At 33.9% G+C, this 134,134-nt stretch overlaps 23 protein-coding genes and 2 pseudogenes across 31 annotated transcripts in view; 9 read left to right on the top strand and 16 right to left on the bottom strand.

Moving 5' to 3' along the window:
- Positions 1–1,467, top strand: part of LOC138130738 (brachyurin-like) — a 1,676-nt gene extending 209 nt beyond the window's left edge. Inside the window, exons 1-7 of the mRNA XM_069047360.1 lie at positions 1–230; positions 281–305; positions 363–513; positions 565–731; positions 781–870; positions 927–1,066; positions 1,119–1,467. The exon at positions 1–230 is cut by the window's left edge and continues 209 nt beyond it. Coding sequence (XP_068903461.1) covers positions 171–230; positions 281–305; positions 363–513; positions 565–731; positions 781–870; positions 927–1,066; positions 1,119–1,283 — 798 coding nt within the window. The 5' untranslated portion in view covers positions 1–170 and the 3' untranslated portion in view covers positions 1,284–1,467. The remainder of the gene's footprint in view (positions 231–280; positions 306–362; positions 514–564; positions 732–780; positions 871–926; positions 1,067–1,118) is intronic.
- A 149-nt stretch (positions 1,468–1,616) lies between these two features.
- On the top strand, positions 1,617–3,465 carry LOC138130737 (brachyurin-like). The gene is made up of 7 exons (XM_069047359.1): positions 1,617–2,375; positions 2,427–2,451; positions 2,512–2,662; positions 2,713–2,876; positions 2,930–3,019; positions 3,072–3,211; positions 3,264–3,465. The coding sequence occupies exons 1-7, from the start codon at positions 2,316–2,318 to the stop codon at positions 3,432–3,434; spliced, it is 801 nt and encodes a 266-aa protein (XP_068903460.1). The 5' UTR covers positions 1,617–2,315; the 3' UTR covers positions 3,435–3,465.
- A 763-nt stretch (positions 3,466–4,228) lies between these two features.
- Positions 4,229–5,436, bottom strand: LOC138130741 (brachyurin-like). Its single transcript, XM_069047364.1, has 6 exons — positions 5,289–5,436; positions 5,063–5,229; positions 4,849–5,015; positions 4,711–4,800; positions 4,510–4,649; positions 4,229–4,462 (listed from the first exon to the last, which is right to left on the bottom strand). The coding sequence occupies exons 1-6, from the start codon at positions 5,337–5,339 to the stop codon at positions 4,295–4,297; spliced, it is 783 nt and encodes a 260-aa protein (XP_068903465.1). The 5' UTR covers positions 5,340–5,436; the 3' UTR covers positions 4,229–4,294.
- An 11,740-nt stretch (positions 5,437–17,176) lies between these two features.
- On the top strand, positions 17,177–63,657 carry LOC138130168 (brachyurin-like). Of its 7 annotated transcripts, none has more exons than XM_069046564.1 (7): positions 17,177–17,343; positions 62,550–62,574; positions 62,632–62,782; positions 62,834–63,000; positions 63,051–63,140; positions 63,199–63,338; positions 63,399–63,657. In XM_069046564.1, exons 1-7 carry the CDS (start codon positions 17,284–17,286, stop codon positions 63,558–63,560), a joined length of 795 nt encoding a protein of 264 aa, XP_068902665.1. In that variant the 5' UTR covers positions 17,177–17,283; the 3' UTR covers positions 63,561–63,657. The 7 variants fall into 7 exon arrangements, with proteins under 7 accessions (XP_068902665.1, XP_068902666.1, XP_068902667.1 ...); XM_069046565.1 differs by lacking the exons at positions 62,550–62,574; positions 62,632–62,782; positions 62,834–63,000; ... (1 more) ...; positions 63,199–63,338; positions 63,399–63,657 and adding exons at positions 17,396–17,420; positions 17,478–17,628; positions 17,678–17,844; ... (1 more) ...; positions 20,123–20,262; positions 20,315–20,548 and having other exon boundaries at positions 17,180–17,343; XM_069046566.1 differs by lacking the exons at positions 62,550–62,574; positions 62,632–62,782; positions 62,834–63,000; ... (1 more) ...; positions 63,199–63,338; positions 63,399–63,657 and adding exons at positions 17,396–17,420; positions 17,478–17,628; positions 17,678–17,844; ... (1 more) ...; positions 20,123–20,262; positions 20,315–20,548 and having other exon boundaries at positions 17,186–17,343.
- Positions 21,660–22,852, top strand: LOC138131773 (brachyurin-like). 2 transcript variants are annotated; one of them, XM_069048979.1, is made up of 7 exons: positions 21,661–21,767; positions 21,815–21,836; positions 21,889–22,039; positions 22,091–22,257; positions 22,309–22,395; positions 22,446–22,585; positions 22,636–22,852. In XM_069048979.1, exons 1-7 carry the CDS (start codon positions 21,705–21,707, stop codon positions 22,798–22,800), a joined length of 795 nt encoding a protein of 264 aa, XP_068905080.1. In that variant the 5' UTR covers positions 21,661–21,704; the 3' UTR covers positions 22,801–22,852. The 2 variants fall into 2 exon arrangements, with proteins under 2 accessions (XP_068905079.1, XP_068905080.1); XM_069048978.1 differs by having other exon boundaries at positions 21,660–21,767; positions 22,091–22,395.
- On the top strand, positions 23,614–24,889 carry LOC138131772 (brachyurin-like). The gene is made up of 7 exons (XM_069048977.1): positions 23,614–23,801; positions 23,855–23,876; positions 23,929–24,079; positions 24,132–24,298; positions 24,346–24,432; positions 24,484–24,623; positions 24,678–24,889. The coding sequence occupies exons 1-7, from the start codon at positions 23,673–23,675 to the stop codon at positions 24,840–24,842; spliced, it is 861 nt and encodes a 286-aa protein (XP_068905078.1). The 5' UTR covers positions 23,614–23,672; the 3' UTR covers positions 24,843–24,889.
- LOC138130819 (brachyurin-like) lies at positions 29,618–31,210 on the bottom strand. Its single transcript, XM_069047494.1, has 6 exons — positions 30,765–31,210; positions 30,564–30,714; positions 30,344–30,510; positions 30,200–30,286; positions 30,010–30,149; positions 29,618–29,961 (listed from the first exon to the last, which is right to left on the bottom strand). The coding sequence occupies exons 1-6, from the start codon at positions 30,868–30,870 to the stop codon at positions 29,788–29,790; spliced, it is 825 nt and encodes a 274-aa protein (XP_068903595.1). The 5' UTR covers positions 30,871–31,210; the 3' UTR covers positions 29,618–29,787.
- On the bottom strand, positions 33,163–34,566 carry LOC138130820 (brachyurin-like). Its single transcript, XM_069047495.1, has 5 exons — positions 34,228–34,566; positions 33,861–34,178; positions 33,627–33,713; positions 33,437–33,576; positions 33,163–33,384 (listed from the first exon to the last, which is right to left on the bottom strand). Exons 1-5 carry the CDS (start codon positions 34,313–34,315, stop codon positions 33,217–33,219), a joined length of 801 nt encoding a protein of 266 aa, XP_068903596.1. The 5' UTR covers positions 34,316–34,566; the 3' UTR covers positions 33,163–33,216.
- LOC138130822 (brachyurin-like) lies at positions 38,225–39,426 on the bottom strand. Its single transcript, XM_069047496.1, has 6 exons — positions 39,268–39,426; positions 39,071–39,219; positions 38,852–39,018; positions 38,711–38,797; positions 38,519–38,658; positions 38,225–38,460 (listed from the first exon to the last, which is right to left on the bottom strand). The coding sequence occupies exons 1-6, from the start codon at positions 39,328–39,330 to the stop codon at positions 38,299–38,301; spliced, it is 768 nt and encodes a 255-aa protein (XP_068903597.1). The 5' UTR covers positions 39,331–39,426; the 3' UTR covers positions 38,225–38,298.
- Positions 41,108–44,063, bottom strand: LOC138131552 (brachyurin-like). The gene is made up of 8 exons (XM_069048616.1): positions 43,925–44,063; positions 43,839–43,872; positions 43,633–43,783; positions 43,411–43,577; positions 43,271–43,357; positions 43,079–43,218; positions 42,770–43,019; positions 41,108–41,224 (listed from the first exon to the last, which is right to left on the bottom strand). Exons 1-7 carry the CDS (start codon positions 43,976–43,978, stop codon positions 42,846–42,848), a joined length of 807 nt encoding a protein of 268 aa, XP_068904717.1. The 5' UTR covers positions 43,979–44,063; the 3' UTR covers positions 41,108–41,224; positions 42,770–42,845.
- Positions 45,658–46,883, bottom strand: LOC138131810 (chymotrypsin BI-like). Its single transcript, XM_069049025.1, has 7 exons — positions 46,739–46,883; positions 46,668–46,680; positions 46,467–46,617; positions 46,249–46,415; positions 46,108–46,194; positions 45,912–46,051; positions 45,658–45,859 (listed from the first exon to the last, which is right to left on the bottom strand). Exons 1-7 carry the CDS (start codon positions 46,784–46,786, stop codon positions 45,692–45,694), a joined length of 774 nt encoding a protein of 257 aa, XP_068905126.1. The 5' UTR covers positions 46,787–46,883; the 3' UTR covers positions 45,658–45,691.
- Positions 49,355–50,744, bottom strand: LOC138130170 (brachyurin-like). Its single transcript, XM_069046569.1, has 7 exons — positions 50,550–50,744; positions 50,468–50,498; positions 50,262–50,409; positions 50,012–50,178; positions 49,876–49,959; positions 49,670–49,809; positions 49,355–49,614 (listed from the first exon to the last, which is right to left on the bottom strand). The coding sequence occupies exons 1-7, from the start codon at positions 50,604–50,606 to the stop codon at positions 49,447–49,449; spliced, it is 795 nt and encodes a 264-aa protein (XP_068902670.1). The 5' UTR covers positions 50,607–50,744; the 3' UTR covers positions 49,355–49,446.
- On the bottom strand, positions 52,668–56,172 carry LOC138130196 (transmembrane protease serine 9-like). Its single transcript, XM_069046603.1, has 13 exons — positions 55,792–56,172; positions 55,711–55,738; positions 55,516–55,663; positions 55,291–55,457; positions 55,156–55,242; positions 54,963–55,102; positions 54,745–54,912; positions 53,783–53,813; positions 53,582–53,729; positions 53,335–53,501; positions 53,193–53,279; positions 52,992–53,131; positions 52,668–52,940 (listed from the first exon to the last, which is right to left on the bottom strand). Exons 1-13 carry the CDS (start codon positions 55,849–55,851, stop codon positions 52,773–52,775), a joined length of 1,539 nt encoding a protein of 512 aa, XP_068902704.1. The 5' UTR covers positions 55,852–56,172; the 3' UTR covers positions 52,668–52,772.
- LOC138130169 (brachyurin-like) lies at positions 56,769–58,343 on the bottom strand. Its single transcript, XM_069046568.1, has 7 exons — positions 58,160–58,343; positions 58,079–58,109; positions 57,877–58,024; positions 57,652–57,818; positions 57,201–57,287; positions 57,013–57,152; positions 56,769–56,959 (listed from the first exon to the last, which is right to left on the bottom strand). The coding sequence occupies exons 1-7, from the start codon at positions 58,217–58,219 to the stop codon at positions 56,795–56,797; spliced, it is 798 nt and encodes a 265-aa protein (XP_068902669.1). The 5' UTR covers positions 58,220–58,343; the 3' UTR covers positions 56,769–56,794.
- A 1,243-nt stretch (positions 63,658–64,900) lies between the features above and the next one.
- LOC138130172 (brachyurin-like) lies at positions 64,901–66,571 on the bottom strand. Its single transcript, XM_069046571.1, has 7 exons — positions 66,287–66,571; positions 66,207–66,237; positions 65,997–66,144; positions 65,773–65,939; positions 65,404–65,490; positions 65,204–65,343; positions 64,901–65,151 (listed from the first exon to the last, which is right to left on the bottom strand). The coding sequence occupies exons 1-7, from the start codon at positions 66,344–66,346 to the stop codon at positions 64,993–64,995; spliced, it is 792 nt and encodes a 263-aa protein (XP_068902672.1). The 5' UTR covers positions 66,347–66,571; the 3' UTR covers positions 64,901–64,992.
- A 1,216-nt stretch (positions 66,572–67,787) lies between these two features.
- LOC138131829 (brachyurin-like) lies at positions 67,788–69,643 on the bottom strand. Its single transcript, XM_069049055.1, has 6 exons — positions 69,315–69,643; positions 69,093–69,265; positions 68,395–68,561; positions 68,252–68,338; positions 68,057–68,196; positions 67,788–68,008 (listed from the first exon to the last, which is right to left on the bottom strand). The coding sequence occupies exons 1-6, from the start codon at positions 69,375–69,377 to the stop codon at positions 67,847–67,849; spliced, it is 792 nt and encodes a 263-aa protein (XP_068905156.1). The 5' UTR covers positions 69,378–69,643; the 3' UTR covers positions 67,788–67,846.
- A 2,286-nt stretch (positions 69,644–71,929) lies between these two features.
- On the bottom strand, positions 71,930–73,378 carry LOC138131913 (brachyurin-like; annotated as a pseudogene).
- A 524-nt stretch (positions 73,379–73,902) lies between these two features.
- LOC138131590 (uncharacterized) lies at positions 73,903–76,442 on the top strand. 2 transcript variants are annotated; one of them, XM_069048675.1, is made up of 5 exons: positions 73,903–74,802; positions 74,873–75,158; positions 75,211–75,418; positions 75,473–75,831; positions 75,892–76,442. In XM_069048675.1, exons 2-5 carry the CDS (start codon positions 74,940–74,942, stop codon positions 76,378–76,380), a joined length of 1,275 nt encoding a protein of 424 aa, XP_068904776.1. In that variant the 5' UTR covers positions 73,903–74,802; positions 74,873–74,939; the 3' UTR covers positions 76,381–76,442. The 2 variants fall into 2 exon arrangements, with proteins under 2 accessions (XP_068904776.1, XP_068904775.1); XM_069048674.1 differs by having other exon boundaries at positions 73,904–75,158.
- Positions 76,443–77,614: 1,172 nt separating this feature from the next.
- LOC138130386 (brachyurin-like) lies at positions 77,615–80,639 on the bottom strand (annotated as a pseudogene).
- A 3,905-nt stretch (positions 80,640–84,544) lies between these two features.
- LOC138130173 (brachyurin-like) lies at positions 84,545–87,834 on the bottom strand. The gene is made up of 6 exons (XM_069046573.1): positions 87,132–87,834; positions 86,905–87,080; positions 86,692–86,858; positions 85,347–85,433; positions 85,150–85,289; positions 84,545–85,101 (listed from the first exon to the last, which is right to left on the bottom strand). The coding sequence occupies exons 1-6, from the start codon at positions 87,189–87,191 to the stop codon at positions 84,943–84,945; spliced, it is 789 nt and encodes a 262-aa protein (XP_068902674.1). The 5' UTR covers positions 87,192–87,834; the 3' UTR covers positions 84,545–84,942.
- A 316-nt stretch (positions 87,835–88,150) lies between these two features.
- Positions 88,151–89,342, bottom strand: LOC138130171 (brachyurin-like). Its single transcript, XM_069046570.1, has 6 exons — positions 89,184–89,342; positions 88,960–89,135; positions 88,742–88,908; positions 88,610–88,696; positions 88,406–88,545; positions 88,151–88,356 (listed from the first exon to the last, which is right to left on the bottom strand). The coding sequence occupies exons 1-6, from the start codon at positions 89,241–89,243 to the stop codon at positions 88,195–88,197; spliced, it is 792 nt and encodes a 263-aa protein (XP_068902671.1). The 5' UTR covers positions 89,244–89,342; the 3' UTR covers positions 88,151–88,194.
- A 290-nt stretch (positions 89,343–89,632) lies between these two features.
- LOC138130167 (probable cytochrome P450 6a23) lies at positions 89,633–92,876 on the top strand. The gene is made up of 3 exons (XM_069046559.1): positions 89,633–90,803; positions 90,868–91,113; positions 91,166–92,876. The coding sequence occupies exons 1-3, from the start codon at positions 89,714–89,716 to the stop codon at positions 91,333–91,335; spliced, it is 1,506 nt and encodes a 501-aa protein (XP_068902660.1). The 5' UTR covers positions 89,633–89,713; the 3' UTR covers positions 91,336–92,876.
- LOC138130174 (brachyurin-like) lies at positions 91,382–93,112 on the bottom strand. Its single transcript, XM_069046574.1, has 6 exons — positions 92,776–93,112; positions 92,560–92,710; positions 92,338–92,504; positions 91,868–91,954; positions 91,673–91,812; positions 91,382–91,621 (listed from the first exon to the last, which is right to left on the bottom strand). Exons 1-6 carry the CDS (start codon positions 92,843–92,845, stop codon positions 91,460–91,462), a joined length of 777 nt encoding a protein of 258 aa, XP_068902675.1. The 5' UTR covers positions 92,846–93,112; the 3' UTR covers positions 91,382–91,459.
- Positions 93,113–95,901: 2,789 nt separating this feature from the next.
- LOC138130382 (uncharacterized) lies at positions 95,902–97,666 on the top strand. Its single transcript, XM_069046825.1, has 5 exons — positions 95,902–96,507; positions 96,540–97,036; positions 97,244–97,346; positions 97,399–97,557; positions 97,616–97,666. The coding sequence occupies exons 1-5, from the start codon at positions 96,262–96,264 to the stop codon at positions 97,664–97,666; spliced, it is 1,056 nt and encodes a 351-aa protein (XP_068902926.1). The 5' UTR covers positions 95,902–96,261.
- A 6,078-nt stretch (positions 97,667–103,744) lies between these two features.
- On the top strand, positions 103,745–105,157 carry LOC138130381 (odorant receptor 43a-like). The gene is made up of 5 exons (XM_069046824.1): positions 103,745–103,969; positions 104,038–104,534; positions 104,746–104,848; positions 104,898–105,056; positions 105,107–105,157. The coding sequence occupies exons 1-5, from the start codon at positions 103,760–103,762 to the stop codon at positions 105,155–105,157; spliced, it is 1,020 nt and encodes a 339-aa protein (XP_068902925.1). The 5' UTR covers positions 103,745–103,759.
- Positions 105,158–134,134: the final 28,977 nt, after the last annotated feature.

Here is a 134,134-nt window from a genome sequence, read left to right as displayed (position 1 = left end):
TATTTTTTAATTGCATATTGTAAAATTAAACTTTTTTATAAGTAAAAGCTTTTGATCTTCAATAAAATTTAGTTTATAGTAGATTAGAACTACATACGTAATGACTCAAGCAAATTGTACTATATCTAGCGGTAGATAGGTCAGCATGGTTTTAAAACAAGTAAACAAAGATGAGACAATTTTTAATAATTTTGTTGTGTTTTTATTTTGCCTGTATTAGTTGTTTTCAGGTAGCACTAAATATAGACTTATTTTCCCATAATTATTTTTAAACTTTTAGGTCAAACCAAATGAAAGAAAAATCGGTAACTGGCGGTAACTGATTCATTTTCAGATTTGAATTAACAATTGGTTTGGTTTAGGTAGTCGCATTATTGGTGGACAACCTGCAAGAGTAGCTCAGTTCCCATATGCAGCAGCCATCACTGTACAAACCACTAACGGAAGATTTTTTTGCGGAGGAACTTTGGTCAATACGCAGTGGATTTTGACAGCTGGACAATGTGTCGATGGGTACTATAATTTTAATTTCTATGTTTCTTTTGGTAGCAGTATACATTGCAGGGCAATTCTTTTTACAATCCAGCTTGGATCTAACAGCTTGGTGGCTGATGATCCTAATAAACTCCAAGTAGCAACCTCTGATTACGTAATACATCCAGACTATAATCCTCTAACTCTGGAAAATGATATAGGACTTATCGAACTACGCATGCCGGTGGAATATTCCAGTAAGAATCGTCTTAGGGAGGTATAAGAACGTTCACTTTTTTTTTGTAGCATATTTAAGAAGGGTTAATTTCGTTGGAACTCATTTTATTGAGCCGGCTACTGAAGTTATGGCAATTGGATGGGGACAAACAACAGACGGTAATTGTTGAATCATGGGTTAAGATAATTTAGAGATAGGAACGTTTCTAATTTAGAGGATTCTGGATTAAGTGACGATCTCATGTGGACCAATGTAGTGACGCTTTCTAACGAGGAGTGTCGACTTTACTATGGCAATCAAATTGGCAACAGTACGATTTGTATCGAAGGAAATTACAACGAGGGAACTTGTTATGTAAGTCGATTTAAAAGATGTCAACTGCATTTGATGTAATTGGATTGAAAAGGGAGACACTGGAAGTGGACTTTTCAAAGACATGACCAAAATGTATATCGAGATTGTTGGAATTGCCAGTTTTATAAGTGGAAATGGGTGTGAAAGCACTGATCCTTCAGGATACATCAGGACTCAGCCGTATAGAGAGTGGATATCGAACATCACAGTTCTTTAATAAACTCTGTATAAGAATCATAAAGAGATAGAAAAATATCATAGAATGTATCCATATGCTATCAAGTAAACAAGTAAAAACAAATTAAGAATTAGAGAGCAAAAATGTTACTCCAATAACTGTTAAAAAATATGAGTGAAATCCAAATATTTTCTAAACTTTTTAATAATATTTCTAAACTCCAGATTTTATTTTTTCTGAACTAGTGAATGGGTATTAAATTGTACATCATTCTCGATCCATAATAGAGATTTTGAATATTGGCACAACCCTATCCTTGCGACATTTAGACTCGATTGATTACAATTATTGTGACGAGAGAAGAATAATCGGGACACCTCTACAACACTCCCGAATATGCGCCTGTGTCGCGAACGAAGGTGATGTTATCAGAATGTATCTCATCGGCCAGAGAAACTCTGGAAGGTGTTTCGGGACTAGAGCATAATCAGATAAAAGAAGTTAATATTTATTTATAGAAAAAGAAAGAATTTATGTTAGTGATAGTCATTGACAAACGAAGACGGCGAAGAAGCGGTCGAAGGTTCAAAAGTGCAAAATTAAATTAATTTTTGGATTGTCGGGTTAATGTTGATTTTGTGTTACTCACCAGCTAACGATAAAATTAGTTGTCTTTGTTTTAACCTAGTTTCTAGAACCCACAGTCAGAAGATACTATTTACTCCCAAAATTGAATAAACACCGTGATACTCACCATCTACACAATATTTCAATATTGTACAACAAGTACCTACATTGGTGTCTTAAGTTAACAAATGAGCCAGGTCAGGTCTGATGAATGATGGCATAAATGTATAACGCAGTTGAAGAAAATAAAAATAAACAGGACGATAGTAAATTAAATATATGTTTTTAATTGTCACCTGTAAAAATTTACTTTGTTATAAATTATAAGCCCTTGTGATCTTCAATAAAAATTACTAAGAAGATTAAAACCACAGTAGGTATTCAATGACGCAGGCAAATTAGATTATATTTAACGGTCAGCACTGTTCCGAAACTCAAACAAAAATGAAACAATTTGTAACAATTTTGTTATGTTCTTATCTTGTCAGTATTTGGTGTCTTCAGGTAAAGTTAAATATAAACTGAATTTTGTTTTAATTTTTACGAAACTTTTAGGAGAAACCAGACGCAAGAAAAATCGGTAATTGACAACGCAACGACTGACTTAATTTCACATTTGAATTAACACATTTCGGTCTAGGTAGCCGCATTATAGGTGGTGAACCCGCAAGAGCTGCCCAATTTCCTTTTGCAGCAGCCATCACTGTACAAACCAACAGCAGTAAATTTTTTTGCGGAGGAACCTTGATAAATCGAGAATGGATTCTGACAGCTGGACAATGTGTCGACGGGTAACACATTTTTAAATCTATTTTTCTTTTGCTAGTGGTAAATCTCGCAGGGCAATCCTTTTTACAATCCAGATGGGATCAAACAATTTGGAAGGTGATGATCGTACCGTTACATTATCGACTTCTGAATATGTCATTCACCCTTACTATAATTCTCTAACTGTGGAACATGACATAGCGCTTATTAAACTCCGGATTCCCGTTCAATATTCAAGTAGGAATCATCCTAACAAGATACAACAAAACTCTTTAAAAAATCTTTTGTAGTGTATTTAATCAGTGTTGATTATGTGGGAACGCACTTCGTTGGGCCTAATATTAATCTTAAGGCAATTGGATGGGGACAAACAGCAGACCGTAATTATGAAATCTAAGATAACCTTAAAGGGTAGTAATTATTTTAATTTAGAAGATTCTGAACTAAGCAATGAGCTCATGTGGACCAATGTAGTTGCCCTGTCTAACGAGGAGTGTCGCCTTTACTATGGCAATCAAATTGGAACTAGTACAATTTGTGTTGAGGGAAATTACAATGAGGGATCTTGTTATGTAAGTTTATTTATAAAAAGTTACATGTGTTTGATGTAGTTGGATTGAAAAGGGAGATACTGGAAGTGCAATTTTGCAAGACATGGGCAAGATGTATGTAGAGGTTGTTGGAATTGCAAGTTTCTTAAGCGGAAATGGGTGTGAAAGCACTGATCCTTCAGGATACATCAGGACTTACCCGTACAGAGATTGGATAAAGAGCGTCGCAGGTCTTTATGTATAGGAAGGAACAAGAAATACAGAATTTATTACTACGATTAATTTTATATAATAGTCTGTTTTTTAAACTTAACTTTAAGCTTTTTTGACAAGCTTTCCAACGGTATAGGGTTTGTATAGTCGAATGTGAAAATCTAGGGTGCTATCTTAAAATCACTAAAAATCACTAAAATGATTAAATGTTTAATTGCTAAACACTGTTTTGTTGGTTAATTCATCTTTATGGAGTGACCATATTGTGTGATTATCTTTTGTTAGGCCTACTAGATTTTTGTATTGGCTTTTTAACGGAAAAATTGCACCAAATATAGCGATTTCAGGATAGCATCCTAGATTTTCAGGTTCGACTATACAAACCTTATATTGTTCAAAAGCTTGTCAAAAAAGCTTTCGACTGACCAATAATAAATGCGGGGTGCCATTTGAAAAAAATGAGTTTTTGACATTTTTATTTTGTTATATTTAAAATATCGCAGTAGGCATATGCGACTAAGCACGTTATTGAATAAACACTCAGCAGATGCGGCAAACATTAAGAAATCAAAGAGCGTCAATCATTTTAATTTATGTGGAACGATTTGAAAGGTACGAATTTTCGAAGGGAGCCCTGCAATTCGGAATTCTGTTAAAAAAAGCGCCACTGATCAAAAACGATGGCAGATAAGTAAAAACGACCTGTGTAGGTTTGATTTACAATTTAGCATAGAATCAAAAAATGAAATCAAACTGGGTAGTGCAGTAGAAGCGTAGCTATCATCTAGAAAAAAGTAAAAGTTGATATCTTTAATAACAAACAAGTTATGGGGCTTTTTCGCAACTCTGGGACATTGTATATTTGCGGAAAAATAATTCAAAAGCGTACAATTAATTATCTCTGGTAATATTATTAATCCAGCTAACGTATGGGTAAGTTCTTGTAAATCCAGATGGGTCAGTGCTTCCACATCCATTAGAACTAAGAAAACTGACTATACCAACATGGACTTCCACATATTTGCTGTAAGCATCCAGCAATGGACTTCCAACATCACCCTAAAAGAAGATCAATAAAAATTCGATAAACAGTTTATAAGACTTACAAAACAAGGTCCTTCGTTATATTGTCCGACAGTACAGACCATTTTACTTTTGATCTGGTTTCCATAAGTGATTCTACATTCATCATTATTTATGGAAACGACTTCCGCCACTTGGAGTTCATTAGAATATGAAGGATTCTCTATAAGATATTGCAAAATTAAAATTTTGATTATTTGGAAAGTGGTTGATAATTCATTTACCAATAGAACTTTCTCCCCATCCAATCACTCGAAGATTGGGTTTCGCTGGCAGTTCGTGCATTGCTAGTGGAGCAATTGGTCTTATGTAATCTACAAATACAACATGAATACTAACATTAACACAAGAATAAACTTTACCTGTAAATGTTATAGGCATACGCAACTTGATTAAACCAAGGTCATTTTCCCGAGTGTCTGGATTGTAATCTGGATGCAAAAAATACTCGGAAGTGGACAAAGTGAGGCGATTTGGATCGTCGCCTTTTAAAGTGACTGAGCCCAATGTAATAACGAACAAAACTCCACTGGTATTGTAAGAATTAGAGAAGGAATCAAATTTTTGGGAACTTACTCGTCGACACATTGTCCAGCGGTGATTATCCACTGGTCTTTGAAGAGGGCTCCTCCACAAAACGTTTTCATATTTGATTTTTGAACGTTGATGGCTGCCGCAAATTTATATTTTGAGATAAGGCCAGGTTCTCCACCTATAATTCGCGAGTGGGACACAAGTTGAACCTAGAAATCAGATTATTTGGACATTTAGTTATTTTACTCAGTAAATTTCAATTTTTTACCGTGGAAACAAATGTCAAGATAATACAAATTAGAATCGGATAGTTCTTCATTTTGAAATATCTGTTTATTCCTTCTGATTTCTTTAGATATACTAAGCTAGAGTTGACACACGGGAATATATACTAAACAACCTTCATTAATAAAGGGATTATTTCAGCGATCTTATCGATGACAAGTTGATCTGTAAATTTGCAGCATATGTTTGTTGGTTTACAAAAATATATTTTCAATGAAAAGCGAAACCGAAAAATAGTTAACAAAAAAATAAAATTTTCAAATTAAGACTCCAGATTTTGAAAATTCAATGCGATAAGATAGGATACGATAATTTATTGCCATGAACTAATAACACAAATGCAAAATTATCATATTTGACAAGCTTGTCTCTAGAGGACAAGTTGATTTTAGGATAGCACCCTAGATTTTCACATGCGACTATACAAACCCTATACCGTTGGAAAGCTTATCAAAAAAACTTTCGACGGGGTGCCATCTGAAAAAAATGAGTTTTTGACATTTTTAGTTTGTTATGTTTAAAAAATCGCAGTAGGCATATGCGACTGAGCAGCTTCTTGAGTAAACACTCTACAGATGCGGCAAACATTCAGGAATCAAACAGCGTCAATTATTTTACTTTATGTGGAACTATTTGGAAGCTACGAATTTTCGAACGGAATGTAATAATTCCGAAATCATTTTTAATAATAGAAAGTAAACATTCCATAACAAGTAACTGAATGAATATTCCGTTTGCCATGGATTTCAAAACTGTCAGTGTCAGATAACGGTGTCCTAATTGTTTTGTGACTTTCTGGTCGTGGAGAATTATTATTACATGGTCGTGGACAAAATACAGTCTGTTACTCGATTAGATCGAATTTTCATTCTAACCTCGTTACAGAATATATTATTATTTAACGAGTTCGTGTGTAAATTGGGCACTTTATGGCAGTCCCATAAAGAGCCCAATTTACACACGAACGAGTTGAATACAACGTTTTTTGTTCGACGAGCCCTTTAAAGGCTCCAAATCGCTTAAAATCTTTAAAATTAGCTTGACGTTTCGTTTTGGCAAGTTGTGACATTTATCAAAATCCGTTCACACAGGAGAAAATTCTCAAATTCAGTGACGACCAAAAAAAAAATTTTTTTTCGTGCGTGAAAATGTTTTTTGTGTACCGACTTCACGCACTTAATATAAAATGGTATATTAAGTATAAAGAACGGTAATGACAATGTACCGATTGAAGACAATAATTGTTTGGAGGAGGAACGCAGCGACAAAACATTCCTAACTAAAATGCAATGCGATACGACGCCCTTCACATCATGTTGCCATAATGTCGATTTTTGTATCGCGTTTCTAAGGCAATCTGCAAACAGTTACTGCCATTGCAGTTTTTGTGTGCAAATATCGCCAGTCGTGTTGAAAAAAATGTAGTAAAATCTTAGTGATTCCGAAAATAAAGTAGTTGTAGAAGAAACTTGGAATGTGGGGTGCGTCCAGCCCTGATTTCTGAGAAATTCAAAGAACGCTAGGACTAGGAGTCAGTCGTTTCCTCGAAGTTCAGCTACATTGAAGATTGTGTCGAAAACAAGATTCAGTGTACAAGAAAAATTCCTCGGCGTCACAACTAAAGAATTTTTGAAACGGACAACCTCAATGTGTAATCAAGAAGACAAGGAAAACACGGGGTATGAAAATTTTGACAATACAAATGTCGCGGCAAGTCCGCTAACTATTATTTCAGGCAAAGAAAGCCGACTACAAGAGCTTTATGAGTTTCCAGAAAGTGCCCCCACATCTTGTCTTCAACTTCTGTCTACATAAAAATTATTATAATACTTAATCGATTAGTTTTGAATAAACTTTACTTACAGCAAAAATTACTTACCGTCGAGTTTATCGTTAGCAACGAGTAAACACAGCTTACCGTCTTGGTAAACAAGCAAATAAAGTACAATCGCGCAAAAATAACTATTTTCTACTCCCATGTTTAAAATGCCATCTATCACATATGTTTCCATGACGCAAAGTGATTTTTTAAATGCACCTTGACAAGCTGTGACTTTGCACGCTTCAGTCACGAGGTGAAGTTAGCAACGGGCTTTTTAGTCACGCGCTAAAGTTAGCTCCAACTATTTTAATTCCAAAAATCATGTGATACTAAAAATCAAGTCAGTTGTGACTTGTTAATTGACGTTTATCAGTTTCGAATTTTATGTTTAAATTAACGTTTAATAAAGAAGCTACTTGTTTTGTTTATTTGGTGGTAGAAAAAGTATAGTATGTACTCGTAACTCGTTTATAAATCTCTAGACACTCGTTTATTAAAAACTCGCTCCGCTCGTGCCTAATAAAACTCGTCACTACTTGTTGCATAATATACTATTATTTGTTTTTGAAGTATTCTTCTTGGACTTCCACTTCTTTCATGGTGTAGGTTATTTTGAAAAATTTGCTTTTAAATAAGGAAACCTTCCAAATTTAATTTATCACGTTTTACGCACATGTCAATTACATTTTTAGACGATTAATTCCCGCGTACATCAAACGTGCGTGTTCAGTCAATCAGAGCGCTTGCTTTCATTCAATCAAAAATGTTTATCGCGGATAAATCGTCTTGCTACTCTGTCATCTGTCAAAAGCGATTAAAATTGCATGCTACTCCTGTCAGATTCTCAAATTGTTTTTAATAATTGTGTTTTTAATAACTGTAGGTATTATAAATAGATAATTAACCTTAAAGTTTGTATTCTGGAATTAATCTTGCCAAAAATAACACGACCTAATTTTTTATATCTGACAAACTTCCCAATTTTCACTTAAACATTTTTGCTTTAAATAATTTTACTCGTTGAATTTGGGCATTTTTATTCAAAGATTAACCCTCGAGCTAAAGCTCTCTAGTCTAACCAGAATAAAAATGCCCTAATTCAACTCGTAAAATTGTCAAAGCAAAAAGTTTTCGTAAAATTGAAACATTTATCCGATTAAAAAAATTAGGTTTTATAATTTTACCTTCGATAAAATATCCAAGAATTCTGAAGGATTTTGATGATACTATGTGGAAGTGGAGCTGAATATTTTTTTTTCCTTAATGTGAGAAACGTTTATTTAGGTTCTTAAAAATCTATGGACATCCTGATGCTAAAATTAAAAGTATAATGTTTGATTTATTGTTTATTTGCAGAAAAAAATTTAAAACAGAGTTTTTCGTCATGGATTAACATTTTAATGCAGCATTATTTATTTAATTTATTGAAATGATCTCACATCCGTTAGAACTAAAAAACTGACTATACCAACATGGACTGCCACATAGGTATTTGCTGTAAGCATCCAGTAATGGACTTCCGACACCACCCTAACAAAAATTAAAAAAAAACAAAATGGAATGGAATGGAACAATACTGCTCCCAACTGTATTGTAAATACATAATAATAATATTTTCTAATGGGGACAGTATCTTGCTGAATCATATAAAAAAGTATTAATTTTTTTATTTCATACTGTCCACATTACCTACGTTTACGTTAATGATTAGAGTCCGGTAAGTGAGAGTTTACGGTACTGATTCCGGTAAACAGTTTTACCGGATTCAGACAAAATAAGCCAACAGAATAATTATTATTCCTGTTTGTTTCCTGAGATACATAACGTGAAAAGGCAACAAAACAAACCGTTACCATTGATATTCGTTTTTTTATAGATGCCCATATTTTGATCCGGGAATTTATTTTATAATTTTTTTAAATTAAAACAATGATTACGTGCCTACACTATGAAATAAAACGCATTACGTTATACGTCCGGTAAACTTTTATAGTAACTCGTCTCAAAATTCCTTCGTAGTCTCGTCCTGAAACATCTCGACTCATTACCGTAAACATCGGTTTACCGGACTTATGACGTAAATAACCATTATTAGATAATTTTTAAAGAATCATCACCTGTTAATTCTGGGTCTGTTGCTACAAGAATTTTCCAAATTAGGAAATAACATCAATGGTATTAATTCTGAATATTTATTGCCCTTTTTGTAATCACTTAAACAGGATCAAAAGATAGCAAGGCAAAAACTTAACTTCGTTGGAAACTATTGGAAATGATTTTAGACAGGCTTAATTGACTTAGCGCCAGTTTACAGAAGCGAAATTAAGTTAATCGTAATTAATTGCGAGATTAACTGAACACGTGATTAAATTGAACCAATCAGAGTTTCGGATTCATGGGTTAATCGCGCATTAAAATTTAATTCGAATTAAATATTTAATTCTCTTTCTATAAACTGGCCCTTAATCTTTTTATTGAATCAGTTACAGTTTTAGCTTTCCTTAAGCCCAAAAATTTTTGCTTAGTCCTATTTATTTATGTGCTAAAAATATTTTGTGATAATATTATTAATCCAGCTACCGTGTGGATAAGTTCTTGTAAATCCAGCTGGGTCAGTGCTTCCATACTAGGTGGAACTCAGAAAACTAACTATGCCGACGTGAATTGCTACATGTTTCTTAGTGATCCTAGATTCGTCAATAGTTAAGGAAACGACTTCCACAGCTTGGAATTCATTAGAATATGAAGGATCCTCTATACGATATTGCAAAATGAAAATTATTATATGAATGTGGTTGATAATTCATTTACCAATAGAACTTTCTCCCCATCCGATAACTCGAAGATTGGGTTTTGCTATCAATTCGGGCGTTGCTTAATGTTTTAGGCATACGCAACTTGATTAAACCAACCAACGTTGTTGTGTTTGTACAATATTTTATTCATCACGTACAACATTTACTTCTTCATATACTAACTGTTTTCGTTAACATCCACTTCTTCATATACTAACTGTTTTCGATCTGCGTCTAATTCCTATGAAACGTTATGTTGGAACATCGAGTGAACGTCGACGTCGATTTTTGATGCCAAACAGTTTCTGACTCTTCTTCCAAGAGTATAGTCTTTGATTTTATATTACTAGATTGGCCACCTAAATGGAAAACCGTATGCAAGAAATTTTACTTTTGGATGCCACTGATAGAGAGCGTAGCAATCAACGAAACCAATTTTTACAGTCGACCGAATGAATTTGTGAGCACTAATTAGAATTGATGAATATTCAGGCGAGCGGTTCTTTCTTTGCAACTTTTCACAGAATCACAAACACAGCGTACGCTATTAAGGGCCGAGCCAAGCCAAGTAGTGGAGCAAAATCGGACTGAAATTATGACTTCTAGTGATTCCAAAGTATAACTAAATGAGACCGATACTATCTTGTAGAGGACATTTTGGGACATAAGGAATGGTCATCTACAACTTTTTTTAATTAGACCGAACTTTGAAAACGGCTTTTATACGTAGTTGAGGTGTAATCCGAAACACTACGTTTCTCGTAACATTTAACGCTGTGTTAATTCAACTATTGAAGCTATAATTTTGATTTTTTGTATATTTATACTAAAAAGTACAGCGCTTCCAATAGTGAATTGGAAATTTCGCAAATATTGAGAGTTTTGAAAAAAATAATAATAAATTTAGATGAATCAAAAATGCGCATTGTAGTGACCCAGTTTAAAATTTAAATTTAAATTTCCGGTACCGCCACAATAGCGCGCCAAATGTGAAGGTACTAGCGGCTAGACTAGGAACTGCGAGCGGAAATATAGCGGGGGGTTGAAGCTCTCTCGCGCGGGTGGTTGAAGGGGGGTAGGTCACTTTTGTTTAGTTTTTCGAAACGAACACACCTTGCGAAGAGCGATCCAAGTTTCTCAAAGTTGTAAGTTAAATCCGAACCAATTACACTACTGTCCCGAGTAGATATTTTGTGTCCCCGTGAAGAATCCGGCAGTTTCCTTTTATCCACACGGGTAATTATTTATCTCACGTTCGTTGTCCGTTGTTTTTTTTTCTTGGGACCAGGACCACGTGGTAAGGGTATGTTGTAGATTTCCTTTTGTTGCATGCTGGTTCTTTAAGAGGCGCCCATTTGTTAATTTTAAGCGTTATCTTTCTCCCGGGAGGTTCATTTTTTTTAGCAATCTGGTAATTTCGAAAATTCGGAGCCGTCGTCCGAACCGCGTGCGTCCATGTTGTTTTTTTTTTCACTAACATTTTCTAACAGCACTCGACCCGCCATTTCCTTTTTTTTTGTTTAATATTGCCAGCGAGTATGGTATTCCTTTTTAAAGCGTTTTATTTTATCGTTATTTAACCTAGCGTTTTGTTCGCTTTTATTTCCTCATTGTTTAATATGCGTTTGTTTTGCTTATGTTATCATTGTTTAATGTTGCGTTTTGTTTTGCTTATTTTATCATTGTTTAATGTTGCGCTCTGTTTTGCTGGATTTTTCTCATCATTGAATGTTACTCTTTGTTTGATTGAATTAAACTCGGTTTTTGTTTTTCTTTGTGTTGTTGCTAAATTTCGGAAAAGTTAAAGTTAAAATGTTGTAAGTACGATCACATGGGGCCTAGGTGACATTCAGGAGGTCGGAGGGGTTGTTTAGTCAAATTTCCGTGGGGGCGACGGTTATGCAGGACCGTATAACGGAGGTGGAACAAGTTCTGCTGTATGCGACTCTGAGAAGCTGACGTGAAGCCCCCGTCGCAGTTATAGGGATCTCGGGAGTTTGTCGGTAAACGGTTGGTTGGGGAAGGTGGAACAAGTTCTGCTCTACGCGACTCTGAGAAGCTCATCGTACAACCCCGAACGCTTATATCACTCGGAATTGGTCGGTACACAGTAGTCCGACACGCGATACCCCGAGTACCTATAAATGTCGCTGCTTTCAAGATGATTCAGATTATTCCTCTGAGTCCCCTCGCGGCCGAAAGTTTGTTACCTCCAGCTCTAAGCTCCCGTTGGCGTACCTTGACCGCGTAGTTCCAAATTAAACATTGTTTGTCATTAATCGAATTGTAAAATATGAGTAATACCTGGGATACGGTTTTTGAAGAGGGTTTTTCATCCGTCCCTGTCTGTAATAACTGCACCATAATTTGTTTACTTGTTTTGCAAGCTTTAACTGTCATTTTGTCTGTTATATACCCGTTTTCTGTTATTCTAAATATTGTTGCATTCATCTTGTCGTTTATCTTTGTGATGTACTCAACTAGTTAATTTCTTGTCCTTCGTTAAACTTAATTTCTGTCCTTCGTATTCGTTTCAATTTCTTTTCATCAAAGTTATTACTGGCATTTTTAATAAAAGGTATTTTGCGTCCCTCACAGGTGTGTTTTATTTGCGGCACTCTTCCAACTGGAACCCTCACCGTTTGCATTCCGAACCTTTTTCCGCCAAAAGAAAATCACAACGTAGGGCTCCTCCGATTCGATGACGATCACGACCACATTTGTTACCGTTTTGCGCAGGTTCAAATATTTGGCGGAAAAAGTAATGTATTCAAATCATTACAGCATAGTAAACTTCACTCTGCTGGGACCTATGTGACATGTTGAAAATTTCGATACACATGCAGCGAGTCAAATGTAACTAAGATATCGGAAAAGTTAAAAAAAAAAGAATTAATTCGGTGGCCTGCATACTTTTTGAGAAAATAATAATTTTTTATTCGACGAGTGAACGCGCGGCAGCTTCTGGCAGGCAGAAATAACACGGCACGCGTATTTAGTCGTCTATATCGATATAGATAGAGATTGTAGCCGTGTAAAAACAATAATTGTAAAGTTTTGAGTAGGTAGATAATATTCTTGTATTTTTGCTAAAATTTACCTACTTTAAATGCTTTCTTCTTCGTTACCCTCATCCTCATATAAACAAGAAACATTGTTCTGACATTTTTTGCAAGAACAATCACTGCAGCATTTTAAGCCTTCCTTGATGCACATATGTACAATTATTATTTTTTTTTTTAAGAATGATAGATAAGCTATGGTAGATACTTTCACACCATTACCAAAAAAGGTTGTCGTATTCGCTCCACCTTAGGAAATAATTTCCACGCAAAATTAACGTCTTGGGAGTAATCATAATCTTCAGAAGAACAAAGTACGGGGTCATTATAAATGATTGTCTCATCGCAGTAGGCGTTGGTGACGTAGTTGAACGTGCCGCAAGCTTTATAACATGAGTGAGACTAGCATCCCCGATAGGTAGTGCTGCTGGCGGTAGTGTAAATTTGTCTACACTAGTACTAGTACTAGTACTAGTACACTATTGTCTAACGTTGCGAAGCCAGAGGCACATCCCAAATTTGTGTGGGTTTTCAACGCCAACTGTGATGGGACAATCATTTATAATGATCCTGTATATAAGGTGCTGCTTTTTTTCGGTTCCGGTCTTTTATTAGCTTTGCCATATTTTTCAATATTGTGAAATGACACTCCAATGTATCAGCCTTTAAAAGGAATATTCAATTACTTTAGGGATTTCATTATTTGGTGTTAAACTATCACATTTTTCTTGAACAAAGACCAAAGCGGTGGGTGGTATTTTTTTCGTCAATATAGTTTACTGAGGTCACTTAGTATAAGAGTTTCATGCTTTACAAGGAAATGTTCTTCAACGTAATTCACAACTTGCAACCATGCTTCCTAGAACAACGTAGTTTTTAGTACACATTAACCACGTATAAAGTCGGTTTTCAAAGTTCGGTCCTATTAAAAAAAGTTGTAGATGACCATTCCTTATGCCCCAAAATATTCTCTATATTATACAAGATATTATAGATCTCATTTAGTTATACCTCGGTATCACCTACCCTCAGAATAAAAACCTTCCTTCATTTCACTGTTATCTATCTTTAACAGTTGCCTTTATTTGCGGCCACTTTTCCATAAGCAATGGTATTCCATCGTGTAGAGAAAAAAGTTAGCTTTATTTTGATATAATTTATGAGGATAGGTTATGATATGAACGTATAAATTAAACAGAGACGTAGGTACCTGTTTACACCCGGTTGCCAAAAGGTTGGGGCCAAGTGAGAAATGGCAACCCAAACTTTTTAAGTTCTTTACACATCTCTCTTTGAAATGAATTATAATTTATCAAAAACGAGTGAACGAAATTGTTTGCAAAAAATAAATTAATTTAATTTTAATTAAAAATACTTGCGGCTAAATTTTCATAGGCAACACGGCAGAAACATACAGTGTGGAAATTACTTAAGGAATAAATTCAGTAATTTCAAAACTAATGACATTTGCCGAAAACGCTGAAACAGGTCAATTTTTGTTTTTAATAATGCTTATTTGAAGTTACTTCACTTGTTCATGACGTCATCCATTTTTGAGCTATGACGTCATCACCAATTTTTTTAAATGACAACCCCCACTTTTTTCTTCTCTTTCTGATAGTCCTTCTTACTACCTAAACAATGAATGAAAAAAATTGGTATCTTACATAACAATTTTTTTTAAGAAAAGAACAAATTTTATTTCAAAAATTTAATTTAATTTTTAATGTACTTATTTTTTTTTCTATGTGGTTATTTAAAATCGAGGGTTTACTTTAATAGACCAAACAATTTAGAAGATTTATGACAGAGAATTCGCGCTGAAATGGAACAAATCAGCCCTGACATTATTGAGCACCGGTGTACAGTGCGAAAAGTTGGCGGGGGGTAATTTCAACATTTGCGTTACATTTTATTGTTAACCTTAGATGTTTGTTTCTTTCTGTTTAAGGTCAATTAAAATTTTTACATTAAAAATTAATTTAAATTTTTGAAGTAAAATTTGTCATTTTCTCAAAAAAATTGTTATCTAAGGTACCAATTTTTTTCCTTAATCGTTTAGTTAGTAGTAAGGTCTATCAGAAAAAGAAGAAAAAAGTCAGTATTGTCATTTAAAAAAAATGGTGATGACGTCATAGCTCAAAAATGGATGACGTCATAAACAAGTAAAGCAACTTAAAATAAGCACCATGAGAAACAAAAATCGACCTGTTTCAGCGTTTCGACAAATGTCATTATTTTTGAAATTACTGAATTTATTCCATAAGTGGTTTCCACACTGTATATTCCCTTATTATGAATAATTAGTTTCTCATTTTAATAAAGTATTACGTTACATTGATTTGCTCAAAATAAAGTAATATGTACATAGTAGTCATAGTTGCGATTGTAGAAAAAATGTTGTGTGTGTTGCGAGCGCAAGTGTACTATTGGGAGCACGGAAATTCGGGCAGACTTGAAATTTGACTGATATAAGATGTGAAATAGGCTTTAAATGCTAGACGACTTAATAAACCTCATTTTAATATCTACTATTGTTGCATGTCATTTTGACAAATTGCATTCATCAATCCTGAAAAGTTGCAAGTGCTTAGATGTGATTTTCTGGAAACTAAACAGTCTTTTATTAAACTTTGGAAATTACAGTCGCGGACAAAAAAATAGGACAATATTTTTTCGCTAATGTAAGGCTCTATACTATTTCTATGGTTACTATTAAAATATTTATTTATTTATAAGCCAGGTTTACTTAACTCAATTTTAGTTAAATTTCGTAATAAGACTTGTCCCACTTTTTTTTGTCCGTGACTGTAATAACTAAAATGTAAAATAATTGTGCATAACTGTGTTTATTTCGTCAAAATTAATTGTTATGACATTTATGACAATAAAGCTTAGACTACATTGGGTTTTTTTAAATGACATATAAATAGCTGCCCGAAATTCCATGCTCCCAATAGTACATTGTCAATCTTTCAATCAACAATGTATCACTTTGCGTTCTTAATACACAGAGAACTACGGGGTGATCAAGAAGGACTGTTTAAGTTGGTAACACTGGATCGTATTTTAAATCGTATAACAGGAGTAACTTCCGGTTGTTGCGTTGTTGGTGGCTTATCGTTGTTAATGATATACCTATATCAGATATTTGTCAAATAAACCACCAACAAAACATATCCATTTCGAATTTCGACTCGACAGTGCGATACTCCCGTGCGATACTCCGAACTTCGCGCTTTATTTAAGTTACGACAAGCTTACTCTGGCGACAGAAACGTAACGTATGTCTAACCGAATTCACACAGCGGCAAAGGCGCTCCCTCTGGTATCCGTATCCAAAAGTTTGCAGAAAACTGGTTCCATTGGTGGCCAATCTAGTAATATAAAATCAAAGGTATAGTCCTACAGAAACTCTAGTGGAATTCGACTTTGATTGTAAATTTATGTTTGTCACTTGAAAAATGTAATTTTATGCTGCAGCAATAATCCTTCGTCAGTTTGGGGTTGGCAACGTTTGCTTCAGGCAGGGATGTTACAGGTAGTGGTAGTTGTATTTATAACAAAAGTTATTACTTGATGATAAAATCTTATTCTTCGGTTGTTGTTATTAAATTCACAACCAAAGTCGAATTCCACTAGAGTTTCTGTAGGACTATACATCTGTTTCATTTTCTTCAATTGTTTCATTTAATTCTTTGAATTTCACATCGCGACTTATCTCAACTATTTTTTCTTCCTGTATCCAAATGCGATATGTTTTCAATTCGCACATCCGGCGAGCTTTTCTTATTAGATACTATCACCGCTAATACGAGTGCGGGCTGTCGTGGGACTGTCGGCGTCCTAGATAAACTCTGCTGTTTCTCTGGGGACTATTGACCTAACATAAAACATGAAGAACAAAAAATGTAGAGAATTGTATGCTCTATATTTGTTATAGCTGAGATAGACGAATCTCGCACAGATAATGAAATAATCGTAGAAAAGTGATTTTCTACCCATATTCTCCAATATGGCGGAGCAAACTTAGCATTATTAATAATAATATGCCTAATAGAAGATACCTGCCAAGTATAAAATTGTCTGTACCTTTTGCAAGGTAAAACCTACCTATTGATTAGACTATAGTACAAACGAATTATCTACTGTAAAATTTAATTTTATCATCACTGATAACACTTTGATCTTCAACAAAATTAAGTTCACAGGATATAAACAAGGTATGCAATGATTCCATAAACAGAACCGTTCTATGCAGTAAATATCTTAGAGCTGATTTGAAATTGAATATTAAAAATGAAAGAATATTTGATAATATTGTTGTGTTCGTATCTTGCTTCTAGTTGGTGTCTTCAGGTAATTAGAAACTATGAAATTAATGTTTATTAATTGTGAGAAAATATTTTAGGAACAACTAAACCATAGAAAAATTGGTAACCGATAGTCACTGTCTTAAATTCAAAGTTGAATTAACAAAAAATTTCTTTTAGGTAGTCGCATTATAGGTGGTCAAGCCGCAAACGCTGGTCAGTTCGCTTATGCTGCAGCCATCACTGTACAAACCGGTAACGGTAGATTTTTCTGCGGAGGAACCTTGTTAAATCAAGAATGGATTTTGACAGCTGGACAATGTGTCGACGAGTAATCGATTCGAAATTATTTTTTCTTTCAATATTAGTTTGTCTTGCAGGGCCGTACTTTTTACCATCCAACTTGGATCTAACACTTTGGAAGGTGACGATCCTTACAGGGTTAAAGTGGCGTCTTCTGAATACGTAGTCCATCCTGATTACAACCCACTAACTCTGGAAAATGACATAGGTCTTATCAAACTTCGTATGCCCGTTGAATACTCCCGTGAGATTCTTGCTAACAAATCACGATAAAATTATTTACAAGTTCTTGTAGAATATTTGAGCCAAATTGGGTTGTTGGGAGCCACTTATAATGTGACAGTTAGAAGTCTCGTGGCCATAGGATGGGGACAAACAAGCGATGGTAATCATGCAATGTAATATTCTAAAGTGGTGATTAATTACTCTGTTTGATAATTTAGAGGATTCAGGTCTGAGCAACGATCTTATGTGGGTCAATGTTGTCCCTCTGTCTAATGAAGAATGCAAAATTTTCTATGGCAATCAAATTAGTGACAATAATATTTGTGTTGAAGGAAATTACAATGAAGGAACTTGTTATGTAAGATAATTGTTCATGAAAAAGTAAAATTGATTTAATGATAAATGATTATAAAGGGAGATACCGGAAGTGCTCTTATTCAAGATATAGGAAAGTATAAAATACATACTGGTATTGCAAGTTTCATAAGTGGAAATGGATGTGAGAGTACTGATCCTTCAGGGTACACCAGGACTTTTCCATACAGGGACTGGATAAGGAATTATACAGGTGTTTAAATTATAACTGTACTTTGTGTAAGGAACAACTTAACAAAACAAAAATGAAATATGTTGCATTAATTCCAATTTTGAGAAGTTTTCACTCAATGTAAAATATATTTATTAATAAATGTAAATTTGAATGTGGAGAGTAACGGAAAAATACTATTCCGTTATTACAAAAAAAATATTTCGAATAAAAAATATTAACCTCACCAAAGATTGTGCTGAAAATAATTTAATTTGTATGAATGTAATTAGGACCGATGAATTGCTAACTATGTGCACGCGTCAAATTTGAAAGGTGTTGTAAGGTGAATGGACTAAAAAAAGGTTCGAGATATACAATAAAAATACCAGAAACTTGGGGAGTAACAAAGACACTTGGATCAGAGTTTTAACAAATTTGTGTAATTTTTCGGTGTATTAAACTTCCTTTTGGACTTTTCAATGGTACAATTAATTGATTTTAAAATGTATTAGATGTAAAGCCAAACGGGTCACTCCTGCAGCGGTTGGATTAAATGAAGAATTTCAGTTGTTAACTGTCATAACATCTTTCTGGTCAAAAGTGTGATGAGTGATGCCATACGTGTCTAATAGAAAAACAAAAAGTTAAAGACAGGAACAGCACAGATGTACTGAAGAATGAGGAGAATAAAATTAAGAACAAAAAAAACTGATAATTATTATTTATGCAAGCTGCGTATAAAGCACTATCTTTTTTACAAGTGGGAATTTTATACACACGACCCCACCGGATGTTTTCCTAGACGCTAAATCAATAACATTATTAAATTTAATTACATCATCTGTTTTAATCATCTATGATAAAACTTAATTTTGTTATAACTAATAATCTCTTGATCTTCAAGTCTATAGGAGGTTATAACTAGATACTTAACGATTTAGCAAACCACGCTACAATTCAGGATAGAAATACAATTCGGTAGTTATCTTTTAGAATTAAAAAAAAAAAAGAAACCAATTTTGACAATCTTGTTATATTGTCATCTTTCCTGCATTGGGAGTCTTCAGGTAATATCATATATAAACAATTATTTTTGTGTTGTTAGGACTATTTCTAGGAAAAACTAAACGAAAGAGGAACTGGTAATCGACAGTAATGAACTTTGAATGTCAAAATTGAATTGACAAAATTTTGGTTTAGGTAATCGCATTATAGGTGGTCAACCCGCAAGAGTGTCTCAATTTCCGTACGCAGCAGCCATTACTGTACAAACTAGTAATAGTAGATTTTTCTGCGGAGGAACTTTGATCAATCAAGAATGGATTTTGACAGCTGGACAATGTGTCGATGGGTAATTAATTCCTCAATTTTATGTTTCTCTTTCTCTATTAGTTTGTCTTAAAGTGCCATAGTTTTTACAATCCAGCTTGGATCTAACACTTTGGAAGGTGCTGATCCCAATAGGGTCAAAGTGTCGTCTTCTGAATACATAGTCCATCCTGACTATAACTCCCTAATTTTGGAAAATGACATCGGACTTATCAAGCTTCGTATACCCGTTGAATACTCCAGTAAAAATCTTCCAGAAAATACTCGCCTCTCAATTATCAAAATATTTTTGTAGACTATTTGTCAGCAATCAGATTCTTGGGAATCGCTTATATTGAGCCTTCCACCAGTTTCATGGCATTGGGATGGGGACAAACTACAGATGGTAATCATTGAAGTATACATTCTCAAATAGTGTAGAGTAATTGAGTTAATTTAGAGGATTCTGGTCTGAGCAATGATCTCATGTACGCCAGACTTGTTGCTCTTTCTAATGAAGAATGTCAAATTTTCTACGGTAATCAAATTAGTAATGACACGCTTTGTGTTGAAGGAAATTACAATGAAGGATCTTGTTATGTAAGTCAATCTATAAAATAATAAAATATTACTAATGAAAAATGCTTAAAAGGGCGATACCGGAAGTGCTCTTCTGCAAGATGGAAAATTTAGTTTACACGTTGGCATTGCAAGTTTCGTAAGTGGAAATGGATGTGAGAGATCCTTCGGGATATATTAGGACCTCGTCGTACAGAGACTGGATAAAGGACATCACAGGTGTTTAAGTTGATGATGAACAAATATTAGTTATTACAAAATATATGGTGTCATAATGCCATTAATAAATCTCTCCCTATGTTAACCATTTGTTGTGTTTTTCTTTAATTTTCTATTTTAAACAATTATAACTGTTCAGTTGTGCTACTTATGACAAACTTACTACCAATTATTTCGTCAAACTACATATTTAAAGGTTTAGCCTTTGAAACCTTAGGCCCTTGGTGCAAAGAAACAATAGATTTCATTAATGTCATCGGAGACCGACTTATCGCGGAATCAGGGGATTCAAAATCTAAGAAATTCCTTTTTGAGAGGATTTCCCTTGCCATTCAACGTGGAAACGCTGCAAGCATTCGGGGCACTTTTCCAGATTCCGCATTATTATCGGAAATTTTCGCATTGTAAATTAAAAATGTTATTTTATGTTAAATTTTAATAAATAATTACTTATCGTTAACTTATAACATTCGCTCGGATAAGTTATATAAATACATTAAAAGACAATCGATAAAAAAATTAATTCAGCGCTAGCATTAACATATCGACAAGGAGCGTAGTAAAGTCCATTAGGAGCTTAAAATAGTTATTTAAGATATAAGTGTAAAAAGTTATCCTTTATTGCACGAACGGGTTTAAAATACGACCGAGGTACGAGGGAGTATTTTAAAAGATGTGAGTGCAACAAGGAACTTTTTACACGTATGTCTTACAACATTTTATCTACGATCGTGAGATCATCACACCGGTTTCAACATAAATTTGTCTAAAATAATTCATTGGTTCAATATTTCATGAATAACCAAAGTCGTTTGAGAACCACGTCGTTTAGCAACCTAAACAATGTTTCCAACAAATTTGATTGTTGTATTCTGACAGTTCTGTGCCATAAAAGCGAGAAATCGTGCTCTAAAACTTTTAGAGAACGATTCCGTCAGTTTTTCTAAACGTCAACTTTGACATGCAAAAAGTGCCTACTTTTTACGCGATCGTAGATAAACCAAATTCATTGCATTACAGTTGCACAAGGTCGATACTGATTTAAATCATGACGTACAAGTTAATTACAATAATTCGTTTTGATCTCTCTTAATTCTAAAATATTTACCAGAATAATAATAATTAGCACCTATAAAATTTATTAAGTAATGACCCTAATTGATGGAAAAGACAATATAAAATATGTTAGATAACAATAAAATCTATATATACGAGTATAATAAGCAAAATAAAATTATGACAAAATGAAGATCCTGCTGATAATAATATTGTGGTCATCCCTAATCAAAAGTAATCTTGTTAATGGGGTATGTTTGATTTATTCCTATGCCCTAATCAATATCTTCCGTTGTAGATTACAGCATCTCGAAGACCTGGTAAATAGTCAAGATATTTTTATTAACACTAGACTCTAAATTTAGGTTCTAGGACCCAGAATAATTGGTGGAACATCTTCCTACCCCGGACAATATCCTTACGCAGCAGCAATAAACGTCCAAACAGGCACTAGCAGATTTTTCTGTGGAGGAAGTCTGATTAGTAATCAATGGATCTTGACAGCTGGACAATGCGTAGATGGGTAAAACTATAATTAATGTGTCGTAATTTACCCAACTCTATAATATTTCAGTGCGATCCTATTTACAATTCAGTTAGGATCCAATAAGCTTACAGGAGATGATCTCTACCGCGTTACTGCAGCCACATCCACCTACGTCCTACATCCAGATTATAATCCCCTAACTCTTGAAAACGATATTGGACTTATTCAGCTTCGCATGTCTGTGGCTTATACAAGTAAATCTATGCGTTCCACATTTAACAATAAAAATAAATTTTATTTCTCAGTTAATCTCAGAAAAATTGACGTTTATACTTTCCACGTTGTCGATTTAATTGACATGTGGGCGGTAGGATGGGGTCAAGCTAGTGATCGTGAGTAAAAATTCATAGATTTGCTTCGTCTTCGACACATGTATTTGCAGAGGATTCTGAGCTTCAGAACGAATTGCAGTGGGTGGAAGTTGCGCGCTTAACTAATGAAGAATGTAAAATTTTCTATGGCAATCAAATTAACGACAACACTTTGTGCGTTGAAGGGAATTACAATGAAGGAACTTGTTATGTAATATAGTTATTATGTAAATAATTGGCAAACTTTGAAACTGGTTTTAGGGCGACACTGGGGGTCCACTCGTAGTGGATCTAGGTCGGGGCTACACAGCACAAGCGGGCATTGCAAGTTTCATCAGTGGAAATGGGTGTGAAAGCACAGAACCTTCCGGGTTTACAAGAACTTTTCCCTACGAGGATTGGATAAAAAATGTAACAGGTCTTTGAGAAATTTTCTATATTTTATATTGTGAGTAAAAAATAAAAATCTTTTTCATTTCTTTTGTTTATTTAACTTTTTACTTTAGTCCTATAACTAGTATATATTCGATCGTTGCACATTTTAAATGATAGTTCTACCTATTCCAAATTTAGTGCAACCATTTATTAACTCATTACTCACAGTCGTGTGTAATGAACATCATTACTTAACAGTTTGCGCGAATATGTATAACGAATGCATTATTTAATAGGAGTATATAACAAATCAAGTAGAAATGGATGTGAGAGTACTGATTCCTCAGGATAGATCAGGACTTTGTCTTACTGAAATTGGATAAAAATGTTACAGGTGTTTAAATGAGACAATATAACTGCCAAAAAATTTATGTTGTCGTTCATGACGCTTTTCATAAATCTTCCTCTGAAATATTTTTACCAAACATTTCATTTTTTACTAAAAATTTAATACCAAATCAATCATTTTGTTATTTAGACAACTTTCAGTACATGTTTCCAACAACTACAGGGTCATTATAAATGATTGTCCGCTCGCAGTTGGCGTTGAAAACCGCCAGCCTCGCAACGTTAGACAAACTAGTAGACAGATTTCCACTACCGCCGGTAGCGCCACCTATCCGTGATACTAGTCTCACTCATGTTATGAGGCTTGCGGCACATTCAACTACATTTATAATAATCCTGTACATTGTATCATCAGTTAATATAACTTGTAAAAATAAAGAAATTAGGGTTATTAGGAGCATAATAGGTATCCATAAGTAACTTAAAAACCAGAAATAATAATAAAATAATGATAATTAAGACCTATAAATCTTATTAAGTAATGACCCTAATTAATGGGAGCGACGATATAAAATATGTTAGATAACAATAAAATAAAGCCATATAAGTACCTATCTATAATAAGGAAGAATTATTATAAAATGAAGTACCTGCTGATAGTAATTTTGGGATCATCCCTAATTGAAAATAATCTTATTAATGGGGTATGTTTGAATTTTTCTTCGAACATTTAAGCATTAATAACTTACTCTTGTAGATTACGACATCCCATCGATCCGGTAGATAATCAAGATATTTTTATAAAAAATTAACACAAAACACATTTTCTAGACTCCAGAATAATTGGTGGTTCTGCTGCCTATGCTGGACAATATCCTTACGCAGCAGCAATCAACGTCCAAACAGGCACTAGCAAATTCTTCTGTGCAGGAAGTCTAATTAGTAACCTATGGATCTTGACAGCTGGACAATGCGTGGACGGGTACTACCATAATGAATGTGTCGTGATTTACCCAACTGTATAAATATTTCAGTGCTATCCTATTTACAATTCAGTTGGGATCCAACAAACTGTCAGGAGATGATGCCTATCGCGTTACCGTAGCCACGTCCAACTATGTCCTTCATCCCGATTATAATTCCCTAACTCTTGAAAACGATATTGGGCTTATTGAGCTTCGCATGTCCGTGGAATTTACAAGTAAGTCTCTTAATTTGATATTTATAAAAATAAATCTTGTGCGTCAGATAATCTAAGAAAAATGGACTTTTATACATTCCACATTGCCGATTTCACCGATATGTGGGCAATAGGATGGGGCCAGACCACTGACCGTGAGTGAAAATTCACAGATTTGCTTCCTATTCCACACAATTTATTTGTAGAGGATCCTGAGCTTCAGAATGAATTACAGTGGGTGGAAGTTGCACCGCTGACTAATGAAGAATGTAAAATCTTCTATGGTAATCAAATCAACGACAACACTTTGTGTCTTGAAGGGAATTACAATGAAGGGATTTGCTATGTAACACAATTATTCAATAATTGATTGGAAAAGACATTTTTAAACTGGTTTTAGGGTGATACTGGAGGTCCCCTCATTGTAGATATCGGTCGGGGGTATAGAGCACAGGCGGGAATTGCAAGTTTCATCAGTGGTAATGGATGTGAAAGTACAGAGCCTTCGGGATTCATCAGAACTTTTCCATACCAGGAGTGGCTAAAAAATGTAACGGGTCCCTGAGAATTTTTTTTTTTGTATTACCGGTAAAAATAAACTTTTTCGATTTCTTCCAGTTTATTATTTTTAGTGTTATAACAGGATTCTGCGTTTTCCTGTTATGTGAAATTATTTTTAAAAAACAAAAAAACCCTCAAAATGTTAAAAATGCTTTACACGGAACTTTACACTTACCCAAAAACATGCGTTAAAAAATTGAATACTTAATTCTTGAAATATGTATATGTTACGGACAAAGACGATAAATGGACATTGACGATAACGGCCGGACAATGACGTGAATGTCCATTTTTCCTGGCGATTATCGATAATGACCGGATATTGACGTTATGGCCCGTGGCGGGTGGGCAATGTTATTAAAAATGTCATTTTTATTCCAACGTTAATATCATTGCCCGGTCATTAAGAGGAGTCCTCACCCTACCGCTCTTATGGGATTTTCAATGTATAGTTCCGGCATCATATCTCCGTTATTTTTCAATTTTTCCGAATCAAATTTATATTTTTGAAATCCTTGCACTTTTTTCTACAAACTGACCGTATGATTTTTCAAAATAGCAATTTTAAGGACCAAAAACCTTACATTCGTAAACGAGTGTTTATAGGAATCTGAAAATCTGAAATATCTTTGCTCACAGTGCGTATTTTAACAAATCATCCGGTCAAATTGTAGGTTATTTAGTTTTATATCGTTCAAGAAAAACCCCATTGGAATCCGACTTTTCATCAATCTGTAATTTTGCCGGAACGATTTGTCTCCAAATTTCGATTCAAAAGCACACTATCCTTTTCTTGCTAGCCTTCTTGTCTTACTCATTGCCGTTTTCACAGAAACCTCGTTCAGCTGTAGGTCGAGGGATGGTCGAGGGTACATTTATGACTCTATTGTTCGCCTAATGCCAAAGATCTCTAAGTAAACATTTACACACATGAAAAATATGTACTAAAATTTGAAAATGGATTCATTTCATAATGATCAAACTATGAATTCAATTTAAATATCGAAGTATGAAAAATGTATGACGATAAAGTGCCCGTATACAGCTTATACAGAGTCCCCAAAAAAGAAAACGAATCCATAACTCCCTTATTTATACGAGGATTTTAACTATTTATCAACCAAATTGAATGTAAGTAGCCTACAAAAGGGCCTAATAAATTCATGTATAGCCCCAAGGACAATGGTAAACTATGAAAATATTTTTTTTCAAACGCGAACAAGTACGTTTTTTTTAGTAATTTTGATAGAGATTTTTATTCTGAAAACAACAGTGTATCACAAGTATACATTTACATAACAAAAATACAAAAAAAAAAGTTAAAAAACGCCACTATCGTCCATGCGCTCCATTTTGGGCAAAACATTGGCGGCATCTTTGCGCAATCCCTATGTTATTATTTGTCATTTGTTTTTCCACCTAACTTAATTTGGTTATTATTACACTGTAACGCAATGCATTTTGATAGCTTCTCGCTTGGTGCTCGTCATTTGTTGCAAAAGTTAGTGTTATTTTTTTTATACGAGGTTATACTTGTGATATACAGGGTGTTTCTGAAATAAGTGCGTTAATTTTAACTGGTAATAGAACTCATCAAAAGGAACAACTTTTCTCTCTGCCATTTTGGCGAAAAACGTTGCGTAATGGCTTAAAAAACTAGGAAAGGTTTTCCTAAAACCGTTCATATCTCCAAAACTAAGTTACCTAAAAACGTAAAACAACCAGATTCTTACGAAGTGGATTTTTTGCTATACGGGTAGATTTATTTGAATTTCGATTTCGGCGTTAAAACACGTTTTCATATTAGCGCTGATCTCAATTAGCCATTGTAGTATTTAGTGGCGTATGGATATTTTAGTGAAAAATCTCTCCATTTTTTTTTGGAATTAAATATCGTTTTTCGGCAAAATGGTAGATAGAAAAGTTGTTCCTTTTGACGAGTCCTATTACTAGTTAAAATTAACACACGTATTTCAGAAACACCTGTATTGTTGTTTTCAGAATCAAAATCTCTATTAGAATTTCTAAAAAAACGTATGTATTCCCGTTTGAAAAAAATTTTTTTGACAGTTTAACCTTGAAGCGCTTAGGGCTATACGTGAATTTAATATGCCATCTTATAGCCTATTCACAACCATTTAATTTGGTCCATCGATCATTAAAATCGTCCGATAAATAAAGGAACTATGGACTGGTCTTCCTTTTTAGGGAGACCTGTATTAAAAAAATGTCTCCAAACGACGCCATTGAACAAAAAGTTATTATATACATAAAAGCTTGGGAAAAAATAACAGCGGCAAAATTGTTTTCAACAAAAATCATGATTGGTACTACCAAACTCAAGAGCAACTGCGTATCACTGGCAAGAAAACATGCATTAGGTGTGTGGACTGGCTACGGGGAGATAAAAATTGAACATATAAACAACGATGATAATTTTTGAAAGCAGAAAATGGAAAATGCATTGAAGTCATTTAATGTAAAATGTTTGCTTCCCGAAATTGTTGATGGTAGCCAATCAAAAAACTTACACCTATTAGAACAATAATTTTGTAATTTAATATACCGGGTGAAAACCTTTGATGCATATTTTTTATTCGGTTTGAATAAATGAAAACTAAATTAAAAAATATTCTTGCACCCAATTTTTGACTCGAAATGACCAAGTAAGCTCTGGATATTTGTCAGTCACGTCATTTGTCAAAACAGTCTGATAAAAATAATAAGTAACAAAAATAAAAATAATAATAATATTGTTGTTGTGGAAGAAAATTTCCAAAGATGGATTAGTGTGGTGTGTGGTGTGACATTTTTGGAGGTAGATTGGACTAGTGGGTTCCTTTTTTATTGATAGCAGTCTTAACTAAACAAATTATCATATTATTTATTATCAAACAAAATATGCAACTTTCTGGATGAGATGCCATTAGCAGTATTGAACAGAGTCGTGTTTCATCAGGATGACGTCATACCACAGAATGCACGAATGTTTTATTTTTAAATAATTATTTTGGTGATCGATGAATGGGTCCTATTCGACGGCCCGATAGATCCCTAGATTTGAATCTATTGGATTTCGTTATATTCATTCGAAACATTCGAGACAATATTTATTTGATCCTAGATTTTTGATTTTTTTGTTTCTTTTAATGCAATGATATGCAGACAAAAAAATTCTCTATAAGAACGAATAAAAAAATATATGTAATGTACAGCGTAATTAAAAAAAAAAAGTTGACTATTGTCTGTCAAAAAATACTTAGATGTCGAAAAAAATATAGAATCAGATATTGTTGATAGATAGTGTTGAAGTGTTTTTAGAACTCTTTCATTTGATGTATCATTTATTCAAATCGGATAAAGAACAAGTAAGATACAGCGTCAAAGATTTTTCGTCAATCACCCGGTATAAGAATTCCTTTATCCCCTTTTTAATATTTTTTAATATTTACTTTACAAAGATATTTAAATTAAAATTCTAGCTCCAAATTGTGTCTCAGTTGACCGGTGTTATCACTACTAAGACACAGGTAACAAAATCGTCACTCTCTCGTCTACCCTTATTATACCCTTGTCGTACCATTTCCCAGCCAAATATTTCAGTAAAGTTAGCAATATCAAAGCAAAACCATTTGGGGTATATTTCTATGACGTTAGGGAAAATAAAACATAAAATTAGAAAATCGACCACGTGCTCGACTGTGGATGCCTCTTAATGATAATGGCCAAAAACGGCTGGAGAATGTTAATATAGGTTACATGATTATTATTGAAACTATGTATAGTATACAATATCTGTGGCGGTCGTGAAAAAGTAGGTAAGTCGAAAATGTTAATTTTTCAGGGCAACGATTCAAAATTCCACATCATTCCTAAAATCCTGTAATTAAATAGAAACTTCTTTCTACCTGTACTTGCTTTCAATATAAGTAAATTTTAAACTGTGAAAATCTGAATTATTTAATTCCATGATTTATTATTAAGGTGTAAACATCGTTGACTCATTTTTGAAACTATTTGACTTACCTACTTTTTCACGACCGCCACAGATATATTGTGACTATGTGAAAAAATATTATTCACACTTATTAAATTTTACTTGGTAACGTAAGTAAATTAAAAAAAAAACTAAAAAAACCACCAGAACAAAGTGAAAAATACTAATTTTTCAAATAATAGGTAGAGTAGTCAAAATTATTCATTTTTGTTGTGGCATGAGAGTGATCCATGGTACTTCGAATTGCAAATTTTTTTGTGCAGCGCGCTTGTATTATGTTATGTTATGAATTATCAACATTGCCCAAATTGCATGGACATTAACGTTATTGGCCGGTCATTATGGTTAATGTCCAACTTGACTGGCCATTATCGTCATTCACCGGCCAATAACGTTATTGGCCGAATTATCGTCTTTGTCCGTAATATATATAAAGCACTACTTTCTTTCACAAGTGGGAAGTTTACACATACGAGCGCAGAGGGAATTGTAATCCCACGCGTAATACAATTGCTTTATGCACATGTTGCAAACATAGCAGGAAATAGTTATTTACATTAGAGCACGGTAGGGGTATTTTACAGCGCGAAAACTAGGTTTCAGGCACGACACGAAGCCGAGTGTCTTATTAGTTGGAGCGCTGTAAAATACCTATCGTACGACATTTGTATTAGCTTTTAGCTCACATGGTCAAGAAATGGGAGTAATGTAGAAATAATCAAGTTACACGAAAATAATTTATTTGTCTTGTACTGCTCGTCGTCTTAATTATGTAAGTGTAGTCTAATATAAAAGTTTTTTTATTTACGTAAGTACAAATTATTGTAAAAATATTGTCAAGTAGAAACAAGTCAAGCTAGTGAGATGGACTAGTGTTATAAACAAATTCCTATCAAAATTTTAATCCACTCTAAAAATCGAGATTTACAAAGAGATTAACAAAATCTCCAACTCAATCGTTTACACTTTCTGTAACGCTTGATATCCAGTCTAAGTAAGGATACGTCCTTGTGTATCCTGAAGGTTCAACACTCTCACATCCATGTCCGCTGATGAAACTTGACACACCGACATGAATGGGATGTTGTGCATTTAAAAAGTAAATCAGTGGACCTCCACTGTCACCCTACGACAACAACTTACAAAAAAATTAAATCGAGATTAATTTACATACGGTACACGTCCCCTCATTGTACTGGCCATTCACACAAATCATGTCATCTGTGATTTGCATTCCGTAGAATATTCTGCAGTTATCGTTCGATATGGTTTCCAGTTTGACACAGTTCAAATGATCGACAGGTGCAAGCAAGGCTAATTATCAAAATTAGAATCAATACAAAATTATAATTATTGTTACTTACTGTCATTGACTTGTCCCCAGCCAATCGCTGTAACAGCTACATTCGGACCATACGACTCTATGGGTAGATGTATTTTGCCAATATAATCTACAAAAATTTTAGAACAAATTTGTATGTTTCCCTAATTTGCAAAAGATTTTTTACCGCTGAATTGGATCCGAGCAAGAAGTCTAATTAGACCAATGTCATTCTCTAGAGTTGTAGAATTGAATTCGTCGTGTAAATAATATTCATGAGTGGTGATCGTCAAACGATTTGGATCGTCTCCTGTAAGCGTAGCAGATCCCACAATAATTGTAAATTCGATGGCACTGCAAGTCAATGGTCAGTCACAATTTTACACTAAATAGAATCGACATCGTACTTTTGTACACAATGAGCAGCCGTCAAAATCCATTGGGTATCGATGAGAGCGCCTCCGCAGAAGAAAGTACTGTCGGAAGTCTTGACTTGAATAGCAGCAGCGAAAGGAAACTGTCCCGCTCTTGCAATGTCTCCACCGATTATACGAATCCCTGAAAACACATTTAGACTGCTTCTAATTTGACACTGTTTGCAACTTTACCCATATGTCTGTCATTCGGAAGTATCTTCTCGACATGCTTTCCTTGTCCTGGGGGTGTGGCCCAAACTGATGACAACACAACACAGATCAACACGGAAAATTTCATTTTGTTCGTTACTAGCTCAAACCTCGTTTGTTAGTATTTATACGATAAATCTTCGTACAAGTATTTTATCTATTCTTATTCATGACGGAAGATAGGAATGAATGATTAGTTTTCGGCTTAATTGCCAGTAACTTTCATGTGCGAACACCTTTGGCGAAAACAATGGATTTGATTTGTTGCAAAACATCCGCTTGCCATTGCAAAATTGTACATTTTTCATTCATCCTTAGTTTCATTCAAAAATAATTTGCGTACCTATCAAATTTCTGACCCAAAGGTTATCTAAATTAGTTCAATAATAAACGTTATCATTATTGGTGCAATTTATCAATTCGGTACCAGGTGTAATATAAAAATTAAACGAATAACTGTCGTCGACTGTAAATTAATAAAAGTTTAAAGATTGTTGCAATTTTAATTAAAAGCAGGGTAGAAAAGAAATTGTATTTGAGAGAATAATGTTTGGGGAAAAATTAAATGTGCTGTTGCAATTTTTATCTTTCCGCCATAAGTAAGTAAAAATTATGTTTATCAAAAAGTTAATTTATTTCTTGATAAAGTAAAAGTGGTCTTGTGATAGTATTATTGTACTTTATCTTGAGAGTGGTCTTTGCTAATTATTATTATTAAAGCTACTTAATGATCTGGAGTTTTATTTTTTTATAGTCTGGAAGAATTTTTCAATTATAAATTGTAAAAAGCATTCCTTTACTTTACTTTTTCTGTGTACGTGTGACATTTTTCTTTTTTTTTAAGTTTTTATTTTGATAAAGCAATGCAAAATTATTATTACTGTCAATAGTATTATTCATAAAGAAAATTTTCTTTAGAACTGCATTTTATGAGTAAATAATTGAACAATGAGTAAATAATTGAACAAGAAACAACAAATTAATATGGAAAATTTACTAGATGAAACAAAATAAATTACAAATGAGAGAATTTCAACAAGTACTTCAGAATGTCAGTTGGAATGTGTCACTGTAGTCTTTTTATCGAGGCTTGTTTAAATAAAGCAACAAAGATCTTACGTGCTGATGAAATTTTCTTTGTAAATTTATCACTCTTCATTTATCTAATCCTTTTTTATATTAGGTACTTAAAACAGTAAAAAATGGAGATGATAAACATTAAGAAATTTCTATACTGGGTGCCCCAAAATTCGCGGAACAACTTAGCAGTACGTTGTTAAGTAGTCATTAAAATATCAGGTAAAAATGTTTAAAAAAATCTTCTTTTTTGTCGAAGATATGGACCTATTTGTTACACTAAATGTGGCAACATTTAAAAACATTCTATGTATCCCAATAGTCTGCAAATATTTCATTTTTGTTGTATCCATGGAAATGAAAGAGAAAAATTAAAGCCCTGTTGCCGTACGTTATTTGAGGTAAAACGGACGTAAAATAACTATTTGGAAATGCTGGAGGTAATGAAAAAAAATATTGCAAACCTGATCACAAACGTTCAGAATTATTATGCCACTGGCTAGTAAAAGATAAATAGTCAAAATCTTTTGTAATATTTAAAATAAATGAGATCAAAGCTGCACGTTTTGAGCCCCCATATCTTCAACATTAAGAGGTATTGATTTTTTAAATTATTTTTCTCATTATTTTCTAACATGAGTTGACATTGCCCCATTGAGTTGTTCCGCGAATTTTGGGGCACCCAGTATAATAGAAATAATTTTTAATATTTTGCAAAATTATATTCGTTCAGTTGCCGACCTCGACTTCGTCTCGGTCTTCAATTACGTAGGGTAATCAGTAATCACTGTTACTGCACTAGTGCGGGAGAATTAATTTCCCACACGTTGTTTGGATGCGACAAAGCCTATCTCCCCCATACTTGTAGTAAATAATTTTATATGTATTATAATTTGTACCAATATAACATTCTAAGTGTATGTGCAGTTGCATATATTAAGATATTATTATATTTTTATCATCAGACATATCACCTAACGTAAGCAATAATAGTTATTTATTATACAAGACGATAAAATTGTACTTTATCTTTGAGAGCGCTAATTACGCTCGAGAAGATAATGAGATTTTTTATCGTCGTGTGTAACACAACATTTTTTTCTATAGCAGGATTTCAAGTTCAAGGAAAAAGAAAATTTCAAAGAAAATTACAATTTTTAAGTTAAAACATTTTATCTACCCTTGCTGTTAAAGTGTTACTTTATCTACCCTTGCGGTTAAAGTGTTACTTTATCTACTCAAAACAGTTGATAAAAAATAGTTTAACATGTGCTATAAAAAAAAAAAAATTAAAGGCACCACATTAAAAATCAAATATTTATTTTAAAAGAAAATTACTTCTTAGCATAAAATAAATTTATACAATGCCTGTAGTATTTTTAATCCATTCCACGTAGGGAAATACCCTGGTGAATCCTGATGGATCAGTGCTTTCGCATCCTCTACTACTGAAAAAACTTGAAATTCCAACAATAGCTGCTGGTTCACCGACAAAATATTGTATCAAACCACTACCACTATCACCCTACAAACCACCAGATTTTAATTTGATAAATGTATCCACTTCCTAGACTCACGTGACAAGTTCCTTCGTTGTAATTTCCTTCAGCACAAACCATCTCATCTATAATCTGTGTGCCATAAGTTAATCGACATTCTTCGTTACTTAAGACTGTTATGGTAACTCTGTTAAGATTGCTAACAGTTCCGGCATCCTCTAAATAATTCTTCAGACAAAATTCTTACATTAACTATTTTAACACTTACCGTCACTAGTCTGGCCCCATCCAGTTGCCACAGCAACTGAATGAGTGGTTAGATCAGCAGTTGGTAGCCTTATTGGTTGAATGTAATCTGGAAAATATTACGCACTCTAGAAAACTAGTCTTAAATGCACAACAAAAGAAATTATTTTGTGTTACAAAAATTTGCAATATAAATACAATTAAAAACTTGTTCCATGATCACACCACACATCCCCCGTGTAAAATACTTTCTTACTAGTTAGTTCCACGGGCATTCGGAGCCTAATCAAAGCGATGTCATGTTGCAAAGTAAATGCGTCGTAGTTGGGATTCAAGAAGTGTTCTTCTGCAGCTACCGTAACCCTATTGGGTTCGTTCTCATTCAAGTTGTTTGAACCGAGAACGATAGTGAATTGAAGAGCACCGTCGACACATTGGGCAGCTGTCAAGACCCACTCGGGATCAATTAAAGCACCACCGCAAAAGTACTGCCCGTTGCTGGCGTGGATGTTGATAGCGGCGGAAAAGGGGAATTCACCAGCTCTTGCAGTGCTACCACCGATTATGCGACCCTCTGAAATCAACAATTAGAAATGCGTTTCTATCAGAAATGTTCCACTTACCAATTTTTCTTGACAAAGAGGCCAACAGCGAAGTGGTTGTAGATGATGTCGCTGTTGCGTACAAAATAACGAGCAGGATCAACTTCATTTTGAAGAGTCTTTGCAGTGAATTTTGTTTTGTTGTTTTAGTGTTGGTGTGGTTTATTTATACTGCAGCTGTTACGTTATCAATTAGTTTATGATATATTTGACGCCATATAGGTTTTTTAAGAAACATCCAGACTAAAAAATTACTTGAAACGTTACACTATACAGATACGTTATTATTGAACAATTTTTATCAAGTAGGTAGGTAAGGGTGTTGAATCTTTATTACAAGTACAATCAATTGAGACTTAATACATAGAGTTATAAATTTTAAACAGATAATTGTTCCTAAATTGTCAAATTGATTTATATATTGTAATTTTTCCTTAAAATTGTGTTTTTCAAACACATGACTTTTCTAAGGATTAGTGTAATCTTCTTAATTGATTTGTTTATTGCGTCGTGACACCTGTGTCCAATAATCCCATAATCCCATCCCAGTCTGATTTTTTTGTTGATTTTTAAACGATTGTTATCTTTGTCGTGTTAAAATTAAGCCCTTGAAACACAAAGATAACACTTAATGTAATAAAAGAAGTTTGTCGGCGAGATTATTGTTTCATCCTGTTTATACGTGTACACTTCAAAATTTTAATTTTATTAAGAAATTGTTTTGTTCATATTATTTTCAACAGCATTGAACATTAATATCAACATTACCTAACCAAAGTCTACGTGATGTTTGCTTTGTCTGTAAACTTTATTGTAGACTAATATTTCCATTTTTGTACGTATGTATTTCTATTAGTATATTATTATTTCTATTACTCACTTCATAAAAATTTCGACATGAAATACAGGTGTTTCAAAACTGCTTCTCCAGAGAAAAAAGGGAGTCGTATCTCAGCGATAATGGAGAGAAGACATCCTAAATTTGACCAATCAGACTTGAGCACCATCTAGGTAGTATGACCGCAATTTTGCGTTGCCCGGGTTTCTATTCTCAAAATTCCAAGTAAACTTTTCGCTAATTGTTGCTATATTGTAACGGTCCGAATAGATTCGATAAATTAAGAATTTTAATTTTAAAAATAATTTCAAGGAAATATTTTAAATACCGTTCATTTGCGACGGAAATGCTGGTCAGTTGTAAATTTTATTGTTGCTTTGTTCACAAGAGTGGCACCACACTCCTCAAGTGAAATCTGCCAACCCTTCTTTGAAAATGCAGGTACGCGTCCGGGGCAAAACATAGCCCAAGGGGAACAAGTGTTCAGGGGAAAAGAAGCGTTGCAATAAATTTATTGTAATTACATGTTCGACAATTTGGGTGGTCCAGTTAAAATCAGGGGATAATTGAATTAATGAATTTGATGTTAGCAGGTTTCAAATTGAGAGAACAACAAAATTAATGTTCATTAGGTTAATTTACTTTTTTTAGCATTCTCAAATTTGTGGCATATTTGTAATTAAAGGGCGAGAATTGCAAATTAAAAACAGAGCGCTTTATCGTAGAAAATAACTAGAATCATTTGCACTTTTAGTTAGAAAAGTAACAAAGCAAAGTAGAAAGGGAGTCGGTAGAAAACAGAGAGGACCCGGTAACGGTAAAGCCAGGTAGTCGTAGAAATCAGACGTGTGAGTGAGAGAGAGAGAATGAAATTTACGAAGTAATTATTAATTAGAACGGTTTTGGGGAATCAAACCAATGTAGAACAATTTTTAGAAGTAGCAGATCAACGGAATTTAGTTGCATGACATGACAATTACGTAACAGCGTTTCAAGCCCAATTTAGGTTTCAAAATAAGGTTAATTTGTTTCATTGTAATTCTGTTTGTTTCATTTTAATTCTGTTTGTTTCATTTTAATTCTGTTTGTCTCATTTTAATTATGTTTATTTCATTTTAATTATGTTTGATTCTTGGTGCTGATTTTTGATTATTGTATAGAGTCAGTAATTTAGTGTTCTTTTTCAGAGTTCTAATTCACCAACAAATTATGTACATTCGGTCTGGTCCTAACAAAAGTCTAAATTTAAACATTTAAAATGATGGTGGAAAAACGGAAACTGTAATTTCAAAAGTTCTAGAGATATCGAAAGGGTGTCGCGGTTGGCGTAAAGTAGAACCGAGCTGATTGGTCACTTTGGTCAAGTAGGGGTTGTGAAAGGGGGGTGCGCCAGAAATGATAAAACAAAATTGCGGGACGGGAAACAAGGCTTTTTTGATTCACTCGGGGTTTGATCTCCAAAGTAGCCGGAGGTACGTTCTAGTACTTCCAGCAGCCATTTTGTGACCACGTTCTTTACATTCACAAGGTAAATTATTTCTCTACTTCTTGTACATTATTTGTAGTCGTGATTTAATTAGTCAAACAGCATTTAGTTCTTTATCGTTCTAAAGTAAAGATTATACTATTTTCTTTGAGCTTTTGATGACCACGTGACTCTTTAGAATCTTATATTAATTTCTTTATCGCGAAGTATGTGATCTTCTTGCATTTACCGATTGGGGAAACGTGCTCTTGTCAAGGGGAACCAGTATGCAATTATTATAAAACACTTCCATTCATTATTTATGTCTTGGATTCTCGAGTTCGGGAAGCTACCGCCAGTGTCCGTCGCACTCAATAAGCTGTGGTCCGGCGTAAGAGCACAAAATTAGCCGCGTCACCCCCAAGGGGGCCAGCGACCAAACTAGGCCAGCTGACACATGAAGAGAGGTACCCTTTGGCCCTGTTAGAACCTTTTTTCCCTTTTATTTCGACCACCGGAGTAGACCGGGATGAGAGTCCAGGGCATCGCGTCGGGTTAAATTTAATTGGGGAAATAATTGTAATCTAAATCGGATCACATAGTTCGCATCTCAAACTCGTATAATGCTGTTCGCGCCATAAACTCATATATTTGCCCAGCTTAGTCATTTATTCATGAGTCAGATCTCAATTCGTGGGCCGAGAGTCAAATTTCATTGGGTCAAATTTCCACCAACTTCTGTTATTAAATTCATTTATTTATTTCTATAATTTGTTGGGACCAAACACCACCACACTCGATTATTTGTTAAATAAAATTTAAGTGAAGTGTGCTCAATCGTTTTAATTCTATTTGGAGAAACCTTCCGAACGTACGGCCTCTCGTTAGAACCTAATTAAACAAAATGAACAATAAAACACAACGTAGGATCCATAAATATTTCTTTTCTCATTATTTTTGTTTCGTATTTTTCCGCAAAAATAACATCCGAGGGAATGTGGTAACCAACAATACACCAAATGAGGGAGAAAAAAATCATGGAGGAAAAGTCAAGGAAGTCGAAAGGTTACAATATCAATAATTAGTTTTGCTGTCTAGCAATCTCTCCGATTTTTTAGCAATACCTGAGGGACGAGTTTCTGGGATTGTTGAAATTTTATTCGTTATTGATTTCGTATTTTGTTTATTTACAGGACTTTAACTTTAAACTTTATTGAAATAATTATTAAAGGACTACTTTAAAAAAATAGATAACTAGAAAAATAAATGACAATGAAAAAAAATTGCATATAATAGTTGCTTAAAATGCAGTAAAACGTCTATCAGGAAATCTTTGGCGATACTCTCTAGAGGCCTGACGACCGTCACAATACCCATTGTTTCACAAATTATTTCCACGATTACTAGATTTTATTAAAGTTGTACTTTCAATAAAATTTAAATTTGGTGTAGTTTTGTAAATGAACCAAATAGCACCTATACTGATATAACGTTTTTTTCTTAAAATGACTTCCCGAACACAATGACAAAGTTTTTTACACCTATTATAAATTACCCTGTATAAACTACCAAAATTTATTGTGCTTGTTGATGATGATACTCTTTCGTCCTAAAAAATTTATTAAAACCCTTTTATATGTATAAAATAATTTCATAATGTTTGTAGACGTTGAACTATTGTAGAAAACGATTACAGTGAAAAATAAAATAACTCATGCAATGAAAAGATTTTTACTTTAATAAATTACGTGGTACACATTGTGTAGGACCAAAATGAAACATTTACGTGTTAGGCCTCGATAACACTTCTGATCCATTCTACATAAGGTATTGTTCTAACATATCCAGATGGATCTGTGGTCTCGCATCCATTGTGACTTCTGAAACTTGCCACGCCCACATGAACTGCAGTGCCACCTACAGTTTGAATCAAAGCTCCACCCATATCGCCCTGCAAGTCAAAACATCCTGCATAAGATCTGACCCAAGCTAGGTTTCACATTTCTTACATTGCAAATTCCTTCATTGTAATTTCCTGCGGCACACATCATGTTGTATGTAATTTGAGCTCCGTAAGTCAGCTGACATTCGTCGTTGGATATTGTCGCCACGGAGACCCAAGTAAGCTCATTTGACAGTCCAGTGTTATCTTGAAAAAAAAATCGTGAGTCAAGTTCACACTTTCGATAATATTTCCTTACAATCGTCTATTTGTCCCCATCCGAGAGCTGTAACTGAAGTGTAATCCGGAGTAAAACTAGACGGCAAGGATATGGCACCAATGTACTCTACAAACAAGATATTCAACTTGCATAAATATTAAACTATAGTGAACGACTCACGATTAAATTCTATAGGAAGGCGAAGTTTAATTAAAGCGATGTCGTTCTCTAGTGTCTCAGGATCGTAGCTTGGGTGTAAAACGGAAGTGGCAGTGGCTAAAGTTACGCGATTGGCATCTGTTCCTTCTAAAGTGTTTGAACCCAACAGAATTCTAAACGTGACGCCACTATAACAACAATTTTATTAAAGAATTTACAAAGACTGAAAATACTACTGACCCATCGACACACTGTGCAGCAGTGAGGATCCATTGGTTGTTGATTAGGGAACCTCCACAGAAGTATGTTCCTGTTGAAGTGGTGATGTAAATTGCTGCGACAAACGGGAATTGTCCGCCTCTTGCAGTTTGACCTCCTACAATGCGTCCCTTAAAATTTTAATTTAATAGAAAGTTGTTTGACATTTTTTTACTCACTCCATGGTTAGGTGTCGCCAAAACTGATGAGAAAACGACCAAAAGTAATGCAAAAAATTTCATGGTGCCAGAGTGACACTTTAGTTATTGTGAAATGCGTTTTATCCTATGTGAGTGATATCCATTAATCTATATCCTTAATCTACTATTGGCAGTTGTACTGTGTAATCAGTAAATTAATCAAAACTGAACATCTTTAAGATTTTGTCAATTGAAGAGAGAATATTTGAGACTTGGAGTAGAGATTTTATTAAACATTCTATTAATTATTTTTTAGTTGAATTACCTAATGTCGACAAGAGAAAAAATTAGGCAAAATAGTAGGCCAAAATGTTGTAGTTAATAAATGAATGGATTTAAATCTCCATATATTTTAAATTGTGTAAGAGGAGTTTATTTTCATCACGTGAGGATCGATAAATTTTATCTACACTTCATTAAAGTGTTTGATCTGTTAACAAAGATTGGTATTTAAAAAATTCTATTGTGTTCTCTCCGTTTTATTTATCTTAAGAAACATTATCTACTTAAGTCTCTACTTAGTGACATTTGTAGGTAAATCTTCAAGTCTCATCTTACTTTTATTCTGCACTTAAATGCATTTAAAAGTGGGATTCAACATGTCACACTTTATCTTCTGGTTCCGGTCTAAAACCAATAAGTCATAAAATTTTATAGATTGGGATCTACACTAAATGTGTCATAGTAACAATTGACTTAAATGTAAGGTAACAATAATAGGTAATCAATTAATCACCTTTATAATGCAAAACATCCTGTAAAAAAATTTTGTGTGTTGTTTAAATTCCAAAGTTAAATACCTATTTCAAAAACTTTCCTTCGAGGATTATCACTCTTTAGACGTACTAAAGGAGACTTCCTTCTTGATAATCCGCCACAAAAAATTTAACTTGTCATTTAAAATCTTATAGTAGGCTAGTTAGGGGCGGTTAGGACGAGGGGATAACGTAGTAAATGTATCCAGTGATATATTTATATATCGACCCATGTCTTGACTTTTTGCGCGGACACTCGGTATATCTTTAAGAAATAATTGACAATATTTGCCGTAGCTGACATATTTTCTCACACCGTGAATATTCGAAAGACGTTAGTGGATGTTACGCCACATGCGCATCATTGTACCCACGCTCGTGCCTAATAAAACTCGTGACTAAAATAGTGGTTTATTTAATTAGTTCGTGTGTAAATTGGGCTTTTTTTGGCACTCGTGGGCTTTTAACACGATCGTTTCCCTCGCGTTTTAAACTGGTCTGCTCAAGGAGTGCTTCCGAATAATAAATTATATACTTCCCAAAAAACTGGAAATGTGAAATTTGAATTTTTTCAGAAGTAATACTACATTATTTAACGAGTTCCAAAAGAGCCCAATTTACACACGAACGAGTTGAATACGACGTGTTTTTGTTTGACGAGCACTTTAAAGGCTCCAAATCGCTTACAATCTTTAAAATTAACTTGACGTTTCGTTTTGACAAGTTTTATCAAAATCCGTTCACACAGGAGAAAATTCTCAAATTCTGACAATGTCGAACAAAAAAGACATTGATGAACCTTGTTGCATTATACATTGGGTGTTCTGTGTTCAATTAAATTTATCTTAAAAGTTGGCATTGAAGAGTCAATTGTGAATGCACCACTCGTCAATCTCCAGAGTAAAAACACAAACATTGCAGAAAGTGGGAAATACCAAGATATTTTGGCAATTGCATAACAACAATAGCTATTCTGAGAACTTCGTTGTGAAGAACTTCTTGGATGGATAAATAAAGGATTGGAGAGGTATTTAGAGATCTTCAAAGATGAATGAAAGAGGCAATTCGAAAACGTTTACAATTTATTTTTCTAATTACTTATTTATATTTTTCACCACAACAATAATTCTTTATTAAAATATTTTTTGCCAAGTTTTAAGACCAAATCGTTGCGTTATCATTAAGGGCCGGATTTATATGCACTAAAAAAGTCGAAATATGCATGCAAGATATGCTTCCGAGATTAATAATATGCACTTTAGTTTGCAGAATATGCACCTAAATATTCTTTAAAAAATCTAAAGAGGCACGCTTTTTTAATTTAAAACTTATATGAATTAAAAAATAATACAATTACAATACAATGTTGATTTAATTACTATTAAAATGGCAGTAAAATGTTCCGATTTTGATATCCATTCACGGATTTGTTGACTTCTGTACACTTGCACTTTAGGCATTCTGCAAATAACAATTTTAATGCACTGAAAATCAAGGGTAAAAAATAACCACCACTGGAAACTAAATCTTATTTAACAAGAATATATCTCCAGTAAGCTGTTGAACATACGAAATAGGTACCCTGTGATTATGAAAGAAACTGTCATATTATATTATTATTTAGACTGTATGCCAATGCATAAATTACATTATTTTATTGGAAAATTTTGTCGACACCACGGTGGCAAGTGCTCCCCTCTCACAAAACTACATACCGGGTGTAGAATTGGTTTGCGAGACATAGGATTTTACATGTAAAAATAAGGAGATCCAATTATTGGCGGCCCTAATAATTTTATGGCAAAATGGTTAAAATGAAAGTTACAGAGAATTAAAAGTACTGTCTAATTCCACTCTTTGTTTTTTTCTAACATCTTGTGGTACTGAAAGAAAAGCAAGAAAGGAGTTAAGACAAAAATACTAAAAAGCAGTACTAGCAATGACATTTGACTTCTTAAATTATTTGTCGGGTGGTTTCACTATTATTTAATTTTCTTTTGATCTGCCCGTCAAATGAACTCGTACAGGACTACAGGACGAATGAAAAGGTATCTTCCATTAAATGTTCAAACGTCTCTCCAATTCTTCGAATTGTTTCTATGGCTGAAATTGGTCGGTCTGGGAAATCTGAAGCAAATATTGCTTGGAAGTTTCTTAAAGAAGATCCTCCATAATACCATTTAAAGAGAGAAATAAAATTTCATGCCTAGTAATACTTTTTAGTATTTTTGTGTTAACTCTTTTCTTGCCTTTCTTTCAGTACCACAAGATGTTAGAATAAAACTAAGATTGAAATTAGACGGTAATTTTAATTCTCTCTAACTTTTATTTTAACTATTTTGCCATAAAATTGTTAGGGGAGCCGATAATTGAAACTGTTTATTTTTACATGTAAAATCCTATGTCTCGTAAACCAATTCTACACCCGGTATATAAACCTGACCAGTCTATGTCGGCAGTGTCGGCACATTTTTGCAACTTCCATATCAAAGGCGGTATTTCCTTGAAGCAGCTAGACCAGATGTGCGTTTTCCTGGGTTATATGCAAATAAATATGCATTTATTGTAAAATATGCTTTTATTGCTAAATATGCAATAATATGCATAATAAGAATGATGTTATTTTATTTAGAATCATCTGAAACGCCAAGAAAACTTTAAAGTAATCCGAAGCTGTTTAGCAAAAAAATATGCAAATGCATATAAATCCGGCCTTTAGTTATCATCAAACTCCACTTACTGCTACTTTTAACTCTTAATCATTTTATTTATTGATTATCACATAGTTTTACGACATTTATCTTAGTAAGTACCACTCGTTACATTTGCAATCCAATCAAGATAAAGATATGTCCTAGTATATCCAGAAGGATGTGGTTGATCACAGCCATCCCCACTTATAAAACTTGCAATTCCAGCATGACGTACACCTTGAGGGTTGTAAATGTGTTGAATCAGAGGACTTCCTGTGTCTCCCTTGAAATAATCATGTCCACATTAGATTTACCATACCTACTTGTCAAAACGCAACTTACAAGACATGTTCCTTCTATGTAGTTACCAGTGGCACAAATCATATCATCGCTGACTTGGAAACCATATACATTCTTACACTCTTCGTTGGTAATAGTGATCAAGCTGACGTACTGTAGGTCATCGGAAAGCTCAGGATCGGCTGAAATAATCTCAACTTGGCTTAATTCCATTGGGTGTGGAGGGTCACTCACCGTCACTCGTTTGGCCCCATCCTATCGCAGTTAAGTGGTTGTAGGTGGTGATTTCTTTGTCTGTCAGCTGAATGGGTTGGATGTAACCTAAGTTTGCACTTATTGATTATCTGAATGAAAATTTGATAGCATTGTCTTACCGGTAAACTGTATGGGCAGTCGAAGAGCAATCAGACCGATGTTGTGTTCAAGAGTGAGTGGATCGTAGTCTGGATGGGCGACATAATGGGAGCTTGCAACTGTGACACGGTTAGGATCTGAGTCCACCAAACTGTTAGATCCGAGACGAATTGTGAACGAAATTGCTCTGAAAGAGTGCGAAATAATAATTTTGAAGGAATTATGTGTTGTGGTACAATTACCCATCCACGCAATGAGCTGCTGTTAGGACCCATTGATTGTTGATAAGAGCTCCTCCGCAGAAGAAAGTACTGGAGGCTGTCTGCACATAGATGGCAGCCGAGAAAGGAAACTGACCAGAGTAGGCTGATTCTCCTCCTACTATCCTTCCTCCTTAAGAGAATACACAAATTATTCGAGGAAACATTTTTCAGTTACAATATCTTACCGATTTTTCTACTTTGAGTAGCTGCAGCATGTCCCTATGGATTAAACACAAACATTAGATTAATTGTGACAGTATAGATTTATTACCTCGTGGAAGGTCCACAGCAGAAGAAAAACAGTAATTGATTTGACAGCCTGCATTTCAACTAAAATTCGTATTTCTTGATTAATACTTTGCGTAGGAAATTTTCTTATTATATATTTATGGTCCTGCTTATCTGCAGACTTGTATAAATTGGTTTATTGAAGTAGCTAATCCTTTTATTCCATCCTGCTGGCAGAAGCTTAGTCCACAAGCATTTAAGAATCTAGATTTATCTGTTATTTTTTGTTGTTGTTTTTAGAGAATCATTGTCAGACCGGATGGGAGAAAAAAATGATGTTACTGTTTTTGAAAATATTAAATTCAAGGAATTTGTAGTAAAAAACAAAAATTCATTGTTTCTTCAACAAATTGTTTTCAAGTCCTTAATCTATCTATCTATTTATCTATCTATCTATCTATCTAATCTGAACATCCTTATTATTAGATAAAATACAAGACATGAATTTGATTAACGCATTCTGTTCTCTGAAAAGAGAAAAGAAATATGTACATATAAGGAAAATTTAAAAGTAAGTATGAGACGACAGATTTAGGTTATATTGCTTATACAGGTTATTATAAATTTCTAACATCTAGTTGGCGTAGCGGCGCACCTAAATAAAGCACACAGCCACCTACGATGTTAAAAACATTTATAATAAAATAACCCTCTACAAAATGTATTTTCTTTCAATAATTACAATAACAAAATTGGTACTATGTACTGCATATTTTTTTCTAAACCCAATTTTAAAAATATTTTTTTTAAATAATTCTTGGATGGCCATTATTCATCGTAGAAAAAACGAGAAGAAGAAAAGAAACATTTAAGATAAAACAAATTCTCTAGATATTTCAGTACTTTTATTCTTTGGTGGTATTAATAAATATATTTATTTGGACGAAATAATGTACACTTAAATAACAAATATAGAAAATTATATAAGTACTTAGTCCAACTTCTTGGTGGTGCAAATGTAACTTATATTAAAACTTTATTGATAATAATTGAAGATAACTATTTTTTAGAAACTTGTCACACTATTATCATATTTGTTACTCACACAGTACTAGAAATTCTTATAAACCCTGAAATAGTTATTTGTACAACTAGTTATGAAAGTCATACTTTTTTTCACGAATTCGCAGATTGATTAACGAGGTCGTAGCCCGAGTTAATCAAGCAAATAAGTGAAAAAAAGAGACTTTCATAACGTGTTGTATACACTATTTTTTTTGCATACGGTAAGTTGAGAGATTTGGTCCAAAAGAATTTATGAAACATTACAAAAAAAAAAATAGGCATGCTTTGACAATCATCACCAAAGAAATGGAATAAAATGATGCAAAAAAGTACTACTTTCACTACGATTTTGCGTGTAAAAAAATGCCACTTACATAACGATATGCAAAAAAATGTATACTTTCACACCAATTAGACCAATTTAAAAGTAATTTAAAAAAATAATTCTTCCATTTGTTTATTGTTAGATTTTTAGAAATTTTAATTCGATATTCAATAAAACGATTTCTGTTAGAACATTTTTACGGTGATAACTTTTCTCATATGATATGATTCCATCACATTCGTTATTAATGAATTGTAGCTATGGGTCCCAGCAAATCCATACTCTCCCATCCTCTTACGACACCAGCTATTTTTAATTTTAACATATATGGTCATTATCCATTTGTTAATTTATTTCTGTTACATTGAAAAATTATAAATCTGTGATATATTTTGCGCAATATTTATTAAAATCAAATATTTACAAATTCGTTATATTTCTTATCCAGTCTCTGAAGGAATAAGTTTTTGTGTATCCTGAAGGATCTGTGTTCTCACATCCATTGCCGCTGATAAAACTAGCAATGCCAACATGTCTCAGACTTCTGCTAACTGGATCATTATCCAGCAGAGGACTCCCACTATCGCCCTTAAAAAAATGTTTAATAACAATTTGAATTTTTATTATTTTCTAGACTTACACTACAAGTACCCTCGTTGTAATCTCCTGCCACGCATACCATATGGTCAGATATTTGATTACCGTAGACGGCTACACATTCTTCGTTAGGAATGGCTGATAAAGTGACATATTGCAGCTCTTCAGAAAGTCCAGAGACCGCTAGACAAAATGTGACAGAAATTATTTTGTGGTAAATTTTTCTTTAAATCGCTTACAATCACTGGTCTGACCCCATCCAATTCCAGTGACCACTGTGTAATCACTAGTGTAGTCGTATGCTAACAGAACACGCTGTATGTAATCTAGATTTCACAAAATTAGTTAAGTATAGCGACCAATGCTAGTACTAGTGTTACCATTATACATGACAGGTTGTCTCAATTTGATTAGACCCACATCATTTTCCAAAGTGTCTGGATTGAAATCTGGATGTAGTTCATAATCGGAAGTGGCTACGATTATTTTGTTTGAATCATTTTGTTCCAAATGGTTTGAACCTAGATGAATGGTAAATGAGAGAGCTCTAAAATGAAGAGTAGGTAATAAAAAATATACATTTTTTTGAAAGTGGTACCTGTTAACGCATTGTCCAGCTGTAAGTACCCATTGGTTACTTATTAGAGCACCTCCACAAAAGTATGAACCATCTTCAGTTCTAATGTATATGGCAGCGGAAAATGGAAATTGTCCACTTCGGGCAGTTTCTCCACCAATTATTCGAGGAGCTGAAATTAAGTAATTTTCGCTTGGAATGATTAAAATAAGTTTTCAGTACCTTTCGCATCAAGCTGGAAAAAGCATAAAGCATAAAGTTTATTGTTACAAAATTAAAAAGCAAAAATTTACCTGCAATAGATCGATTAAGAGGAATATGAAATACAACGTGATCTTCATTGTAAATATTGTATTAATTTTTTGTGGCCTAAAGATCTTATATTATCATTTTCTAATTGAAGTAATCTTTATTATCAGCACCAATAACGTTCATGTAAAAAAATTACACACAGTTATTGAGGAAATTGACTGGGATAATCTGTTTATTACTTATAATTAAATGTAAATACACTTTACTGGAGATAACATAATTATTATAGTTTACTGTTATGGCTTCTTTTTGATATTGAGGTAGCAGATTTTATTTTCGTTAATATACTAATAAATTTATTATCAGTTTATCACATATCAACAAACGTTAAATTACATTATTTTAGTTATACATTTATTTGGAATTTTGCAATTTTCAGATTATTGACCACCATGTAGAATCTCATTCTGGTCAAAATTTAAATAAAATATCCACCAAATAGTATACAGGGTTATTCACGAGAGGGGTATTTCTGAATTTCTTTTTGCCGCAGCCGATTATACACATTGCAACAATATCTTCATTTCAAATTTTGAAAATAATTATAACTGAATCCACGACGGCTCTTAGTCCTGTCTCTTTGACGTTAAAGCAAAAAATCTTTGTCAATTCGAAAAAATTGTTTTTACAATAATGACGAAAAGACTGATATGATCCTCATTTATGGAGAGCGTGGAAGGAATTCTGTCGCCGCTGCGGATGTTTCCAAGCCGATGGTAGACACAATTTTTACATTAACTTAATTTGTTAATTTATTTGTTGAATTTTGATTAAATACAGGTTATCTGGCAATCTGACATTTCTGACAAATCTATTCAACTTACTTTGATTTCTAATTTAAAAGAAATAACACATTTGATTTAGTAGTCACTGCCATTGTATTGTTGGTTGCGGCAAAATAAAAATTCAGAAGTACCCCTCTCGTGAATAACCCTGTATTATGATACAAGTTTATAAGGAAGCCTTTAAAGCACACGCCACGAGTTTAAGAGCACGACGCGTAGCGGAGTGCTTTTGACGTCGCAAGTGCTTTAAAGGCTTCCCTTATAAACGTGTATCATACGCTATTTTTTATTACACCTGCACTACAATCTGAAAATTATAACAAAAAAATGTAAATTGAAATACCTTTTCCGAAGTAATCTGTGTCCATTAATCGTTGATATAGAATTGGTCAATTGTTGTTGTTTCGTTGCTATTATAAATTGTGTATAAGTGTCTATTTACCATTGTTCAAAATATAGGTGTATTTGTTGTTACCTAAGCGACCTTAAAGCTTTAGTGTTTTAAGGGCCCTTTTTCGCACGCATTTTAGTGTCAAAAGCAGGGATTATGATTCAGGTATAATAAAAAATTATTTCTTGAATTCTCTTGTCCCCAAAATAGAAGACGAGTCCATAACTCCGTTATTTATCGGAAGATTTTAATTATCTGTACACCAAATTAAATGGTTGTTAATAGGCTACAAAATGGCCTAATAAATTCAAGTATAAACTGTCAAAATATTTTTTTTCAAATGGGATTATATATTTTTTTTAGTAATTCTGATAGAGATTTTTTATTCAGAAAACAACAATGTATCACAAGTATACACTTAAATATCAAAATTTCACAAAAAAAAAAGTTAAAAAACGCTACGATCGTCTATGTTCCATTTTGCGCTAAACATTGGCGGCACATCTGCGCAATCCCACATGTTATTATTTGTCATTTGTTTTTCCAGCTACCTTAATGTAGTTACTACATTGTAACGCAATGCATTTTGATAGCTTTTCGCTTTATGCTCGTCATTTGTTTCAAAAGTTAGTGTTATTTTTTTTAGGTGAAGTTATACTTGTGATACATTGTTGTTTTCAGAATTAAAATCTCTATCAGAATTACTAAAAGAAAGTATGTAATCCCATTTGAAAAAAAAATATTTTGACAGTTTAGTCTTGAAGCCCTTGGAGTCTGAATTTATTAATTCGTTTTGTAGCCTATTAACAACCATTTAATTTGGTGTACAGATAATTAAAATCCTCCCATAAATAAGGGAGCTATGGACTCGTCTTTTTTTTTGGGGGACACTTTGTATATGTTTATCAAATTTGTTTAAATCAAACTCAATCGAAACGTGTTTTCTGTTAAATAAAATTTAAGTAAAACGGGGTAAATACTCGTAGTTTCTTTTAAATAACAGTTATTTAAGCCTCTCATTGAATCTAAATTTTAAAAAAATACCACGTTTTGTTTTTTTTTTTTTGAACAACTCCCATTTTTAGAAACATAAAACTTATTTCATTTAAATAACCAATCAATTTTGGCCGCACATTTATGTTTTCAAAATTTTCTAAATTTCGAAAGTTAGCTTGTAAAGTTATTGCTAATTTTTAAAATTTTGTAAACTTAATATTTTCTAAATTTAATATTTGTCTCATATCGTCTATTTTTACACCAAGTGGGGGAAAGCTCTTAGTAAATTGACATATTTGTAATAGATAGTTCCAAAAAATGTAATGGAATATGAAGAAATACATAAAAGGATATAAAAATTCCAAATAACTTCAACAGAATGGAGTTTTGATATTTTGTGATCGAAGAAATAAAAGCTACGTAGGTAGTGAAATATACATATGTTTTATAGTATAATAGTATAGTATAATAGTAAAGTTCAAAATAAATCAAAATTTAATAAAATATGTATGTCTTTCTACAATGACAACCCGGTTACATTCTTTATCCACTCTTTATAGCTATACGTTCTTGCAAATCCTGAAGGATCTAGACTTTCACATCCGCTGCTGCTTATGAAACTGGCTATTCCAACATGGCGTCTGGAGTTAGGGGCGTAATGCACCAGTGCGCCACCACTATCCCCCTGTAATAACAAAAAAAAAAAAAATTTTTGAATTTTATCACATTGTAGGATTTACAATACATGTTCCTTCGTTATACTGTCCAGCTACGCAAACCATGTCATCATTTATTTGGTTGCCGTACACTGCCTTGCATTCTAAGTTGGACACAGAAGTCACATTGACGAAGTTGAGAACGTTAGAGAGAGCCGCTTGAGCTATTAAAAAAATTCATTTAATTCTATAATTATTGCTGTGACAGACATTATAAAATAAATACTCACAGTCACTTGTCTGTCCCCATCCTATTATAACAAGATCTGTATAGTCTTCTAAATCTGCAATAGTAGCTATTGGCTGGACGTAAGCTATAATAACAAATTAAATTTTGATTAACTGTTAACTGAAAATTTAACTAACCAGTGAAACTGACGGGTCGGCGTAGTTGGATCAATCCCACGTCATTTTCCAGAGTGTTTGGATTGTATTCTGGATGCAATACGTATTCAGAAGTCGCCAAAGTTAGCCGAGCGGAATCTGATCCTTCCAAAGTGATTGATCCCAAGTGAATGGTAAAAAGAATTCCACTAAAATTAGCAAAATTAAAAATAAAATATATAGAAAATATTTTATTCGCAAGATTTAAAAATTAAAATATTTCAATATTTACTCGTGTACACATTGACCAGCTGTCAGAATCCACTGGTGATGGAGTAGTGACCCACCGCAAAAAAATTTGCTAGTTTTAGTTGTGACTTCAATTGCAGCTGCAAACTTGAACTGACCTGCATATGCAGCTTGTCCTCCAATAATGCGTCCTAAATTAAAACCTCAATGAAAAATACTCGTACATAATGATTTTGAAATTACACTAACCAGTAGGGTTTAACGCGGCAACATTTCTCTTCTAAAATCGTTTTGTTATAATAAGGTGTAACTAAAAAATGGTTATACTCACTTCCAAAAGAGTAATGAAGAGCAAAATTGTCAACAGGAGCAATAAAATTAACTTCATTTTATCCAGCGTCTCTTTAAACTTTCTTGAGTTAATTTTATATCAAAACCTAATCCTCTAACACTGTCGTATTTTTAATTTGGTTCTGTTTAAAGATATTACCGGGCAAAGAAGGTATCATTAAATAAAAACATCAAAATATTTTTAAATCGGTAATTATAAGATTATTGAGAAAGGCGGACATTTTATTAGTCTAATCTTTATAAGCTCTCTTATCATCTAATTAGTTATAAATGAGGTTTGTTTCTGATGTGATGCAATTAGGGAAGAGAAGTAGAAATGATATTTTTTAAATGGTTCAAAATTACTTTTCACAAAGTCAAATGTTTAAAAAACTAGAGGTTTCTAAGATTTAGTACTAAAAACTAAAAAAAAATAATAAATTGTTCGTCGCTCCTATGTACAACGTGTCTCAGAAATAAGTGAACAACATTTTTATCTATCATTTTGTCAAAATATAATTTTCATTTCAGTATTTCCCCCCCCCCCCCTCCCCCCATAAATTCAGGAGCTGTCTGGTCACTCGCATTTTCTAGTTATTTGACCCAATGACAGTCACCGGGAAATAACACGTTTTGTAAAATCAACGCAACACATTGTGTTTTTCGAATAGAGTTTTTCCGCTCTGCGGCCGAGGTGCAGTTTTAGTTAGTTTTGTCCGACTCCACAAGACAGGTGCTTACGTGTTGATTCTGTGATTTAAGCTAAAATTTTGTGAAAATGTCGAGTTTATTTTCGAGTAGTGAATAGATAGATGTATGGCGAAGCGTCGGCAGTGCTCCTCGAGTCTAGAGAATTTCCGTGCTAGTTCTTGTGTGGGTACAACTGAAAAAAGCATACTGTTTATTGTTGCAAGATTCAAAAGCAAGAATTTACCTGCAATAGATCGATTACGAGGAATAACAAATACAACGTGATGTTCATTCTAAATATTGAATAAATTTTTTTGGGCCAAAGGTCTTATATTATCATTTTCTGATTGAAGTAATATTTATTATCAGCACCAATAAAGTCTATGCAACAAAATACAGTTATTAAGGAAATTGACTGGGATAATCTGTTTACGAGTTAATAATTAAATGTAAATAGGTACACTTTAATGAAGATAATATAATTATAGTTTACTGTTATGACTTCCTTTTAATATTGAGGTAGCAGATTTTATGTTCGTTATAAATTTATTATCAATTTATCATAAATCAACAAACGTTAAATAGTATTATTTTACTCATAAAAGAATTTACAATTTATTGACCAGCATGTATGTATCTCATTTTGACCAAAAATTATATAAAATATCCACCAAAAAATAATTCATTGAATTTATTGAATAAGCAAGCATCTCATTGAATCTAAATTTGAAAAAAAATAGCACGTTTTGTTTTTTTTAATGAATAACTAACTCCCATTTGTAGAAATACATATTACCTAAAACTTATTTCATTTAAATAACCAGTCGATTTTGACCGCACATTTTTTTTGAACTTTTTAAATTTTGAAAGTTAGCTTGTAAAGTTATTGCTAATTAAATTACTAAAACTTAATATTTTCTAAATTTAGTATTTGTCTCATATCGTCTATTTTTACACCAAAGGGTCGAAAGCTCTTAGTAGATTAATATTTTTGCAATAGATAATTGCAAAAAATGTAATGGAATATGAGAGAGTACGAGTATTTTGATGGTGTAAAAAATATACAGAATATAATTTTTTTTAATTTTCACTTTAGTATAATTGCATGATAACTCCTAGGATACGAAATACGTAAACATGTCCATAACAACCGGGGAATAATAACAGGGCGTAATAAGAATAAGCGGGCGTAATAAATTCATAACGCCCTCATCAATTCATAATTGCAAAGATGCCATTTTTTTTTTAAAGAACACGTATAGTGAAAAATAAAATCTTGTATGCACCACGGCGTCACCGAATGATTACGCCCATCGAACGATATCCATCTCTCGGGCTAAAGCCCTCGAGCTGGATTCATCGTTCTCCGGGCGTAATCATCGTTGTAACGCCCTTGGTGCACAAATAGCTATAAATAATTTTAAGGGAATGGAGTTTTGATATTTTTCGAACGAAGAAATAAAAGCTACATAATGAAATATATGTTTTACAAATAGTAAAGTTCAAAATAAATCAAAATGTAAAATATTTCTTTCTACAATGACAACCCGGTGACATTCTTCACCCACTCTTTATAGTTATAGGTTCTTGTAAATCCTGAAGGATCTAGACTTTCACATCCACTGCTGCTTATAAAACTGGCTATTCCAACATGGCGTCTGGAGTTAGGGGGATAATGCACCAGTGCGCCACCACTATCTCCCTTTAATAATAAAAAAAATATTTTTAAATTTTATTATACTGTAACACTTACAATACATGTTCCTTCGTTATACTGTCCAGCCACGCACACCATGTTGTCATTTATTTGGTTGCCGTAGACTGCCTTGCAACTTAGGTTGGACACAGAAGTCACATTGACAAAATTGAGAACGTTAGAGAGACCCGCTTGAGCTATGTTCCAAAAACACATGATATTTTATTATTATTGTTGACAGACATAAAAAATACTCACAGTCACTTGTTTGCCCCCATCCTATTATAACTAGATCTGTATAGTCTTCTAAATCTCCAGTAGCGAAAGCTATTGGCTGGACGTAAACTATAATAATAAGAGATTAAGTTTTTATTAACTGTCAACAAAAAATTTAACTAACGAGTATAACTGACGGGTATGCGAAGTTGGATCAATCCCACATCATTTTCCAGAGTGTTTGGATTGTATTCTGGATGCAATACGTATTCAGAAGTAGCTGAAGTTAGCCGATAGGAATCTGGTCCTTCTAAGGTGATTGATCCCAAGTGAACGGTAAAAAGAATTCCACTAAAATTAGGACAGTTCACAATAAAATTTTAATAAAACATGTTCACTATATTTTAAAATTGAATTATTTCAATACTTACTCGTGTACACATTGACCAGCTGTCAGAATCCACTGGTGGTGGATTAGTGATCCACCGCAAAAAAATTTGCTAGTTTTAGTTGTAACTTCAATTGCAGCTGCAAACTTAAACTGGCCTGCATATGCAGCTTGTCCTCCGATAATACGTCCTAAAATAAAAACTTGATGAAAAGTAAATAATTTTTTTGAAAATTACACTAACCCGTAGGGTTTAACGCCGCTACATTCCTCTTCTAAAATCGTTTTGTTATAAGGTGCAACTACAAAATAGTTATACTCACTTCTAATACAGTAATGAAGAACAAAATTGTCAGCTGGAGCAATAAAACCAACTTCATTTTATCCAGTGTGAGTTCAGTTTTTCTTGAATAAATTTTATATCAGAACTTAATCCCTTAACAATCCCGCATTTTTATACTTTGATTCTGTTTAAAAATATTACTGCGGAAAGTAGGTATTATTAAATAAAAATAGGTTGATATCAAATATTTTATGAACATTTTTTAATCGATACTTATAAGATTATTGAGTAAGGTGGAAATTGTTTTAGTCTAATCCTTTTAAGCTCCATTATCATCTAATTAGTTATAAATGAGGTAGGTTTGTGCCTGTGCAATTAAGTAATCGGAGTGGAAGTAGTAATTTTCTTAAATTCTTCAAAATTATACTTCTCAAAACAAATGCTTAAAACAAACTGAAGGTTTCTTAAATTTTACACTAAATCCAATTAATAAAGAGTTTGTGGCTCCTTTTCATTTAAAATATTTTTTGTATTAATTAATTCAAAAAGAAACCAATTTGAATTCAAATTTAAAAAGATTTCCCTCTTTCTTTCTAAAAAAGAAAAATGTGTTGTATCCTCCTATACCGTGCGATCAACAATAATTATTTAGATCAAAGACGCCTTTGAGATTTTGGACTTGTGTCCAGTTCTAAATGTTCGGATACTCTGGGAAGCATGGAAGTATTTTTGGTTGCATACACCTGTTTCAATTTCTATTTGGAAATTTTTACCGAAACTCCCAATTGAGTAAAATATGCAATAAATGGGATTAATGGAGTAAAAAGATATTTTCACATTAATTTTAGTACTTGTAAATAAAATTCATATTTATCAAAATAATTTTTTGCAACAATTTTTTCCATAAAAATAATCTTTTATGATATGATTCCCGTCACATTCGTTATCCACGGTTTGTAGCTGTAGGTCCTTGTAAATCCTGAAGGATCCAGATTTTCGCACCCATTTCCACTTATGAAGCTAGCTATGCCCACGTGACGCATAATTCCACTAGCCGTATCGTGATGCAAAAGCGGCCCACCACTATCCCCCTTTAGCCACAAAATAATTTTTTTATTATTTCTGATTTTGCAGTACTTACAGCACACGTTCCTTCGTTGTACTCTCCAGCTACACAAACCATATTGTCACCAATTTGATTACCATACACAGCCTTGCATTCCGCATTGGAGACAGCAACCACGTCAACATAGTTTAACACATTAGAAAGAGCAGGTTCAGCTGCATTTTCGAATATTGTCACTATTTTATAAATGAAGAGGAACAAAACTTACAGCCACTAGTTTGTCCCCACCCTATTGCAACAAGGTTTGTGTAGTCGCTCAAATTGCCATAAGCCATAAATACTCTCTGGATATATTCTGAAAAAGCGTAAATAACTTTTGCTTAAAATTAGTCTTGTAATAAACCTGAGTAACTTATGGCCATTCGGAGCTTGATAAGTGCTATATCATTTTCTAAAGTGTCTGGATTATAGTCTGGATGCAATACATACTCAGATGTAGCTACAGTTACACGATTGGGATCTGTTCCTTCTAGAGTATTTGATCCCAAATGAATATTAAGAAGAATTGCACTGAAATTAAAATCACGTTGTTTTTGTCTTAAGTAAATAATTCTTAATTTTTACGTACCCATCGATACATTGAGCAGCAGTTAGAATCCACTGAGGACCAATTAGAGATCCAGCACAAAAATATCGACCACTCTGAGTGGAAATTTCTATGGCGGCTGCAAAAGGATATTGTCCTGCGTATGCAGCTTCCCCTCCAATAATGCGTTCTGAAAGAAGCTATGTAACGATATATTAGACTCTTGTGTTGACATACCTGTTGGCCTTCTTGAGAAAATATTTTTCTATTAAAAAGAAAATTGTCTTTCAATTGCTCACTCAAAACAATTTTGCTTACCTCCGATAGCGGCGAAGCTGACACAAATGTTACCAAAAACAACAAGAAAAGGACTTGCATCTTGTTAGTTGTAATTTCTTTCTTTGCTGGTTTACAATTTTATAAGCATTACTAATCTCTTAATGAGTTATCATATCAAAAGATTATTTTTCATCAAAGATGCCTATTGAGCTATTTGAGAAGTTATCAAGACGATAGATGAGTAATAGATTAAATTCAAAAATCCAGTTGAAATGTACAAAGCAATTAATTTGCTGATGTTGAAAAAATGCTGACCTGCCAGGTCTGCAAGTCATACTTTTTCTAAGCTATAATTTTTTATTTAAATCTGTTGAAGAAGTAATAAATAACTCAATTTAGGCTCTTTCATAATAAAAGGGGAAATGCGCCAGTTTTTAATTTTGCAAAAAATATTACTTTTAAAAGCTAATTACCGGGGTACATCAGTTTAAAAAAAAGTGAAAATTTAACCTTCAGTATACCAGCTCAGATAATAATCTTTATTATTATGAATAGTAAAAATTTTTTCACTTATAAATTAATTGAGGAAATTATCAAGAGTAATCTTTTTAGGAGTCGTTATTACATGTTAATACCCTTTGCTCAAGATAAAATAAAAATAATTTACTGTTATGGCTACTTTTAAGTATTCCGGTAGTAGTTATTATTTACTTCAAAGGAGCAATAAATTTTTACAATAATACAATAAATTACCTCACAAATTATCAACAATAGCTAAATCGCATTAGATCAAACAATTTTGCAACGTAATTGGAAAAATTGCATTTGTCAAGAAAGTTCTCTATTTTAGTTTTTCAAATGTAGAAAATCGCAAGGTGTCAGATCAGGACAAAACGATGGATGTTCTAATTTTTTTTCCGACTGTGAGATATAACACGCTTTTGTTTCATAATTTTTCGAATCCTCCAGATAAAATATAAAATAAAAATTTTGACGCATCCTACGTAAACAAAAGATTGCATAACTGCAGAGTTTATTAAATTTATGAATTAATTACACTTGTAATCCACTCTCTATAAGGAAAGACTCTTGTGTATCCTGACGGATCGGTACTTTCACATCCATTGCCACTAATAAAACTAGCAATACCACCTAACATATGGTACCGGTTCATGTAGGGTTCTATTAGTGGACTGCCATTGTCACCCTTGAAAAGTGCATCAATTATACAAATCAAAGAAAAATAAGAGACAAATCTACATTACAAATTCCTTCGTTATAATTTCCTTCCACACAAACCATATTATCTGTGATTTGGTTACCATAAAATATTCTGCATTCTGCGTTTGATAAAACTGAAGTACTAACATAACTCAAATAATTAGAGAGTTCAGAATCATCTAAAAATGTGTTACATTATGCAGAAATATTTCTAATTATATACTTACAGTCACTTGTTTGACCCCAACCTACTGACGTTACAGATTGCCCATCCTGAAGGTCGTTAGTTGGAAAGTAGATCGGTTGAATATATTCTACATAAAAAAAAATGATATTTTGAGAAATGATCATATTTTCAAAGCTTATTAGGTGAACACTAATGACTCAAAGCTTTGTCAAAATTATGCTTCACAATTAACTCAAACTGTCTGTCTGTCCCCAGAAATGTATCGGGTGTTCATTTAATTTTCCGGTCAAAGTTGGCGTTGATTGTGAACGCATCAGGTGTTTAAATCTTACCTCAGTTTTTGCGTTGTTTGTGTTTTTACACGGGTGGTGCTTTCACAATCGACTTTTCAACGCCAATTTTGACCGGAAATTTAAATGAACATCCAATACTATTAATAGAACTAGAATATAGTTTTTAAAATCACTCTAATTACTACTTTATACACTTACGTGTGAATGTAATAGACATTCGCAGTTTGATAAGCCCAATATCATTTTCTATAGTGTCTGGATTAAATTGTGGATGGAGCACGTAGTCAGAAGTGGCAACAGTTTGGCGATTGCCATTTTCACCATTCAAGTAAACTGATCCGAGTTGAATTGTAAAAAGTACCGCACTGAATGAACAAATAAATGTATTAGTTTTTGAAAAATTCTAAACAAGTTGAAATTTACTTGTATACACAATTGCCAGATGTGATTATCCAATCATGATTGAGGAGAGATCCTCCACAGAAAAATTTGCTGTCATTGGTCTGGACATAAATAGCAGCGGAAAAGGTGTATTCCCCAACATTGGATTCTTCACCCCCTATTATCCTTGCTGTCAAAAATTACAGAAATATTGTATATAAGTTCAATATAATTATTTTATTACCGTGTTTTGCTCCCAGTGAAGTAGCATCCACCTACGAATTTTTATTACATTATAATTACCAACAATAAAAACATCACTTACTCTTGTTGACAAAATTAAAAAAGTAGCCGCAAGATATAAATTCACTGATAACGGACTCATTTTTACTAGCGGTATTTACCGAATAGAAATATTTAAGTTTTCGAATTATATCAAATGATTGCGGTTATGGTCGTGACAAGTTAAAATTTATCAATTTAATCTAAGGTAACATAGATGTCATGGTACTTAATCTTTAAAAGAGTGTATAAAAAATATACTTAATTTAAGGCTATAAGGAGTGGAAAATAGTGTATTATTCAATGAGCGGATAATGATGGCAGTCGAGAGGCGTAATTCATCCGAACGAGTAATACCCATTATCCGCGAATAAAATCCTATACTTTTTCTACGACTATGAAGATAAATTGATAAATAAGGTTCATTATTAAACCAACTGAAACTGACGTTTTAAAATTATTACTTTGTATACTCGATACCATTGCATTAAAATTTGCAATTGGACTTCATAAACTAGTTGCTTTGACATTTGCAGTGAGTTTTGAAATTATTATTCAACGGGCCGTGGGTAATGAATCCTCTTATCCAATGAAAAACAGTTTAATAATTACAGCATTATCCAATAGGAGTAAAAAAATAGTTTTCAACGAACTAGTATGAATAACTACTATGTTATGATTCCCGTCACATTCGTTATCCATGGTTTGAAGCTGTAGGTCCTTGTAAATCCTGAATGATCTAGACTCTCGCATCCATTTCCACTTTTAAAGCTAGCTAGGCCCACGTGACGAATAGTTTTGCTAGCCGAGTCGCAATGTACCAGTTGACCACCACTATCTTCCTTTAGTCACCAAAATGAGATTTTCAATCATTGTTTCCAATTTTACAACACTTATGGTACATGTTCCTTTATTATATCCACCAGTTACACAAACCATCTTGTCGGTTATTTGATTACCGCACACAGCTTTGGATTCCACATTGGGCATAGCAGCCACATTGACATAATTTATCACGTATACGTAAATAAACAGTAAAAATACTTACAGTCACTGGTTTGTCTCCATCCTAACAAGGTTTGCATAGTCGTTCAAGTTCGTAAGCCATAAATATGTTCTGAATATATTCTGAAATGCTATAATTAATTTTCACTTAAAATTAGTCAAGATAACAACACCTGAGTAACTTATGGCGATTCGAAGATTGATAAGTGCAATATCATCATTTTCCAAGGTGTCTGAATTATATTCTGGATGCAAAACATACTCAGATGTGGCTACAGTTACACGACTGAGATCGGTTCCTTGTAGAGTGTTTGATCCCAAATGAATTGTGAGAAGAATTGCACTGAAATTAGACTTAAATTAATTTTTATTTCTTAAATTTTATATAAATTTGTATTGAACTATATTGTTAATATTCAAGACAATTAGTGCGATTCTGTTTCAAAATTTAGCAAGATTGTTATTGAACAATATTGATTTTGCATAGATCCAACCAATCAACAGCTTCATATTGTAATGATCCGAATAGGTCCGCCAAATTAAGAATTTGTAAATTTTTCTTTTTTATTTTAAATTTTAAAATCAATTCAACCAAAATTTCTTAGAACCGTCCATTTTTGGGGCGGAAGTGCTGGTCAGTTGTAAATTTTATTTTCTCGGTGCCTTTGTCGGCCAGAGTCCTCAAGCGAAATCTGCTAGCCTCTCTTTGAAAATGCAGGTACGCGTCCGGGGCAAACCATAGCCCAAGGGGGACAAGTGTTCAGGGGAAAGGAAGCGTTGCAATAAATTACATGTTCGACAATTTGGGTGGTCCAGTTAAAATCAAGGGGATAATTGAATTAATAAAGTTAATGTTAGCAGGTTTCAAATTGAGAGAACCACAAAATTAATGTTCATGAGGTTAATTTACTTTTTTAACATTCTCAAATTTGTAGCATATTTGTAATTAAAGGGCGAGAATTGCAAATTAGAAACAGAACGCTTTATCGTAGAAAATAACTAGAATCGTTTGCACTTTTAGTTAGAAAAGTAACAAAGCAAAGTAGAAAGGGAGTCGGTAGGAAAACAGGGACAACACGGTAACGGTAAAGCCAGGTAGTTGTAGAAATCAGAGGTGTGAGTGAGAGAGAGAGAATGAAAATTACGAAGTAATTATTAATTAGAACAGTTTTGGGGAATCAAACCAATGTAGAACAATTTTTGGAAGTGGCAGAACAACGGAACTTAGTTGCATGAAATGGCACTTGCGTAACAGCGTTTCAAGCCCAATTTAGGTTTCAAAATAAGGTTAATTTGTTTGTTTGTTTCATTTTAATTCTGTTTGTTTCATTCTAATTATGTTTGTTTCATTTTCATTCTGTTTGTTTATTTTTAATTCTGTTTGTTTCATTTAAATTCTGTTTAATTCTTTGTGCTGATTTTATTATTGTATAGAGTCGGTAATTCAGTACTCCTGTTAATTCTATTTGTTCCAATTTTTTGATTGTGTTTGTTTCGTGATGTTAAGGTTTATTATTGTATAGAGTCAGTAATTTAGTGTTCTTTTTTTCAGAGTTCTAATCCAACAACAAATTATGTACATTCGGCCTGGTCCTAACAAAAGCTTAAATTTAAACATTTAAGATTATGGTGGAAAACGGAAACTGTAATTTCAAAAATTCTAGAGATATCGAAAGAGTGTCGCGATCGGCGTAAAGTAGAACCGAGCGGATTGGTCACTTTGGACAAGTAGGGGTTGCGAAAGTGGGGTGCGCCAGGAATGATAAAACCGAATGCGGGGCGGGAAACAGCCTTTTTTGATTCACTCGGGTTTTGGATGACAAAGTAGCGAAAAGTACGTTCAGTACCGCCAGCAGTGAATTGGTGACCACGTTTTCTACATTTACAAGGTAAATTAAGTTTTTCTAATTCTGGTACTTGCTCTGCCGCCGCGGTTTAACTGTTCCCACAACATTAGTTCCTTATCGTGTTAAGGTAAAACTTATATTATTTTCTTTGAGTATTTGACGACCACGTGACTCTTTAGAATCTGGAATTAAATTCTTTGTTCCGGAGTAGGTGATCTTCTTGCATTTACCGATTGGGGAAACGTGTTATCGCCAAGGCGATCTATTATAACTTATAGCTTCATTAATTATTCACTACTTGGGGGCCTTCAACGTCGGGGAAGCTACCGCCAGTGTCCGTCGCACTCAATTAGCTGTGGTCCGGCATAAGTGCACCAACCGCCATGTCACCCGTAAACGGGACAGTGACCAAACTAGGCCAGCTGACACGTGAAGAGAGGTACCCTACAAGTCTGTTAGAACCTTTTCCCTTTTATTTTCAATCATCGGAGTAGACCAGGCTTTGACGGAAGGTTTCCAGGGCACCGCGTTGGGTTCAATTTAATTGGGGTAATTGAAATCTACACCGGATCACATAGTTCGCATCTCAAACTTCCATAATGCTGTTCGCACCAGAAATTCTGTATTTGCTCAGCTTAGTCATTTATTCATGAGTCAGATCTCGATTCGTGGGCCGCGAGTCAAATTTTATTGTGTCAAATTTCCACCAACTTTTGTTATTAAATTCAGTTATTTATTTCTATAATTTGTTGGGACCAAGCACCACCACAATCGATTGTTTGTTAAATAAAATTTAAGTGAAGTGTGTTCAGTCGTTTTAATTCTAATTTAGAAAAACCTTCCGAAGGTACGGCCTCTCGTTCGAACCTAATTAATAAAAATGAAAAATAAAACACAACGTAGGATCAGTAGTCAGATAAAATTATTCACACACATTTTCGTTATTTGCAAGTTCCACCACCAACTATACACCGGCTAGGGGGAAAGGTTACAATATCATAGCAACTACAACATTGTTATATAGCAATATTGGTAAATTGTAAAACAGAATCGCACCAAGGATATAAATTCCATGTCCTTAAGAAAATGGTTATGGAAAACTATAAGGTTTCCCCTAAAAAATATTCTGACTTCTGCAGAGATTACTTTGTAAATGGACTCAAGTTATCTAACATTTAAGCTTATTCGGTTACACCTTGTATACTTTTAGTTGTCAGCTGTCAAAATTCACTTTCTTGTAAATTTTAAGCCCTTGATCTTCAATAAAAATAACTAAAAAGATTAAAACTACAAACGTATCTAGTATGAACGAATTATTTACTGTAAAATTTAATTTAATTATCACTCATAAACCTTTAATCTTCAAAAAAATAAGTTCACCGGATATAAAACAAGGTACGCAATGATTCCATAAATGAAACCATTCTACAAAGTAAATATGTTAGAATTGATTTGAAATTGAATGTTAAAAATGAAAGAATATTTGATAATATTGTTATGTTCATATCTTGCTTGTACTTGGTGTCTTCAGGTAATATGAACTATGAACTAATGTTTATTAATTGTGAGAAAATATTTTAGGAACAACTAAACGAAAGAAAAATTGGTAACTGGCGGTCACTATCTTAGTTTGAAAATTGAATTAACAAAAATTTTCCTTTAGGTAGTCGCATTATAGGTGGTCAAGCCGCAAGAGCTGGTCAGTTCACTTATTCTGCAGCCATCACTGTACAAACCAGTAATGGTAGATTTTTCTGCGGAGGAACCTTGTTAAATCAAGAATGGATTTTGACAGCTGGACAATGTGTCGACGGGTAAAATCAATTCTAGATTAATTTTTCCTTCAATATTAGTTAGTCTTACAGAGCCGAACTTTTTACAATCCAGCTTGGATCTAACACTTTGGAAGGTGACGATCCTTATAGGGTCAAAGTGTCGTCTTCTGAATACGTAGTCCATCCTGATTACAACTCCCTGACTCTGGAAAATGACATAGGTCTTATCAAACTTCGCATGCCCGTTGAATACTCCCGTGAGATTCTTGCTAACAAATGACGATAAAATGTTTATAACATCTTGTAGAATATTTAAACCAAATTGGGTTATTGGCAACTTCTTACAATGTGTCATTTTCAAGTTTCGTGGCCACAGGATGGGGACAAACAAGCGACGGTAATCATGCAATTCAATATTTCAAAATAGTGATTAATGATTATGTTTGATAATTTAGAGGATTCTGGTCTGAGCAATGATCTCATGTGGGTCAATGTTGTCCCTCTCTCCAATGAAGAATGTAAACTTTTTTATGGAAATCAAATCGGCGTCAATACGATTTGTGTTGGAGGATATTACAACGAAGGATCTTGTTATGTAAGTTAATTGTTCATGAAAATGTAAAATTGATTTCATGATACCTAAGTGATTATAAAGGGAGATACCGGAAGTGCTCTTGTGCAAGATATAGGAAAGTATAAAATACATATTGGTATTGCAAGTTTCATAAGTGGAAATGGATGTGAGAGTACTGATCCTTCGGGGTACACCAGGACTTTTCCTTACAGAGACTGGATAAGGAATTTTACAGGAGTTTAAATTATAACTGTACTTTGTAAAAGGAACAACTTAACAAATCAAATGAAATGTGTTCTACGTTGCATTAAATCCAATTTTGAACAGTTTTCATTTTAAATATGTATATTTTGGACTTTTCCTTGACACAATCAATTGAATTTAAAATGTATTAGATGTAAAGGTAATCAACAACAAAACAAATCAAGAGTGCGACCTTTATCAAAACGTCTGTCTTAGCTTGATCGTTCATATTTGTATACTTGCTATACACAATGGTTTTATTGGTTGACTACCTCTCGAAAAATCTGTTATTAATTAATTATTTAGGTATTAATAATTAATGCTTTATCTTCAATGATGGTGAAACCCATTTTACCACTTATTTTGGGATAATTGTTGCTTACAATTACAGGAAACGTCCGTAAAGGTTAACATCAACACCGTTTCTTTGAAACTGACATTTCATTGACATTTCACCGAAAAATCTGTTTACCAGTGGCGTCCCGTTTGGAATAAAGCTGGTAAATTACCCATTCGTACGAATCTAAAATGTTGCTCTTGTTTATTTTATAAATTTCCTCCATTATCAGATAGTAATAATAAAATGTACAATTATAAATTATAATTCCAAGGTCTAAAATTTATAGGGTATGATTTTTTATAAAGTAGCGTTTGAGACCACAAATTGTGTACGCCCATGCACTGAACGCTTATTAGCATATAATTCCGCTACGACGTGACTGATAATTTGCAGCTCCTGCTCTGATTTGTTTTCTTTTTGATCACTTTGTATAGGTAGATAATTTAAAAATCTCCCCTCGTACTATCATTTTACAGAAACAAGTAGTATTGGTAATTTAGTTACACTTCTTTATTAAATACAATTAAAGAGCAAACATTTTGGAAAAATACTTTGATTATAGAAGTACTGCACAAATTACTAATGCAAGAAGATCTAGAAATGTGTCCAATGATACGGAATTCTTTTGATACTTAATTCTGATATGTCATTGCTGAGTTTGGTTTTGATGTGCTTTAATTCCAAAAAAATAGAAGAGGTTTTAAAACATTTTGGAAAGCTGAAAGTAACAGTCAAGGCAGTCAAATTATAATTGGTAAAATATATAGATGACAATGAATTCAATACTTGAATACATTGGGTCATATGCATAAACCATTAGCAAATATTTTTACTTGTATTAGTAAGAGATAGAAATACATGGACTCTATTAGATAGAAAAAGACAAATATATAGTATAAGCAAATGCTTATTCTTATTGATACTACCCATTGAGTCACACTTAATTTCAGTTTTTATTAAATTACTGTCTTGGGGCCGGTTTCATAATAAACTTAAAGTGTACTTTATCTTAAAGTTACTTTAATGGATTGTTGCAACAATATGTTTCTATGGTAAATGGTAAATTTTAATGTTAAAGTAACTTTGGGCTGATTATGAAATTACATTTCTAATCCACTCGTTATACGGAAATGTTCTTGTATATCCTGAAGGATCGGTACTTTCACATCCATTGCCGCTAATAAAACTAGCAATACCAACCATCAGGTAGTAGCCATAGTACCATGATACTAGTGGACTGCCATTGTCACCCTTAAAAAGATGCATTCATTACACGATTTAATAACTTTAGAGACAAGTTTACATTGCAAGTTCCTTCGTTGTAATTTCCTTCTACACAGACCATGTTATCAGTAATTTGTTTGCCATAAAACATTCTACACTCTTCGTTCGATAGAACTGAAGTACTTACGTGCCTTAATTTATTAGATAAATCGGAATCATCTAAGAAATTGTTATAGGATGCAGAAATATGTACCTATTTGTAACCAAGTGGGTACTCACAGTCACTTATTTGTCCCCAACCTATTGATGTTACAGACTGTTCATCACTAAGTTCGTAATAAGGCAACTGGATCGGTTGAATATAAACTACACAAAAATTAAAGTCATTTTTTTCTTAGAAATAAACACATGTTAATAATGTATTTCTCTTAAAATAAGCGAAACTAGTTGTAAAAGCTTACAAAGATGTTGTTATATTTTACAGCAACCTGTCAAGGCCAGAACAGAATGTTTCACAGTGATTCTACTAAATTGTGACAAATTTTTAGTATCATAACATTGTCTTTAGAGTAACTTGAGACAAATTTCATCTTTGGGAACGAAGAACATAATTTTGAAGCCACTCTAGGTACTACTTAATGCACTTACGTGAATATTTGATAGACATACGCAGTTTGATAAGTCCAATATCATTTTCTATGGTGTCTGGATTAAACTCCGGATGAATAACATACTCAGAAGTAGCAACAGTTTGTCGATTGATATCGTCACCATCCAAGAGATTTGATCCAACTTGAATAGTAAAAAGTATTGCACTGGATGAATAAATAAATGTATACTCTTTGAAGAATTGTTAACTGGTTGAAATTTACTTGTAAACACAGTGTCCAGATGTGATTACCCAATCTTTAGTAAGAAGAGCTCCCCCACAGAAAAATTTGCTGCTATTTGTCTGAACATAAATAGCAGCGGAAAAGGGATATTGACCAGCATTGCATTCTTCACCTCCGATTATCCGGGCTGTTGGAAATTTAAAAATAAATGTACTTACATATAGAAACTTGAATTAATTATTTTATTACCATGATTTGACCGTAGTGAAGTAGCATCCACCTAAAATTGTTTATTACATTTTATTAATAAGAATTAAACAATTACTTACTATCGTCGACAAAATTAGAAAAGTAGCCGCACAGTAGAAGCTTTCTGATATCAGACTCATTTTTCCTACTAATATTTACTGAAGAAATATATTTTCAGCTATTTAGTGACGCTTCTGAATTACTCCTCTAAAATGATTAAAGTATTGTTGAGAAAAGATTAATTTTTTGTATTATTAACGCCATTCATCACTTGATCCCAGTTTAATCTCAGCTATAATAAGACATTGATTGTACTAAGATATTTATGATAGTTTTCAAGAGTAGTTTATTAATGACAAGTAGAAAAGAGAAATATACCAAAATATACTTTCTTCTTTCTGTATCTCCATAGAGACGGTCATTTTTTTCCGAGCGGAGTAGAAGTACTTCAAATCCTAGGAGTAGAAGTGTCCCACAGGCGGCTCGACCAGGTCAAATATAAGATCATTTGAACTGTTTGTCATGATTTATTTATCAATTACACGAAATATTTAATAAATAAATTATCCCTATTAAGATAAAGCCTCTAAAAAAGCGAAATAACGAAATTATTATCCAATATTTAACCGATTCGACTGTGATTAAAGACGAGTTGCCAGTTGTGGGACCTGTCCACGGATGTCAGACCAGATGTCAAACAAATGTCTAAAAGAGTGCAAAATTGCTCTTCAGTGTTAATCTGTTAATAGGTAAACAGTTGTCAGTTGTAATCGTTTGCTATTTACGTTTTGATCATGTTTGTTGCATTTAGCGAACATTTAAAAAAACGGCATGCACGGCGGCGCTTAAAAAAATGATGCAGATCGCGGCAAACTCAATGTAGATCTAATCCGACCACAGTCCCGGGCGAAAAGTGTATGATTTTTACATAATTGCTCCTAATGAAAAGTTGCAGAAAGTACATCAGACAGAATGGATAACATTGTAGACTTTACTAATATTATCGAAACCAATAACAAGGGAAGTAGAAATTACTAGTGCCTTAAAATTTGAAGATTGTATCTGCAGAAAAAGAAAAATAAATAAGTGAGTTCATGTTCGATTTTTTTTTGTGATCCGCTTTAAGATAAAATAGTATACTATATCATTCAGAGTAGAAGCTCTTTTTGTGCTTGTCCCAGTTGTCGACCTCAACTGCGTTTCGGTCTTCAATCTCTTTGCTTACCACAAAAAGAGACACTTCTACTCTTAATGATATAATATACTTTTGTTTAAAATACATTTAAAATTAAATTTAAAATTAAAACACGGCAAATACTGTACAATTAAAGAAAATCATAATTTTGTCGCCTTTTCATTAGAAACCTTTGGCCCATGGAGCCCAGATGCTAAAGAGCTTTTTAAAGATATAAGCAAGTTGCTGCTTGAAAAATCTGGTGTTTCCGAGTCTGGTGTTTCCGAGTCTGGTGTTTCCGAGTCCCCTAGCTATTTCCAGCAAAGAATAAGTATTGCTATCCAAAGAGGAAATGCTGCTAGTGTTTTGGGAACTGTGGCCAAAAGCTCAGGACTTGAAGAATTTTTTATTTGTTTAAAATTTAGTTTACATATCATATAAATATTATACATTTTTACTAATAAATTTAAATATCGGTTATGTTTTTAATCCAGTCTATGTAAGGAAAGATTCTGGTAAATCCTGAAGGTTCAGTGCTTTCGCACCCATTTGCACTGATGAAACTTGCCACTCCACCAACCCATTTGTATAGGCTTAAATACTGAGCCAATGGACTTCCATTATCACCCTAAAACAATTAATTAGGTGGTGTTAAACATGGTAATTGTAAACACACGATACAAGTTCCTTCATTATAATTTCCCTCCACGCAAACCATATTCTCAGTAATCTGATTACCATAGTAGAGTCTACATTCTTCATTGGATAAAATGGACACTTTTTGAAACTGTAGACTTTCAGAAAGTTGTGGATCAGCTATGTTCAAACAATGTTCGATAATTATTTACTAAGTGAGTGTGAATTAACTTACAGTCGCTGGTTTGGCCCCATCCCAATATGGTAACGGAAGAATTTTCTGATAGAACCACCGTTGGCATATTAATGGGCTGAATAAAAACTACAAACATAGGTATACAAATAGGGATGTTTTTTCTTCTGGAATATTTCGCTTACCGTTGTAAATGATTGGCATTCGTAGTTTGATAAGTCCAATGTCATGTTCTATTGTATCTGGGTTAAAATCAGGATGGACTACCCAATCCGAAGTAGCGACAATGACTCGATTTCCATCGCTGGTGGCCAAGTCATTTGATCCAAGTTGAATAGTAAAAAGAACAGCCCTTCAATAATGTGTTTTCTCATATTTTCATTTATAATACCACGAGTAGTCCAAATTATGTGGATTATTTTTCAAACTGGTCACGAATTATCAATTGTGCATGGGAATGAATCCACTAGTGCGTCAGCACGAGTGAGATTCCCAAGCACAATTGAGTGAGTGAAACCAGTTTGAAAAATAGTCTACATAATTTGGACTACGAGTTGTATTCGGAGGACTATTCCATGAACCAACTTTGGCAATTTGGCGCCAAATCGGAAGAAGAAATTAACGCAGAAATCGAAGAAAATGTTTCCAACAACACAAAAAAGACACGTGAGTCCATTTGGAAGCAATTTTCAAGGCTGCATTCATTTGTTAAAAATTATCGCTGGGATCACTAGTGGTATTACCGATACAATTTCCACGAGTGGGAATATTCGGTCCAATTTTTTGAAACCATGGTAACAAATGTGTAAAATTGTGTTTTTATTGGTCCATTTTTAACAAATGACAGGTGAATGGAATAGTCACAGAAATTTAATTTACCTACTTGTAAACACAGAGTCCTGCAGTTAGGATCCATTCACGACTTAGAATAGCTCCACCGCAGAAAAACTTGCTGTCGGATGTCTGTACATGTATGGCAGCAGCGAAAGGAAATTGACCAATAACAGCATCATCTCCACCAATTATGCGTCCTGGTTGTGCAGTAGGAATTTTTGCCTAAAATGTTCATTGAAGTTGCACAAGTATTAATTGTGATGTGTATTACCTGATCTTCCAATAAAAGGATGAAGAAGAGAAAAAAGTGCAAGATTATGTGAAAGAAATTCATGTTACGTTTTTATTGCTGAACGATTACTTAAGTAAAATTATTTCTAAATTTGTTTATGTTAGGAACGGTATAAATTGTTTTGTAACTTTTTAATCCTCACGACTGATATCATAGCAATAAAATTTGAAAAAGAATAATAAATACTTGACAATAAAAATTCGACAGATTTGAAAACAGTATGGAATATTTAATATGAAAAATGTAAGCACATGTGCAGAAATTAGAATTATGTTTAGACTTTATGAAAATGCTGATGAAATAATGTACAGAAATTAGAATTATGTTAAAATTTAACATAAAATAACATTTTTAATTTACAATGCGAAAATTTCCGATAATAATGCGGAATCTGGAAAAGTGCCCCGAATGCTTGCAGCGTTTCCACGTTGAATGGCAAGGGAAATCCTCTCAAAAAGGAATTTCTTAGATTTTGAATCCCCTGATTCCGCGATAAGTCGGTCTCCGATGACATTAATGGAATCTATTGTTTCTTTGCACCAAGGGCCTAAGGTTTCAAAGGCTAAACCTTTAAATATGTAGTTTGACGAAATAATTGAACGATATTTGTTATGTTTGCGTTTGCAAGCCATTTCAGCGGCAAATTATGTTTAGACTTTATGAAAATGCTGATGAAACAATGAATATGATCCTTCAGATGTGATATAAATCTAAGATTATTATGTCATCATTTGAGAAGATTTTCTTCGATTCTGGAATAGTTATTTACAGTAGACTCTAAGAGGTGAATTTTCCGGCGCGACAGCTAGTTTCAGCCACGATGGCGCAGAAAAGTAATAAAATATTATGTTATGAGGAGCAAAAATGGAGTTTTATGTGCTATGGATGGTAGTTTGGCTGCCGAACGCAGTAAGGCAGACAAACCAGCCAAAGCAAATAAAACCATTTTTGCTTCGAATGACATATACAATTTTTTCTTCAAAACTTCGTAACAAATTATTTAAGAAATGTTGAGAAACCAGGTAGGAGATTGGGTAGACTGATAAATTAATATAGCTCGTTCTGTAAAGCGTTACTATGACTATGACTAGTATAAACAACGCTGTGAACAAAATGCGAAATAATTATCCGTTTGTCAACCCGTTTTAATTTGGATAGATCTTGTAAGTACATTTTGCAATAATGTACAAGTTTCTTGATTAAACCTTATTTATTCACTTCAGCTTTCAATATCTCACATTCAGAAGTGAATTTGTTACAATTTGAGGTAGGAATTTCAAATGATTTAGCTAGTTTACTTCACAAGCGCTCATCAGCGGAGATAATAGTTTCACGGGCGCTCCATAGCGGAGATAATAACTTCACGGACGCTGGTCAGCTCGTTAGATGCCATGACAATGAAGTGACACTTTAGCATTATCAATGCAGCAGGATAATGTCATAATTTATGGACGTTTGAAGAAAAAAGTATTTAATCATAATGATTATTACCTCGTTTATCAAAAAAAAAAACAAAATGCATTGCGCAAAAAAGTGTAAAACGCCACAAAAGGTAAGTATATTACTTTATTGATCACCTGGGTAAAAATATTCATATTCCAGATCTAAACTCAGTACAGGTTGCAAAGACACACTTGTCATTTGCAACAGCGCTTTTATGGCATTAGTCATTTGAAATTACTTTAAAACTGTATTTATATGGAAAATATTCAACCCAAACTATGATTTTCTGGTCCCTTTGTGCTTTTATTTGGTTCAGAAATATGAAAAAAATGCTGTTGCAAATGACAAGTGTGTCTTTGCAACCTGTACCGAGTTTATGTACCTAAATGAATGGTCCAGATTATTTATCGACAGAGGTAATTGATAACACTACTGGAGAATTTCTAAAAGAATTATAACAACTTAGTTGTAAAAGTTATTGTATCTACCTTGGCGATAAAAAACTTGTTAAAATTAAAGAAATAATTCAGTTGTCAACTGAGTTCAAAAGAATAAAAAAGAACCGACTAAAAATCATTGTTGTTATCGGCAAGTCATTTAACCTCCGATAACCTAATGAAAACATAATCAAGTAAGTCAATACATTACAATGCACTAAATAAGTCTTCATATCACATTACGACCTGACTAATAATTTGCAGCGCCTGCTCTGATTTGTTTTCTTTTTGATCACTTTGTATAGGTAGATAATATAAAAATCTCCCCTCGTACTATCATTTTAAGGAAACAAGTTGTATTGGTAATTTAGTTACACTTCTTTATTAAATACAATTAAAGAGCAAACATTTTGGAAAAATAGTTTGATTAGAAGTACTGCACAAATTACTAATGCAAGAAGATCTACAAATGTGTCCAATGATAAGGAATTCTTTTGATACTTAATTCTGATATGTCATTGCTGAGTTTGGTTTTGTGTGCTTTAATTCCAAAACAATAGAAAAGGTTTTAAAACATTTTGTAAAGCTGAAAGTAACAGTCAAGGCAGCCAAATTATAATTGGTAAAATATAAAAATGACAATAAATAATACTTGAATATTTTTGAAATTTTTCATCTGATCTACGTATGTAGTACATTGAGTCATACTCGTACTTAATTTCAGTTTTTATTAAATAACTGTCCTAGTTACATTTCTAATCCACTCGTTATAAGGAAATGTTCTTGTATATCCTGAAGGATCGGTACTTTCACATCCATTGCCGCTAATAAAACTAGCAATACCAACCATCAGGTAGTAGCGGTACATATACAATTCTACTAGTGGACTGCCATTGTCACCCTTAAAAAATGCATTCATTACACGAATTAATAACGTTAGAGACAAATTTACATTGCAGGTTCCTTCGTTGTAATTTCCTTCTACACAGACCATGTTATCAGTGATTTGGTTGCCATAAAATATTCTACACTCTTCATTGGATAGAACTGAAGTACTTACGTGCCTCAATTTATTAGATAAATCGGAATCATCTAAATCTAATCATTGCAGAAATATGTACCTATTTGTAACTAAATGAGTACTCACAGTCACTTATTTGTCCCCAACCTATTGATGTTACAGATTGTTCATTCTCAAGTGCGTAATAAGGCAACTGGATCGGTTGAACATAAGCTACACAAAAATTAAAATAAACAGATATTAATAAAGTATTTCTCTTAAAACACGCGAAACTAGCTGGAAAAACCTACAAAGACATTGTTACATTTTGCAGCAGCCAGTTAAGGCCAGAATAAAATGTTTCACAGTCATTCTACTAAATTGTGACAAATTTTTAGTATCATAACATTGTCTTTAGCGTAATTTGAGACAAATTTTATCTTTGGGAACGAAGAACATAATTTTGAAACAACTCTAGGTACTACTTAATGCACTTACATGCATATGTGACAGACATTCGCAGTTTGATAAGTCCAATATCATTTTCTATGGTGTCTGGATTAAACTCCGGATGAAGAACATACTGAGAACTAGCAACCGTTTGTCGATTGATATCGTAACCATCCAAGAGATTTGATCCAACTTGAATCGTGAAAAGTACTGCACTGGACGAAAAAATAAATGTATAGTTTTTGAAGAATTGTTAACTGGTTAAAAGTTACTTGTAAACACAGTGTCCAGATGTGATTACCCAATCTTTATTAAGGAGAGCTCCCCCACAGAAAAATTTGCTGCTATTTGTCTGAACATAAATAGCAGCGGAAAAGGGATATTGACCAGCATTACATTCTTCACCTCCGATTATCCGGGCTGTTGAAAATTTAAAAATAAATGTACTTACATATAGAAATTTGAATTGGCTACTTTATTACCATGATTTGACCGTAGTGAAGTAGCATCTACCTAAAATTGTTTATTACATTTTATTACCAAGAATTAAACAATTACTTACTATCGTCGACAAAATTAGAAAAGTAGCCGCACAGTACAAGCTTTCTGATATCAGACTCATTTTTACTACCAATATTTACTGAAGAGATATACTTTCAGCTATTTAGTGATGCTTCTGAATTACTTCTATAAAATGATTAAAGTTATTGTTAGGAAAAGATAAAATTTTTGTATTAACGTCATTCATCACTAACTTGATCCCAGTTTAATCTCAGCTATAATAAGACGTTGATTGTACTAAGAAATTTATGATAGTTTTGAACAGTAGTTTATTAATGTCAAGTAGAAAAGAGAAATACAGTGAGCGGCAAAAGTATGGAATAAATTCATTAAAAATTAAACAAAATTTTTTTCAAAAATTTTTTTGGACAGGTCAATCTTAGTTTATAAAAATACATATTTCAATACAAAATAAAATTCCAAGCAGTCATTTGTTTTCGAGTTATGACGTCATCGATAGTTTTTTTAAGTAGAAACGCCCTATTTTCTTTCTTGATTCTGATAGCCCTTTTAATTGTCTAAGTGTCAGTATAAAAATTTTGTTACCTTACATAAGGAAATTTTTGAGAAAAAAAAAATAAAGTTGGAAAAAATAAATTTTTTCCACTCTCTACATGGTAAGTACGTTGTTATGACATTGATTTGGTGGATGTAGGTACAACTTTTTTGACCTACCGTTGGTTACTATTAGGGCCCGGATTTTAGGCAAAATGGACTATTTTTATTTTTTAAGGCACATGTATGAAACTTGTCTATAAATGATTTCTGGCTTAATTATAGTAATTAGAGCCATATTTGATTCTGCCTATTCGGCCTAAAATGCCCTTTAAATACCTATTTTACCTTTTAACTGCCTGAACATGCCTAAAATGACCAAAAATCAATTTCATTTTTGCGGTTTTTTCCCAATTTTCGAATTCTGGGAAGTTTACGGTATTGAAAATGTAAAAGTGGTACCTCAATAAAATTTACAATGCTTTATGATTTTAAAATTTAAGGAGATGTAATTACTGAAATGTACAAAGTGCAGTACAATACAGGAATTACTTTTTCGCTTTTACGGTTGGGACCATGATGTCAGCGGTAAATACTCCGACAATACCTAAGTACCACAAACCATTAGACTGGACTGGCATAAATTACAGAGTTTATCTGTTTGCCTCTGTTCGAAGGGGTGCAGGTATACGCGGTCTAATGTTTTCTGATACTTAGGTATTGTTAGAAGCTTTAACGTTTATAAAATGGTCCTTGCCATAAAAACGAAAATTAAAATCCCGAAGTGAAACAATAAGAGAAACCTTAAGGGTGTCATTTTCTAAAAAATTAAGAAATATAAAATTAACCATCTCCTCTGAAATTTGGTGGGAGACGTAAATATAAGCATTACAAATTTGTCATTTCTCGTTTACTTTATCTCCGTGCAGTGGTCGTGTTTCTTGTGAACCTGTTTAAAGTGAACATAATGCCGAAACAAAAAATTAGTTTACGCGAAAAAATATTACAGTGGACAAGCAAGAAAGATTTATATGAAATAAAATCAACCCGAGAAATGTTTTGTAAAGCTTGTGGTAAACTGGTAAGTTAAGCATAATTAAAAATATGTCATTTTATATTTTTTACTTATTTGAAAATTTTATTTTTTGTAGTTTATATGCGAAAAAAAAATGTCACTTGCAACAGCATGAGCAAACGGCCATCCATAAAGAGAACATTATGACACCGCTTCGGCAAACGTTGCTGACACAGAACTTGGAGGAATCGGCAAATAGTACATTCAATATGGAACTTTGTAACGTCTTTTTAGCTGCCAATATACCATGGCACAAACTACAAAATCCTGCGTTTCAGAATTTTCTGACAAAATATTGTGGTAGAAAAATTCCGGATGAGTCTACTTTACGGAAAAATTATTTACCAAAATGCTACAAAGATGTATGAACATACTATCTTTTAATATTTAATTTAAAATTATTTTCACTTTTAGACTATTGACCGCATTCGGAATGAGCTGGATCCTTTTAACATATGGGTTTCAGTTGACGAAACAACAGATGCACTTGGGCGATATGTGGCGAATTGTCTGGTTGGGAAACTTTCAGAAGATGAACCTGGAAAATCTTATCTTTTGGCGTCTAAACAATTAGAAAGAACAAATCATGAGACAATAGCTAGATTCGTAAATCAATCTTTAGGTAAGGGTTTTTCACTTTTTTAAATTTATTTTGATTTAAAATTTCTATGCGTAGAAATCTTGTGGAGTACCAGAGTTGTTGCTGAAAAGTTTCTTTTGTTTGTAACGGATGGAGCACCATATATGATAAAATCTGGTAGACACCTTAAGGTGTTTTATCCAAAAATTGTGCATGTCACATGCTTAGCGCATGCTTTAAATCTAGTGGCTGAAAAAATTCGCTATCAATATGAAGATGTGGATAATTTAATTTCGAACGTGAAAAAAATTTTCGTTAAGGCACCTTTGAGAGTTGAAATGTACAAAGAAAAACTAAAAGAAATGCCACTGCCTCCACAGCCAATTTTAACACGATGGGGAACATGGCTTCAGGCTGCTATGTTTTACAGCGAACACTTTGATTCCATTAAAGAAGTAAGTATATAAAAGATAAGCAAATTAATTGATTGTTAAACTGTTTTTAACTACTCACAGGTTGTCATGTCCTTTGATGGAAGTTCTGCTGTTGCTATTCAAAAAGCACAGTCTATAATGAAGAAACCCGGAATAAAAAACCAATTAATTTATGTTCGCAGTAATTTTAAAATAATCTGCGAAAGTATTACTCAATTGGAAAAAAATGGGTTACCTTTAACCGATTCAATCAAAATTGTTGAAAACGTATTTACCTCCCTAAAAAAATCTCCAGGCCCTGTAGCAGCAGTAGCATTAAAAAAACTTGAAGATGTTACTGAAAAAAATCCTGGATACAAATTTCTTCTAGAATTGGCAAGAATTTTTAGAGGTGAAGATGTGCCGGAACATGACACCAAAATGGAAGAAATTTATTACAAATTTGCGCCCATTACCTCTTGCGAGGTAGAAAGAAGTTTTTCAAAATATAAGTCCATTTTGGTGGATAACCGACAATGTTTTAAAGTAGAAAATTTAGAGCAATATCTTGTATGCAATGTAAATACGTAACAATGTAAATAACTAACAAACTTGTAGTATTGTATATTAATTAATAAAAAATAATTAGTAAATATCTTGTTGTGTGTACCTACTTAAAACTTTAAAAACACATTTTTTAATTTAATTAACCACAACTTTAAGGACCTAGTATGGCTTATTTTCAGTTTTTAAGGGACTATTTGCAGTAGTTTAAGGGACTATTTTAGGCACCTATTTCCGACTTTTTAATTGCCTAAAATCCGGGCCCTAGTTACTATTAAGGACGGGATGTAAGTAACCACTTACCTCCCTCGGGGAAATAAGTGACAAAAATTAAACCAAACAAAACACTAATATGCCTTATGGTAACGTTTATTCGATTTCTGTGGCAGGGGGAAGGAACATGAAGCGTTTGCAGCCTCAGCAACTTCCATTTCTCTTTTAATTTTGTTCAAATTCATTTTACAAACTTTTGCACGACGCTTTTAATATTGACGTTTTGTGTGATGAAAGTCGTAGCAACCGGCAACAGACATACTAATATTTTATTCAAATATTTAAAATAAATTCATCAAAAAGAAAGTATGCAGTTCAAAATAACTTTGAGAGTGGAAAAAATATTATAAACAATTCGGGAGGTAACTAATTTAACCAGTCTCGGACTCTATTGCTACCCCTCGCTATCGCTCGGGAGCAAACTTGTCCTCGACAGGTAAATATTAGTTACCTCCCTTAATGTTTAAATAACTATAAAATGAACAAAAACAAGTCAAAAACTGTGTTAGTAAGTACTTAAAATTATGGAATTAAATTTTCGAATTGCCATCCCCCAGCTTGTTGACAAAAAGCAAGTTTAAGAAGAAATTCCCTCTGTTTTAGTTTTATCCTCGCACCCAATCAAAATTTAAATTTCAATACGTTGTGTTTCTGTTAAATGAGTCATTTTCGAAAACGTTTTGTAAAATAAAAAACACATACGAATGAAATTGACAGTAACATTTGACTGTTTGATTTACCTACTTGATTTTTTGACTTGTTTTTGTTCGTTATAAAATTTATTTTTTCCAACTTAATTATTTTTTTTCTCAAAAATTTCCTTATGTAAGATAACAAAATTTTTACACTGTCATTTAAACAATTAAAAGGATCAGAATCAAGCAGCTAGGGCTATTGCAAAGCTAGAAGAAAATTGGTCGTTGGCTGCTGTGGCGAGAGAATTGCAGTAAGACTCGCATCTTCAATATAAAGAGACTTTGGCAAGAAAACAGGCTTGAGACGCCAATACGAATACGTGTTGGAAAGGTTTCTTTACTAAAGTTTACTTTCACTTAAATAATGTATGAATTACTTCTGAGCCTCATTTTAAAAAAAATATTTATTACAATTTTTTATTATTAAAATAGTAACGACTGCTGCACGAACGCCAATGAATACACCCTGATTTAATCTAACGAAAAATACGAAAATTTTGGCAAGCTATCGTTCACTTTTGGATGGCCGCGATTGTACATCAGACACAATGGATAGCATTGTTGACTTTACTAATATTATCGAAACCAATAACAAGGGAAGTAGAAATTACTAGTGCCTTAAAATTTGAAGATTGTAACTGCAGAAAAAGAAAAATAAATAAGTGAGTTCATGTTCGATGTTTTTTTGTGTGATCCGCTTGAAGATAAAATACTATATATCATTCAGAGTAGAAGCTCTTTTTGGGCTGCGCCCAGTTGTCAACCTCAACTGCGTTCCGGTCTTCAATCTCTTTGCTTACCATAAAAAGATACATTTCTACTCTTAATGATATAAATATACTATTGTTTAAAATACATTTAAATATCGGTTATGGTTTTAATCCAGTCTATGTAAGGAAAGATTCTGGTAAATCCGGAAGGTTCAGTGCTTTCGCACCCGTTTGCACTGATGAAACTTGCCACTCCACCAATCCATTTGTATAGGCTTAAATACTGAGCCAATGGACTTCCATTATCGTCCTAAAACAATTAATTAGGTAGTGTTAAACATGGTAATTATAAACACACGATACAAGTTCCTTCATTATAATTTCCCTCCACGCAAACCATATTCTCAGTAATCTGATTAAGTGATTACCATAGTAGAGTCTACATTCTTCATTGGATAAAATGGACACTTTTTGGAACTGTAGACTTTCAGAAAGTTGTTCAAACAATGTTCAATAATTTTTTACTAAGTGAATGTGAATTAACTTACAATCGCTGGTTTGGCCCCATCCCAATATGGTAACGGAAGAATTTTCTGATAGAACCACCGTTGGCATATTAATGGGCTGAAAAAAACTACAAACATAAGTATACAGATAGGGTTGTTTTTTCTTATGGAATATTTCGCTTACCGTTGTAAGTGATTGGCATTGGTAGTTTGATAAGTCCAATGTCATGTTCTGTGGTATCTGGGTTAAAATCAGGATGGACTACCCAATCCGAAGTAGCGACAATGACTCGATTTCCATCGCTGGTGGTCAAATCATTTGATCCAAGTTGAATAGTGAAAAGAACAGCCCTGCAATAATGTGTTTTCTCATATTTTCACAAAAATTTAATATACCTACTTGTAAACACAGTCCTGCAGTTAGGATCCATTTACGACTCCACCGCACAAAAATTTGCTGTCTGTATACGTATGGCAGCAGCGAAAGGAAATTGACCAATAGCAGCATCATCTCCACCAATTATGCGTCCTTCTGGTTGTGCAGTAACAATTTTTGCCTAAAATATTAATGGCCGGTTGCACCGCATTTTCGTTAATCATGTATTAACTAAAACGAGATTTAAAGTTAATGGTGTATTAAAATTTGTTTCATTGCACCGCATATTTTAAAGTCTGTTTAAGTATTAATTAATTAATTTAAACAAAAATCATCGAATTGTAAACAAACCCCTTGACAACGGAAGAAGAATTTCGCTGGAGGCGCTACTATTTGACAGTTTCAAAGTTGACAATTTGAAGAAAAAGTGGAAAAAGTCGGAGTGAATCGTAAACAATTTGTGAGAAGTTCGAAAAGTAACGATTTCCATTTTGTAAAATGATGAAAAACCAGGCAAAAAAGAAGAGAAAACGCTGTCCCAATTATCCCCCGGAGAAAAAAACGCTTCTTTTGAGTATTGTACATAAGAACATAAGTACAAGAGTATCATAGCGAATAAAAAAACAGACGTGGTAGTGTTCGGAGGAAAAAAGTAAGTGCTGGTAGAAAATTGCTAAGGATTTTAACAGTCAAAACCCGGGAAGCGTATTTCACGGTGCAGCTTCGCTACACAAATTTTTTTTAAAACTGTGTCCAACAAACAAGAAAAACGGCTGCTGAAGAAAAAAAGGAAACACACAAGACTGGTGGAGGATTGATTTTGAGCGTCATTAACAAAAAAAAAAAACTGCATAAGGACTTACAAATGAGTTTGATTGTGATGCTACATTGAAACCAGCGGAATCAGAAGTAAATAAAATTAAAGTAAAATGTGCTTTTGTTGCGAAATATCTTAGAACAACTTACGTTGTATCTGCAGGAAATTATATTTCCTCTTCAATTAAAATAAAAAAATGTAAAACACTTGCTTTTATGGATTGAACCTCGAATAAAATGTTATTTTATCCAGTCCATGAAAACGGTCAGACCTTGTGTACTGAAACCGTGGAAAACCAAAATCTATAATCTCCAAAATGTATAACTCGTCCTCCAAGAAATCATCAAAATCTTCCATGTTGTGTAAATTTGAAGTCACATTGACATTAATGACATTACATAAACTCTATTTAAGGGTTAATTCGCCGATTTTGGCTACTTTACTAAACAAAGATTAAAGGTTATTTAAAGTGCGTTGCAAACAAACTTGTCAAATTAAATAATACTGAACGTTAATCATTGGATTAAAAGTGCGGTGCAACCGGCCATAATTGAAGTTGCACAAGTAATTAATTGCGATGTTTATTACCTGATCTTCCAATAAAAAAATGAAGAAGAGAAAGAAGTGCAACACTATGGAAAGAAATTCATGTTACGTTTTTATTGATGAACGATTACTTAAGTAAGATTATTTCTAAATTTATGTTAGGAATGGTATAAATTCTTTTGTAACTTTTTAATCCCCACGACTGATGTCATAGCAATAAAATTTGAAAAAAAATAATAAATACTTGACGATAAAAATTCGACAGATTTAAAAACAGTATGGAATATTTAATATGAACTATTGGGGACAAATTACTTTGATCGTCAAAGTCACTTGACTGACATAAAGTTGTAAAGCAAGCATTAGGACGGTTAACCTTATTTTTTACTACTGTCAACCACTGTCACTGTAAAACTCATCATTGCAAAATGTTAAATAGCGAAAAATGGGCAACTGAAGGAGATATTCCTAGGAGGAAAAATTGAAAAGGTTTCCACAAGGCAATTTGGCCCATGGACAATCCCCCAGAATCAAGGGAGATGATTCTAAATTTTTGAATGGTGGATGGTGGCATATTTTTGACATGAGAAAAGTCAATAATTTGAAATTGTCATCACTATTGACTTGACGTTAATGCTTGGTTTACATTAATTTGTTTTGAAGTGACAGAAAAATGACGACCAAAGTATTTTGTCCCCAATAGAACAATGTACAGAAATTAGAATTATGTTTAGACTTTATGAAAACGCTGATGAAACAATGAATAGGATTCTTCACAAGTGAAATAAATCTATAGTTATTTATGTATTAAGGGCATAATCAGGAGATTATGGCACGAGGAAATGTTTAAAGCCCGAGGAAGGAGGGCTTTTAAATTCCCGAGGGCCATAATTGACAATTATACCCGTGGTACATACAACGTTTTATTCTATTATATAATTTGTAAAAGATTCAAACAAATATTTAGTATTCCTTAAAGGAAATCAACTAATGGCCGGTCGCACCGCATTTTCGTTAATCATGTATTAACTAAAACGAGATTAAAATTTAACGGTGTATTAAAATTTGTTTCGTTGCACCGCATATTTTAAAGTCTGTTTAAGTAAACATGATTAATTAATTAATTTAAACAAAAATAATCGAATTGTAAGCAAGCCGTTGACAACGGAAGAAGAATTCCGTAAGAGGCGCTTCTATTTGACAGTTTCAAAGTTGACAATTTCAAGAAAAAGTGGAAAAAGTCAGAATAAATTGTAAACAATTTGTGAGAAGTTCGAAAAGTAACGATTTCCATTTTGTAAAATGATGAAAAACGAGGCAAAAAAGAAGAGAAAACGCTGTCCGAATTATTTCCAGGAGGAAAAACGCTTCTTTTGAGTATTGTATCGAGCGATCATTTAAAAAATAAATTGAGTTTGCTTTGGAGCCTATACTATTGCATGGGTTGCCATAGGTAACACGCCGACTCGATTTATTTTTTAATTGATCGCACCGTACATAAGAACATAAGTACAAGAGTATCATAGCGAATCAAAAAACACACGTGGTTAGTTCGAAGGAAAAATGTCAGTGCCAAGGATTTTAATAGTGAAAACCTGGGAAGTCGCTATACATATTTTTTTTAAAGTGTGTCCAACAAACAAGAAAAACGGCTGCCAAAGAAAAAAGGACACAAGACTGGTGGAGGATCCAAAAAGAACAATAAAGGGAATTCCAGTGGTGAACTGATTTTGAGCATCGTTAACAAAAAACTGTACAAAGACTTACAAATGAGTTTGATTGTGATGCTACATTGGAACTAGCGGAATTAGAAGTAAATAAAATTAAAGTAAAATGTGCTTTTGTTAAACAATTGCGAAATATCTTACAACTTACGTATCAGCAGGAACTTCTATTTCCTCTTCAATTAAAATAAAAAAATGTAAAACACTTGCTTTTGTGAGATTGAACCTCGAATAAAGTCTAAATATATCCAGTTCATGAAAACGGTCAGAACTTAGACCTTGTGAACTGAAACCGTGGAAAACCAAAATCTATGATCCCCAAGAAATCTTCAAAATCTTCCATGTTGATTTTAAATTTGAAGTCACATTGATATTAATGATAATGACATTACATAAACTCTATTTAAGGGTTAATTCGCCCATTTTGGCTACTTTACTAAACAAAGATTAAACGTTATTTAAAGCGCAGTGCAAGCAAACTTGTCAAATTAAATAATACTTAACGTTAATCACTGGATTAAAAGTGCGGTGCAACCGGCCATAAAAGTTGTGTCCATGCAAATTTAGTTAGCTATTTTGATGTTGTTAGGGTTACTGTGTATAGAATGTATGATTTTCTTTAATCAAATAATGTTTGATACCATTGTTTGAATAATTAAACCAACCGTTGCTTGGCATATTTTTGACAAATCTGGGCCATAAAGATCAATTTATGCCCTCATTTGGGGGCGTATAAAGACGATTATTGACCAAAATAGAATAAGTTAATTATGCATCAAGGGCATTATGAAGATGTTTATGTTCGAGGGCAACCAGTTTAAAAGATCGAGGGCCGCCAGGCCCGAGAGTTTTTAATACAACATACAACATACAACGTTTTTTAGATTAGACTACCGGAGGTGAATTTTCCGGTGCGACAACTAGTTTCAGCCACGATGGCGCAGAAAAGTAAAGTATAACAATCCTTTGGGTATCGGTATCGTCGTGGGTCGACAGCTGCAGCACCTCCCGGGTTCGGGCCTTACGTTGGGGCCACTTATAACACTTCTTCGTATATCGGTACCCCAAGTTGGATGGTACTTGCGATGATACGTCTTGGGATGGTTGGAACGGGTTCGATTCCAATGCAATGAGGGAAGGACTTTGGTCCGACTCGTTCACCTGGGGAGCGTTTCCGGAGCGGAGCTACTCAAGGTCCGGGTAAATGTCCAGCTTGTCCGCCGGGGGAGCTTCTGGGGCAGAGCTATTCCAATGTCCGGGTGGATGTCCCTAGGGCGCTGTCCGATCGGAGCAGAAGAATAGTCTTAGCTCTTCTGCGTGATGTTCGGCAATTTATAGGGTCCGACGATAGGTAAGATGGGTAGAAGGGAAGACGCGGAAATGATCAAATGATCACAGCGCCTTATGAGATCTTTTTATAGATGAATTAAATTGTCGACTGTAATTACACAAGAGGTCTTTTTTGTCCGGATAAAATTGAATTTTTTGACGATAATTTGGTTGCTTGGTAAATTGACGACACAAACCACCCGATAAAAAAACGAGTCCGAAGGACGAGTTTTTTTGTCTGGTCGTTTGTGGGGTCAATTTACCAAAAAGAAACCAAAATAGAGTTTAAAAAATGAAATTTTATCCTGGACGAAAAAAACCTTGAACGTAATTCGATGAGATAATTTAATGAATAATAAACAATAATAGGTAGGTACCTAATTATGAAAAATTTAATTGGCCATTTTGCACTTCAATTTATTACAAGCTGTGTCAATGTTTAAGATTGTTGGTTCGTTATCATAACAACAAACAATAATCAGGTTCGAAAAAGTTTGCCATGGAAGTTTAAGCACATTTTACCCAGATGCAAAGTTAGGGCTAACTTTATCCGATGTCAAAGTGACAAATGCATCGCGGCTTATGGGATTTTTTATACACGAATTAAATTATCAATGTAAAATTAATTGTTATGCACAAAACATTTATAAAGAAAGATTAGGAATTGATGATGGTTCTGATCCAATCTGAATATGGAAATGTCCTTGTGTATACTGAAGGATCAATGGTTTCACACCCATTTGCATTGATAAAATTTGCCTCTCCACCAACCCAGTTGCCGAACTCGACTTCGCCTCGGTCCTCAACCTCTGGGCTTAGCACAAAAAGACCCCCTTCTACTCTTAATGATATAATCTATTATTATTGTTTATATGGAAAATAGTGAAATATTACCCCAGGATATTGTTACGACTTTGTGGTGATAATAATCCAAGATTTTACAGCTTGATAGAAAATAGGACATTTACTCGTAGTTTCCATCATAACATTTCCTGATTTTCGGCATTCATTACCTTCCAAACATTAAAAATATTTTGGCAACAATAATGTTTTTGTCAAATTATGGAATTGTATATGAAGTAAATACTTACCCTCCTTAAAATCTTGACGGATTAGCATTTTCAAAATGTACAAAAGTTGTGGAATACAGTTGTTGACAATTGGCAGAACTAGGGCATTAGTCATAAAGAACAGAACGTCGAAAAAAATTTCGAATAGTCTTCGGATATTTTTATTTCTAAATTTGTTAACCAGATTACTACATACTCTTCTACGAGTATGATAAAATTAAAAATTCTTTAATAATTCTTACTAGTACTAGTACTAATACTTTAAAGAACTATAGTAAAATATAATACACACCTATATTACAACTTGTTCGTCAAAATTATTTCATTATTAAGACAATCATTCTTAATATTGGCAAATCATTTTGTCAAGAGCGCTTTGGTTTTTTTACAATTCTATCTTTATTATTTTAAAAGTAAACAAATATTATAAAAAAGATATTTCTACTTAGTAAAAAAATTAAGTTGAACCAATTAGAACATATGTACCTACTTAAAGAAAAGTTACAAAATAACTGGCAATAATTACTTATCTAATTTATTCTATTAAGAGACCCTAGTTATATTATTGATCCAACTTACATAAGGAAGGATTCTGGTAAATCCTGACGGTTCGGTACTCTCACACCCATTTCCACTGATAAAACTAGCCACTCCAAACACCCACATACTTGAAGGTAAAAGTAATGGGCTGCCATTATCACCCTTAAAGTATAAATTAACATTTAAATCTTCCGATAATTGTAAACTCACTATACAAGTCCCTTCATTATAATTTCCTTGCACACAAATCATGTTGTCGGAAATCTGATTACCATAATATATTTTACATTCAGCATTGGTTAAAGTGGACACAGTTTGATATTGAAGACTATCAGAAAGTTCCGGATCAGCTGTATTGAATAATTTTAAAACAAATGTTTTTATGAAACTAGTGTCACCTTACTTACAGTCACTAGTTTGTCCCCATCCTATGATGGTAAGGGATGTACCCCCACCTAGTGCCACGTTTGCCATATAAATGAGCTTAATATAATCTACAAAAAATAGAGTAGTATTTAACATTACTAGCATGGTAAAAAGGGTTTTTACTGGCGACAGAAGGATATGACTGGAGAGCCGAAGGCGACCCAGTCACCTTCTGAAGCCAGTAAAACCCGTTACCATGCGTGTATTGTTGAATATTTTATTTGTTCCTCACTTGTAAATAACAGTTATACAAACTATTAAAAATTACGGTATTTAAAAAAGAATCGCATGAGCTTTACACGTATTGCTTTGGAAACGCACATCACTCATATGAGCACGGGTGTAAAATTTTACTGGCTAGCCAGTAAAATTTTACATGCTTGCTAGTATAATTTTACATGCTAGCCAGTTAAGACACATTTTCAAGGTGAATACAGTGACTTGGTAAACTGATGTTTACAAGTAGGGAACAAATAATAGTATGTTATACGCCAAGGTAGAGAAGACATTTTTTTAAGCGAGGCTTAAAATTGTCTTCTCTAGCGTGGTGTATATATTATTTTTTTCACTACTAGATCCGTTAAAACCCTTTCTAATAATAATTATTAATTAAATTTGTTTGTCCGATGCGACGATCCGAGTTCTCATTTTTCAACGGTTGCTATGAAAATTGAAAATCGTCTGTCTACGTTAACTAATAAAATCAAAGAAAATCTTTCGTTGCTAGGTGACGGCTGTTCATTATTGACCTTGGTTAATAATGAAATAAATTTTTTATTATTATTTTTATCTTTTAGATATAGCTGTTTCAAATTCACACAATATAACGCAGACATATAATACAAAAATTAATAAATATTTAGAACTCTCCGTTGCTATGAGAAATCTTTGGTGTTTAGAAAAAATTTCGATTTTACCGTTTATAATTTCAGCAACAGGAATAGTACCCCAATCTCTTTTTAAAAATTTAAAATTTTTGGACTTAGAGAACACATTGGTGGTTGAAATTCAAAAAGGTATATTATTATACTCATGTCACATCGTGAGGAAATTCCTTAACATTGACACAGAACATAAAACACAAAAAAGTCAAAATGCGGAGGCGAGACGCCGGTAATTATGTTGATAAGCACTGCACTATTACTTGATAGTATTATCCGTAATAGTGTATGTACTCCGGCAAAATTGCCGTGCCGCCGGGTGGAGGTGGGATACGAAACCTTGGGAGAGAAATTCTACTTCTGGGGTCGGTTCGAGAGTCAATAATGACGCCTTCTGAGACTAATAGTGAAAAAAATATTTTTTACGATGAAAATATTTTCCTACCGTTGAAAGTGATTGGCATTCGCAATTTAATGAGTCCAATATCATTTTCTATGGTATCGGGGTTAAAATCTGGATGGACTACCCAGTCAGAAGTAGCTAGAGTTTCTCGATTTGGGTCGCTGGTGTTCAAGTAATTTGATCCAAGTTGTATGGTAAAAAGCACAGCACTACAACAACGTGTTTAATCACGTTTTTATGAAAAATTGAACCTACTTGTAAACACAATGTCCAGAGGTTAAGATCCATTGCTGATTTAGGATGGTTCCTCCGCAGAAAAATTTACTGTCCGAAGTCTGGACGTGGATAGCAGCAGCGTAAGGAAACTGACCAGCAAAAGCATCTTGCCCACCAATTATACGTGTTTCTGGATGTGCAGTAAGCGTTTTTGCCTAAAACGTTTCGGGAAATTGGTTAAAATACTTAGTTATGATGTTTATTACCTCGTGCTTTCTCAAAAGGAACAAGATGAGAACGTACAAAATTACGTAAGGGAAATTCATGTTTCCGTATTGATTACCTCTATAAAAATATTTATGGTTTGCTTAGGAGCTTGAAATGGTGTAGATTATTGTGAGACGTTTTAATCCACGGAACTGATAATGTGGCAATACATTTTTGAAAGAAAATAGTAACGACAGCAAAAAAACATCAAAGTGAAATATTTCAACTGGACGATGTAAAAACTTCTGTAGCATTTAAAGATGGAAATTGAGGATTTTGGTGGTCTCATGTGACGAAGAAGTAAGCTATCATCAATTAAAATCTGTGATCCGAGCAGCCTTCCTTACACTCTTCATGACTCCTAAATTTAATAATAAATTAGTTTTGTTAGAAAAAACAAGTTACTTATTAAATAATGAAATTGTAGTTGAATTAAGAATATTCACCACTAACAAAACTGCATCTAAGCAAAACAAACAAATAGTAATAATTTAATTTATCCTATATTTACACACGAGTTATATTACGAATCCAATTTACAATTTTTTTGTTAATAATAAGGCCGTAACCAGATTTATGGTCCAAATGGTATAATTTGCCAACAAAAGGATCATTCACTACTAGCCGACCGTTTTGAGCCTCTTATTTACAGCTTTGCCCTAAAATATTTTTTGGAGGTGAAGCTTATGTTACCGCACTCATTGGGACAATGAGACTATTACATTTCTAAAAAGGATGCGATATGATATAACTTAACCCACGGTGATAGATAATATAATTTAATATATTAAATAGTTGCAATGGTTATTGTCAATATAAAAATTAAATTAACAGCATTTATCTTTAAGGCGATTATCCATGTAATTCCAATTTAATCTCAGTCATTAGATGCACCTTGACCCTTTTCGATTACATTGGATATATTTCAGTATCATTAGCTCTCCCATTTCTGAATTATTCCACCTTTTCATGATATTCCTATTATGGATGACAAATTATTTGTAAATAAGTACTCAAATAAAGCTTGCGAAAAGAACCTCTAATAATTTCTTTGATAATACATTATACATTGGTTATATTTCTAATCCAGTTTACATAAGGAAAGATTCTAGTAAATCCAGAAGGTTCTGTGCTCTCACACCCATTTCCACTGATAAAACTTGCGACTCCAACAACCCAAGTGTATCGACTTAAATATTCAACCATTGGACCACCATTATCACCCTTGAGAAATAAATTAGAACAGTGTTGAACAAGATAATTACGAACTCACAATACAAGTTCCTTGATTGTAATTTCCTTCCGCGCATACCATATTCTCCGTAATCTGATTACCATAGAATAGTCTACATTCTTCATTGGATAAAGTGGACACAGTTTGATACCGAAGGTTTTCAGAAAGCTCTGCATCAGCTGAATTCAGACATTTTGAAATAATTTCTATTAAAGCCAGGTTTAATGTAATCTTGTTACTTACAGTCACTAGTCTGACCCCATCCTAATACGGTAACTGAAGTACTGTCAGATAGTTCAATAGTTGGCATATAAATTTGTTGAATATAACCTACAAACACGGAAGAGTGATTTTTTTCCGAAAATTTTCACTTACCTGTTAAAGTGACTGGCAGTCGTAGTTGGATGAGTCCAATGTCATTTTCTATGGAATCGGGGTTAAAATCTGGATGAACTACCCAATCAAAAGTAGCGACAGTCTGTCGATTTGAGTCGGCGGTAGTCAAATCTTTTGATCCCAATTGAATGGTAAAAAGTACGGCGCTATAACAGAGTGTTTTCTCATATATTCCACAAGAAATATTTATAATTTACTTGTAAACACAGTGACCAGCAGTTAAAATCCATTCGTTACTGATGAGAGCCCCACCGCAGAAAAATTTGCTATCCGAAGTCTGCACATTGATCGCAACAGCAAAAGGAAATTGTCCAGCGTAGGCAATTTTTCCGCCAATTATACGCCCCTCGGGTTGTGCCGCAAGCGTTTTAGCCTAAAACATTTATGCTAATTAAAACGATTTAATTATGATGATCATTACCTCGTTCATCAAAAAAATGCATAGCGCCAAAAAGTGTAAAATACCCCAAAAGGAATGCATCTTACTTTATTGATCGCCTGGATAAAAATATTCTGCTTAAGTGAATGGTGGAGATTATTTATCGACAGAGTTGATAACACGATAAAAGGATTTCTAAAAGAATAATAACGACTTGGTTGTAAAAGTTTTTGTATCTACCTCCGCGATCAAAAAATTGTCAAAAAAAAAAAGAATAATTCTGGCTCCCAACTTAGCTCAAATTAATAAAATATAATTAAATACCACAGTTTTAGATAATTGTTGTAGTAATTGTTGTTATCGGCAAAATTATTTAGTCTGCGATAACCTAAAGAAAACGTAAATAAGTAGGTCAAATTTTTGACCCGATCTATACATGACAAGCACTAAATAGATCATCATCATTATTATCATATACATTTAATTTTTGCTTATACAAAAAACAGCTAAACTAGCAACAAACAAACTCATTAAACCTCATTTAGTACCGTTTCGTCAATACCAATATCAAGATGGTTTCTGCATTCACCTTTCTTCTTCTACTGTCAGAACTTCTGCTAGTATTTTTATTCAGTGCCACTTTCGCCTATTATTTATACTACATATATTGCTTCAACTACTGGAAGAAGAAAAATCTACCAACACTTAACCCACGATTCCCTGTTGGAGACTTGGGACTTGCAGCATGGGGTAAAGAAAGTCTCTTCATACGTCTACAAAACATTTACAACGAAATCAAATCGAATGGACACAAACACGGTGGACTTTACTTCTTCAATGGACCCATCTACTTCCCGGTCCATCCCGAAATGGTAAAACGCGTGCTAGTGTCAGATTTCGACCATTTTGTCGACCGCGGAATGTACGAAAACTCCCACAAAGTACCATTAAGCTCCCACATCTTCTCCATGCGGGGTGACCAATGGAGGAGTATCAGAACGAAAATGTCCCCAACTTTCACGTCAGGAAAAATGAAGAGTATGTACAACATCGTGGTGAAGTACTGTGACAACCTTGTGAAAGTGTTAGAACCCCTCGACGGAAATGAGGTTGACGTCAAAGACGTCTTCAGGAGGTTTACTTGTGATATAGTCGGGTCTACGTCTTTCGGGATTGACTGCAACAGCTTGAATTACCCTGACACAGAGTTTGTACGAATGGTCGAAAGAATTTTCGCTCATTCCGTGTGGAAACTCCTGAAAGTTGCGTTCGAAGAAGGACTTCAGAATCCTGGAAATATCATTAAAATATCTCACAGCGATAAAACTGTGGAACAGTACTTTACAAATTTAGTTAAAGAAACTGTCGAGTACCGTGACAAGAATAACGTGGTGAGGGACGACTTTTTGAATATACTCATTCAACTCAGAGATAGAGAGGGAATGTCCTTCAAAGAGATCGTGGCGCAGTCATTTTTATTTTTTACTGCTGGGTTTGAGACGTCGTCTTTGACTCTGAGCTACTGCATCCACGAACTGGCTCACAATCAGGAAATACAAGACAGCGCCAGGAAGGAAATCGCTGAAAAATTGGGTCGAGACAGTTCAAAGTATTGTTATGAAGACGTCCTGAGCTTGCCTTGTCTAGACAAAATGATAAAAGGTACTACAATTTTAATGTTTGCGCCATTACCATGATTAATATTTGACTATTGTTTTATTTTTAGAAACGCTGAGAAAGTACCCACCAGCTGCCATGCTTAATCGCATTTGTGTCAAAGAGTACCACATCCCTAACACTGACACAGTTATCGAAGAAGGTACTCCAGTTGTAATATCACTTTTAGGCCTTCAAAGAGATCCGGAGTACTTTTCTGATCCGTTGAAATTTGACCCTGAGCGTTTTGGTACCAGTAACAATATTACTCCTTACACGTACTTACCATTTGGTGATGGTCCAAGAAATTGTATAGGTGTGCACTTCCAGATTTTCTAATTTTATGAAAATTAATAATATACTTTTAGGACTAAGATTTGGTTACATGCAAACCAAGCTAGGATTAGCTACGCTTTTGAACAATTTCAAGTTTTTACCTAGTATCAAGACACCTCGTCATCTGGTAATCGATCCCAGTACAACCACCATTGCCTTAAATGTGCTAAATGGTGTACATACCAAAATTATAAAAATATGATTTTTACTAACAACGTTTTCTAATAATACTTAACGGTACCACAACACAAGGAATCACTCAATATATTTTAGATTTCATTCAAAGTAAAATTCTTATTTATGCACAAAATATTTATAAAGAAAGATTAGGGATTGATGATGGTTCTGATCCAATCTGTATATGGGAATATTCTTGTATATCCTGAAGGATCAGTACTTTCGCACCCATTTCCGCTGAGGAAGCTCGAAACTCCGACAATCCAATAGAGTCGACTCAAATACTCAACAAGTGGACTACCAGTGTCACCCTAAAAAGTACCATCAATCGCTGGTTTACCTCCAAAAATAGTACCACATACAATACAAGTTCCTTCGTTGTAATTTCCTTCAACGCAAGCCATATTGTCGGTAATTTGGTTACCGTAGACTAGTCTACACGCAGCATTGGACAAAATTGTAGCAGAAACGTACTGCAGAGTTTCAGAAAGGGCAGAATCGCCTTTGGTGCAACAAAAATCGTTAATTTATTTCACTGAACTAGAGTATTTACTTACTATCACTTGTCTGACCCCAACCAAGAGCTGTTACTTGAGTCTCATTCAAGAGACTTACCGTAGGTAGATTAATCGGTTGAATATAACCTAAAATCACGTTAAAATGCGATGGTAATAGTATATTGGGATATAAGGTTAGGAAGTGCATTATAACAGAATCGGGAAAGACTTCGTCTGAATTTTTCAACTTCCGAGAATCTGTTATGGCAGTTACTAGCCGTATATCCCATAACGTTTTTCGCACAATCGCTTATACGAAAAAAAAATGGCTTTGAAGTAATTTTTTTAACATGAATATTTTGATAACATAAATGTCATTAATGTCATTAATGACTTACCTCCGTAGGTATCGGTTTCGTTATTTACTTACAGCATTAGGGTTGGTAAGTTCAACTTTCAGATTGTGTCAACAATAATTGTAAGTAGCTAAAACAACACAATATGCGCGAAAAACGTTTTTATTAACTTACTGGTAAAGGAGACAGGCAGTCGTAACTTGATCAACCCAATATCATTTTCAATGGTATCAGGTACGAAGTCTGGATGGATTACATAGTCATTGGTGGAGAAAATTTCCCGATCAGGATCTGCCGAAGTCAGTGTATTTGATCCCAACTGAATCGTAAAGATTGTAGCACTGAAACAGTTTGTGTGATATATTTTTCAATTCTTCTTCATTGTACTTGATTTACTTGTTGACACAGTGTCCTGAAGTTATGACCCAATTATGATTGAGGAGGGCGCCACCGCAGAAGAATCTGCTGTCTGCAGTTTGGACATTAATGGCAGCAGCGAAAGGAAACTGACCGGCGTAAGAGTCTAGTCCGCCAATTATACGAGCTCCTAAATTAGACAAAAACAAACAAAGTGTTATTAACAACGTGTGTAAATGGTTCTTAGAGTCTTACCAGGCTTAGTTTCAACAGATGAGGCCAAGAAAGAGGCCACAAAACACACAAATAGGAAGATCAAACTCATTTTGCGTTATGGGAGTCCTATCTTGAACAAATTGCGGAGGATTATAAGATTTTATTTATATTCAGTCAGTCAGTAAAAATATTTTATGGAGGTGTTAATATTTGAAAAAATTCCAATCGATACAATCTTGAGATACTATCGAATCACGTAGCCGGCAATGACGACGAAACGACAATAAAATTCGATACTACTTTGTTATTTAATTGACAATGTACACCTGGAAAAGGTAAGTAATGTGACTGAGCAATAAATAAGGTATTAATTGCGATCTTGTAATCCGGCATAAGAAGAAGGAAATACATTGTTGAGATTATTTGTATAAAAGATTTCCAATAATACCTACGTCAATAAATAGACTAGATGATGTGATATTATAACGGGATATTGTTGACGTAAATAAAAATTGCAATATAATTCCAGTAGACAAGTAAAAGAGTGGCTCCACAAAAAATATTAACAAAATATTTTTATTATGTGTTTATTACTTTGTGAACTTTTAATTCCATTTATTGGTTTAGGTTTTTCATGATATGCTTCATTCTGTTAATCTTCTTTGATTCTTTTACAACAGTTTACTGTCAGTACTGTGAACGTGCTTCACATTTTGCCTCACTCCTCCTAATTACAAGAGTTTTACACTTTAGATTTAATTAAGGGACACGTTTAAAAAATAATCAAAATTCATTTTTTTTTATTTAAATAAGATGTACCTACAGTCATCTTAAAAATCATGTGTTCTTCTATCTAAGTTAATACCTACACTTATTTGATATCTTCCAGTCTTATCGTTATCTATACTATAAAATTTCCTTAGCTATTGTAAAAAATCCAGGCTTTCCGACCATTTTATCTGTCTACTTACTTTGTTATCTTTTTGATTTGACTGCAATCAATATTTATACAATACTCTGTAAGTAGCTGTAATAAAACTCAAGTGCTCAAAAAAAACAAATCAATAAAACGATAATAATCTATTTTTTTTTGGACAAAATGTCGCTGTTTATTTGTTTATTAAATTATTGTTAAATCTAAATAAGTATTTAATTTTGCCAACTAACTTTATAATTGTCAAAGTAACATTTTTCAAAATTCAACTTTAATAACTGCAATAAAGCTTAATAAATATAGGCCCGGTTGTATAAAGCTTAGTTAACATCGTGTCAGCTAACAAAGCGTCAAGTCGGAAATCCGCCCATTTGATTGGCTGGTTCAAATAAAATTTTAAATATCCTCCAATCAGATCCCTTGACATTATGTTAACTTTAACAACGACTTAACATCGCTTTATGCAACCGGGCCTATAATGCGACTTGATACCGTGCCTCATTTTTTTTTTTAAACTGTAATAATGCTTTATTAACTTGGATAATATATTAACCTAACATTTGGTGCGATTCTGTTTTACAATTTACCAATATTGCTATATAACAATGTTGTAGTTGCTATGATATGAAGCTGTTGATTGGTTGGATCTATGCAAAATCAATATTGTTCAATAACAATCTTGCTAAATGTTGAAACCGTGGAGGGAGAAAAGACTGGAGATGGCATTTCCTATGCTTCCCATGTTAAAAATCCGAACCCTCTAAAAGCACGTGCAACAACCTTTTATGACCCAGTCCACAATGCGCTAGATAAAGAAGCACAATGCGCCTGAAAGGAAGGCGAAGGAAGCTAGCGTCTATATTCAGAAACCTTTTATGACTCTGTAGTTTTCGCGGGCCGGTATACTTATTTGAATTAGTGCCATCTCCAGCCTTTTCTCCCTCCACGGTTGAAACAGAATCGCACTAGTTGTGTGATAAATAAATGATATTTAATAAATTTGTAATTAAAAATAAAGGTATGGGGTAGCTTCATTAGCAGTCAAACTACATTTATTCAGCGAATATGTAATGGTGTGAAAAATATTGCAAGAGCATATCTTTGGGAAGATAGGTTTTTCTAATTTTCGCGGTGCTATATGATGGATACTACCTTCAGACAATGATTTAGTTTATAATATATATTATGATGTGCAAAGTGAAGAAATATCAAATCATACCAGCTAAACTACGAAGTAAATTTAGTAAAATAACCCTACATTTTTGTAAAAAATGTCTGTTACCAACCCACGCGAAAGTCCCTAGTCTAATATGAAAACTTGAACAGCTGAAATTTCAGGAATTAGTAAAGCAAAGTAGATAAAATAGTTTATTACACTCGTTTAATAACACATATTATCACATTCGTTCCATTAAAGCACTTCTCGCTACGTTCGTCGTGCTTTAAATACACTCATCTGATAATACAGCGTCTTATTAAACTCGTATAATAATATACTATAATGAAGCCGAAGTAGAAAAAATAGCATGTTACACGCGTTGCACAAGACATGTTGTCGAACTCTTTCGTCGTGTTCTAAACCCTCTCGTTCGACAGTAGACTGTCTTTTGCAACTCGTATAACAATATACTATTACACAATTGCTAAAGAATTTGACAATACATGTAAAATTTTGTTGATTTTTTAAATAGAAAAATTATTCTACTTTTGTTTGACTTCTCTTTATTTTCATTCTCGCTCTCTCATTCGTACATTTAGTGCCCATAGAGTTAGATGGCGTAAACCTTTCCGTTCTTTGGTTTTCTACCAACTCGATTTCTACTTTCTTTTCTTATCTTTTTAACATGCAAGCGATTTTATTAATTTCTGATAGGAATCAATTTTTTTCTAATTAACAATTCTTGTCGTTTGACTTTATATTTGACACTTTACGCATGATGAAAAATCACACTCACTACAGTTTACTTACGTTATTTTTCTATGTATAAATTCTGATTCGTTGCCTCTTCGTATTTCTTAATATGATCTCTTTTTACCAAATTATAACACTTGTATTTTTGTCATTATTTTATTATAATTGATAGCATTTTGACAATTGACCTTGTCGTAGGACCCAATTAAAATACAAGAAAAAAACAACACAATATTTATATTGTTTAATTTTATGCAGAGCTTATCGAAAGTAGACCCTTTCACTGCACTACAAACGGAACTCACGACAAAATGAAAAGGCAAACCGTAATTATAAATATACAATAAGCTTTCCAAGAATTTAACCAAAAGCGCTACCTCTTAATTAACATTTAATAACTCTTTTATGCGGAATAAAAATGCTCAAAGACGAACAAACGGAATTTTAAAAGAATAAATTTTGAGGTAAGTGTGTCTTTGATCAATTACAATTCAATTTTAATTACAAGCCGGTTCAAAACTAACCCATTTTTTTATTTCGATGCATTGAAAAATAGATTGTGACTTATAAAAGCACGAAATCTCTGTCATGTTCAGTCAATTCGATTCTCTAGCCCTTGAAGACCGCAAGCACAGTGAGGTAGTGTTTTTCTTGCAACTACTTTATTTGTACATCTACAATGAGTGCTGAATCTGAACCTGATTATTTTCAACTCACTATTAAATGTTACGACACAAGTGGACTAAGACGGACTAGTAAATGTTTGCAAAAAATTCTTTCACTCTACATTTTGTATCCATTACTGCTTGTGTTTTTCTCTATGGTAATTATTAATTTGCGGTATAAACACAACACCATCTTTGAAATTGCTGAAGTGTTCTCTTCAGTGGCTTGCTTTGGACATGTAATGCTTCCTCAACTTAAATTACACCTTATATTCAACATTTCACGTTTCAGCTTTTAGTCAGAAAAACAGTAATAATCGTGTACGGACCCGTACTTGAAGACCTCTACTGTAAACGTTTTTATTTCTGGAAACACGACCTCTTTGGAAAGATAAAAGGAAAAGAATTTCGCCGTCGCATGGCCTCGTGCATTTCTCTAATAAAATGTCTCTGGGGTATGGGGGTCTTCTCTATTACATTTCATTCCGCTGCACCATTTTTTATCGAATCTCTGGTACTCCCACATTCTTGTTGGATTCCTGGAGATAATTTTGTCATCCGAATAATCCTTCACTGTATGGAAACAATATTTTACATCGAAACAGCTCTACTAGTTGGAGTTTTTGATCAGTTTTATCTACTGATGTGCACCGAACTCAAAATCCAATTTGATCTTTTATCCAAAACAATCAAATCAATCAACATTGGGGCAAGCTTCTGCGAGGCACACGAAGAAATTTGTTGGAAGAAGTTAAAGCACTGCAGTAAATATCACAACTTTTTGTTGGGGTAATGTTTAGTATTTTTACATTTTCTTTTCGCAACTGTTGACTTTCAGAATCCACAAGAAGTTAAATCAAATTGTTTCAGAGTACATTGTTTGTATGTATTTTCTCACAATAGGAGCCACCTGTATCCCCCTTTTTGTTATGTACGACAAGTACGGACTGGTAATAACAGCCTTCAATAGCATAAGAATTACATTATTGTTTTTAGGTCCTCTAATACCACTCAAATTATTGAAAGCATATGTTTAATTCTACTCATAAATAGTTTATTTGTGTTGGCAGTTATTCCAGCTAGTGCAGTGGAAATTGAGGTTAGTGCCACAAAATACTTATTGCTACATTGAAATAAAACCTTGTTTCCAGACTGAGAATTTAGCTGTGGAAATTTATAATATCGACTGGTACAATGCAAGAAGTTTAAAAATACATAAATTTGTTCTTTTCTGGTTGGCTCAGGCTCAAATTCCTGTTCAAATATCCGGTGCAGGGATTTTGATGCTTAATAGAGCTCTCGTGCTTCGAGTCAGTTTTTATTACTTGAAAAGGTTAAGATACGAATACAAATTGAGATATGTTTTAGGTGCAGCGTATTGGGTATTCAGTTTCCACTTTATTATCAGGTTTAAAATAAAACGATTTGTTAAATTTGCACCGTACATACCATAAAATTTATTATATTTGTAAACTTAAAATTGGTATTAGCTTATCGACAACGTAGGCAATAATGTCTTGGTGTGCATTTAATGCTTTCAACTTAAAAAACACATCTAACTTAAAATTTTACAGATTACATTATACATCGCTGCGCTGCGACTTTCGTTAAATTAAGAAGTTGTATTCAATGTTACCAAACTTGTAGCCAGAGACATGTCCTGCTCTAATTATAAATCTTTTTGATAAGCTAGAACTCACATTCCACATAAGATAAATTTAGTTAAAAATATCACTGCTTAACGTGGTCCTAACCTAAGTTTTGTCATTGATTTTCGAAGACATACAGGGTCATTATAAATGACTGTCCCATTGCAGTTGGCGTTGGTGACGTAGTTGAATGTGCCGAAGCCTCATAACATGAGTGAGACTAGTATCATCGATAGGTGGCGCTACCGGCGGTAGTGGAAATTTGTCTACGTTGCGTGGTGTGGGTTTTCAACGCCAACTGCGATGGGACAATCATTTATTATGAGTAGTGACCCTGTACTTCACAATGTTGTGAAAAATTCAAAGGCTATTTGATGAACTTTTCCAATTGAACACTCGACATGTGTAAGCAGTGACTTTAAACACAACTCGCTAAACAGCTCCAACAAAATGATGAAGAGAATTAATGAATCTCCTCCTAGTGTAAATAGGAAAGTATGGATGAATAATATTTTGAAGATTTAGGAGAACCGGTTCGTCGAGACCATTTGTGATCTTAATTTGGATTCGACAAAGAATACACTTTTCGTGGGGCTTGAAATAATGTTCTGTTATACAGGGTGTCCCAGAACTCGCGGATCAAACTTACAGTGCGTTTTCCTTGGTGATAACTGAAAGCAATAGCGTTTAAAAAAAAGGACAGGGTATAATCGATTCTTTGTAATGAATAATTAAAGTTGACCAATCAGAAGGACGCTGTTAATTTGAATTTCACGTAAATTTAACCAACAGTTTAATTTGCTTAGCAACATAATTGTAGTAAGAATGGTATGGAATTTCAAGTAAATGTTTGGGCAACTGTAAAGATTTTGACAACGTCAAGTTTGATTCGAAATTGTCAAACTTCATATTGAAATCATGAATACAGCTGCAGAGTATGCCGAAATGCTCATACTTTATGGAGAGTGCGGGCGCAATGCACGTGAGGATGCAATGGAATATGCAATACGTTTTCCACGACGTTTGCCACATACAAATTATAACGTATTTCTACGGTTGGCGGATCGTGCTCGCGGCACTGGGTTCTTGGTGCCTATCTGACAAGAAATTGGTGGTCCCCCGCGAGAAGTTAGAACGCCAGAGACTGAAGATGCTGTTCTTCAGTCCTTTGGTGACGACGGTAGATGTAGTATATTTGAAGAACTATATTTACCGCGAACCTATCAATATTTTAGAAGAACTAAATGACCAAATTCACGAATATGCTTAGACTGGCAAGGGAAAGTTTAATAAAACGAGCTCGCCTATTCCTTCAGATGAAAGGTGGTCATTTTATTTCATTTATTGCATTCTACATCGTTTAAGTTATAAAATTTGATCTTAAATTTTTACTAATAATGATGCTAAAATAAATAGGTTAGTTCAATCCAGTTTTGTCTTCTTTCTTTCAGAACTGCCACTATGTTTGATCTGTTGTTCAAAACCTACGTGTCAAGAATGTTCCTAAAAGTCTTTTCTTTCATTTCGACGATGACGAGTCCCGCTCGTGTAGCTGCGCTAGTGCGCTAATACGTTGCAGATGCAGAGTGTATGCACAGGAATCAGGATAAATTTCTTGTGATTCCGATTCACTTCACAGGCCCTGCATATTTCACTTTTTACTAAGATTTTTGAGGTAGTAATATTACTCACTTGACGCTACGTCGCCATTTTACCTTCCATCAACAAAGGTTCAATTCATCATACCCCTCAAGGTTACAATTGCTCTGGAAATTTTCACTCATCATAACATACCATATTTCATTCATTGCCAGAAAAAGGAACTTCTTGCGTTCCCTGATTTAGATTATATACATTTGTTAACCTGCCTTTGGCGAAATTACCCCATTTTTGGTTATTTCAAAAGTAGCTGTCACTTTTGACGTCTGCTCCGACAAATCGACCAGATAAATATTGAAAATAATTTTATGATTCATCGAATTATACGTTGCTTGGCAATTGAGGGAAGGTACTCAATTTTCTCATAAAGGGAAAATTAGATCGAGCTCTATTGGTCAATTTGATTAATTCATAACTAAAAAGCTGTTGCACCCTGAATATTTTTCTAAACGTTTTTTACCTTCATTACCATCAAGGAATATACAGTTTAAATTTGATCCGCGAGTTCTGGGACACCCTGTATCTTAAATTACACTCAATTCAAATAAACTAATAAAAATTGTGCACAATTTCGTCATTTTCTTAAATTCTTACTAAACGTCTAAAATTACTAATTCTATTTCCGAGACTTCTCTAGGTCTTTAAGCCACATGCCTTTCTTTAAATTGATATTTACATTCTTTGCTACATTTTGATTTCATCGATTCATCTCAAGCTTCAATGTATTCAAATAGAGCCAGGATTCTTGGTTCTCTTTAAAAGGAGGAAACATTTCAATTTTTTTTTTACTTTTTCAAAGAAGTCATTCTGATGACTATCTCTTGCATTCCAGGCCGTTGTTATTTTTTAAAATTGTCTTCAAGTACAACGTGATCAAGAATGACTGAGTCATTGGTAAAGGCCGGATTTATATGCATTTGCATATTTTTTTGCTAAACAGCTTCGGATTACTTTAAAGTTTTCTTGGCGTTTCAGATGATTCTAAATAAAATAACACCATTCTTATTATGCATATTATTGCATATTTAGCAATAAAAGCATATTTTACAATAAATGCATATTTATTTGCATATAACCCAGGAAAACGCACATCTGGTCTAGCTGCTTCAAGGAAATACCGCCTTTGATATGGAAGTTGCAAAAATGTGCCGACACTGCCGACATAGACTGGTCAGGTTTATATAGTTTTGTGAGAGGGGAGCACTGCCACCGTGGTGTCGACAAAATTTTCCAATAAAATAATGTAATTTATGCATTGGCATACAGTCTAAATAATAATATAATATGACATAATCACAGGGTATTTCGTATGTTCAACAGCTTACTGGAGATAGGTATTATATACTTGTTAAATAAGATTTAGTTTCCAGTGGTGATTATTTTTTACCCTTGATTTTCAGTGCATTAAAATTGTTATTTTCAGAATGCCTAAAGTGCAAGTGTACAGAAGTCAACAAATCCGTGAATGGATATCAAAATCGGAACATTTTACTGCCATTTTAATAGTAATTAAATCAACATTGTATTGTAATTGTATTATTTTTTAATTCATATAAGTTTTAAATTAAAAAAGCGTGGCTCTTTTGATTTTTTAAAGCATATTTAGGTGCATATTCTGCAAACTAAAGTGCATATTTTGTAATCTCGGAAGCATATCTTGCATGCATATTTCGACTTTTTTAGTGCATATAAATCCGGCCCTTAGTCATTGGTAATAATGAAAATTTGAATGATTTTGGTACCACTGTAATCTAAACGCATTTCCGGTCATTATTGTATTAGCATGAACATACCCGACATAACCTATTTTTTTTTAAATGTCGTGTCAAGTTAAAACATCCGGTCAGTGCCAATTACGAAACAGAAAAACACCAATATTTTTCAATTATTTCATTACCAACAGACTCAGTCATTGTTGATCAATTGATCATGCTGTATTTTAAGTTTTCAGTGATGGTTTAATATGTACATATTTGCAATTTATGACAATAATTAATTTTCTTCGAAGTTTCAGTCACATTAATCTTCTGAGTTCAAGTCTCGTCTAGTACACGTGTTTTAAAATAATAAGCAATAACTCGTTCGTGCAACTGAATATTTTGAATACATTTCCTTACATAAGAAAAAATAGATTTTTACAATTCTGTTACTTCTTCTGACGAATTCTGTTGGAGGGATTATTTATTTATTTATTTATTACTTATTTAATGCTTGCTATTTATTATTTATTTTACACATCAGCATTAGTGCTGTTCAGAACCTCACTTATCTTACAATAACAACAAAAAGACAAACAACTTACATGACCGATCAACAACGCTAATAAGTAAGTAAAAAGACAAGACCCCTGGAAATTATATTCTTGTATAGATTTTCTCTACAGATTACAAATATTTAAAAAAATGTAATGCAAAAGAATGGAGACCGGGTTTTAACTGGATTTTTTGACCAGGTATAAAATATTTTCGATTCAAGTCAAGGATTTAGTAAATATTCTGACGGATCCGTTTCACAAAAAAATTAAAATATTTATCTCCTTTTCATTTACTAGGGAACTGTAGCCACGAAACCTAATAAATTTTTATATACATATATAAGTCCATTTCAAAGTAGATACAATCTCTCATGAAAAATTTGCTGCAGCAATGCATGTTCGTTTTTTAAATAGTAAAAAAAAAATGTTTTCTTTATTATTTTGACCACTTGATTACCTATGAGATCTGCAAGAAACATACATTTTGGTTTCTTAGACTATTTAATGCGTTGTTAATGGATTCCAGCATGCTGAAAACAAATCCGGCAGCGCAATTGCTCTTCTATCACATTCAGGTTTCGAGAGGGTTTAAATTAGAAATATCAAACAGGGAATAATAAACACTGATACGAGTATATTTTTAAATTTTAACAATCACATTTAATGCAAGGGATATTATGTTTTATGGACTTCGATTGTTATTGAAAAAAGAATTTTTTTTTGATGAGGATGATAAACTGGGCAGCTCGAATATCTAAGCATAGCTTCTCTTCACTTTCGGTTATAACGCCTCCATGAGTAAAATATCTTAATAGAACTTTCCTTCATGCCCACTTGAGATATTTCGTAAGTTCTAATCTAAATGAAAACAGAGAAAATTAATTTTTTAATGCAAAATTTGATATGAGAAAATCATGACCTGTGTCATTTTCTCGTAGCTTTACGTTGTCTTATTCAACAGGAAATTTCAGGTACGTTTAAAAGCACCACCCACGCTCTTTGCTTAGTTTCACTAACTGATTGCGTAGGCTACAGGAACTGAAGAATTTTGTTACCTATTTTTGCACCGTTTTGACTCAAAGCGAATATAAGAAACGTCATGATATATTCGCTAAAATTATACACATGAATTTAGCACTCGTGCCAAAAAAACCCAATTTACACACGAACTCGTCAAATAAACTACTATTCGACAACCTTTCCGTTGTTTACATTTCTCAGATCAACACAAAATAAATATTTTAAATTTTTTGGGAAACGGACGCCTGCCGTCAGAATATTTACTAAATCGTTTGTTTTAATCCAAAATATATCATACCTGATAAAAAATCCACTTAAATCCCAGACTCTTGTATTACATTTTTTTAAATATCTGTAATCTGTCCAGAAAAACGCATCGGTTTTAATAAAAATTATTCTTCTGGAATAGCTACATTATTAAATTTTATAACGCACTTATCTGCGACATACCCTTTACTTGCACTGCAAACGAAACTAACTACAAAATGAAACCGCAAACCTTAATTATTAATTATTTAGAATTAAACTTACAAGAACTCATGTAACGTCTACTCTCCTAATTGATACCATCATTCCATCTAATTCTTGGTAACTTTGTTGAATATTTAACAAAAACTTCAAAACCCCATCCCTTTATTAACATTTAATAACTCCTTTACTCGAATAAAAATGCTCAAAGACGAGCACAAACGGAATTTTAGAAGAATTGGGGTAACTGTCTTTGATCAATTAAATTCAATTTTAATTATAAGCCGGCTCGAAACCAACCCATTTTTTTATTTGAATGCACTGAAAAATCGATTGTGTCTTATAAAACCAGAAAGCTCCTTCGCGCCCAGTTAATCTGATTCTTCACCTCTTCAAGACCACAAGTACAACGATTGGTACAGTGAAGTAGTGTCTTTCTTGCAGCTATCTTTCAGATCCATAATGAGTGCTGAAGCTGAAACTGACTACTTTCAATTCGCTGTTAAATGCTACGAACAAAGTGGGCTTAGACGGACAAGTAAATTTTTCCAAAAATGTATTTCCGTCTATATTTTGTACCCCTCGTTGATTGTGTTTTGCGCAATGGTAATTATTAATTTCCGTTATAAACATGACACGATTTCTGAAATGGCTGAAGTGTTTGCATCTGTGGTAACATTTGGACATGTATAGCTTCATCCAGTTTAATCAAACTCCGAATTCAATTTTTCCTCTTTCAGCTCTTAGTCAGAAAAACAATTATTTTAACATACGGGTCCTTTTTTGAAGATCTCTACCGCAAGCGCATTTATTTCTGGAAATATGATCTCTTCGGAAAAATCAAAGGAAATCAATATCGCAAACGAATGGCTTCGTGTGTTTCTCTAGTCAAGGTTTTATGGAGCATCGGATTTTTCTCAATTGCAGTTCATTCTGGTGCACCAATTTTTGTCGAGAGTATGGTATTGCCACACGCTTGTTGGATTCCCGGGAATAATTTTATCATCCAAGTAATTCTTCATGTTATGGAAACAATATTCTTTTTTGAAACAGCTCTACTGGTTGGAATGTTCGATGAATTCTATTTGCTTATGTGCACTGAACTGAAAATTCAATTTGAGCTCTTGTCCACAACAGTAAAATCAATCAAGTTTGGAATGGTTTTCAGCAAGGACCATGAAGAAATATGCTGGAGGAAGCTAACACAATGCACTAAATATCACAACTTTTTGTTGGGGTAACGTCTCCTTATGTATACTTAATATATTTTTACAAGTGTTGGGTTTCAGAATCCATAAGAAGGTAAATCAAATTTTCTCAGAATATTTTGTTTGTATGTATTTTCTCACAATAGGAGCTATATGTATCCCTCTCTTTGTCATGCATGACAAGTATGTACTAGAGACAAAGTTCCCAAAGACCTATGATGCTTTATATTTATTTTTTAGATCCTCCAATCTCCCTCAAATAGTTGCAAATCTGTTTGTCCTAGTGATTGTGAATGGTTTATTTTTAATGGCAGTTATTCCAGCTAGTGAAGTGGAAATTGAAGTTAGTGGTACAAGAGGTTGTAAAATTAAAATAAAATTTTATATTCTAGTCTGAGAATCTTGCTTTGGAGATTTATAATATGGACTGGTACAACGCAAGAAGTTTCAAAATACATAAATTTTTGCTTTTCTGGTTGGCCCAGACTCAAATTCCTGTGCAAATGTCTGGTGCAGGAATTTTAATGCTTAATAGACCTCTTATGCTTCGAGTAAGTTTATCAGAAAACGATAAAAATATAATGTTTGAAATATTTTTTAGGTACAGCGTATTGGGTATTCAGTTTCAACGTTATTATCGGGTTTAAAATAAATTAGTGAATTTAAATAATTTTGTTCGATACCTCCCTAGAAACTGAGTTTCTCTTTCGCTCACTGTCTTTTATTCACTGGTTTTCATTCACTCCTAAATTTGTCCAAATCTTACTCATTAATTTTGATTTTTTAGACAACATTTGATACCTCGCGGTACTTGCCTCTTCCACGACATCCTCAGGAACAGATAACCCTTCATCATTTATTTCCACAATTTCCACAACCTGCATCCAACCACTTTATTTACGTTACAGAGATTTGATTATTGTTTTTTTTTTCCAAAGCAACAGATCCGTCCAAATATGTAATTTTTGTATTTAAAATTTTGAATACAAACTTTTATAAGTTAACAGTCTTATGACTTATTTTCTAAGGAGGTATCGAACAAAACCAAATACAGCACACCAGAGTAAGACCGCTTTCGTTCACTTGAATTGCATGCAATTTGATATTTATTCAAATTCTCAAATTCTGACAGTTTCGAACAAAAAATATTTCATTATTTTGGCGCACATTCTAAAAGTCAACAAAAGGACACCAAGAGTGATTAATAACGACAATAGCAACGGTAACACTTCAGTTTTTGGTATCTGCCAAATTATTTTGATTTTGATTTGTTCGATTTAATTTTGATTGGATGTAGAGTACTCTAACCACTTGACAAAAATATTTATTAAATCAACCGACATGCGTCAATAAAAACTTACTGAAACGATGCAGTTTCTATTGACCTTGAAGATGACTTTTATTAGACCTTATAGGAAATTCACTAAAGAGATTCTGATTTTTATCCAGTGGTAGGTACTGTGACGTAATCATCGGCCAGTAAAATAGCTCTCTAATTCACATCCCTCCAAAGGTCGTCCCCCTCGCGGAGGGCGCCGGTGCAAAACGTAAAGGTGCGACAGCGACCCTTTTCCACTTTTCCAGTACCAAGCGTCTACCGTGCAACACGTGTTACCGTTTCGTCGCGTTTCGAACCTGAGTCCGGGCGTTTGTGGGATAGCGCCCCGGAGTCGAAGTCCACTGTCGGATCGAACCGGCGGAAAGTAGCAACCGCAATCCCCTGTGGGATCGGGTCCGATCGACGTCCAGGAGACAGATAACCAACAGCAGTAAGTACGACTCGCAACATCAAAATGACAGCTCCGGCAACCAAAAATTTAACACAGGGCGATCAACAGGATTATTCTTAGGACATTCTCGACATTCTCTACTATCCTTAGGACTACTTCAAGGATCCTCTTAACAATTTCAACGAATTGTTCACTATTTCTGCAACGTTTTCCACAACCTCGAAAACCCACCGGCACCGCACCACCTCGTGGGGATATCGCACAAGCCAGGGAGGAGGCGAGCCCCGTCTCCAACTGAACTCCGCCAGTCTGCTGCACACCCGCCAAAAGTTCTTGTACAATCCCCCTCAGACCACCTCTCGGCCCCGCTGAACCACCGGAATAAAGACCACCGTTATCGAACGAAGAGCGGTCTGTACAACCCTGTGTAGCACCCTGCGAGGTACAGGAAACAAGCCCCTTGTAGCTGGTGAAAATAAAGGTTTATTGTCAACGGAATTTTGTGTGTCACTCTCTCCTGTCCCGTTCCCCGATCCGGACAACCGGAGTTTGTTTGTGGCCGGCCTTTTGGGTCGTAACAGTACTCATCCGTAGACGCACGAGTACATTATCTTTTACAAATTACTACAAGTCTAAAGTACTTTTAGTGATATTTCAGATTTAATCTTTAATTAAAGCCAGAAAGTACAATTTTCCGGGATAAGCATGTTAAGTGACTTTTCAATTGGTAGCAAATCGGGTCCTAAGATCCACATCAAATAACATCTCTCTTTTGTAATTCTCGAGATCGTGAAGCAATCTAAATCTTAATCTTATCATTTCATAAAAGGTAACATCACTTGGGCACTTATGACTAGAAAAGAACTGAACATATTTTTACGTCTTATATAAAAATACTTCCGATTTACCCATGATCTAATTTTCTGAAGATTTTATAACACACTTTGACAACGTGTCTGAATTTTTACTTTGTCTCTTTGATTAGGACATTATCTGTCAGTTTCTCAGAAGAATAATTTGACATTTTTGCAATTGCAAATACAGGACGACAGCACGAATTGCATCACATGTACAACGTTCTTGTTTTTGCCATCAAGACCACTTTTCATGGAATGCTTTTGATTGACGACAGAGTGTAAATGCCTTGACCAAACGAAAAGAAAAGAAGTTAAAGTGCACCATAACTAAGAGGAGCTGCATTTCCGTGACTATATGGGGCTATATTGGAGTCACCCTCTTATCAGCCAAATCTAAACCTCAATGATTACCGTTCCTTCCTGAAATTGAAAAAAGACTTTGTTGGTCCTCATTTGCTAATCAATGAAGCACAGTAAATGAATGATTCCAGGTGTAACCAAAAAGAACAAAGAGACGAATGCACTTCTGCATCTTTAATTTAATTATTACTTACAAATTACACCTTCACGAATTCTGTTCCTTTTTAATGAAATACAAATTATTCAATTTAATCTCATATGTACTCGTAATTATTAATTAGTTTTCATTGCTTACCTATACAAGTTTGTCGGAGTCTTTAGATTTTCGTTTATTTTTCACTTCGTGCATTCCTTATGTTAATTTTAATAATATGTGAATCTAAAAACGTGTGAAAAATTTTATTACCTGATTACTTCGTATCCCACCTCCACCCGGCGGCACGGCAATTTTGCCGGAGTACATACACTATTACGGATAATACTATCAAGTAATGGTGCAGTGCTTATCAACATAATTACCGGCGTCTCGCCTCCACATTTTGACTTTTTTGTGTTTTATGTTCGGTGTCAATGTTAAGGAATTTCCTCACGATATGACATGAGTATAATAATATACCTTTTTGAATTTCAACCACCAATTTGTTGTCTAAGTCCAGAATTTTTAAATTTTTAAAAAGAGATTGAATTCTTAAAGAAACCAGCTCTTATTATTAAATTTTATTAAAATAAAAATTAAATAAAATAAAAAAATAAGTCATAGTTATAATCCACGAGGCACCGATTACTGACATTTAATTATTATCCCTCTTATTTCTACAACCTTATTTTGAATTTATTTTTCACAAAACGGAATTTTACTCCACTTTATACCTGAATCATAATCTCTGTTTCTGACACTAAAATGCGTGCAAAATCGGCCCTTTTTAAAGCACTAAAGCTTTAAAGCCATTTAAGTAACAACAAATTCACCTGCATTTTGAACAATGATAAATACACAATTTATAATAAATATACATAGTAACGAAACAACAACAATTGACCATTTCTGTATCAACGATTAATGATAGAGATTAGTTCAGAAAAGGTATTTCAATTTACTTTTTTTTGTTATAATTTTCAGATTGTATTGCAGGTATACCTAATAAAAAATAGCGAATGATACGCTACGCATCGTGCTCTTAAACTCGTCGCGCGTGTTTTAAAGGCTGCTGCCTTATAAACTTGCATCATAATAATACTATTTTACCAAATCTTTAAATTATTGATTCAAACTCAAAACTTTATTTCTCAATTAACATTTAATAAACACCTCCGCCTAAAAGAAAATTCATCATTAACCCTGTGCTTCTTATTTCTGAATAAAGTGTCTTTCTGCTCGGTTTCTGTAAGGGTGGAATATAACTATCAAATAAACAATTCCCATTCTTCAAAATTTTTCTTAAATATGAGACCGTTAGTAAAATTCTCATTATAAACTCAAAAGCATAACTATAGCACCACCATTAATTTTCCAGATTTGTTCCTTAAAAATTTAGTTGAGATAATATGGCTTTAGAAAATCAAAAAACAATCTAAAAGAGTAATAATCAACAAGTGTAATGCCAGTTGTGACCAATTAGTGTGATATAATGGGTGATTCAAAATAATTGTGGATAAGTATGGCAACTATGCACGAAAATTGATGTGGCAACTGTGTGGATGGGGTAGAGTTGACATTTGTAAGTAGAGTTCTGACGCTAGCTTACCCGTCAACGCGAATCAATGGGAGGGAATATCTTGACGTTCTAGAAGAACATTTGATACCTTTTTTAAACAACAACAATGATCAACAATTGATATTCCAACAAGATACATGGATACACGTCAGCAGAGAGTCGTATCTTGGTCCGTCGGCTGAATCAGGATAACAAATACTACCAAATCATAAATGACCCTAAAAATGCTCTAGAAGATGTTTTGCATTAGTTTAGACGCTGAAATACTTAACAACATGACCTCTGGAATCTTTAAGTCAGTTAATTAGAAAAAATTGGGGACCAACCCACTATTAATTAAAAAAAAACGTTTTGTAACTTTCGTTATTTAAAATTACGTGGTGCTATAGTTATGCGCATTTTAATTTTCAGTTTTTCTGTAATAAATCACACAAATAGTGCACAAATAGCATTACTCTTATTGATTTACTCACTCGTTGAATAATATACTATTAAAATATTTATTGGTCCTTAACGATATATTAATAAGCGCATATACTCGTATGTAGGAGAAAATTCTTTAAAGCAAGAACAAATGGAATAGTAAAACATCAAAACTATCGTTACACAATAATTGTCTACTAGTTAAAAATTTAAATTTTAATTAATAGGTAGTGCTTTGATGAGTGATCGAGATCCCTGATGATACATTGAATTTTTTACATTCTCTCATTGCTAATTCAGCTATAAAAGCCAAGTCTTGCATTATCTGCAGTCAATCTAAAGTAGAATTTTGACTTAATAACAAGAGTGACTTCGTATTATATACAATTTGGGATGCTTGAAAATAACAAGGACAATAACAAGACAAGAACAAACGGCATTAAAAATTCAAATTATAATAATTAATAGATAGTTCTTTGACTTGCCGATCGAGACCCCCCAACTTTAGTTTTAATTATTTATTTTCCTTCCTTTAAATAGTGTAATGTGACCCCTGACGTTACATTTTTGTGCTGTCGTCAACCCCTGTAGAGTTAACTTGTCTTTACAAGAAGTCGAAACCAAAGATGGCCATTTTTCAGATTACAATGGAAACGAGAAATTGGAAAGATTATTTCCAATTATCTTTGAGCTACTACAACAAAAGTGGTTTGCGTAAATCTAGCACTTTTTTCCAGAAATGTGTTTCCGTTTATATCCTTTATCCATTGATAATTATTTTTTATTTAATGGTGATATACAACATTCGCTATAAACATAGCGACATTTTCGACATCGCTGAAGTATTTCAATCAGTCTCAGTGTTTGGAAATGTATGATTTATCACAGTGTGTTATTTACAGTACCTACATTTTATTTTTCAGCTGGTCTTTAGAAAAACCCTCTTAATAATCCACGGTTCTTTATTGGAAGAAATTATTGAAGACCATTCTCACTTCTGGACCTACGACCTATTTGGAAAAGCTTTTGGAGACAGATTACGAAAAACGATGGATTTGTGTGTTTCTATAATAAAATTGTTTATAATTGGAGGAGTCATTGCTGGTTTGATCTACGGGACGGCACCATTTTACATCAAGAAATATTCATAGCCACACGCCTGTTGGATTCTGGGAAATAATTCTGTTGCCACTATTATTCTTTACATCTTAGAATCCATTTTCTACTTTGAAATAAATATCATAATCATCGCATTTGATGGTTTATATTTACTGATGTGCTTCAATCTCAAACTACAATTTGTTCTGTTATGCAAAGTAGTAAACTCGATTCAACTTGGGACTAATGCAATGAAAGTAAACGAAGAAGTCTGTTGGGAGAAGTTAAAACAGTGCAACCATTACCACAAATTCTTGCTAAAGTGAGATGGTCTTGATGCTTGAAATTTTTAATCCATAAGTATATCTTTTCAGAGTACACAAGAAAATAAACAAGGTTTTCTCTGAGGTTTTTCTTTGCCAATACTTTTGTACTGTGTAATATTCGAAAAGTAAAAACAATTTCAGGCTACCAAACTTACTTATTTCCCTTCTGATTTTTTTTAGATCTTCAAATGTTACACAAGTAACTCAGAGCATCTTTTATATGATTTTAACAAATATTTTGATTATTATAACATTTATTCCAGCTGCCGAAATTCAAATAGAAGTTAGTGCAATGCAATAAGTCTTTCAAGTTCTTGTAAAAATATGATCCATTTCAGGCTGACAATCTCAGTTCAGAGATCTACAACATCGACTGGTACAATACAAACAATTTAAAAATTAGCAAATTTGTGTTGTTTTGGCAAACACAGAGCCAAATTCCATTAGAAATGTCGGGAGCAGGAATAATAAAAGTAACGAGATCTGTGATGCTTCAGGTTTGATTTAATAATGTCAGTTAAGAAAAATTTACGTTCAATTTGTGTTTTAGATTCCACGAATTGGATTCTCTCTTACTACGATGCTAACAGAATTAAAATAATTAAATATTGAAAAAGTTATTGTGTTTCAAAGCATGTTTTATGTAGTTTCATATACTTACATAGTTTGCAATAACTCTCACAAATTAGTTATCCAAAATACACAGTAATGATGGTAATTTATTTTGTAGTGCTACTTTCACTAAGATTTTGGGTGTAAAAAAGTACCACTTTCATTACGATATGCAAAGGAAGCCTTTAAAGCACGCGCGACGAGTTTAAGAGCACGACGCGTAGCGGAGTGTTTTTAACGTCGCAAGTGCTTTAAAGTCCCTTATACACGTGTATCATACGCTATTTTTATTATACCTGCACTACAATCTGAAAATTACATATAACCAAAAAAATTAAGTTGAAATATCTTTTCCGAAGTAATCTGTGTCATTAATCGTTGATATAGAAATGGTCAATTGTGGTTGTTTCATTGCTATTATAAATTTTCTATAAATGTCTATTTATCATTATTCAAAATATAGGTGAATTTGTTGTTACCTAAGCAACTCTTAAAGCTTTAGTGTTTTAAAGGCCCTTTTTGTAATTTGTCTCCATTTTGATTCTCTAATAGACATATTAACGAACGCGACGTCATCATCTGGGATGTCCTTATAGCCATTATTTCACGGAACATTTTACGAAAATTTTTAGGTTGGCAAAGCTTGATTCGTCATGCGTGTCAGTTTAAATTACAAAATGTGCAACGAATTATTTATCAGGATTTATCAAGCAACAAATTCGCGACCGTATTTTTGGGAATTTCACGTATTTCAACGGGCGTACATGAAAAATTATCTTTCATATTCGTGTTTTGTGACAGAATTTGGATAAAACAAAAGGCGACTTTGAAGACTTGATCAAATTTTCACTTTTAAAATTAAAACATTACCAACCGCCACGAAAATCCCTAAATCGAGGAAAGTAAACATTTTTGTTTAAAAACAGCTTAAAAAGGGCAAATTACAAAAAATAGTAAGTATGAAAAACTCGTTTCATAAGACCTTGAAGCACTCATTCTTTAAAATAACTCGTGCCTACGCCACTCGTTTTTTAATCTTGAATTCGTGCTTCAAGACTGGTCTTATGAAACTTGTCTTTTAATATACTATTTTCGCACGCATTTTAGTGTCAAAAACAGGGATTATGATTCAAGTATAATAAAAAATAACTATTTACTGACTGAAAATATGTACTGTTGACAGACGGGATGCTATTGGCCGAAACGTCTGCAACTGAGACAATCAGTAAAAGACGAACAGACATTTTTGAAAATTTTAAATCCATTCAATAATTTTTTGTTGGAAGGTGCGTACGAGAATACAATTTTTAATTGCTCCGTTGAGTTAAAGTGAAAAAAAATTGAACAGAAATAATTTCCAGTCGAAGTTGGCGTTGAAGAGTCGGACTAAAACTCTGATCAGCTGTTTAAATCTAACCGCAGTTTTTGCGTGATTTTAATAATGCGGTTTGAGAAATCAGTCTTTTTTAAGACGAGTGGTTGATCAGCGGTTTAAAAATCTAACCTCACTTTTTGCATTGTGTGTGTTTTTAATCTGCAGTTTGAAAAATCAGCGTTTTTAGTGGTTCATTCACAATCGACTCTTCAACGCTAACTTCGACACCAAATTAAAAAAAAAACCTTTATATTTAGTAGAGTAAGGCCGGTTTGAGATATGACATTTGGTGGGGGAAAACTGCGCGGAAAAAATATTCCAGTGGCGTGACAAAAGCAGTCACAGCAGAGAATAGCGGTCACAATTACAATCAGCTGATTGTTAATTTGTTGAACACCCCTATTTTGCGAAGGATGGACTCGTCCGACTATTTTCCGCCTATGCACACCCCCACAAAATGTCATATCTCAGCGCGGCCTTACTCTACCTACGATAACATAACTAACTAGAAAAACTTGAGATTAGAGATTGTATTTGTTTTTGAAGAAAAGCAGTTTTGTTATTAAGGAGATTGTACTGATAATACAATTTTCCGGGACAAGTATCTTAAATAAAAGATATATTCCGTGACTATTCAATTGGTAGTAAATCGGGTTCTAAGATCAATATAACAAATAACATCCCCCTTCTGTAGTTCTCGAGATTGGAAGCAATCTAGATCTTAAACTTAACGTATTGTAACGGTCCGAATAGGTTCGATAAATTAAGAATTTTAATCTTAAAATAATTTCAACAGTTTTGGGGAATCAAACGAATGTAGAACAATTTTTAGAAGTAGCAGGTCAATGGAATTTAGTTGCATGATATGACACTTACGTAACAGCGTTTCAAGCCCAATTTAGGTTTCAAAATAAGGTTAATTTGTTTCATTTTAATTCTGTGTTTTTCATTTTAATTCTGTTTGTTTCATTTGAATTCAGTTTGTTCCATTTTAATTCTGTTTGTTTTATTTTAATTCTCTTTTGTTTCATTTTAATTCTGGTTGTTTCATTTTAATTCTGTTTGTTTCACTTTAATTCTATTTGTTTTATTTTAATTCTGTTTAATTCTTGGTGCTGATTTTTATTATTGTATAGAGTCGGTAATTCAGTGTTCCTGTTTAATTCTGTTTGTTCCTTTTTCAATTGTGTTTGTTTCTTGATGTTGAGGTTTATTATTGTATAGAGTCAGTAATTTAGTGTTCTTTTTCAGAGTTATAATTCACCAACAAATTATGTACATTCGTCTTGTCCTAACAAAAGTCTAAATTTAAACATTTAAAATAATAGTGGAAAACGGAAACTGTAATTTCAAAAGTTCTAGAGATATCGAAAAGGTGTCGCGATCGGCGTAAAGTAGAACCGAGCTAGATTGGTCACTTTGGTCAAGTAGGGGTTGCGAAAGTGGGGTGCGCCAGAAATGATAAAACCGAATGCGGAACAGGAAACATAGCTTTTTTGATTCACTCGGGGTTTGATCTCCAAAGTAGCCGGAGGTACGTTCATTACTTCCAGCAGCCATTTTGTGACCACGTGCTTAACATTTACAAGGTAAATTATTTCTCTAATTCTTGTACATTATTTGTAGTCGCGTTTTAATTAGTCAAACAGCGTTTCGTTCTTTATCATTCTAAAGTAAAAATTATATTATTTTTGTAGAGTCTATGCAGTGTTTGAAAACGTATTTGTGAATTCAAAACAGATCTTTATTTCTAGATTTTTTGTTTAATCCAACTTTTCTATTAATGTCATAACAAACTATAGTTACTCAGGTAACTTTAAACATATAACTTGATGGGAGTTTGCATATTTCCAACACTCCCCCTCAAACTGCATTTTGTGTCTTTCTTCATGTGGTCGTAGTCATGCCAAGGGCATGGATGCACTTATTCTGCTTTGGCGAAGACAATCCCTTTGTCAAAACATCGGCTGGCATTTGGTCGGTGGGAAGGTACTCCACCTTGATGTCTCCTCTCTCCACGGCTTCTCGTATGAAGTGGTGACAAATATCTACGTGTTTCGTACGGTTATGAAACACGTGATTTTTGCTTAACTGTCCGGCTCCTTGATTGTCATTAAAAATGATCCTCGTTGACGGCTGATCTAGGACTTCGGACAGGAAACGCCTTAAATGAATAGCTTCCTTCGTCGATTCAGAAAGAGCCATGTATTCAGCTTCCGTACTGGACATTGCAACCGTTCTTTGTTTTCGTAATTCCCAACTGACAGCGGCGTTAGCGAAATTGAAAACATCTCCTGTGTACGATCTTCTATCATCTACACTTGCACCCCAGTCTGCATCGGCATAACCTACAAGTTCTTGTCCATACTTTTTGAACATTAAGCCTAAATTTTCTCTCCAGTGTTGTTCCCCAAAGTTTGTGTTGAATTGGCTGAGCATGCTGATGGCATGTGCGATGTCTGGTCTAGTTGAAACAGGCAAATACATCAGAGAACCAAAGAGGCTCTGATATGGTAACTTTTCAACTGCTTTCTTCTCCTCTTCGGTTTTCGGGCACATTTCCTTCGACAGTTTTTCATTCGGGTTAATCGGGGTTGTTACACCTTTACAATTTTCCATGTTGAAACGACTTAAGGTTTCCTTGATGTACCTTGATTGTGACATGGTAATTGTTTGTTTCTTGACATCTTGTGTAAATTCTATGCCAAGACAAAAGCTCAACGGACCTAAATCTTTCATCTCGAAGGACTTCGATAGTTCTGATTTTAATCGTTGCAGTTTTCTCGGGTTGTCTGATGCGACCATGAGGTCGTCAACATAGATCACGACTATGACGATGTTTCCGTCTTCTTTATTGATATAAACACAGGGAGCGGAGTTCAATGGTTTCAGTTTTTATTGTTTTAATTTTTCGTCTAGTTTCTTGTGCCACTGCCTGCCTGATTGTTTCAGGCCATAAAGTGCCTTTCTAATCAAACACACTTTGTTTCCTCTGAATTTTCGTGACTCCTTTTCATTTAGTATGTCGTAGAATTCACTTGGGACCTCCATAAACACTTCTTCTTCGATTTAGCCATTCAAATAGGCACTTGTGAAATCCAGTTGGTGTACTTGGAGACCTAATTCGACTGCTATTGCCATGAACAAACGAATTGATCCGACTCTTGCCACAGGGGCAAACGTTTCGTTGAAATCAATACCAGGTTTTTGAGTAAAACCTTTCGCCACGAGACTGGCTTTGCGACGATCGACTGATCCGTCCTTCTTGACTTTTGTTCGTAGAACCCACCTCGATTCGACGGTTTTCTTTCCCTGGGGACGATGTACAATTATCCAAGTTTGATTTCTTTTCAGAGCTTCGTATTCTGCGTTCATCGCCTTTTTCCAGTCGGCAGCTTCTGAATTAGATAGAGCTTCTGAAACTGTCTGCGGGTCGCCAAACTCGATCAGACCAGCTACATCATGCAATTCTTCGTTCTCGTGGTTTTCTTCTTCTTCTTCTTCTTCTTCTGGTTCTACCTCCTGTTCGTTGACTTCTATCATGTTGAACAGTTTTCGCGGTCTTCCCCGCTTGCCGGTAAGAACCTTCTTTGGTCGTCCTAGACCTCTCTTCATTATCACGGGAATTTCTTCACCGTTTTCTTCTTCCACAAGAGTTTCTCCATCTTCTTCTAGATCGCAGGTTTCTGTTTGTTTATCTTCCTTTTGTATTTCGGGTACGTTGAATTCAATAACGTTTTCTGGGTTTTTCTTGAAAATTTGTTCGTCGATGAAATCAGTAAAATCATTTCCTGCTTGATTACGTCCTGTGAACGTAACGTCTCTGCTTCGAATAACTTTTCTTGCTTCTGAATCCCAAAGCCTATATGCCTTCGATTGTACCGAGTATCCGATAAAAATGCATTTTTTCGATCTTGAATCAAATTTTCCCTTTCCATGCGTTTTATCAAGTGCAAAGGCTGTTGTCCCAAACTTTCGGAAATAGCTGACAATTGGGGTTCTTCTCGTCCACATTTTAAATGGAATTTCACCTCCCAGGCTTCGAGAAGGACACCTGTTCCTGATGTGATTTGCGGTTAAAATCGCTTCAGCCCAAAAACTTGCGGAGAGCCCCGATTGGATCGTCAGGCACCTTGCCGTCTCCACCAAGCTTCTGTTTTTCCTTTCGGCTACTCCATTTTGTTGTGGTGTGTATTCTACAGTAAGTTCGTGTCTGATGCCTTCTTGTTTCAGGAAATCTTTCAAGTAGTGGCTGGTGTACTCGGTTCCGTTGTCTGATCGGATTGTTTTAATTTTTCGTTCCGTTTTCTTCTCAACCAAACATTTGTATTCCTTGAACTTCTCGGTAACTTCGCTTTTCTTTTTCATGAAATATACTTCGCACCATGTTGATTTGTCATCTATGAAAGTGACGAAATATCTTGAACCAGCGAGAGAGTTCACGCGCATGGGTCCACAAATGTCTGTATGCACGAGTTCTAAAAGTTCTGTAGATTGAGATACCGACCTTGTGAATGGTTTCCGTGTCTGCTTGCCCTTCACACACGTTTCACAAACGGGTAAAGCTTCGTCGGCCTTAATGTCAATTCCATCAACTTTCTGCTTGCGTATAATGTTCTTCAAATCCTTTTCGTTGAGGTGGCCAAAACGTTCATGCCATTCTTGTAATGACATAGATATCTGCGAGCTTGTCTGCGACACTCTGCTTTCTTCGGACAACTCGTCGATGTAGTACATATCTTTATCTCGACGTGCTACTATGACATTTTCTCCGGTGTCGGGATTCGTTACGATGGCTTCGTTTCTTCTGAAGATAACTTCAAAACCGTGTTCGGTCATCTTTGCGACTGACAAGAGATTCGATCGTAGGTCAGGAACGTACAGAGTTTCGTTTAGTCTCACAGTGAGATTTTCTTTCACACGCAGTTTTACAGTACCGCTTCCTACAATTTTCGTTGACCAGCTGTTGGCTAAATTCAGGGTCTGCACTTTCGCGGTTTTCATTTCTTGGAATTTTGCCTTTTCAGAACACATATGTGAAGACGCACCTGAGTCTAAACACCACCGTTTATTGTGTAAGTTTCATAACGACTTCTGCCTTTCGGGTTGATTCTGTGGGTTTCGTTTTTGGATTTTTTGGTTTGAAGAGTTTCGATCTGCAATCCTTGGCCATGTGGCCAATTTTTCCACATGTGTGACAAGCGAATTTGAAACGTTGAGTTTCCGAATTTTCCGATTTCTTGGGCTGATTTGGCCTACCGGGATTTTAACTAATGAACATGGCATCTGAAACGTTTTCCTTTGAATTTCGTTTTCGAGCTTCATACTCTTCCAGGAGTTTTATCTTCAATGCTTCTAATTGTGGTAATTTCTCTTGGGTTTCTATGGCAATTCGAAAAGTTTCGTACTCGTCGGGAATGCTGTAAAGCAGAAGGATGGCAAGAAGGTCATTGATGATACAAAGTTCCATCTCTTCGAGTTTGTCCAGGACGTCGAAGAAGCTCCGGATGTGATCCCTCATATCCTCACCGTTTTTCATTTTCAGCAAAATTAATGTTTTCAGGAGCATCGCTTTTCGAGCGGGTCCCTGGGACTGGTAGACGCTGTGTAATTTGTTCCATATGTCTTTTGACGTAGGACAATTCTTGATCTGTTTAAGTTCTGATGGGCAGATTGTTAAAATTAAATCTGACCTGGCTTTCGCATCGTTTGATTCCCACGTGGTTACGGCTTCTAGTGGTTCTTTTGGTTTCGGAATTGTTCCGTTCACGTATTTCCAAAAATCATTCTTAATGAGCAAAGCTTCGATTTGGATTTTCCAAGTATCGAAATTGTCTTTTCCAAGAGGTTCGATTTTCACGCTTGTGTAGCTCATTTTTCGTTTTTGTAGTACTCACAAATAGCTTCAAGTTACTTTTTCGTTGCGGAATTCGTACAATTTCTTATTTTTTAGCGCAGTGGGTCCATAACCTGTAGAGTCTATGCAGTGTTTGAAAACGTATTTGTGGATTCAAAACAGATCTTTATTTCTAGCTTTTATGTTTAATACAACTTTTCTATTAATGTCATAACAAACTATAGTTACTCAGGTAACTTTAAACATATAACTTGATGGGAGTTTGCATATTTCCAACAATTTTCTTTGAGTATTTGATGACCACGTGGCTCTTTAGAATCTTGTATTAAATTCTTTACCGCGAAGTATGTGATCTTCTTGCATTTACCGATTGGGGAAACTTGTTCTCGCCAAGGCGACCTATTACAACTTATTATAAAATAGCTTCATTAATTCATTACTTGGGGGCCTTCACCGTCGGGGAAGCTACCGCCAGTGTCCGTCGCACTCAATTAGCTGTGGTCCGGCATAAGTGCACAAACCGCCGTGTCACCCGTAAACGGGACAGTGACCAAACTAGGCCAGCTGACACGTGAAGAGAGGTACCCTATAAGTCTGTTAGAACCTTTTTCCCTTTTATTTTCAATCACCGGAGTAGACCAGGCTTTGACTGAAGGTTTCCAGGGCAGCGCGTCGGGTTCAATTTAATTGGAGTAATTTAAATCCACATCGAATCACATAGTTCGCATCTCAAACCTCCATAATACTGTTCGCGCCAGAAACTTCTGTATTTGCCCGCGAGTCAAATCTCATTGGGTCAAATTTCCACCAACTTCTGTTATTAAATTCATTTATTTATTGCTACCATTTGTTGGGACCAAACGCCACTACACTCGATTATTTGTTAAATAAAATTTAAGTGAAGTGTGCTCAATCGTTTTAATTTCATCTTTGAAAACCTTCCAAAGGTACGGCCTCTCGTTCGAGTCTAATTAAACAAAATGAAAAATTAAACACAACGTAGGATCCATAAATATTTCTTTTCTCATTATTTTTGTTTCGTATTTTTCCGCAAAATTTCATTTCGAGGGAATGCGGCAACCAACAATGCACCAAATGATGGAGAAAAAGAAATCATCGACGAAAAGTCAAGGAAGTGGAATCGTTTCAATATTATTAAAGGCAACATTTGTTATATTCATATCTCTTGGGCACTTTTGACTAAAAATCTACTGAATGTATTTTTTATTTCAAATTTACCCATGACATAATTTTTGTAATTTTTTATAACACACTTTGACAGCGTGTCTGAATTTTTACTTTATCTTTTTGATGTGGACAAAACGGTTCTCATCATTCGACAACTTCTTAGAGGAGAAATTCGACATTGTTGCCGTTGCAAATACAGGACGAAAGCTCGAATTCCATCACAGGCACAAAGTTCCTGTTCTTGGAAATTCCTTGCTATATCAACACCAGTTGCAACTGGCAAAATGGCTACCTATGGTTGTTTTCACTGTTCCCAAGGTTACGAGCAAAACTAAAAATTTGACTGGACCACTACGCCATGCGAACATCCGTGATGTGGGTAGACATTTATTTATTAATTTTTCTTAAATGTTAAAGATTTAGGTCTTAATCCTGCATAAAATAGTGTATGTACTGCGGGCGTGAACTGGCTTGTATAACCTTCAACGTGTTTTTAGCCCTCGTTATCACTCGGACTCAAAATCACACCTCATGCCATAAAATTCCTCTTACCTCCCTATTTACACTGTTAGTAAGATCGAAACCATAGAAACCAAACATAACAGTGTGTGAAATGCGATTTCATACACATAACCTGCGTCTCAGCGTAAAAGATCTTTTCATGCACAAAAAGCTCTAACTTGACGCACTTAATATAAAAATAACTCTTTCTACTCCCATGTTTAAAATGCCATTTATCGCATATGTTTTCCTAACGCTAAGTGATCTTTTAAATACACCTTGACAAGCTGGACTTTGTGCGCTTTAGTCACGAGATGAAGTTAGCAACGGGCTTTTTAGTCACGGCCTAAAGTTACCTGCAGATATTTTAATCGCAAAAATCGTGACACTCAAAATCAAGTTAGTTGTCACTTGTCAATTGATTTTTATCAGATTCGATTGTTTTATTTGTTTTGTCGTAGAAAAAGTATAGTATACAACTCGTTTACAAACTTCTCTAGACACACACTAATAAATATAAAACTCATGACTAAAGTGCCATTTATAAATCATGTTGCTTAATATATTATTGTAATATTTCACTCGGCCCTTTTTTTCTCTTTTATCTTCTAAAACTGAGAAATAAAATTCGTACCATTCTACTTCTGCATATGTTAAAATTTTGACTAAAACATTTTCTGTTAATACTCGGAAGATTAAATTCTACTGTATTCATTATGTTTAATAAATTTTTAAGAACACGTTTCTCTTCTATTTATTTAGAATTTTGAAACTCCCGAAATCCTTACCATGAATTCATTGTTTAAATATATTGTTGCTCTTTGGTCTCTTTTAATCTCTTCTTAAATTATTGTCCTGAACTCAAAATGAAAACATACATTTCAAATGACATTCAATTATTGAGTTGTTAACTTTATACTTGCAAATTACACTTTTACGAATACTGTTCCTTTTTAATACATATTATGCAATTTAATCATTTAGTTGTCATTGCTTACATATTTTGGCGACTTCAATAGAATCCCGAGTAGAATCCCTATATTTTTACTTACGTTCACTTAAATAATATCTGACCCTAAAAACGTGTAAAAAATGTTATGACCTCAACACTATTCTCAAATTTAAAAAAAAACAAAAATCTCTTTACCCATTTATTAAATTCATTATAAGTGATAGTTACACGACAAACAGATTACTGATATGATATCTAATTATCCCTTTTATTTTTACACTTTGTTTTGAATTTATTTTTCACAAAACAAAATTTTAATCCACTTATTTACGAACCAACAATTTAAACACATGTTTCGCTTCAAGTCAACTAACGATTCTCTTGTATCAAATCTTTAAATTATTGATTCAAACCCAAAACTTTACTTCTCAATTAACATTTAATAAACACCTCCGCCTAAAAGAAAATTCATCAAAGACAAGAACAAACGGAATTATAAAACTGCGACTTCATTGTCTTACGTGAATTGTTCACTAATTAAAAATTCAAATTGTAATTAATAGATAGTGCTTTGACTTGCCGATCGAGACCCCCAACTTTAGTTTTAATTATTTATTTTCGTTCCTTTAAATAGTGTAATGTGACCCCTGAAGTTACATTTTTGTGTCGTCAACCCCTGTAGAGTCAACTTGGCTTTACAAGAAGTCGAAACCCAAAGGTGGCCATTTTGCAGATTACAATGGAGGCGAGAAATGGAAAAGATTATTTCCAATTATCTTTGAGCTACTACAACAAAAGTGGTTTGCGCAAATCTAGCACTTTTTTCCAGAAATGTGTTTCCGTTTATATCCTTTATCCATTGATAATTATTTTTTATTTTATGGTGATATACAACATTCGCTATAAACATAGCGACATTTTCGACATCGCTGAAGTATTTCAATCAGTCTCAGTGTTTGGAAATGTATGATTTATCACTGTGTGTTATTTACACATACCTACATTTTATTTTTCAGTTGGTCTTTAGAAAAACCCTCTTAATAATCCACGGTTCTTTATTGGAAGAAATTATTGAAGACCATTCTCACTTCTGGACCTACGACCTATTTGGAAAAGCTTTTGGAGACAGATTACGAAAAACGATGGATTTGTGTGTTTCTATAATAAAATTGTTTATTATTGGAGGAGTCATTGCTGGTTTGATCTACTGGACGGCACCATTTTACATCAAGAAATATTCATTGCCACACGCCTGTTGGATTCCGGGAAATAATTCTGTTGCCACTATTATTCTTTACATCTTAGAATCTATTTTCTACATTGAAATAAATGTCATAATCGTCGCATTTGATGGTTTATATTTACTGATGTGCTTCAACCTCAAACTACAATTTGTTCTGTTATGCAAAGCAGTAAACTCGATTAAACTTGGAACTAATGCAACGAAAATAAACGAAGAAATGTGTTGGGGGAAGTTAAAACACTACAACCATTACCACAAATTCTTGCTAAAGTGAGATGGTCTTGATGCTTGAAATTTTTAATCCACATCTCTTTTCAGAGTACACAAGAAAATAAACAAGGTTTTCTCAGAGTTTTTTCTTTGCCAATATTTTTGTACCATTGGAGGTACTTGCATTCCCTTATTCGTAATTTTCGAAAAGTAAGAAAAATTTCAGGCTAACAAACTTACTTATTTCTCTTCTGAATTTTTTTAGATCTTCGAATGTTACACAAGTAACTCAGAGCATCTTTTACATGCTTTTAACAAATATTTTGATTATTATGACGTTTATTCCAGCTGCCGAAATTGAAATAGAAGTTGGTGTAATGAAATAAGTTTTTGTAGTTCTTCCAAGAAAATGGTTCTATTTCAGGCTGATAATCTTACTTCAGAGATCTACAACATTGACTGGTACAATACAAACAATTTAAAAATTTGCAAATTTGTGTTGTTTTGGCAAACACAGAGCCAAATTCCATTAAAAATGTCGGGAGCAGGAATAATAAAAGTAACGAGATCTGTGATGCTCCAGGTTTGATTTAATAAATTCAGGTAACAAAAATTTACGTTCAGTTTGTATTTTAGATTCCACGAATTGGATTGTCTGTTACTACGATGCTAACGGGTTTAAAATAGTTGAAAATCGATAGAATATTTGTGTTTTAAAGTGTTCTTATGTAGATTCACATACTTACACAGTTTGTAATAAGTTAATAACTGTTACAAATTAATTGTCTAAAACAGTAATGATGGTAATTTATTTTACCCAGTATTCAATAGCAATATCGTGTTTTACTAGTTAGTTTTAGTTAAGTAAACTGGGCTATAACTAGCCTGTTGTTATAAACCACGTTGCCATTAGCACCGTGGGTTATTACATTTCCATAACCCCTCGTAGCACATTCTAGTCTAGTACGAGTACATCATCATTTTCAAGGAAATTAAAGTTAAAATTACAAATTGGAACACATAAATTTCAACCCTTGTTTGTTGTCTTAACCCTCCACCATCCGGCGGCACGGCAATTTTGCCGGAGTACATACACTATTACGGATAATACTATCAAGTAATAGCGCAGTGCTTATCAACATAATTACCGGCGTCTCGCCTCCACATTTTGACTTTTTTGTGTTTTATGTTCTGTTTCAACGTTAAGGAATTTCCTCACGATATGACATGAGTATAATAATATACCTTTTTGAATTTCAACCACCAATGTGTTCTCTAAGTCCAAAATTTTTAAATTTTTAAAAAGAGATTTTCGGTACTATTCCCGTTGCTGAAATTATAAGTGGTAAAATCGAAATTTTTTCTAAACACCAAAGATTTCTCATAGCAACGGAGAGTTCTAAATATTTATCAATTTTTGTGTTATATGTCTGTGTTATATTGTGTGAATTTGGAACAGCTATATCTAAAAGATATGCTTGCTTTTGTTGTTTATTTAGAATAATAATATCTGGTCTGTTATGCTGAATATGTGTGTCAGTTAAAACTGTACGATCAAAATATAATTTGTAATTGTCATTTTCCAAACAACTTTCTGGTTTATAAATATAATGTGGTTGTGTATCCTTTAATAAGTTGAATTTAACTTAATTCATGTGTATAATTTTTGCGAATATATCATGACGTTTTTTATATTCGCTTTGAGCCAAAACGGTGCAAGAAGAAATGATGTGTTCAATGGTTTCCCCTTCAGTTCCGTAAATCCTACATTTATCAATGATCGATTGTAAACCGCATATGTGTTTTTTATAATTTCTTGTATTTATAACACGATCTTGTATTGCAAATATAAAACCCTCAGTCTCAGGATGAATATTTGATTTTTTAAGCCATGCATGAGAAGCTTGAATATTAATTTCTGGTTGTTCTAGTTCTTTAAAATATCTCCCATGTAAAGACTTTTGTTTTATATTTGCTATAGTGTCAGGTATATTTGGCTCAACAATATCTGAAATTATATTATCACTTAAATTTAAAGGTGTGTAACCTTTATCCGCTGAAACCAAAGTATTAATAAAAGTGTTATCACGAGCTCTATTGAGAAAATCATTTTTTAGTGAAGCAATTTGATTGTGTTGTAGAATTTCTAGATTTGAAAAACCCCTACCCCCATTTTCGCGTGGTAAATTAAATCTTTCAATAGCAGATTTGGGGTGATGTTTACAAAATTTTGTAAAGAGAACTCTAGTTTGAATATTTATATTCTGTAAATTAGTTTTGGACCATTTTATAACACCAAAAGAATAGGTCAACAATGGAACAGCATATGTATTAACTGCTTTAATTAAATTATTACCGTTTAATTTTGATAAAAATTTGATTAAAATAGATTTAATTCTTAAATAAAATTGTTTTTCTAAATTTTCTTTTATAATTGAATGTTGAATATGATTTGATTGATTAATACCTAAATATTTATAAAATTCTCCTTTATTTAATTTTTTAATGATTTCTCCTTCTTTAGTTATATTATATAAAACGATGTTATTATTATAAACATTATTTCGTTAAATTATGTATTTAAAAGTTTAGCCTTTGAAACCTTAGGCCCTTGGTGCAAAGAAGCCATCGATTTCATTAATGTCATCGGTAACAGACTTATTGCGGGATCAGGCGATTCAAACTGAAACATGGCTATCACTGCAATTCTCTCCTGACATTTTTACGATTATTTAGAAAATGAATTGTGTTATTTATTGAGAGTAAAGTAATTTTACTTGTTCATATTTCATTGATTACAATTTTTCGGATGCACAAATAATTTTGTTTACACCTTGGCCGCGAAATCTTTAACATCCTCGAGATTGTCTTGCCTCGGTCGCAAGTGGCAAGTGGCAAATGGCGACAATTTTTCTCTAGGTACGTTAAAAAATATTTCCCGTTTTTAATATACAAATAACTATTAATTTTATTTAATTTTCTTTGTAAAGCACCAATTTTGTGAAGCTAGGCAACCAGTAAAACCAATTTGTTATGAGGGTTGCATATCGTAGATCATACTAACATTACTCGATTTCTGATAAAAAGTTGGCAAACGTTCAACGCCTACTAGGATCCCATCTTAATTTATAGACAAACTGTATAATGCAAGGGCGCTGTTGAGGTTTAGGGCATTTTCACCGTTGGGAATATTACAATTTTATATTTTTCAAGGTTAAGAAAATGTATATGTAATTACTTTCAAAAGTTAGCAAAAATCAAAGAAAAGGAGAAAAAAAGGGGGAAATGTTTGGGACTTCTGGGGATCTGTAGTATTTCTGGGGACTTTGGGAGTCGTTGGTGGCCATGCGGCTCTTGGAGAGTCCAATCGGTTCTTGGGCCGTCCTGTCCGGTGCTGGGGGCTCATTGGGGTCCTGGGATCTGAAACACAGAAACGAAACATAACCACAAAAAAATGGGGGGATCCCAGTTCAGGGACCGATGTTCTAGGGAGCCCAAGTGTCGTCGACGGTCGGCACAAGGGTATTGAGTCCACTAGCTCCTGGAGATTCTCGGTTAGGTCCCTGTAGTCGGTGGAGAGAATGTCAGTTGAGAGGTGCTTGAGGGGATTTGTCTAGTGGTGGGGTTGGTGAAATTTAGGGTGCTGGTTATGTAACGGTTTTGAAGGTCTCTGAGGCGAGCTGGATAGAGGGGAGCGTAGATGGGTGCTTGGTACACGATGACTAGGCGGATGAAGGACTTGTAGGTGTGGTACTTACAAGGTTTTCGGGTCACAGTCACGGATGCGTCCTCGAATTCTGTACAAGAGGTTGGCAATGTTACGAGCTTTATTCAGGATTTCGTTGAGGTCCTGGGTGAAGGTGCAATTTTGGGAGAAGGTGACTTCGAGGTAGAGGATGTTCGGGTTCGTGTTCGGGTTGGTGAGGCGAGGTTGGAGTTTTCGAGTTCCTAGCGGCCATCGCGTTTTTGTGGCTTGTCCACGTGGCTGTGTCTGGTCTTTGTCTGCCACAGGAAAATCTCTGCAGTACACAATGTAGAACAGAAGAGAGAAGATGGAGCCTTGAGTTGAATGAAGTTTGGATTGATAGGGATGTTTATGAATTTTTGGATGAGTCCGTCGTGCTAGACTCTGCCGAAGGCCCTCTTGATGTCCAGAAAGACCACGAGAGTGCACTCCCCCAGGTTGGCATGACAGGTGGAATCGGATTTTTTCCGAGATTTTTCCTGTAATGTTCAGGAGGGATATTGGGAGGTATAAAAATGGGTTCTTGGGATCTTTTCCTGGTTTGGGTGTCATTATGGTACTCGTATTGAGAGTGGGTCCAATTCAATTCAATGGCGGTCTGCGGTAGATTCTTGACGATGGATCATCAACAAGATGCCGGCCAGGATGGGGCGTTTGTTGATCGGTATGAACTTTCTCGGGATAGCAACAGACTGTGCACTCTTCAGCGTCTCAGAGAACTAAGCTAAGCTACCTGACGGTCGACAGACTGTGGATCTACGGTTTCTGCAATTTCTGGAAGGTTCCGACAACAAGCGCGGAAACAACTGCCAGTCGGCTTGCTGGATGTTGGGATTGGGCCCCGGGGGCCCCTTAAAGAGAAAATGGGTTACAATGGGAAGGATTTATCAAGGAGGTTAGCTTCTCCGTTACCAGAATGTAGTCCGTAATGAAGCTCTTGATGTACTATTAAAATCAGACTGAAAGCTTTCATAGCCTTTTGTGGTTCGAGTTGTGCTCGCTAAATAAGCAGCCCATACATGAGGATTGAAACTGCATTAATCTTTAATGTAATTATCTACTACATAATTTGCAAATTTTGATCAATTTTCATTAATAGGAATAACTTCTATTAATTCTGAAAAGCAGTCTCCAACATCTTCTGAAGGTGTATAGCAAACCAAAAATGTCTTTTATCCACTTTCCCAAGTTGGATTGCCTGTCAATATAAAATTTTGCTGAACTTAAATTCTGGAATTTTCGGTACCATCTTAATCATTGGTTGCAAGAAGTCATTTAATATTTAAGGAATGGCAATGTAATTCCTAATTACCAGCTAATTACCAGATAATAATTATCGCCACTGCTAATCCCTTACACTACCTGCTACAAAACCCGAAAATTTTTTATCGTCGGGAGGAACTTGTCTGCGCCGGTCACAAATTAGTGGAGTAAAATAATGACAGTAATGTATTTCTCTTATGAACCTAAAATTTATTTATTTACTAGCTGACCCGGCGAACTTCGTACCGCCTCAGAATCAATAAATGTTGTGTTGTTAACTTATTAGGTGAATTAAATTAAGTTTTTTTATTAAGATAAAATGAATAATTAAAATGAATTGAAATTTAATGATTTAATGCATACATAAACAAATTTAATATAGTTGGTTGCAAAAAAAAAACGGGAAACGAAAATTTTTCTAATGTAAATTTGGTTTTGTCCATTTGTCAATTAATTGTCTACTCGACAATACCTATCAAATAATTTCTAAAAATGTCTGAATTTTGACTCTAATTCTAACCTATCTCTTGTAAGAAGGTTTCACACTATGAAAAAATTGTAAAAATGTGTCAATTTTATTCTGACAGTTCCCGTTTTTTTTTGCAACCAACTGTACCTTAATTTAATGCTAAGCACTACGCCCTCCGACGGAGATTATTCATTCGTATTCACGTCACGTTATGTGCAATTTATGGACGGATGTTGGCCTTCAGGTCTTGTAGGGTCCTTAGATGGTTGATATAAACGCGAGATTTCAAAAAGACCCATAAACAAAATCGCAAGGGGCCAAATCTGGCGAGCGAGTTCTCTACTACAAATTGCCCCTTATTGAAGTGAAACTCCAGTTCTTCGTCTTGTCGCACTCCCGGTTTGTCTGAACGTAGTGACTCATGTAACAATTGATTTCTGGTTCGGGACACGACCCAACATTGAAGCGATTTCGGAAGGGTTGCGATCACAGAATATCAGTTTGAAAAGTAGACCTCGATGGCAAACGCAGGGTCTCGATCTCCACTCTTCCAACCATGGAGGTAGTATTAACAGGAGGGAGCATTCCCTATAGCCCTATACCGTCAATGCTTTAGATGCGGTATCAGTCGGCCACTCTCTGGTACCACTTTATGACTCTTCTCAAACTACGCCCAAGCGTTAGTGACACTGCTGGCCCTTTGCTGGGATCTTTCCACATGGTGCGCTCTGCATTTAGTACCACTTTATGGCAGTGCGCATTTACGCGGCATTTCCGCTTTTTTCAAATTGTGCTCCCTCTTGACAACGCATGATGGCAGCTGACAGAGATAGGGAACAAATCTTTAAAACCACAGGACCACGGCTTCCGAATGAGACCACTCCCGCCCCATTACAGTCTGAATGGCGCGCATTTCAAAAAAGGAAGTTATGTTGTCGCACCCTGTACAATGCAAAAATAGGTAAGAGTAATACGTGTTGATCACCACTGATCACACTTGGTGTCAAAACTCAGCTGACATTAAACCTCAACTAAGTTCAAATTGTCAATGCGCGCACAATGACAGATGACATAACCTTACAAAATGAATTTTCTTCATAATTTTTTTTTCGTTAGTTATTCGATGTTAATAGTTATTCTGCTAATCGGGTCGGAGACAAATCCAACAATGTGTAACACAATAAAAATCATTGGTGTGAGCTCGTGACACATGTCGAGTACTTTTGAGGTTATATGAAATCACTGAATTAACTGAACGATCAAGTTATCGACCGGGGTTGAAAATTATTGAATTACTAATATCCCTATTAAAAAATAGGGGTTGATGGTAGAAGGGTGAAAATTTAGAGTTGTATGTATTTTTTAATGCCACATCATAAAAAAATAAAAATAGACAATTTTGTCCAAAAAATAAAAAAAATTTTTTTGGGGTGGACCACCCTTATCACTTAGGGGTATAAAAAATAGATAACAACCTATTCTCAGACCTACTGAATATACAGATAAAATTTCATCAAAATCGATCAAGCCGTTTCGGAGGAGTATGATAACTAAAACTGTGACACGAGAATTTTATACAGGTATCCCCAAAAAAAAAGACGAGTCCATAGCTCCCTTATTTATCGGAGGATTTTAATTATCTATACACCAAATTAAATGGTTGTTAAGAGGCTACAAAATGGCCTAATAAATTCAAGTATAGCCCTATGGGCTTTAAGGGTAAACTGTTAAAAAAAATTTTTCAAATAGGATTACATACCTTTTATTAGTAATTCTGATAGAGATTTTAATTCTGAAAACAACAATGTATCACAAGTATAACTTCACATTAAAAAAAATAACACTAACTTTTGAAACAAATGACGAGCATCAAGCGAAAAGCTATCAAAATGCACTGCGTTACAGTGTAATAACCAAATTAAGGTAGCTGTAAAAACAAATGACAAATAATAACATGTGGGGTTGCGCAGATATGCCGCCAATGTTTAGCGCAAAATGGAACATAGACGATAGTAGCGTTTTTTTACATTTTTTTTTTGTGAATTTTTGGTATTTAAGTGTATATTTGTGATTCACTGTTGTTTTCACAATATAAATCTCTATCAGAATTAGTACAAAAAAGTATGTATTCCCATTAAAAAAAAATATTTTGACAGTTTACCCTTGAAGACCATAGGGATATACTTGATTGTATTAGGCCATTTTGTAGCGTATTAACAACCATTTAATTTGGTGTACAGATAATTAAAATCTTCCGATAAATAACGGAGTTATGGACTCGTCTTCTTTTTTGGGGACACCTGTATATTAGATAATTGTGTTTCTGCGATAATCTTAATATATTATCAAAAGCAAAACTATCTATACAGAACTGCTTCCCCGAAGAAAAAAAGGAGGATTTGAGTAAATGTGATAATCTGAATTTTAAAGCAAAAAAGTCCTATCTCCAGCTATAATCCAGAAAATACATCCTGAACTTGACAAATCAGAGTTGAGCACCATCGAAGTATGGTGACCGCAATTTTGTGCTTTTGATTAACAACAGACTGTAACAGGGGCATATTTTGTTAAATGCCATGACAAAACGAAAGGAAAAGAAGGTAAAGTGTACCACAAAAGCATAGCTAAGAGGAACAGCATTTCCGGGACCATATTCGGCAGTGTTGGAGTAATCCCCTTCTCAGGCAAATCTAAACCGCAGTGATTACTGTTCTTTCCTAAAATTGAACAAAGACCTGCTTGATCCTCATTCGTGAATCAGTGAAGCAGAGGTGAAGGAAATAAATGAATGATTCGAGATGCAACCAAAAATTCCAGAAACGAATGCAATTCTTCATCTTTAAACCAAATTTGCAGGTACCTGAATTACAACATAATAGGTAATCGATGTACACAATAGTAGTAATTTATTTTGTGATATTTAACAAGGTCAGTTTCTTCGTAACTTTCCACTTCTGCATGTGTTAAAAATTTTAATAAAACATTTTCTTCCAATTGTCTGAAAATTAAATTTTACTATATGTATTCGTTACGTTCCATACATTTTTAAGAATACATTTCTCTATTTATTTTGAATTTTGAATCTACCAAAATCTTTAGCATGAACTCATTACAGTGTTTTTCTTTCGGTTTTCCTCTTTTGTCAATTGTATTTCACTACTTCTCAAAACTATTTCCTATCTCTATTAAATGTCAAAGTGACGTAAATATGAAATAGTTTTGAGAAATAATGAAATACAATTGACAAAAGAGGAAAACCAAAAGAAAAACAGTGTACAATGGCGGCCACGGCATTTCGTACATCAATGTAATTTCACTGGCAAATGGTCTTTAGTAATAATAACCTCACTTTTAACATTTGACATGCTTGTCAAGTTGTATTTGTCTCCATTTTTGTATGATGTAACTGATAGTAGTTTTGGAACACCCAGTATTTCCGAAATACGCCCATAAGAGTTACCATTTTGGAAAAACGTTATGTATTATTTTAACATTATTAATTCTGACAATTTTGATAAATTAGAAAACAAACTTGAAAATTCAATTCAAAACATCAGTCATAATGACAATAAAGCATGACCTACATCGTTTTTTTTGTGAAGTGACAATAATTTGATGTACGAAATTCCGTGGCCGCGATTGTACATAAAAATATTGTTGCTTTCTTTTCTGCAAATTCTCTTATATTCTCTTCTTGAATTATTGTCCTGGACTAAAAAAAAATATGTAATTCCAATGACATTTAATTTATTATTAGTTTATCAATTTTATACTTACAAATTGCACTTCTACGAATTCTGTTCCTTTTCAATTAAATACAGATTATTATGCAATTCAATCTCATAGGTAATTCTTAGTTAGTTTGCATTGCTTCATTATAAAAGTTTGTCAATTTCATACTAAGAGATACTTTCATATTTGGTGGCGGAAACAACAGACTGAGAAATGTCACAAATTTGTATTGTCAGTGTCAAATTTCTCAAAGACGTTCGTGATTACGACAGAAATGCAGCAAATTGGCAATAAGAAACTTATGCATCGTCGAACTAGAGAACTAATTTGTAATACGTTTAATTATATGAGAATAACTTTTCCTTTTGAAGCACTGACAAAAATTGGTTTCCTTAGAATTTGTTTTTTCAATCTATTTAGCGAAAATTTTAATTTACCTAGATATTCCTTTTTACGGCGTGTATGAGAAATTTGACACTGACAATACATTTTTGTGACATTTCTCAGTCTTTTGTTGCCGCCACCAAATATGAAAATACCTCTATAACAGAATCTCTAGATTTTCGTCCACTTTTCACTTCTAGCACTACTTATGTTAAATTTAAATAATATCTGAACTAAAAAACGTATAAAAAGTATAAGTACCTCATCACAAATCTTAAATTCATAAAGAATAAATTTATTAAGTTTATTAAAAATCATATTTATAATGCACGACACACAGATTACTGATATCTAATTATCTCTTTTATTTTTTTAACTTTGTTTTGAATTTATTTTTCACAAAAGGAAATTTTAATCCACTTTTTTACAAACCAGCAATTTAAACACATGTTTCGCTCCAAGTCAACTAACGATTCTCTTGTATCAAATCTTTAAATTATTGATTCAAACCCAAAACTTTACTTCTCAATTAACATTTAATAAACACTTCTGCCTAAAAGAAGATACCTCAAAGACAAGAACAAACGGAATTATAAAACTGCGACTTTTACGAGAATTGTTCACTAATTAAAAATTCAAATTGTAATTAATAGGTAGTGCTTTGACTTGCCGGTCGAGGCCCCCAACTGAATTTTTATTTTCCTTCCTTTAAATAGAGTGATGTGACCCCAGAAACTACATTTTTGTGTTGTCGGCGATCTCTGTACATACAGACTACTTGGCTTTACAACAAGCAAAAACACAAAGGTGGTTTTTCAGATTTACAATGGAGGCGAGAAATGGAAAAGATTATTTCCAATTATCTTTGAGCTACTACAACAAAAGTGGTTTGCGCAAATCTAGCACTTTTTTCCAGAAATGTGTTTCCGTTTATATCCTTTATCCATTGATGATTATTTTTTATTTAATGGTGATATACAACATTCGCTATAAACATAGCGACATTTTCGACATCGCTGAAGTATTTCAATCAGTCTCAGTGTTTGGAAATGTAAGATTAATCACAGAACGTTATTTATACATACATTTAATTTTTCAGCTGGTCTTTAGAAAAACACTCTTAATAATCCACGGTTCATTATTGGAAGAAATTATTAAAGATCATTCTCACTTCTGGACCTACGATCTATTTGGAAAAGTTTCGGGAAACAGATTACGAAAAACGATGGATTTGTGTGTTTCAATAATAAAATTGTTTATTATTGGAGGAGTCATTACTGCTTCGATCTACTGGACGGCACCATTTTACATCAAAAACTATTCATTGCCACATGCCTGTTGGATTCCCGGAAATAATTTTGTTGCCACTATTATTCTCTACATCTTAGAATCCATTTTCTACATTGAAGTAGTTGTCATAATCGTCGCATTTGATGGTTTTTATTTACTGATGTGCTTCAATCTCAAAATACAATTTATTCTGTTATGTAAAGCAGTCAAGTCGATTCAACTTGGAGTTAATGCGACGAAAGCGGACGAAGAAGTCTGCTGGGTGAAGTTAAAACAGTACAACCATTACCACAAATTCT

The sequence above is a fragment of the Tenebrio molitor genome, chromosome 5, assembly GCF_963966145.1.
Source record: "Tenebrio molitor chromosome 5, icTenMoli1.1, whole genome shotgun sequence".
NCBI classification, from domain to species: Eukaryota; Metazoa; Arthropoda; class Insecta; order Coleoptera; family Tenebrionidae; genus Tenebrio; species Tenebrio molitor.
Note: the sequence above shows the minus strand (reverse complement) of the source record. Positions and strands in the feature narration are given on the sequence as shown.

Excerpts from the sequence above, each read along its gene's own strand:
- LOC138130737 (XM_069047359.1), top strand. The coding sequence starts at position 2,316 with ATGAAACAATTTGTAACAATTTTGTTATGTTCTTATCTTGTCAGTATT. Across the intron at positions 2,376-2,426 it reads TCAGTATTTGGTGTCTTCAG|GAGAAACCAGACGCAAGAAA; the intron begins GTAAAGTTAAAT and ends CGAAACTTTTAG. Across the intron at positions 2,663-2,712 it reads GCTGGACAATGTGTCGACGG|GGCAATCCTTTTTACAATCC; the intron begins GTAACACATTTT and ends TAAATCTCGCAG.
- LOC138130741 (XM_069047364.1), bottom strand. The coding sequence starts at position 5,339 with ATGAAGAACTATCCGATTCTAATTTGTATTATCTTGACATTTGTTTCC. Across the intron at positions 4,801-4,848 it reads TATGCCTATAACATTTACAG|ATTACATAAGACCAATTGCT; the intron begins GTAAAGTTTATT and ends TTGTATTTGTAG. Across the intron at positions 4,463-4,509 it reads ATAACGAAGGACCTTGTTTT|GGTGATGTTGGAAGTCCATT; the intron begins GTAAGTCTTATA and ends ATCTTCTTTTAG.
- LOC138131773 (XM_069048978.1), top strand. The coding sequence starts at position 21,705 with ATGAAGATCCTGCTGATAATAATATTGTGGTCATCCCTAATCAAAAGT. Across the intron at positions 21,768-21,814 it reads AAAGTAATCTTGTTAATGGG|ATTACAGCATCTCGAAGACC; the intron begins GTATGTTTGATT and ends CTTCCGTTGTAG. Across the intron at positions 22,396-22,445 it reads ATGGGGTCAAGCTAGTGATC|AGGATTCTGAGCTTCAGAAC; the intron begins GTGAGTAAAAAT and ends ATGTATTTGCAG.
- LOC138131772 (XM_069048977.1), top strand. The coding sequence starts at position 23,673 with ATGTTAGATAACAATAAAATAAAGCCATATAAGTACCTATCTATAATA. Across the intron at positions 23,802-23,854 it reads AAAATAATCTTATTAATGGG|ATTACGACATCCCATCGATC; the intron begins GTATGTTTGAAT and ends TTACTCTTGTAG. Across the intron at positions 24,624-24,677 it reads ACAATGAAGGGATTTGCTAT|GGTGATACTGGAGGTCCCCT; the intron begins GTAACACAATTA and ends AACTGGTTTTAG.
- LOC138130819 (XM_069047494.1), bottom strand. The coding sequence starts at position 30,870 with ATGAAATTTTCCGTGTTGATCTGTGTTGTGTTGTCATCAGTTTGGGCC. Across the intron at positions 30,715-30,764 it reads TCCGAATGACAGACATATGG|GGATTCGTATAATCGGTGGA; the intron begins GTAAAGTTGCAA and ends ATGTGTTTTCAG. Across the intron at positions 30,150-30,199 it reads CTGGGGACAAGTCAATGACA|CCTTGCTTGCACCTGTCGAT; the intron begins GTAAGTAACAAT and ends TTTGATAATTAG.
- LOC138130820 (XM_069047495.1), bottom strand. The coding sequence starts at position 34,315 with ATGAAGTTGATCCTGCTCGTTATTTTGTACGCAACAGCGACATCATCT. Across the intron at positions 33,714-33,860 it reads AATGCCCGTGGAACTAACTA|ATTACATTCAACCAATAAGG; the intron begins GTAAGAAAGTAT and ends AATATTTTCCAG. Across the intron at positions 33,577-33,626 it reads ATGGGGCCAGACTAGTGACG|AGGATGCCGGAACTGTTAGC; the intron begins GTAAGTGTTAAA and ends AGAATTATTTAG.
- LOC138130822 (XM_069047496.1), bottom strand. The coding sequence starts at position 39,330 with ATGAAATTTTTTGCATTACTTTTGGTCGTTTTCTCATCAGTTTTGGCG. Across the intron at positions 39,220-39,267 it reads TGGCGACACCTAACCATGGA|GGACGCATTGTAGGAGGTCA; the intron begins GTGAGTAAAAAA and ends TAAAATTTTAAG. Across the intron at positions 38,659-38,710 it reads ATGGGGACAAATAGACGATT|ATAACACTGGACTGTCAAAT; the intron begins GTAAGGAAATAT and ends TTTTTTTTCAAG.
- LOC138131552 (XM_069048616.1), bottom strand. The coding sequence starts at position 43,978 with ATGCAGGCTGTCAAATCAATTACTGTTTTTCTTCTGCTGTGGACCTTC. Across the intron at positions 43,784-43,838 it reads TACTCAAAGTAGAAAAATCG|GAGGAAGGATAGTAGGAGGA; the intron begins GTAAGATATTGT and ends TATTCTCTTAAG. Across the intron at positions 43,358-43,410 it reads ACTGCCCATACAGTTTACCG|GTTACATCCAACCCATTCAG; the intron begins GTAAGACAATGC and ends GTGCAAACTTAG.
- LOC138131810 (XM_069049025.1), bottom strand. The coding sequence starts at position 46,786 with ATGAAGATCACGTTGTATTTCATATTCCTCTTAATCGATCTATTGCAG. Across the intron at positions 46,195-46,248 it reads ACAACCTGTCATGTATAATG|ATTACATACAGCGTGTTCTG; the intron begins GTAACACTAGTA and ends TGTGAAATCTAG. Across the intron at positions 45,860-45,911 it reads ACAACGAGGGTACTTGTAGT|GGCGATAGTGGGAGTCCTCT; the intron begins GTAAGTCTAGAA and ends CATTTTTTTAAG.
- LOC138130170 (XM_069046569.1), bottom strand. The coding sequence starts at position 50,606 with ATGAAGTTAATTTTATTGCTCCTGTTGACAATTTTGCTCTTCATTACT. Across the intron at positions 50,179-50,261 it reads GCTGGTCAATGTGTACACGA|TGGAATTCTTTTTACCATTC; the intron begins GTAAATATTGAA and ends TGCTAATTTTAG. Across the intron at positions 49,810-49,875 it reads ATGGGGACAGACAAGTGACT|CTCAAGCGGCTCTCTCTAAC; the intron begins GTGAGTATTTAT and ends TTTTTTTAATAG.
- LOC138130196 (XM_069046603.1), bottom strand. The coding sequence starts at position 55,851 with ATGCAAGTCCTTTTCTTGTTGTTTTTGGTAACATTTGTGTCAGCTTCG. Across the intron at positions 55,458-55,515 it reads GCTGCTCAATGTATCGATGG|TGCAATTCTTCTTAATATTC; the intron begins GTACGTAAAAAT and ends TTTTAATTTCAG. Across the intron at positions 52,941-52,991 it reads ATAACGAAGGAACATGTATT|GGAGATAGTGGTGGCGCACT; the intron begins GTAAGTGTTACA and ends TTATTATTAAAG.
- LOC138130169 (XM_069046568.1), bottom strand. The coding sequence starts at position 58,219 with ATGAGTCCGTTATCAGTGAATTTATATCTTGCGGCTACTTTTTTAATT. Across the intron at positions 58,110-58,159 it reads TTTTAATTTTGTCAACAAGA|GTGGATGCTACTTCACTGGG; the intron begins GTAAGTGATGTT and ends AAAAATTCGTAG. Across the intron at positions 56,960-57,012 it reads ATAACGAAGGAATTTGTAAT|GGTGACAATGGCAGTCCACT; the intron begins GTAGATTTGTCT and ends GCACTTTTCAAG.
- LOC138130168 (XM_069046561.1), top strand. The coding sequence starts at position 62,431 with ATGTTAAAAATGAAAGAATATTTGATAATATTGTTATGTTCATATCTT. Across the intron at positions 63,001-63,050 it reads CATGCCCGTTGAATACTCCC|AATATTTAAACCAAATTGGG; the intron begins GTGAGATTCTTG and ends AACATCTTGTAG. Across the intron at positions 63,339-63,398 it reads ACAACGAAGGATCTTGTTAT|GGAGATACCGGAAGTGCTCT; the intron begins GTAAGTTAATTG and ends GTGATTATAAAG.
- LOC138130172 (XM_069046571.1), bottom strand. The coding sequence starts at position 66,346 with ATGAGTCTGATATCAGAAAGCTTCTACTGTGCGGCTACTTTTCTAATT. Across the intron at positions 66,238-66,286 it reads TTCTAATTTTGTCGACGATA|GTGGATGCTACTTCACTACG; the intron begins GTAAGTAATTGT and ends AAACAATTTTAG. Across the intron at positions 65,344-65,403 it reads TTGGGGACAAATAAGTGACT|ATGATTCCGATTTATCTAAT; the intron begins GTGAGTACCCAC and ends ACAATTTCTTAG.
- LOC138131829 (XM_069049055.1), bottom strand. The coding sequence starts at position 69,377 with ATGAATTTCTTTCACATAATCTTGCACTTTTTTCTCTTCTTCATCCTT. Across the intron at positions 69,266-69,314 it reads TCCTTTTATTGGAAGATCAG|GCAAAAATTCCTACTGCACA; the intron begins GTAATACACATC and ends TGAACATTTTAG. Across the intron at positions 68,562-69,092 it reads GCAGGACTCTGTGTTTACAA|GGCTGTTCTTTTTACTATTC; the intron begins GTAGGTAAATTA and ends ACATTATTGAAG.
- LOC138131590 (XM_069048674.1), top strand. The coding sequence starts at position 74,826 with ATGTCATTTTATATTTTTTACTTATTTGAAAATTTTATTTTTTGTAGT. Across the intron at positions 75,159-75,210 it reads TACCAAAATGCTACAAAGAT|ACTATTGACCGCATTCGGAA; the intron begins GTATGAACATAC and ends TTTCACTTTTAG. Across the intron at positions 75,419-75,472 it reads ATTCGTAAATCAATCTTTAG|AAATCTTGTGGAGTACCAGA; the intron begins GTAAGGGTTTTT and ends TTCTATGCGTAG.
- LOC138130173 (XM_069046573.1), bottom strand. The coding sequence starts at position 87,191 with ATGAATTTCCCTTACGTAATTTTGTACGTTCTCATCTTGTTCCTTTTG. Across the intron at positions 86,859-86,904 it reads TCTGGACATTGTGTTTACAA|TGCTGTGCTTTTTACCATAC; the intron begins GTAGGTTCAATT and ends ACGTTGTTGTAG. Across the intron at positions 85,434-86,691 it reads AATGCCAATCACTTTCAACG|ATTATATTAAGCTCATTTAT; the intron begins GTAGGAAAATAT and ends TATTTTTTGTAG.
- LOC138130171 (XM_069046570.1), bottom strand. The coding sequence starts at position 89,243 with ATGCATTCCTTTTGGGGTATTTTACACTTTTTGGCGCTATGCATTTTT. Across the intron at positions 88,909-88,959 it reads GCTGGTCACTGTGTTTACAA|CGCCGTACTTTTTACCATTC; the intron begins GTAAATTATAAA and ends ACTCTGTTATAG. Across the intron at positions 88,697-88,741 it reads ACTGCCAGTCACTTTAACAG|GTTATATTCAACAAATTTAT; the intron begins GTAAGTGAAAAT and ends CCGTGTTTGTAG.
- LOC138130167 (XM_069046559.1), top strand. The coding sequence starts at position 89,714 with ATGGTTTCTGCATTCACCTTTCTTCTTCTACTGTCAGAACTTCTGCTA. Across the intron at positions 90,804-90,867 it reads TCTAGACAAAATGATAAAAG|AAACGCTGAGAAAGTACCCA; the intron begins GTACTACAATTT and ends TTTTATTTTTAG. Across the intron at positions 91,114-91,165 it reads TGGTCCAAGAAATTGTATAG|GACTAAGATTTGGTTACATG; the intron begins GTGTGCACTTCC and ends ATATACTTTTAG.
- LOC138130174 (XM_069046574.1), bottom strand. The coding sequence starts at position 92,845 with ATGAGTTTGATCTTCCTATTTGTGTGTTTTGTGGCCTCTTTCTTGGCC. Across the intron at positions 92,711-92,775 it reads ATCTGTTGAAACTAAGCCTG|GAGCTCGTATAATTGGCGGA; the intron begins GTAAGACTCTAA and ends TGTCTAATTTAG. Across the intron at positions 92,505-92,559 it reads TCAGGACACTGTGTCAACAA|TGCTACAATCTTTACGATTC; the intron begins GTAAATCAAGTA and ends AAACTGTTTCAG.
- LOC138130382 (XM_069046825.1), top strand. The coding sequence starts at position 96,262 with ATGAGTGCTGAATCTGAACCTGATTATTTTCAACTCACTATTAAATGT. Across the intron at positions 96,508-96,539 it reads TAATGCTTCCTCAACTTAAA|CTTTTAGTCAGAAAAACAGT; the intron begins TTACACCTTATA and ends TTCACGTTTCAG. Across the intron at positions 97,037-97,243 it reads TATCACAACTTTTTGTTGGG|GTCCTCTAATACCACTCAAA; the intron begins GTAATGTTTAGT and ends TATTGTTTTTAG.
- LOC138130381 (XM_069046824.1), top strand. The coding sequence starts at position 103,760 with ATGAGTGCTGAAGCTGAAACTGACTACTTTCAATTCGCTGTTAAATGC. Across the intron at positions 104,535-104,745 it reads TATCACAACTTTTTGTTGGG|ATCCTCCAATCTCCCTCAAA; the intron begins GTAACGTCTCCT and ends TTTATTTTTTAG. Across the intron at positions 104,849-104,897 it reads CTAGTGAAGTGGAAATTGAA|TCTGAGAATCTTGCTTTGGA; the intron begins GTTAGTGGTACA and ends TTTATATTCTAG.